Below are 144179 nucleotides of genomic sequence, written 5' to 3' on the forward strand. Positions count from 1 at the left end.
ACTTTTGGCGCCCAACGTGAGGCTAAAAAAAATATATATGTATAATTTTGGCAATGATTTACAATTTTGATTTTAATTTATTTTTTTATAGTTTAATCACCATTTAGTTTGATATTTGTTAGTCTAGAATTTTTGGCGCCCAACGTGGGGCCATATAACAACCAACATTGATGTGGTTAAAAAAAATACAAACCGATCTTGGTCGGCCTACATTTTTTATATTTTTTAAAAATATTTTATTGCATCCGATTTTTATCGACATGATTAATTTTTCGATTTTACTCCATATTGAAATATTTTTTCTTATGCAATTGTTTACATTTAGAAGCTCCCGGAAGAGTGAGTTCTTTTTTTTCAAAATGTAGAAATAATTCTATGAATTTCCTACGATCTGGCTCTATTCTAAATCATGACAATATCACTCCAATACTTTTTTTCATAAATACGTGGCTCGGATGTATTCAAAATTTCTTTTACAATTATTCTTATTTACAAAATTGGGATTTTCTTGGAAATTGGCACGCTTTAGGTATGTTTCGTAGAAATATATTATATTAAAATCCGCATTATTCAGAATTTTATTGTGTATAAATTTTGAATATATATTTACAGATCTGTTTTTAATACACAAAATCAAACGCAATCTCTATTTAAGACACATAAGAAACTGGAATGGAGGATTGCTGTAATGTCTTAAATTTATTGCAAAATCTTCCTCTGCTTATAGTCATAGACGAATATGACAAGAAGATTTTGAAAAATATATAAATATAATTGTGCAGTATCATATAGTTGTTAATATAATCCTGCTAATTTGTTCATTCGATATCATCTTGTATGTATTCCCAGTTAATTTTGTTTACTCTCTCTATTTTTCTCTCTCATTTGATCGATTGATTTTATTTGTCACCATATCATATGCAGCAGCCGACTCATGCCAAAGCACCACCACCAACACCTAATAATTTAGACCTATCTTTAATTAAGACAAAATCATTCACATAAAACAGTGGATGACATATTGGCGCCCAACGTGGGGCAACCATTTATTTTGTCCTTAGTCATTTGGTTAATGTAAATATTAATTACGATTTCAAATTTGAATTATTTTATATTTCAACAAATCATTTACACTTACTTTTTTTTGTTTGGCGCCCAACGTGGGGCCATATATTTTCTCTCTCCATTTTTTCTTCTATATTGGGGAAATGTGTACCGCAAAAACATAAAAAGCAACTGTAGATCTCTGACCTCTGTAACCCCCATACGTTTTTGTTTTAAATTAATTTAATTTTTTAATTTCCTTCTCAGTGATCCTTTTGGATTGTTGAATTTTTTAATTTCCTTTTTTGTTGTTTTTGTTTTTTTTTACTACCACTACTACCACTTTTTTAACGTTGTATAGTTAGATATTAGATTGTTTTTTTAATTCAAAACAAATTTGCAAAATTCAATTCAAATTTTCTTACAGTCTTCTCTTCTTCTTCTCCATTGCTTTATATTTACAATTCCAGAAACCACAAAAAAATTTCACATGACAGGCAAAACTTAAACAGGCTACTACTTCAACTACTTCCAAGTACAACAAGAACAACAAAGATTACAACAAACTTCTCTATACAGACAAAGACGCATCAGAGTCAGAATCGGTGTCATTCGATCATTCGGTTTGACACAGTTGTTCTCCGAACATGTTTTATGCACACATTATATTGGCCAAAAAAGGCCCTTTGGCAAGAGTATGGCTGGCGGCACATTGGGACAAAAAAATCACAAAGGCTCATGTCTTTGAGACGAACATTGAGAAATCCGTCGAGGGCATTATGCAGCCCAAGGTGAAATTGGCGTTGCGCACCTCCGGTCACCTGTTGTTGGGTGTGGTCCGCATCTATTCGCGCAAGGCCAAATATCTACTGGCCGATTGTAATGAGGCCTTTGTCAAAATCAAAATGGCCTTTCGTCCGGGCATGGTTGATCTGCCGGAGGGCCATCGCGAGGCGAATGTCAATGCCATTACATTGCCGGAGGTATTTCATGATTTCGATACGGCCTTGCCGGAACTCAACGATATCGATATTGAGGCACAATTTGCCATGAATCAATCGCGGGCCGATGAGATCACAATGCGTGAAGATTATGGCAGTATGTCGCATTCGTTGCACGATGATGGTTTCGGGGACATTGGATTTGGTAGTGACACGCCGGATATGGTGCGTGATCACTTGGATTCGCATATGAATGATCAGCTGTTCGAGGATGAAGTTATGCCGCACATGGGTAGGAGTAGCGCCGCTGGAGGAGGGGCTGAGGGTCATGAGGCCAGCATCAGTCTCAATGAGCCCAGTCATATGTCTCAGCCGCGTTTGGATGATATCGAGGAGGCCGATGGGTTTGGTGATGAATTTGGCCAACCGGAACTATTTGGTGATGAGCTATTTGGGGAACCGCCACGTTTAGATGCAGAGGTACAACAGCGCTTGGAAAATCTCCCAATAATTGAAGATTCTGATGATGATCATTTCGATGTCAGGGCTCCATCCCCGGCCTCCTCATGTCCCGGCTCCCCCTTGCCGGCCCATCAAAATGAAGATGACCATGCCCAAATGGAATCGCCCAACAAACAACCACCCCAAGAGCAGGTCGATGAGAATTTGGAACAATCCACCCTCTTGCAGAATGAAGAAGAAAGTTTCGCCCTGGCCCCCATAGAGGCCTCAGCCTATAAGGGCATCACGAAGAATGCCAAACGCAAGCGTAAACTTATTGTCGATGAGGTCAAAAATATTTCCGGTGAGGAGATGAAAGCCCAGCTGGCCAATACCTCGGATATTGTGACCATACTCGATCTGGCACCACCCACCAAACGTCTGATGTACTGGAAAGAAACGGGAGGAGTGGAAAAACTGTTCTCCCTACCCTCTCGCATGATACCGGCCCGTGTCCTAATGATAAACTATAATCGTCACTTGATTTCACGTTTCACCCCGCTGGAAGATTTCACCTGTTTGGGTCCGGCCGATATGTTGGCCCTCGATCACATCCAAAATGAAAATGACAATGATGCCAATGCGATTATTACCAAAAAGGGTGGTCGCAAACGTAAATTGGATGCCATCACAAATGAAACGGTGGTTGCAGCCGCCGCCGCAGACACAACCCTAACCCAACAGAATGTCTCCCTGCCCGAACAGGTGAGAGAACAGGAGAGTGGGATCAATGCCACCGCTGATTCTCTGCGTTTGGATGTGGCTGGAGGTGTTGGTCACAATGACTCTACCCTACCGCCCGCGGAGGTCACCATCTATGACAATTGTCAACGTAGCCCGAATCCCATGTTTGCCCTCAACGACATTCACAATTTGGATAATCTGAATAGTACCCTGCCCAGCGACTTGGGTAACTTACACCACGATCTGGACAATGATCACGACTTCGATCATGTCAATATGACACCGGGTAATTTACATCATGGACAAATGACACCCCACCATCCGGAAATTGAGGCCATTGAATCAATACCAAATCTCCCTGTCGATCAAATATCCTCGATACTAAAGGAGGCGGAAAATATGCCGCAACAGGACAACAACGCCGCGAACACCACCACAAATAATATTGCCACCAGTTTGGCTTCCGATTGGAATGATTGCCCACCACCACAGACACCTACTCCCGCCGCCGCTCCCTCCTTTGAAATACCCAATGCCCCACATGAGGAACAACAGGAAGATGAAACCAGTGAACAATTTGAAGAACGTGTCCTCAATAAGCGTGCCGCTCAAATGTTCTATGCCGTTAAAAATCGCATGGTTCAACAGGATTGCCTCGTCCTGTCGGAACTGACGGGCAACAACACCCGCAAACAGGCTGCCCAGAAATTCTATTCCCTGTTGGTGTTGAAAAAATTCCGTGCCCTAAATATTACCCAAGAAGGACCCTATGCGGATATTGTTATAACGCGGGGCAGCCTATTCGATAATCCTAAGCTATAAATTGATTTTAATTTTATTTCTATTTCTATTTTTTTATTATATTTGAATTACAATCACAAACATTTTTTTCCATTTCTTTGTAACCCTTTTATTTGATCATAATTATTTCTATATTATTTTCGACAAAAATGAGCATGTTTTTAATATTATTATAATAAGAAAAACAAATCGAAAAACAAAACCACAACAAACAAAACAAAAATAACAATTTTAATTATAGTAAAAATTTCCAACATGTTTTTAAAAATATAAAAAAAATGTTGTTTTATTTTTGGAAAAGAAGGGAATCAAGAAATGATTTATTTTTTAAGGGAGTATTGTTCGGAATTTGAAATCGAAATTTAATAGAAAAAAGTCGATTCAAAACACACCAAGTAAAGCCCTTTGGCAAGAGTATAGCTGGCATCACATTGAGAAAAAATTTCACAAAGGCTCATGTTTTTGAGACCAATTGTTACATTTGTGGCGCCCAAAATGGGGCCAACATACATTTTTATACAGGTTTTTGGGTCACGCCATTATGTAAAAAACATCCTGCTTTTTTACGAATAGTTGGCGCCCAACGTGGATTTCACATCATATATATTATATTTGGCTGAGGGTTTTTTAAGAAATTGAGGATTTCTTTTTTCCAATAGAAACAAATGGTCTCAGCCTTTGCTGATTTTTTCTATTATAACTGTTTGGAATAACTGCTATATATGATCAACCCTCACTATTTTCCTTCAGGGTATCAAGTAATAATTGAATTTATCGTCCATTACGATCACAGTCTGTCAAATATCTTCTAAATTCATTTTTTTTAATTTTTGGCGCCCAACGTGGGGTCCACATTTAAATGAAAATTGTCATGCTCCAATGGAGTCACCCAATAAACAGCCACCCTAAAAACAAGTCGAAGAGAATTTGGAACTATCCAACCTCTTCCAAATATCTTCTAAATTCATTTTTTTTAATTTTTGGCGCCCAACGTGGGGTCCACATTCAAATGAAAATTGTCATGCTCCAATGGAGTCACCCAATAAACAGCCACCCTAAAAACAAGTCGAAGAGAATTTGGAACTATCCAACCTCTTGGAGAATAAAAAAGAATGTTTCACCCTTGCCCCTATATAGAGGTCTCAGCTTATAAGAGAACGTAAAAAAATGCCAAACTCAAGCGCAAACTTATTGTCGATGAGGTCAAAAATATTTTCGGTGAGAAGATGAAAGCCTAGCTATTGGTTACACCGGCGATTTTAATGTTTTGGTTAAAAACAATCCGTAACTTCTTTATTTGCTAAAAGCGAATTGTTTTCGCCCAATGTGTGATCTTCAATATAATACTGCAATAACTAAGATTTTTTCTATAGAAACTGAGGTTTTTTTCTTATAAAAAAGAGGGCATCCTTAGTAACTGAGAAATTTTTCCTTCATAGAAAAAAATATTCTCAGTAGGTTTGTCCAATACTCGTATAGGGTTCTAAATATGATTATATGATAATTGCTGTTAATTGTTTACCTCCAGGTATCAGTGAATCACTTCATTAAGTGTCCATTACGTTCAGAGTCTGTTGCCATACTGCCTCGTCTCAAATATCTTAAACTAGTTCTTTTTTAAATTACCCACATTTTTGGCGCCCAACATGAGGCAGACATAAATTCTTATACTGGTTTATGGGTCACATAAGGTGATATTTGTAAAAATGATGGCGCAAACAACGTGGATCAATATGCATTATGGACCTTATTCAGATCTTATGCACTGAGAATTTTTTCTCTATCCTCCGTTACTGGCGCCCAACGTGATGTGAACATAAACTATTTAACATGGAACAGATTTATGATAATCGTTATTTAAATTATTTTGACCAGACCAAGACACCAGGACTAACATTTATGTTGACCCCACGTTGGGCGCCAATAATTTAACAACATAAAGAAGATTTTGATTTTGTTAAAAACCCCCTTTCAAATCTATAAAGAAATAAAAACTGTCTTCATTAACTATGAAGTGAAGAAGTGAGAATTTTTTTCTATATGGAATATAACTTGTGAATTCCAATATGGAATATAAGATTGAGTGATTGGCGCCCAACGTGGAGCCAACCAATCAATGTGAAGAATTGTTGTACAAACAAATTTATGATAATCTTTATTTAAATTCTTTTGACATGACCCAAACACCAGGGCAAAAATTTATGTTTATTTATGGCAAAAAATTTATGTTTATTTATGGCAAAAATTTATGTTGACGTTGGGCGCCAAAAATTCAACAACATAAAGAAGAGTTAAATTTTGAAGATTTTGAAACAAATAAAAGCTATCCTCATTAAATGTGACTTCTTATATAGAAGAAAGAACTGTACTTAGTAACTGAAAAAAATTTTCTGTATGAAATATAACTTGTGGTTTTCATGTTAAAGCCAACCATTCAATGTGACGGATTATTGAAAAAACAAATTTATGATAATCATTATTTAAATTCTTTTGACATGACAAAAACACCAGGACAATAATTTATGCTGACCCCGCCAACAATTTAACAACATAATAAAGAAGAGTTAAAATTTCATGATTTTGGTTTTGAAAAAAAGCCTAACAACTCTATAAAGGAAAAAAATATCCTCATTGACTGTGACTTCTAAAATGTGTCCTGAGAATTTTTTCTATATCCATTAACCTTAGATGCCATGACATGATATGACGCAAATAGCAGGACAAAAAATTATTTACTTTAAAATACAAGAAAATGCTACATAGAAATGTTTGATTATCTAACCATTTTTTTATTTTTATTATTGAAAAAAATTATCTACACCAATATCCAGCAATTAAAAATTTTATCAGTTAAAAATATAAAGTCAGAAACAATTATTATATAACAATACTAAAAAGTGGGTCAAGTATTGATATACAAAAGTTTTGTGTACCTAAGCTTATCAAAATACTGAAGTCATAAATAGCCAATAAAATAAAATTGTGCAATATATGACAGAAGAATAAAGAAAGAAAATGAAGGGAATTTAAAAAATTTTTAATGACTGTCTAGTTTTCTGAGAAAATACGAAATTGATAATAAAAACTCCAGTGACTTATTCTTGAGTCTGTATTTTGGAAATCGGATTATTATTGTGATACAAAGATTTCGATGATATATTATGGTCAGTATATATTCTAATAACAAATCAATTTGTTGCATGGGAAATCAAAAAGACCGAAGAAAATAATACATAGCTCCATGTCAAAATTCTATTACCGAAAACAAATTCCGTTACCCATGCTGTCAATTTTGTACCGCATTTATTTCACCGATACGAAATCAATTGTATTGTATGAGTGTGTGACAAACACAATTGTCACAAATTATTTTTTTATCTTTGCTTTTTTTCAATTTACTGGCATTTTTTTCGTTTCACTAAAGTTTTATAGTCTACTGACGTTGTTCTAAAAAAGCGCCACAAACAACAACGATGAAAACAATATTAATTTCAATTTTATCTTATCGGGAAGTACAATTATCGGGCCAAAACACCACGTATATAGGAAAAAATAAGGTAATAGCGATTTCATTGTGGTGTTGGTATTGTTTTTTTTTTTTTCTTTTTTTAAAGCTTTGGCGGTTAACATAGATTACGCCACAATTTGACGGTAAATATTTATGCGATAAACCAGGCAAGCCGTAACAATTGAGACACAGATAAAGTCACAAAAATATCTCTTCGAGTATAGGTGGACGACGACGAGTGGGTATTATTCTCCACACCAGATATCTTTTATATGTTCAAGGCTAAGTGATTTTAAAAAAGCTTTGAAAGAAATATAATTGAAAGAAATATAATTATTCCTTGCTGTGGACATTTTTCTAAAAAAAGTAAAAATAACGTGAAGTCCACGTTGGGCGCCAACCATTCAATATTAAAAAATACATAAATGAACGGATTTTTTATTAAAAAATTTACTAATCACAATTCATTTTTCATTTACTCGAAAAACCTGGACAATAATTCGTTGTTTTTTATATTTTAATTTCAACATCTGACCACATGTTGGGCGCCAGAAAATAAAAACATTAAAAACAATGACTAAAATTTAATATTTAAATTTTTACAAAGACATAACTTAAATATTTAAATGTTTTGTAAATGTAAATGTTTTTGGGTTATGGAAATAAATTTTAATTGCGATTATTTTATAATATTATATCTATTGGCGCCCAATGTGTGCTCCACATCTTATACTTTGATATATTAACCGAGGGGCTTTTTTTCTATGAAAAAAAATATATATATTCAGTAAAAGAGAATTTTTTCTATAAAAAGAGTTGCTCTTTTGACATGACCCAAACACCAGAAACAATAACTTATGCTGACCTCACGTTGGGCGCCAAAAATTTAAAAACACAAAGACTAGTTAAATTTTCAAGATTTTTGATTTTCAAAAATAACACTCAGAACTCTTTAAAGAAATAAAACTGCCTCATTAATTGTGACTTCTTATTCAGAAAAAAAGAAATGTCCTAGTAACTGAAGGGTTTTTTTCTATATGGTATATAACATATGGATTTCATGTTGGGCGCCAAACATTCAGTGTGACGAATTTTTGAACAAAGAAATTTATGAGCATCTTTATTTAAATTCTTTAACATGGACCAAACATCAGAAACAATAATTTATGCTGAACCCACGTTGGGCGCCAAAAATTTAACAACACAAAGACGGGCTAACTTTTCAAAAATTTTGATTTTGAAAAAAAACCTCAGAACTCTATAAAGAAATAAAACTGTCCTCATTAACTGCGACTTCTTATACAGAAAAAATAAGGATTTTTTCTATATGAATATAACATGTGGTTACTATGTTGGGCGCCAAACATTCAGTGTGTTAAATTTATGATAATCGTTATTTAAATTCTTTTGATATGACCCAAACACCAAAACAAAAATTTATTTTGACACAACGTTGGACGCCAAAAAAATTTAACAACATAAAAGGTTCTACATTTTCAAAATGTTGATTTTGAAAAAAGTCGCAGGCATCTCCAAAGAAACAAAACTATATCCATTAACAGCGATTTCTTATATAGAAAAAAGTTACAATTAGGGATGATGCTTAAATTGCGATTATCATATATTTTATATTTCGGTTTTTTTAATTATATTAAATAAAAATGAAGTCTTATTTTTTAATTGGTTTTTTGGGTCCATATAAATTATTGTTCTATTTTTTGGGTCAAATAAAATGAAAGGTCACACATTGTATTAAATGAGTAAAATTTTTTAAACAAAATCGAATATGATTATGCGTATTTATGAAATTTTTTGAATTTCTTCATTTGTTGGCGCCCAACGTGGGATCAGCATTAATTGTTATTGTCCTGGTGTTTTAATCATGTGAAATAATTTTAAATACGATTATGATATTCACAAAAAAACATAGTATTTTTTCCTTTTTAATTTTTGGCGCCCAACGTGGGTGGGGTCCGCATAAATTATTGTCCAAACGCGATAATCATATTTGTTTTTGTTCCAAGATCAGTTTTTCAGTTTTTGATTTTTTAACATTGAATTGCGATTATCATAAAATTTTATCTAATGTATCGATTTTTTTAATTAAATGGATGGCGCCCAACGTATCTTAAAATGAAGTCTTATTTTTTAATTGGTTACATTTGTGAGCCCCAGGTTGGGTCCATATAAATTATTGTTCTATTTTTTGGGTCATATAAAATGAATTTTTTTCATGATTGGTTGGCGCCCAACGCGGACAACACATATTATATTTCAATGTATTAAATGAGTATATTTTTTAACGAAATTGAAAGGTTACACAGTTCTTCGAATATGATTATGCGTATTTATGATTTTTTTTTGAGGTTCTTCAGTTGTTGGCGCCCAACTTGGGATAAGCATTAATTGTTATTGTCCTGGTGTTTTAATCATGTGAAATAAGTTTACGATTATCAAATTTACAAAAAATAAAAAAAAACTTAGTATTTTTTCCTTTTTAATTTTTGGCGCCCAACGTGGGTCCGCATAAGTTATTTTCCAAATGCGATAATCATATTTGTTTTTGTTCCAAGATCAGTCAGTTTTTGATTTTTTAACATTGAATGGTTGGCGCCCAACGTGAACTCTACGTATTGTATTATCTTAACCAAGAATTTTAAAATTTCTTTCTGAGTTAATCAGGATAATTTTTTTTCTATAAAAAAATCAGTTACTGAGAATAATTTTTTCTATATAGAAAAAATGTCCCCATTTATTTGGGATATTATTGGGGATAAAAAACATTTTCCCAGTTTTTGGGGATATTTCTTCTATGTAGAAACATTTTTCGCCAGTTATTATGAATACTTCTTCTATATAGAAAACATTGTCCCCAGTTTTTGGGTTAGATATTTTTTTCTATCCATTTATAGTTACTCATAAAACTAAATTATAAATCCCAAGCAATTATGACCACAGGGGTTTAATCTTTTATGACCATAAACGGTCATCTATGACCATCAATGATTTCAGAAAAACTAATCAATATTTGCCGCCAAATGGATTTTACAACAACAAGCTCACAATTTTTTCCACAATAATTGTTTTCCTTCCGCCATGCTCCCTCTTCCACATCACACAGCAACAATTGAAAACGAATCTATGAAAGGTGTAAATAGCTATGACAAATAAAAAATCCGTCTAGAAAATGATGTCATATTGATGTTCGAGAGCCGCCGAGCCAATAACCACAACAACAAACAATTTCTATTTTATTATCGCAATTTCATTAACTTGTTGTTTTACAAGTGGTGGAGGTCTTAAGGAATGAAACTAAAATGGCAAGAATGAATGTTTGAAAACTTTGCTACTAAATATGAAGTCATAAAGGTTCAAAAATAAAAGTAATAAATATTTTCTGTTTTGCCAAATAGTTCTTATTAAGATTTCCGACTCATAAATCCAAAATTTTCTGGTTCAAAGAAATAAAAAAAATATATTCGCATCTTTGCGTAAATGGCAAAGAGATAATACATTTATTTTGTATAACTGTTATATTGTCATAATTAATGACTGTTATACTCAGTCGAAAATAATTAAATCATAAGTTTGCGGTTCTGCCTTTTCCCTTGGGGCTTCTTCTGCCGATAATTTAAAAAAAAAAATTCTGAAAACAATCTGAATCATCTTTAACCCCCCTTGGCAAATTAAAATAATGTTTGATGGTGTAGTCACCACGTTTACGTTACGTCACGTAATGTTAATGTAATCATGAAATGGCTGAGTAATCCGCCACCAATGTAGGTGCGTGCCGAATAACTTTAGTGTTTAATTTGGTAGCCCAGTAACGCAACAGTGTTCCAGTGAATTATTCATAACTTGAAAATATTTTGCAAATATTTTTTTGTTTTTTTTTTTTTATTCAATACGCTTTCGATTTCAATTCTTCTTCTTTGGAATTTTGTTGTTGTTGTAGTTATTTTTGTCTGTTTTATTTTAGTTTTCGGTGTTTTTTTTTATTGCGTGTGCTGAACTTGACATATTTATGTACGTGTTTTGATTTAAATCAAATACATTTTGTTAATGACTTGAAAACGTTTTATCTTTTTTATTTTAAATTTGCGAATTTTTGTTTTTTCTTCAAAACAAAATTGCATATGTTTGACACACATGACGACTATATGTATGTCATTTTTGCAATATTTAAATATTAAATTTGGCAAAAAATTGCAAATGAATTTGAATAAAAGAGCCACCTCTATTACGTTACGAATGAGTGAGTGTGTTTGACCTACTTTCTACATAAAAAAAAATCCCCAAAAACTGGGGACAATATTTCCTATAATTTTTTTTTTCTATTTAAAAAATTAGCCCCAGCTTCCTGGGGAGTTTTTTCTATATAGAAAAAATTATCCTCAGCTTCTTGGGGATTTTTTTCTATATAGAAAAAAATATCCCCAGCAACTAAGGATTTTTTTCTCTATAGAAAAAATTATCCCCATATTCTGGGGATTTTTTTTTTCTATATAGAAAAAATTATCCCCAGCTTCATGGGAATTTTTTTCTATGTAGAAAAAATTATCCCCAGCTTCATGGGAATTTTTTTCTATATAGAAGAAATTATCACCAGCTTCTGGGGATTTTTTTCTATATAGAAAAAATTATCCCCAGCTTCTGGGGATTTTTTTCTATATAGAAAAAATTATCCCCAGCTTCCTGAGGATTTTTTCTATATAGAAAAAATTATCCCCATCATCTGAGGATTTTTTCTATATAGAAAAAATTATCCCCAGCTTCCTGGGGATTTTTTTTCTATATAGAAAAAATTATCCCCAGCTTCTTGGGGATTTTTTTCTATATAGAAAAAATTATCCCCAGCTTTCTAGAGATTTTTTTCTATATAGAAAAAGGTATCCACAGCTTACAAGGGATTTTTTTTTAAATAGAAAAAATTATCTCCAGCTTCCAGGGGATTTTTTTCTATATAGAAAAAATTATCCCCAGCTTCATGGGGATTTTTTCTATATAGAAAAATTATCCCTACATTTCTAAAGTTGATTTTTTCCATTAGAAAAAATTAACATGAGCTTTTAAAAAAATTTCCATTTAAGACTAAAAATTCCTAACTTTTTAGTCAACAATGGAAATTTACCACCTGTCGCACAGTGGGAAAAAATACCGATCTAGCGCGCAGAAAATCAAAAAATGAAGTTGAAGGAAACTTTATAACATTAATGCAGTTTTAAAGTAGAGTGTTGAGAGTACTTAAGTCCGTATAAAATAATCCGAATTAATAAGCTAGAACGGAATAACGGTACATTTAAAATAGAAAATTTTTCCAATGTTAAAAATGGCATTTTTTAGCTATAAAATTGCGATGGTCGTGTTCATTCTGTGAATATATTATTATAAAATTTTGTCCATTTTTGATATATAGTATTGGTATTTAATTAAATTGTATAGTTATATAACCCATAAGTTATTTTAATTTAGGTGTTCCGGGCTAAATATATGTAAGGTCCGTTTTTTTAAATTCCTTCAATTAAAATAGGGGTTTAGTATGGAGTGCAGTCGAGTTCAGCTTTGATTTTTGTTTTATTTTTCTTGTGTGTCTGTCTAGAACATCATACTAAATTTTTTCCTGCGACTTCCTGCGATTCTCGGATTTATGGCAATTTTTTTGAAAAAATGCCAATTTGGTGTAGGAAGCTTTTTTAAGGTTTCCTTTAAATAAAATTAAAAATTTGTGAATTTTTTTGATATAATTCATCAAATATGACTTGGAATAGATCACAGCATAGCAGATAAGAAAAAAACAAGTTCAAAATGTCCATCCTAAGGTTCCAGAGTACTGGGTGTGAGTAGGAAAATGAGGGTATTTAAGTAAGCTGCTCCAAACGTTGATTTTAAACTCATGCCCTGAATATACATTTATTCCAAATGTCTTTCTAAATAAAAATTGAAATTACAACGAAATCGGTTGTAAGAGTCTTCTAAAATACCGCAGGTAAAGGGTCCACTTTATGAACCCTGGAAAAATATCATTGGTGTAACATTCATATATACACTGTTTTACCTATATTTATGATTTTCGTGGAGGTGGAGTTTATGGACTTTTATTATACCTGTTATGGAGTTTCCAATGACTGACATGACTTCGGATGACTTTATTTCTTTGTCATACGAATTTCGTTAGGGTCGGATACAGGTATCAGTTAATTATGAATGCAAAAATACATATTATTTATAGACTTTTCTACCTATGAATGAAAAATCCGCATTTAACAAATGTTCATTCATAGATTTTTCTCATTCAATAAGTGTCAAAGAACGGGATTATACAAGTTATAAACAAGTGAATGGCGATTTATTTTAGTTCCTAAACAAGTGAAGTGGAAAATGTCAATTTTGTACAGAGAGCTCTTTGGCTAAAATCTAAAAATGGCTCTGATGTAAAGGAATATGCATTAAATAGACTTGGAGTTAATGCTACCGATTATGCAAACGCTAAAGGGATTTGTCGAACAGTTACCACGCTATGTACGCGATTTAAAACGAAATGTATGGCCGCCAGAAGGAACAAAAAACAAATGGAGCGTCAGCATGGAAATTGGCTGATATAATTAAATGTGCAGCTTTGCCCATAGGTATGTTGTCTGAAGAAGCCATGGAATCCAGAAATAAGGACTTTCGGAACCACAGGGAACTGTACACCAGACAAATTAGTCGTGAGGAAACAATGAGGGATCTTTTTAATAGGTTGCTATTTTCTTCTGATCCAAAAATATCAAGTTTGTCTCGTAGTACATCTCCTAACCATCGATATAGTAAGCCACTATCTTAAGAAGTCCTTAAACTACTGGAGGATACAATGCTACCAACTAATTCAGATCAAAACTCGGATTCTGAATGTGATTAGTATTTAATAAGTAACGCCTAAATTTTGTAAAATATATATAGTTTAATGTTTTAGATATGTAATATTAATAATAATAAAGATATATATAATAACAATAGTGTTTGCCCTTAACCCACTTTTTACCATCCAAATGTTTCGGAATTTTTAAAAGAAGCTCCCATTTTAAGAGTACTATTAGTTATAACGAAAAATGTTGCTTATTATAAAATGTTTCAAATGCTTCAAAATAGTAATTTTCACCTAAAAATTTAAGTTTTTCAAAAAAAAAATCGGCGCTTAATGGGTTAATAAAAAAAAATTGCCAAATTTTTTCATAAAATAATTAAAATTGTCCATCTAAATCTATTCTTATCCAAAATATCGATAAACATACAGTAAAACATCTACTTTGATTTTCTGCGCGCTAGATCTGCATTTTTTCCCACTGTGTGTCGTGGCCTCGTTCAAAATTTTTTCCATTGATATTTCCATAAATAAAAATATAGTTTTTTAATTTAATTTGCGCAAATTCAATGAAAGTCAACAGAGACGGAGAGACATCAGCATCATTGAAAATCATACTCAAACAGACAATCAGACACACACACACACATGACAATTATTTATTGTTTAATGTTTTATTTAGTAATAATTGCTATTTTAACCTTAATTTGAATTCTAATAAATCACCATCGGAGTATAGACAGATTTGTCGTCGCATGGTGGCCACAGGCGATCACTATCGTCTGGCCCTCCCGTACACCTCTCATCTGTAATTCGACATTTTTTATTTCTCAATAATTTCCAGTGTGACTGACTGACAGTCCGAGTGACAATGACAACATAGCAACACTTTGTTTGCCAGTTAGTTTGTTTTCTGTTCGATTTTGATTTTTCGGTTGACATGTATTTGACATTTGCCTGCTAATTGATTTAGTAAACCTTGATTTCACTTCAATCACCATCAGCCATAACACCACCACCAGCAACAATAAATGCCGGGTAATTTTATCAACGTCAAATTGATAAAGATCCACACAGGAGAATTTCAAAATCTAAACTCTATTGACCGACCAAATGATTTTTATTTATTTTTTTTTTCTAATCGTTTAGAAGTTTCGGTGATGTCATACCATTTAGCTTAATAGTGATAATAATAATAATGTGTGAGTGTTTTGTGTCGGATTGACAGGCAATTTCCGGAACACACTGTGAAATGAGCTTAAAAATCGTTAAAAAAAAACCGCCATACCCTTGAAAAGGATATTAAAAAAGAAACAAACACAAATTGCACACATGATGTCATTTCCGCGGAACATTATAGTTTTCATTCGATTTTGTTGCTAAGCTTTAGAAATAACCTTTTCGCTTTCATTGGAAATTTCAAATTTTTTATTACTAGCAATAAATCATATCACAAAATTGTATTTTGTTTTCTAATAAGTGTGTTTTTTTTCTTTCTTTTCTATTTTCAGAGGTAAGAATATGTTTGGAATTTGCTGTCTTCTTACGAGTTACCTATCATTTGCAAAATGATAATTTATGGAAATGTTGGTCCCATGTGATTTGAGGTTGTATAAAATGTAAATCCATCAAAAATCCTGAGGATTTTTTCTATATAGAAAAAATTATCCCCATCATCTGAGGATTTTTTCTATATAGAAAAAATTATCCCCAGCTTCCTGGGGATTTTTTTTCTATATAGAAAAAATTATCCCCAGCTTCTTGGGGATTTTTTTCTATATAGAAAAAATTATCCCCAGCTTCCTAGAGATTTTTTTCTATATAGAAAAAGGTATCCACAGCTTACAGGGGACTTTTTTTTAAATAGAAAAAATTATCTCCAGCTTCCTGGGTTTTTTTCTATATAGAAAAAATTATCTCCAGCTTCTGGGGATTTTTTTTCAATATAGAAAAAATTATCCCCAGCTTCATGGGGATTTTTTCTATATAGAAAAATTATCCCTACATTTCTAAAGTTGATTTTTTCCATTAGAAAAAATTAACATGAGCTTTTAAAAAAATTTCCATTTAAGACTAAAAATTCCTAACTTTTTAGTCAACAATGGAAATTTACCACCTGTCGCACAGTGGGAAAAAATACCGATCTAGCGCGCAGAAAATCAAAAAATGAAGTTGAAGGAAACTTTATAACATTAATGCAGTTTTAAAGTAGAGTGTTGAGAGTACTTAAGTCCGTATAAAATAATCCGAATTAATAAGCTAGAACGGAATAACGGTACATTTAAAATAGAAAATTTTTCCAATGTTAAAAATGGCATTTTTTAGCTATAAAATTGCGATGGTCGTGTTCATTCTGTGAATATATTATTATAAAATTTTGTCCATTTTTGATATATAGTATTGGTATTTAATTAAATTGTATAGTTATATAACCCATAAGTTATTTTAATTTAGGTGTTCCGGGCTAAATATATGTAAGGTCCGTTTTTTTAAATTCCTTCAATTAAAATAGGGGTTTAGTATGGAGTGCAGTCGAGTTCAGCTTTGATTTTTGTTTTATTTTTCTTGTGTGTCTGTCTAGAACATCATACTAAATTTTTTCCTGCGACTTCCTGCGATTCTCGGATTTATGGCAATTTTTTTGAAAAAATGCCAATTTGGTGTAGGAAGCTTTTTTAAGGTTTCCTTTAAATAAAATTAAAAATTTGTGAATTTTTTTGATATAATTCATCAAATATGACTTGGAATAGATCACAGCATAGCAGATAAGAAAAAAACAAGTTCAAAATGTCCATCCTAAGGTTCCAGAGTACTGGGTGTGAGTAGGAAAATGAGGGTATTTAAGTAAGCTGCTCCAAACGTTGATTTTAAACTCATGCCCTGAATATACATTTATTCCAAATGTCTTTCTAAATAAAAATTGAAATTACAACGAAATCGGTTGTAAGAGTCTTCTAAAATACCGCAGGTAAAGGGTCCACTTTATGAACCCTGGAAAAATATCATTGGTGTAACATTCATATATACACTGTTTTACCTATATTTATGATTTTCGTGGAGGTGGAGTTTATGGACTTTTATTATACCTGTTATGGAGTTTCCAATGACTGACATGACTTCGGATGACTTTATTTCTTTGTCATACGAATTTCGTTAGGGTCGGATACAGGTATCAGTTAATTATGAATGCAAAAATACATATTATTTATAGACTTTTCTACCTATGAATGAAAAATCCGCATTTAACAAATGTTCATTCATAGATTTTTCTCATTCAATAAGTGTCAAAGAACGGGATTATACAAGTTATAAACAAGTGAATGGCGATTTATTTTAGTTCCTAAACAAGTGAAGTGGAAAATGTCAATTTTGTACAGAGAGCTCTTTGGCTAAAATCTAAAAATGGCTCTGATGTAAAGGAATATGCATTAAATAGACTTGGAGTTAATGCTACCGATTATGCAAACGCTAAAGGGATTTGTCGAACAGTTACCACGCTATGTACGCGATTTAAAACGAAATGTATGGCCGCCAGAAGGAACAAAAAACAAATGGAGCGTCAGCATGGAAATTGGCTGATATAATTAAATGTGCAGCTTTGCCCATAGGTATGTTGTCTGAAGAAGCCATGGAATCCAGAAATAAGGACTTTCGGAACCACAGGGAACTGTACACCAGACAAATTAGTCGTGAGGAAACAATGAGGGATCTTTTTAATAGGTTGCTATTTTCTTCTGATCCAAAAATATCAAGTTTGTCTCGTAGTACATCTCCTAACCATCGATATAGTAAGCCACTATCTTAAGAAGTCCTTAAACTACTGGAGGATACAATGCTACCAACTAATTCAGATCAAAACTCGGATTCTGAATGTGATTAGTATTTAATAAGTAACGCCTAAATTTTGTAAAATATATATAGTTTAATGTTGTAGATATGTAATATTAATAATAATAAAGATATATATAATAACAATAGTGTTTGCCCTTAACCCACTTTTTACCATCCAAATGTTTCGGAATTTTTAAAAGAAGCTCCCATTTTAAGAGTACTATTAGTTATAACGAAAAATGTTGCTTATTATAAAATGTTTCAAATGCTTCAAAATAGTAATTTTCACCTAAAAATTTAAGTTTTTCAAAAAAAAAATCGGCGCTTAATGGGTTAATAAAAAAAAAATTGCCAAATTTTTTCATAAAATAATTAAAATTGTCCATCTAAATCTATTCTTATCCAAAATATCGATAAACATACAGTAAAACATCTACTTTGATTTTCTGCGCGCTAGATCTGCATTTTTTCCCACTGTGTGTCGTGGCCTCGTTCAAAATTTTTTCCATTGATATTTCCATAAATAAAAATATAGTTTTTTAATTTAATTTGCGCAAATTCAATGAAAGTCAACAGAGACGGAGAGACATCAGCATCATTGAAAATCATACTCAAACAGACAATCAGACACACACACACACATGACAATTATTTATTGTTTAATGTTTTATTTAGTAATAATTGCTATTTTAACCTTAATTTGAATTCTAATAAATCACCATCGGAGTATAGACAGATTTGTCGTCGCATGGTGGCCACAGGCGATCACTATCGTCTGGCCCTCCCGTACACCTCTCATCTGTAATTCGACATTTTTTATTTCTCAATAATTTCCAGTGTGACTGACTGACAGTCCGAGTGACAATGACAACATAGCAACACTTTGTTTGCCAGTTAGTTTTTGTTCGATTCTGATTTTTCGGTTGACATGTATTTGACATTTGCCTGCTAATTGATTTAGTAAACCTTGATTTCACTTCAATCACCATCAGCCATAACACCACCACCAGCAACAATAAATGCCGGGTAATTTTATCAACGTCAAATTGATAAAGATCCACACAGGAGAATTTCAAAATCTAAACTCTATTGACCGACCAAATGATTTTTATTTATTTTTTTTTTCTAATCGTTTAGAAGTTTCGGTGATGTCATACCATTTAGCTTAATAGTGATAATAATAATAATGTGTGAGTGTTTTGTGTCGGATTGACAGGCAATTTCCGGAACACACTGTGAAATGAGCTTAAAAATCGTTAAAAAAACCGCCATACCCTTGAAAAGGACATTAAAAGAGAAACAACAACATATTGCACACATGATGTCATTTCCGCGGAACATTATAGTTTTCATTCGATTTTGTTGCTAAGCTTTGAAAATAACATTTTCGTTTTCATTGGAAATTTCAAAATTTTTATTACTAGCAATAAATCATATCACAAAATTGTATTTTGTTTTCTAATAAGTGTGTTTTTTTTCTTTCTTTTCTATTTTCAGAGGTAAGAATATGTTTGGAATTTGCTGTCTTCTTACGAGTTACCTATCATTTGCAAAATGATAATTTATGGAAATGTTGGTCCCATGTGATTTGAGGTTGTATAAAATGTAAATCCATCAAAAATGTCGGATCGTTGTCATTTTTGACATGATTATTTATGGAATGTTGTGAAGGAGTTTAGTTCCATATGAGTTGAGGTTGTATAAAAAATTTGAATCCGCTAAGTATGATAGCAGGAATTATGTAAGTATTTTGTAATCCTTTGAAATAATTCCCAGATGCTCTATAGGATGATCACTATTACAGTGGTACTTCCATATAAGTTGATGTTGTATAAAACATATTGTCACCCTTCCAACGAGCATAAATCTGAATTTATTTGATCGAAACTTTATGAGAAAGCTACCAGTACAGCCATCTGTACTGATAGATTTCCCAAAACTAATATAAATCTGCTAAGTAAGATATTGAGATTTCATGCACGTTCAATGCTATGTCTCTAGAACTCTATCGATATAACATGATGAATTTACGCCTTCCGGCATATTTTTTTTTGTCATGCTCTGAAATATATATCGGAAACATCAGAGTATAGTTCAACGTTCGTTCTGTGAAAGATCTCTCAATAGAGTTCGACATTTTAGTCGTTATTGCCACAATTTAGGTATGTCGAAGCTCCCTAGGTGCATTTCCAACACAATTTCGAAGAGGGAAACCTCTCACAATTTGTATACACTATCCTATAAAATGGAATTTATATTTCATTCATCATTTCTCTTGCAACACTTCGGAATATTCACTGGATACCCTATTATATAGAGGTCGTAATATTGAAGACTTAACCGTCCATATTTCGGTACAATACTTTTGACTTGCCTGCACAAACAACACTGGCAATTATTTGTGTGTAGGAAAATCAAAAGTGCAGATATCTGAAATATCTTACCTGCCTCAACCTTCACGTAAGTGAAATCCCTTCATAAAAAGGAGACATTGTAAAATTTTCTGGAATACATGATTAACTAAGTATCTAAGAATGAAACAGAAGGAATATTTTTTATGCCCTACACAACTATATTGTCAGGGCATAACTATGTTTGGTACAGCCCAAAAGTTTTTAAGGCCGTGATATATTGGTCTTATACCCATCTTTCAGTATACCGATCGTCGTATCTTGAATAGCTGAATCGATCTAGTCAGGTGTGTCCGTCCGTTTATTATAATTTGTAAAGACGATACAGTCCACAGTTATGGACCAATCTTCGAAATATTGCATGTAGGATGAGTTCTGGCCAATGAAGACTCATATTTTACCAAAAGATTGGTTAATATTTGTATATAAAATGGATCAAATACTTAATTTTTGTCGGTTTATCTGGTCGCTCCATTTTTGTAAAACTATTTCGATATAGATCCTTGGTTTTGCATAGTCCCCATATGAATGTCTGCTTTATTTTCTTTATTTTAGAATGCTCAATTCTCGTAGAGTGAAAAAACATTGTGGACGATTTCCTGGCTTTAATGAAAATAGGACGTTTGTTCAGCCGGCAACCCTCTTATTTAAATCATAGCCGATTATGAAAACTACACATTGGGTTCTGAAATAAGGTTCTACCAAATTTTCATTAGGCTTTGTATCTACCAATTTCGTCGGTTTCAATGTCAGATAGAATTTCGACCAATTCCACAGATCCTTTGACTGTCGATTTGGTATTTCGCATTCCTAGAGGGTAAAATTATTCCTCATGGCCAAATCGAGGTCAATGTTTTGAGATTATACGTATCTTAAACGTTCTAGATACATTTTTCATTTTTTTTTTAATTTCGAGCTATCAGAGAGATTTCTTTCTGTATATTTTTGTCGAGATATATATTTGGAATAATTATCATAACACATTAGCGGATACCTCTGATATTTGATTCGCAGAAACTCCCTCTAAATTTTCTACATTAATATATCCCTATTGTCTGAAAAAAAAATAAATATTGGATCCCAAAAACAGCAATCAGTCCTAGGTATACGTTTTTCGAATATTCCATATAGCTTCCTGATCTCTCCTTGTATATGAGAGGCCAGTAATCTTTGATACCAATTTTCTGTCAGTTAAAAAGGACAGACTTTCTATAAAATTAGTGCTAATATTGTTCTAAAAAAAACCATAACTACTTGAGTAGTATCTTCTAGATAAAAATCCATTGATCTTTGCACTCCTTTATAAAAGCAACTCCTTATTGCATATGAAAAGTCCATCTGATTGTCGGCATCTCCATAAATTTCGAATATCTCCATCTGTTCTATTTTTAAAAAAACCGACTTCGTCTTCTTCTGCTCGTATTTCTGACTGATATGTTATTAAAATTCTCCATAGTAAACTTTTTTTATTCAATATAATTCCCAAATTCTCTACCTTTTTGATACCATTTTTGTAGTCTGTAGTCGAAATTCTCTACAAAACAGATCCTTGTTTTAGCTATCCTTATTCGGAGACTTCATCTTTTATACCGTAGATCACTTCGCAATCTTTCCATTTCGAAGGTGCGCATTCAATCTCGATTCTTAAATCTCCCTATATATCTGCCGAACCTTAATTGGTTTTAGCTTTACAGCCAACTATTCTTCACATATTTCGTATTTACGATGACATAGCCCCAATATAAAGTACCGAAAATTTCAGCTACTTTATATGTCGACCTCATGATGGAGGGTATAAAATGTTGGGTCAGGACGATTTTACTTGCCTATTCCATACTGTGTGGACCAAACATTACTGGGTTTTCTACTGAAAATCTGTAAAATTGTCGATATTTTACCCATTTTTAGGAGTCTATAAACATGAGGAATGAATGAGGAAACTCTCATCTTCTACTTAATATGATGCAAGATAATTGCTCTCCAAGTAGACAAAATCCATCATAAAAAAACGTTTTCCTCTCCATTCTTTTCAAGAATTTTTCCAAATAAAATTCAAATCATTTAACTAACCAGTAAGATAATATTGAAGTATGTCTTAAGCCTACTAACACCAGCTTGGTATTGTCTAGTAATCTCTTCAACAATCATTTGAAGAGATAACAGGCAAATAAAAAGCTCAATTCCGGTTAATGTTAGATCATTACACTTTTCTTTAATCGTTTCTCTTTTTATTATAATTTTCTTAAAAGTGGGAACACACAAAATACATTTGAAAACTTTCAAATAAAAAACAAAGTAATGGAAATTACTGGTCATTTCAGTAACGAATAACCTCAACATCGTCTCCTCCCCTTTCAACAAAATTGTTTGGAGTGGTGTTGGGTGGAGGTAGGAAAAAGCATAAAGTCGTAATTCCAGTTAATGGCTTTCAGTAAATTGCGTTAAGTATTCAACAAATATTTAAAGATTATTATTTTCCAGCTATAAAACTAAAAAAAAACTACAAAGACCAAAAGCCGAACTCTCGAACCCCACCTCCCTTCGATTTTTTTGATTGAAATACAATTTTGAAGTACTTAATTTATGTAGGATCGTAGAAAAATGGTAGACTAGACAGAGCAGACGGCACGTGTTTGAATAGGGTATTTTAGATGGTGTGTTAATTTAACTTAAAAACTTTTTCGATTACAAAGTTCAATAACGATTTGAAGTTCAAATTTTTTATTCAGAAGTTAAATTTTGAATAATTGAAAGAGTTTTGTTAAAGAGCTAGTAGCTGAAATATGAAATTATGTTCCAACAACATTCATTTCGAACAATACCCAACAATTTTGTTCTCTTAATATTTTCGTAATAATTTCAAATTCTCTTAACATTTGTACCAAATGTGCAATTCATATGTTGACGACCATGGTAGCCATTATTTATAAAAATCTGTTTGATATTTCAAGCACACCACCAGTTCATGGATGAATGGATTTTTCTCACCAAAATGTTTTGTTTTTTTTTTCTCATAAAAAAATAAAAATTTTGAAAACGAAAATGAACAAAATTATTAATGTACCCGACTGTTGTAATGAACCCAACAACCAAATTAAAATCTTCCCCAGCAATAAATTATGACAATGACCGACCGAACGACCACGGACCACCAACCAAACAAAGTAATTATTCGTTCACAAACAAAAAACAGCATCTGGCAAATCTAAAAATACGATTTAATTATAAATTTTCAATGTGAAAGCAGAAAAAACATTGAAAACAAAAAAGATTTTAACGAGGTCTGTAATGCCAAGCAATGGGGAGATCGGAAAATTTTTACCACCAGTCTTAAAGCTAATGAGAGTATGAACTCACTGATCTAATCAAAAAATGTGTTTTCAATCAAAATAAAAGTGGTGCACAAGTGTCTGGATCCTCTAATTCTCTACAAGAATATTTTCAATTAGATTAACTGATCGAAATATCGGTTTTATAACCCATACATCTAGATCCCCTACTCATTCTTGGGTTTTTATGTGTCTAATAGAAATATCGTTTTAAAGCCCTAAGTGTCTTGACCTTCCATTCTAGGAATGGAAAATTCAGTACAATGTCATTTTTTCATTAACTTGTAGATGTATCAGTCCACTGGGTTTCAAAGGGTAAAAATCTTCTGGAGATCCAATACCTTTTTAGTAAAATTATGTTGGGGAAAAAGAAATAAACTATTTTTATATGAACTATAGGCATTTATTTAACATGCTTCGGAATGCCCGTTTTGTTATATGATTTGTTGCAATTTTAAAGGTAACTTCATAATGTCTCTCTCATAGAAGTCCTCTCTATTTGAAAAAAAAACTCTAGTAGTCGATTTTCACAATCCTCCCTAGATACCAATTTTTTATCATTAAAAAAATTTTGCAATGCAACAAAAATATGATAATCGCTTGGTGCAAAGTTCGGACTGTATGGCGGATGCATTAAAACTTCCCAACCAAGCTCCCGAAGATTCTGGCGAGTCACTGTACATGTGTGTGGCCTAGCGTTGTTCTGCTGTAACACGACACCTCTCTTGTTGGCCAATTCTGGCCGTATCCGGTCAAGTGCTATCTTCAAAAGGTCCGAGTGTTGACCGTAGAGATCAGAATTTAGCGTTTGGCCATATAGAAGCAACTTATAATAAAAAATCCCCTTCCAATCCCACCAGAACCTTCCTGACCGTTAGTCCTGGTTTGGCCACCGTTTGAACTGCTTCACCTTTCTTTTACCACGATCGTTTTCGCACAGGGGGTTATCGTATGTGAGTCATTTTCTATCTCCAGCCACCATCCATTCAAGAAATGGGTCTATCTCATTCCGTTTGGCCAAGGCTTCGCAGATGGAAATTCGATCCATCCTATATTTTTTCTGTAAATTGGTGTGACACCTAAACATTGAGTTTAGTTTTGAATTCAGCTTTGTGTAAATGGGTTAAAACAGTTTTATGGCCGATTTTTAGCTCCTAGGCGTTGTTACGACTTTTTCTCAATTTAATATTTAGTATTTGGGTTCATAGAGCATAAAACCTAGGCTGACTTCCAAAATGTTAGTTGCTTTACATTCAAATTTGCAACGAAATTTGAAAGGAATTTATAATCGGTTTTATTTTTAACACACAATGATGTATTCTAAGTAAAAAAGATAGCAGATTAACACAATAACATATTAACCTATGAGACATATTAACCTATGAGAAATGGTCCATATTTCGAGCTATTTTCGGTTCTTTCGTTCAAATAGTTCCTCGTTCATTTTTCTCTCGTTCACCTAGTTCCTTTTGTTTCAAACGTACATCAAAATCTTCTCATTTATTGGCCGAATGAACTGGTGTGTACAAATGAACCAAAAGGAACTATGGAACTTAATAAATGACGCTGTTTATTTGACAGAACGATCCGAAAAAGATCGACAGCTGCTGTTGGGTGATTTCCCAATCCTGAATTCAATTAGCCACTAACCTATTGCATTCAGGATTTTATAATTCAGGAATATTGTTCGGTGTTAAAGGCCACAATTGTCTTTCTAATCCAAGTACATTGTTCGATCTCAAGTGAACTACGATTTTTCGTTACTATGTTTTTTAAATAAGTAATATAAGGTATATCAGCTACCAGGTTATAGAGATATTTGTTATATGCATAGTATATTGGATTATAAGAGTTAGGCCGTTCCGGAACCAACTAGTTCAAAAGAACTGTTCTGCAAAAGGAACGATCGGTGCTTGTTCCGGTTCTTTCGTTATCTAGTTCCTTGTTCTGAAAAAGGAACTATCGGGGCTAGTTCCGGTTCTTTCATTATCTAGTTCCTTTTGCTTTCGTCGTTTGTTTTTGCTCTCCTCTTTCTCTGACCGAATAAACTGATGTGTACCAATCAGGAATTACACTAATATAAACTATGCAACTAAATGAATAACCTAGTTCATTTTGCGGAACGAACAAAAATAATGATCGAAACGCTTCCGAAAGTTTTACCAACTCAGTTTATAATCTTTTTAGTCGAAATGGAAACATAGAGAACCCTAGAACTTACTACTTGGCCCGTATAAATTGCAACAAAAAATGTTAAAATAAGTTTTTTCTAATTTATTAGAAAATAATGAAAATGTTCAGTAAAAGTATTGAAAATTAATATTCATATTTCATGCCGGACTCCTTTGCTAATTTAATGACCTTCATAAAACTAAATGACATATTTACTTAAAAACCATATGTGCGTTTTTTTTTCAATTTTAAATTTAAATGTGACAAATGTTTTCAAAACAAATGTCAATTTAGAAAAAAATGCTAATGGTCTTTTAAGTAATACGTTTATTAGGATGTATCGATTTTAAGAATAAAATTATTTGAATCAAGAGAAAATAAAAACGTTGAAAAGGAAATTCAAACCCAAAATCTCTCTGTGCCGTACCCATGTTTGTTACACATTTCTCTCCTAAATTCTAATACCTTGGCATTTCCTTTTCATATCGAATATTGTCATACGATATCAATCTTCCCTTATTAATGTTCAATTAAAATATAGAAATAAATTTTAGTGAATAAGTAGATAATCAGGACCTTCGATTAAGGTCCTCATTATCTATTATGCAATCCATATTTGATCCAAAACTCTACAAAGTTTCCCTTCAAAATTAATTTTGAAAATTCTGCCAAGTTTTCTGCAAATTATTTATGATTTTTTTTTTGTACACTTGTTTGTGTGTGAATTTTTTTGTTTATTTAGTTCTACGTGAAAACTGGGGCATTTGTTCTTCGTCATTGGTTGTTAACATTATTGTTGTTGCCGCTAGCTGGCGGCTATTAAACACATGTTATGCAAAATATTCATAAAAATGTTTTATTTTTTCGTTTTGCTTATTAAATCAACAATTGGTTGTTGTTTAATTATATACACACGGTAATGGATATGCCACTTGGGCGAGGAACTAACCCACATGAAAGAGAAAACTAAATTTTTAGTTTACATGCACTTATCTAAGCGACTAGAAACGGAAGTAAGCGATTCAATAACAAGAGGCGAACATTTTATTAAAGCACTCGATAAGTTTCTTTTTTGCCATTGCCATTTTCAAGTTTAATCATTCTCATTACTAAGTTCCAATTATAAAATAAATATAGAATATTTATTTTGTGTTATTATTATTTTATCTATTAATGCTTAATTAAATTTTCCTTCTCAACACCCTCGTGCTCTAAAAATGACTCATCACGTGTTGGCTAACAGCTAAAAATAACTGTTTGCAAAATGGGAATTATTTTTTTTTTATTATTTTCTCTAAAATATTTTTTTATCGATCCTCTAAAAATTCCAAGAAAACTTGACAAATTTCACTCACTACTTTGATATGATAAATATTTATAAATAAATAGAAAATGAAATCATAACCGGTATTTTTTTACGGTGAAGATAACAATATGTCTTGAAAGTCTGCTTCTTTGAAACCTCCCATCACTGTCATTCATTCATTCGCATTCAAATTGTAACAGTTATAGATAAATAAAAAAATAGATAAAAAATAAATCATATATAGACAAAAGACAGGTGAGAAAAAAGTCTCATGACTTATAAGTGTTCATACATGAGAAAAGCTCATACTTGTATATAAGGATTTATATCGGCAAAAGGCACGTTTTTAAATTCCTAGAATTAGAAGAGTGGCATTTCTATTCTCAATTTATTCGTCATAATATTGTCTCACTGTATGTGGAATTTTATCTATTGTTTGCTAATGTAAATTTTTTTATTCCTAAAATGGGATATGAGCAATTTATTACGCACCGTTTTTTGTCTATTTTAGAAATGTTCTAATATGTAGCACACACACATTTTTTGTAGAGGTCATATTTGGGTTATCTGGAACTTATCTAAAAAATTGTTAGCTAATTTCTAAAAAAAATCCCATGTCCTATATTTATTATTTAAATTAACCGCTGAACCAAATAAATTAGATTTGGGTTGGGTTCCCAAACGAACTAGTTCAAATAAACTATTGACCAAAAGAAAGGATCGATACTAGGTGCGGTTCTTTTGTTCATATAGTTTCTGTTATTTATTTCACCTGATTCATCTGGATCTTCCCTTTCATAGACTGAATTAACTGAAGTGACCTAATGAACAATTAAACTAAAAGGAACTATGGAACTGAATGAGATCGAACAGCTTTAGGGACGGGTACGAATAACTACTATGAGTTATGGATTCCATTACCAATGAGTAATACGGCATTTACATTAGAACTTTTTATTCGGTTAACCTCATCTATGAGGAATTATTTGACATACAGAGTGAGATGAAAAAACTGGAACCAACTTCAGACGGCTGCCACTTCGAATCCACTGGTCCGACAGCTGTTAAAATGTTTTCCAGTGACAGCTCAATGTAATGTTTACAAGCTCAGGGTAAAGCAATTGAAATTCCAAAAAGTGCAAAAACTTTCAACGCAACAGAAAGAAAATAGACTCAAAAGAGCTAAAGAGTTGCTTCGCTTAGTCGAAAGTGTTGAACTGCCGAATTTGGCCATAATTCGTGCCAAAGCTGACAAATTCGAACAAATCTAAACTTATTCTAAAATGTGATTTGTTGCAGTTTTTAATCTCACCCAGTATGTCTTTGTAAATTAGTAGGTAGAGTTGGGTTGCTTCGATACGTACTAGTTCAAATAATCAATTCAGCTAAAGGAACGATCGATACTAGGTCCAATTATTAATTTAGTTCTGTGAAACACTGTTCTAAATTGATTTTTAGTAGGTAGAGTGGGGTTGTTTCGGAACCAACTAGTTCAATGGAACTATTCAGCAAAATGAACGATCGGTACTAGGTGCAGTTCTTACATGCATCTAGTTCCTATTGATCGCATCGTTCATCCAGATCGTTCCGTTCATTGACTGGCGTCTACCAATAAAGGATTGAATTTAAAGATACTATGGAACTAATGAATACATGACCTAGTTTCTTTTGCGAAGCGAACTAAAAATAGAGGTCATTTATTCTCCGATAAATTAAATAGAAATTATAGAAATTGAAACGAGACCATTGCATAGACCTATATTTAATGCCAAATTATAGCCATATATGATGGATCCCATATCAAAACATAATCTACATCGGAAATCTTCTGCAAAGATGTCAAATTGCAGTCAAAAGGCTCAAACTTTCAAAATACCGAAAATGTGTCGGGGACCTTTATATCGAAATAGGCTCCCAAAAAGGTTTCTTAATTACGAAGAACACGGAATCCTAAATACCATTACGTCAGTAGGAAAAATGGGGCTAAAATCTTCAAAATGTCAAAAATAGCGCGGTAACTTTAAATGTGAGTTCCGTTAAAGCTTGGAACTCAAAACTTTTCTGCAGAAATATATTGTTCGCCCTCCAAAAAAAAAAAATGTGACTAAAATGTTCAAATTACCGAAAATGGATAGGGAGCTCTTTATATGGAAACAATGTAAAAACGTGGTCCTATTTTGAAATAGGTTGGCAAAAATGTTTTTCATCCTCCAAGAACCCGAAATGTCATACTATAGTTACTTTGTGAGAGAACCTTCGAAATGTCGAAAATCGGACATTACGTTTATATTTGGGGCGTAGGTAAAAACAGTTACCTATATTGATAATTCTCACATTAGATTTATGTCAGCCCTCCAAAACCCGAGATGTCAAACTACAGCTACCTTAGTTGGAAAATTCAGCTTTATACATAAAAATACCGAACATCAGGCTGGGACCTTAAAATGGGGGTACATCTCAATACCTTCCTATAAGAACGTATCTGTATTGGTCCATGTTTCAGGGTAGTCCCCTATATAACGGTAACCCCAATATTTGGAATTTTAAGGTTTTGGGGCACGCTTTTTAACCAATCCGCTGAAATTTTGTATTTTGAATTCCCACTATGTGGAAAATCAATTTTGGATAAATATTGGACTATTTTTCTTTTTTTGGTAGCTCCCATATACCCCCAATATTCAGAATTTTGAGGGTTTTTTGGTACGCTTTTCAATCTAAGATTTGAATGTTTGAATGAAGGAATTCTTCTATAGTATTCTAAGCATTGAAGGCCCTCTCATCTCCTCCTTCCAAATATTTAATAAATTACCTATTAGGATTGTTTTACAGAGGTCAGCTGAAAATGTGCATCTTCGGTTGGCCACCACCAGAACTCAAACGTCGGCCATGGTGATGATGTGGGCCGCCATAACAGCCGATGGTCGCTCTCCGCTCGTTATAATCGAATCGATGTTTTGGATAAAATGATAAAATAGAATAAATAAAATACAAAAATTCACATCCTTCCTTCAAAAATTCAACCGTATACAAATTCTTTAAAAATTCACAATTTAAATGGTTCTTGAAAAAATATTCCTTAAAAAATCCACGCTTATAATAGTCCTTGACAAAAAAATCCAGGTATTTTCTGGACACCCGAAAATACATCCTTCGACAAATTCACACCAGAAGACAAGATTCGAAGTTCCTTAATAGAACCTGACCTGGAAAGGTCTTCTGTGTTCAAACAACGTTCTCAGCCAGAAGTCTTTATTTTTATTGACACTCATTGAAAGGTTTTACACCTATCGTTGGGCTTTTTCGAACTGAACTTTGTAATGAATGAAAAATTAGAAACAATTATATCATTAAGAACGACCTTTCATTGCTTTCCATTGTATTTTTAAATCACGTGTTTCAAATGATTCATTGAAATCGCAAATTAAGCTGAGCGATTTGAGGTTTAATACATATGCATTAATTATTAACCTGGTAAGGGCCGACAACAAAAAAATTTACGACAATTTGAATTGGAGCTAAACTACATGAATAAGACTCCCTCAAAGTGTTTTCAAAATCCATTGATTTTAATTCTTAGTGTTTAGAAGAGGGTTAAACGGAAATCCCGAATTTCTCACAGCCAATCACTATTCTACACTAGACAGTAGCATTTGATTAATTTGCCATTTTCGTAAAAATAATAAACAAACAAAAATAATATTGCACAAATCTTGAACCAAAGATGAAAAAATCATTTATTTTTGTGCCACACTAAAAACGGAAATGACGTCTTCCCACCAGACATTCATTCATCCAACCATCCATCCGTTCATTCATTCACTCACTCACAAAAAAAAAAAAAAATAATCGTGTTAGAGGGAGGGAAGAGCAGGGGATACAACATTTATAATAGTGCCTTTGGTCGCGTCTAGCTGTGTGACGTATGACTAAGACAACTGACAATTGTAGGAGAAATCCGCCGACGTTACAATTCAATTTAAAGAAAAAGCGAACATAGAAGGAAATAAATCTTACGCCCAAATGCCACCATCAGCAGGGACGAAAATTTCCTGATTTTTTATTTCTCTCAAATGTGATTGTGCTGTTTTTGTAATTTGTTTAATTGAATTGTGTCGTCAGTTATTGAGGAAGTTCGAAAAAAAGCTCAAGTGCATCCGACATGTTAAAGATTGTATGTAACTGGCTTTCAGACATCAAATAGACATATCTTTCAGTTTTTTTTTTATGTCACTTGCCTTTTTATAGCAATTAAATGAAGCATGACTCGGCGTGGAAGTCAAGTTCGTGTTTGTGTAAAATTGCGAAATTTTGTTCGGATAAGGTGGTGGCTTAATAGTTGTTGTTTAATAAAAATCGGAAAATTTTTTTGTGGTATTTGAGACATGCAAAGATTTCCTATAGAACTTCCAAGTAGGAAAGGCAGCCTAGGTATAGTAGAAGTTCGACAAGTAAACACGATCATTTTGCTTGTTTACAAACTGCTGGACAACAAATGTTTTCTCTCCGGAGAAAACCAAATTCGGCAGTTCACCACTTTCGGCCAAAGCATCACTTTAGCACTTTTTATTAGACTATTTTCTTTCTGTTACGGTGTAAGTTCTTGCACTTTTTGGAATTTCAATGGCTTTACCCGAGCTCATTTTTCAATATTTAGCGAATAGAATATTGCGATACGTTTAGCTCACGAGCCATTTTTCGGTCGCTGCAGTTCGATACGTCTGACAGTCGCTGCAGCTCAATATATGGCACAACTTATGGTTCATTCGATGGCGATATTCACTGTCTGTCAACGCAGATGGGACCATAGGTCTTTCGGAGAATTTTTCTCTCAAATGCTCCAAGAGCTGCCTCATCTGCTTGCACATGTACCCATACTTCTGATTCACACAACTGCACGGGTAGTAACAGCGTCTTGTGGAGTGTGAGTTTGGTCTGGCGAGAGCTGGCCTTGCTTTTGAATTGCTTACTCAGAACATAGTAGAATCTGTTGTCCAAAACCATTCTTTTTCGATATTCAAAACTGATGCCATCAGTTTTATTTATGACGGTACCTAGGTATATAAAATCTTTGACTACCTCGAAGCTGTAGTTTTCAAGTTCCACAGTTGATCCGAGTCTACTGGACGTCTTGCGAGTTGATACCATCAGCATGGTCTTCTCGGCATTTAATGCCAGACCCACTTTGGCAGACTCCTTCTCAGTTTGTTCAAAGGTGGTTGTTACCGCTCGCAATTTTCTACTCATTATGTCGGTATCATCGGCGTAGGCGAATAACATATGTTGTTTGGTGTACAGAGGACATAGAGGGTATATGCAGGTCCGTCTATCATCCATGTCGAGATTTTGATTATGATAAAATAACAGGTAATTTTCGAATCTCATATTCTTGAAGCGTTCAATATGTTTGAATATATCCTCAGGTTTTATCACAAGCAAATCTTTAGGTATCAATATGCAGCATAATATTTACATTCGACCCTTGTATTCACTAAGGAAAAAAGCTTCAGCAATCTCTTGATGTGTATGTATACTCATACACAATAAATATCCTTCGTTTATCCTGAAATCCTGTGGGGAAATTCATCTATAAAATAGAAATAAAAAACAATAATTTTTTATTAAAAACCAAAAACAACTAAAACCCACCTATTGTGGAAATTTTACCTTGTTTGAGATTTCATTCATTCCATGAAAAAGTGCAAAAAAAAGACGAAAAAGAAAACGCAGACACATTGAATTTTTCGATGGCAATGGCACCAACTCAAGCAACCAAGCAACAACAACAATAGGCAGCCACCAACAACTATCGACGACGACACCAAACACCATTGTTGTATACAATTAACCTCAAACTTTTGCTCATATATCGCCGGCGAATAACAACAGCAACAACGACGAGAATGTCCGCCGCTTGGGTTTTGTCTTCATATGTTTTCCTTCATTCTCCCTCTTTTCGTTTATTATGATAATAATCGTCATATGTTTTATCTTCGTCGTTTTTGGAGCTTCTTCATTTTCTCCTTTTATCCATAGCTTTTGCAAAAAACAAAAATCTTTTGAAATGCAATTTTTTGTGTTGCTGTTGATTTTGATGTATATACATGTGTGTGTGAGTGACTCACTCTTTGGCGAAGAGAGTGTTTTTTTGCACATTTCTCTCTCGATGATGATGATGATGGGGATCTTCATTATCTTCATGAAGATTATCAAGATCCGTGGTGGTGGTGGCTGTTGTGCTGCTTCTCAACTTTTATTTTCGTTATATTTTTTACGGAATGTTGTGGTTGTTTTTTCTCATTTTTTTATATTTTTAATAAACCAAATGTTATTTTCTTTACAAAATTTTTGCAATGTTGTTGTAATTGTTGTTTTTCATTTTTAATTTTAACAAAAACCGCATATTTTTTGGGTTAGTCACTCTACAAATCATACAAACCGTTTCTACTGTTCTTTTTATTTTCCTTTTATAGAGGAGATTTTATTAATTTGGCGTTTGTTTTTCTCACTCCTAATCTCTCCCTCTCATGACTTAAGCTTATTGTGGGGCATCTGTCTTGCATTAATTATTTAAAGTTGTGACATTGACTGTTGTGCTGCGGGTTTCTATTTTTATTTTTTTTTTTTGTTAATTTTTAGTTTTTGTTGTTAATTTTTATTTTACCAAAAAAAAATAGGTGCTTTTTGGAGCCAGTAACACCAAAACTAATCGTCGCTGTTGCATTCCTTTTATAGGAGAGAGATCTGTATTTCATTGATTTGGCGTTTGTCTCTGTCTCTCTCAATATCTTCGCTGTCAAGACGTTATCAATGGAGAATGCATGTGTTCACTTGTGTGTGCATCATTTGAGATTTTGTTTTTTGTTTGCAAAGTGCAAATCAAGTTCAAGGCAAATTACATTTCATTTGTATTATCAATAATAAATTCATTCCTTTAAACATATTTGTTGTTATTGTGTTGTGATGTTTTAGTTGTTATTGTTGTTTCTTTCTTTTAACTAAAACCCATATAAATTATTTACTTTTGGGGGAGCCAGTCATTTGACGTTTGTTTTTGTCTCCCAATCTCTCCCTCTCATGACTTTAGCCAATGTGCATGCATGCATGTGTTGCACTGTGTGTGTCCGCGCGCCTTTTCTTTCTTTCTTTTTTTTTTTTGTAAAGTTCAAGGAAAAAATTACATTTCATTCATAATTTATTATTAATAATATATAACTTTCTTTACAAATTGTTGTTTCGTTAAATTTTAACAAAATAAACAAGAAAATATTTGTTTTGGAAGCCAGTCAGTGTCTGTCTGTCAGACATTAATTTGGCGTTTGTTTCTTTTTCTCTTAATCTCTCCCTCTCAAAGCAATGTATGCATGTGTTGCACTGTGTGTGTGTGCACGCGCCTTTTGAGTTTTCGTTGCAAAGTAAAATCAAGTTCAAGGCAATTTACATATCATTCATAATTTATTATTAATAATATATAACTTCCTTTATAAATTGTTGTTGTTATTTTGCAATTTTTCGTTTAATTTTAACCAAATAAAAAATGTTTGTTTTGGGAGTCAGTCAGTATCCATTATTCATTTCCTTTTATGAAGGGGGAGATCTGTCATGGATTAATTTGGCGTTTGTTTCTCTTTCTTAATCAGGCAAGCTTGAATGTGTTGCACTGTATGTGTTGCCATCATGTGAGGTTTGTTTTGTTTTTTCTTTGCAAAGTAAAATCAAGTTCAAGGCAAAGTAAAATCAAGCTCATTCATAATTTATTATTAGTAATATATAACTTTATAAATTGTTGTTTTTAGATTATTACAAAGTTTTTGTTGCTTTCGTTTTATTTGAACAATAAACAAAAAATATTTGTTTTGGGAGACAGTCATGTGAGGTTTGTTTTGTTTTTTTCTTTGCAAAGTAAAATCAAGTTCAAGGCAAAGTAAAATCAAGCTCATTCATAATTTAATATTAGTAATATATAACTTTATAAATTGTTGTTGTTATATTGCAATGTTATTGTTGTTTTTCGTTTAAAAATATACAAAAAAATATTTGTTTTGGGTGACAGTCAATGTCCATTATTATTTTCCTTTCATGGATGGGGAGATCTGGCATGCATTAATTTGGCGTTTGTTTCTCTTTCTTAATCTCTCCCTCTCTGACCATGCATGCATGTGTTGCGCACACACACAGCGCATCACTTGAGCTTTGTTTTTTTTTTCTTTGCAAAGTAAAATCAAGTTCAAGGCAAATTACATTTTATTTTTGATTTATTATTAATACATTAATTCCTTTATAAAGTGTTGTTGTTGTGTTTTTTGATACTGTTGTTGTCATTATTGCTTTATTTTGTTATTTGTATACATTTGCATTTGCAGCAAATCTGGCAGTTTTGTGCGACTCTCCACTCCTCTTTCCTTTCTCTCTTTCACTCCCTTTGCTACACTGACTCTGTTGTTGTTTGTGTGTCTCTATTAAATTGAATACTTCATTGTTCATGGAAATGAACTTAAGCTGCATTTCCTTGACGGTTTGTTGAGTTCATTAATGAATAACAAAATTGATTAACTTGCTAATCATGTTTTTATTTTATTGTTGTTGTTGTTTTCTCTGCGCATTGTTTCTGTTTTCATTGTATAGATTTTAATCTTGCTCCAAATTCTTGACCGTTAAAAATTTAAATATCTGTTGCAGTTTTATTTATTTGTTTATTATTCTTTTTTTGTTTCTTATTTTAATTTGTGGTTTTTGGCATGAATGAATGAGGAGAACTCTGACGACCATGACAAATCAATTAATATTCTGTGAAACAACAAATTAAATAATACTTTAGCATTGATGATATGCAGTAGCTGGGGATTTTTGTTTATTAAAAAAAATACAGATGATATTTTCTTAGAAAATTTTTATGAAATATTTAAAATAATAAATAAAATTTAGAATGCTTTTTCAAGCGGTGTTTTTAAAACAATTTTTTCAAATACCATTTCAGGCTTGAGTATTTTAATGAGTAATTCTTTTAAAGGGCAATCAAGACGTGGATTTGTGTAAAGAATTAACTGAGGATCTTTTTTGTAAAAGATGTTCATAGTAAATGTGTTTTTTTCTTTTTTTCATTATAAAAATTGTTTCTAATAACTTGAGATTTTTTCTGCATCGAGAAGTTTTAATCTCAGCTCATATTCCAGATGAATCATCGAGGTTAATCACCTAATTCTTTATATTCTCTACAGCGTCAGTATTTTTTATATTCATATTACTTATCATCAGCATATTTGGTTATAAAAATAAAACAAAACATTTTTACAATTAATCAGTAACTGGCTTTTTCTATATTTGGTCATTAAAAAAATTAAAACAAATGTCAATAAAAATTGAAAAATAAATAAAAATATTAAACAGTATTTTAAAAAGGCATTAATAAATGAAAAAAAAAAATAATTTATATAAGGCAATAAAAAATAATAACCTCAAATTGGCAACCGTTGTAAAAAATTATGTATTTTTGTTAATGTTTTATTACAATAATAACAACTTTCTATAAATATATGAATCACAATTTCAAGGAGATAAATTTAATGATCTATTGTGGTTTTTTAAATAAATGTGAATACAACAATAATTCAATTTTTATTAGATATAATTAAATAATTATTTATATTAATTTTTAAATATTTTATTGAAATTTTGTTTAATAAAATTTATAAAAAATAATATTAATTGCTGTATTTTATTTCTTCCTCTCGTTTCAGATCCCATTTCGATTCCTTTACAACAATCAAAATTTAATACACAATCATCTATAGTCGTGTATATAATTTAAGTGAAAAAAAACTGCTAAAAAGTTCATTATTTTTTTTATAAATAATTGTTGTTTTTTAAATAGTAAAAGGAATATTTCAACGAAAACAAAATGTCACGCAAAGCGGTAAGTTTATTTTTTAAATATTTTTTACTATATAATATTAAGTGGACAGATATTGGAAATAAAATATATAAAAAGTGGGTTCTTTATTTCAATATAGAAAAAATTCCGAATTACTGGGGGGATTTTTTCTATATCGAAGAAAAATCCCCAATAGCTGGGGCCATTTTTTTCTATATAGAAAAAAATCTCCACTAGCTGGGGATAATTTTTTCTTCATACAAAAAAGTCCCCAATTATTGGGGAACATTTTTTCTATATAGATAAAATATTCTCAAAATTTGGGGACAGTTTTTTCTATATAGAAAAAAATCTCCAATTACTGGGGACAATATAAAAAAAAAAAATCCCCAATTACTGGGGACAATTTTTTCCATATAGGAAAAATAATCCCCAATAACTGGGGACAATTTTTTTTATATAGAAAAAATAATCCCCAATAACTGGGGACAATTTTTTTTTTATATAGAAAAAATAATCCCCAATAAGTGGGGAAAATTGTTCCCAATTACTGGGGACAATTTTTTCTATATAGAAAAAATAATCCCCAATAACTGGGGACAATTTTTTCTATATAGAAAAAATAATCCCCAATAACTGGGGACAATTTTTTCTATATAGAAAAAATAATCTCCAATAACTGGGGACAATTTTTTCTAAATAGAAAAAATAATCCCCAATAACTGGGGACAATTTTTTCTATATAGAAAAAATAATCCCCAATAACTGGGCACGAATTTTTCTATAGAAAATGTCATCATTTATAGGGAATTTTGTATATAAATTAATATTATGCAACATTCATTTAAACAGCAAAAAATTTAATCACAACTCTAAACCATTTAAACGAATGCTAAACAAAAAATTGGCGCGTGACTTTTTTCTGTTATAATTTGTTATTTTATTTTAAAAAGTATTTTGCACTCCTAATGATTATTGGCGTCATTACGTTGCCAACACAACTATTAGTTGACGAGGTTTTGGACTCAAATAAACCGAAAAGCAGCAGCAAAAACAAAAACTTAAATGTCACATTTGCCAAATGTGATATTGTCAGGCTGTAGATTGTCAGATTCAAATTTATGACTGAACACCCTTCACTTTGCACCAGACCTAACTCCATCCCTCCCTCCCCAACATTGATAAAATTTTAATTGGATGCGCATATTTTGCAACATGTCAGCGATCAGCGATGATGTTGATGATGACGACCATAGCCAGTCCATTCACGATGATAATAAATAAATTATTCGAACGTGTCATTGGTGATTTTGTGTCTCTCTGTCTGTCTCCTCCATCATTATGATAATACGTCAAGCGAAAAACTATCAGTTTAGTAGATAAAGTTATTTGGAACTACAAATGGGAAGTGTTTTGGCGTGCCAACAAAAAAAATGTAAATCCCCCTTTCTACCGAGAAATATTTATTAATCTAAAAAAACTTAAGGCGAATTTGTTGATCAATTTCATTTTGCATAGACAAAATTGTCTCCACTTACTGGGGATTTTTTTTGTGTATAGACTGAAATGTCCCCAGTTACTGGGGATTTTTTTATTCTAATTTTATTATTACATAATATTTAAAAAAATGATTAATTTTTATCACTGATGGCGATACGATTTCTTAAGAACTGGCTGGCCAGTGTGTCCTTATCAAAAACAATATCATAAAAAATAAATGCTTTAACTAATGACGGAACCAAATGATAATTTTTCGAATTCGCCTTCCCAAATTGCTGAGGAATGACGTCAATACCATCTGTGATTTAAATCTATAAAATGTGTCAGAATTTTTTCCAAGGGTAATAGATAAAATAATAATCTCTCAAGGTGGACATTTTTTCAGAAATCACTGATCAAGATTCCCTATCATGGCTAGCACGAGCCAGTTTAAAAATTTATGATTGCATTTTTTTTCTGAAACACTTTTCTTCAAGCACCTACCAAATGACAGATGTTATCATCATTAGAAGTACGTCAATAACATGGCTAATTTTTTCCGATGCCGCACACTATCTCTTTCAGGGTGTTTGATTGATTAATTAATAAATTTAAAAATTAATTTATATTGCATTGTAAAATTTAATTAAATACGTCATTGGTGGCGTCATTAGTTTTGGGATTTGTATTATATTGAATTTATTTACGCAAATAGAAAAAAATCCCCAACAACTGCAGATAATGGGTAAGATTTGTTCTATACAGAAAAAAATCCCCAGATACTGGGGAAGATTTTTTCTATACAAAAAATATTCCCCAGATATTGGGGAAGATTTTTTTCTATACAGAAAAAAAATCCCAGATATTGGGGAAGTTTTTTTTCTATACAGAAAAAAAATTCCCAGATACTGGAGAAGATTTTTTCTATATAGAAAAAAATCCCCGGTTACTGGCGAAGATACAGAAAAAACAAAAAAACCGATTCTGGGGAAGATTTTTTCTATATAGAAAAAATTCCCCAGAATATTTTTTCTATACTGAAAGATTTTTTCTATTCTGAAAAAATTCCCCAGATTGGGGTAAGATTTTTTCTATACAGAAAAAAATCCCCAGATACTGGGGAAGACTTTTTCTATGCAGAAAAAATTCCCCACATACTGGAGAAGATTTTTTCTATATAAAAAAAATTCCCCAGATACTGGGGACAATTTTTTCCGTATAGAAGAAATCTTCTCCAGTATGTGATGAATTTTTTCTGCATAGAAAAAGTCTTCCCCAGTGTCTGGGGAATTTTTTCTATATAGAAAAAATCTTCCCCACTTTCTGGGGAATTTTTTCTTTATTGAAAAAGTCTTCCCCACTTTCTGGGGAATTTTTTCTTTATTGAAAAAGTCTTCCCCACTATCTGAGAAATTTTTTTCTGTATAGAAAAAATCTTCCCCAGTATCTGGAGAATTTTTTTCTGTATAGAAAAAATCTTCCCCAGTATCTGGGGATTTTTTTTCTGTATAAAAAAATCTTCCCCAGTATCAGGGGAATTTTTTTCTATATAGAAAAAATCTTCCCCAGTATCTGGGGATTTTTTTTTCTGTATAGAAAAAATTGTCCTTAGTTACTGGGGATTTTTTCAGTTTAGAAAAAATTGTCTCCAGTTACTTGGGATTTTTTCTTTTTAGAAAAAATTTTCCCCAGATTTTTTCTATAAAGAAAAAAATCCTCAGTATCTATTTCTCCCGCTTTTGAAAATTATTTTACGGTTTTATTTAATATTGTTTTCCATATCTAAAAATAGTTTTGTACCTCAAAATTGAATCCTCCACATTCCCACAATAATAAAATTTAGAATTACCTTATTCTGTGATTCATAATTAAAGCCGCCCTCATTTGATTTATTTTTAGATTTTGGGGTTCTGTTTATTTTTTCGATAATTTGTTGTGTGGTGTATTTTTTTTTTTTTTTTTTTTTTTTTGAATACCGACGACAACAGCTTACCGCCTCACCCTCATTTGAAAATCATGACTAATTAAACAAGCAATTGTTTCGATGACGTTGTCCCTCTCCCCTTTCTTCTCCTTTGGGGTTCCTCCTCTACAAGACAATTTACGTTCAGGCTGTGTATCCACCACCACCCACTTGTATGGTTTGGCTGTGGCCACCCACACACACTGTATGACGGTGATAGGTTATACGGTTGCTGCAGTAGTGACAGCAACTGTCAAATGCACCATAAAATTGACTGACAAAGTGACTGACTCATCTATCCATCCATCATCATTTTCATCGCAGTCAAGAGTCAATATTTTACTTTTGCAGATTGTTTTTGATTTTTTGCGGGGTTGTCAGTTTAATTGTTGATTGTCGGTCTATTTGTAAAATACCTCCTGACTTACGGCCGTTAAAATAAAGGAGGATGAAGGAGGGGGGTTCTCTATATTGTAATGTAAACAAAACAAATCAAAAACACTTGTACTCTTCCTCCTCCTGCATGTTTGTGTCCCTCCCATTTCAATATGGTATTGACCCACAAAAATTTTATATATATAAAATGCGTATTTCGGAACATTTGTATATATTTATGTGTGTGTTTTCTATTCGGTGGAAGTTTTTTTGTAATTTTCTTTTTTGTCCTGAAATTTTTCTCTTCCTGACATGCTATCTTTTTTTTACTTTGTTTTTCCATATTCATATTTTTTGGGAACACAATCAGTCAAACATATGTGTATGGAAGGTAGGACTAATGACTAACTTTAGATTTGTTTCTGATTTCGTCCAGACGTCAATCATTTTTCCTCACAACATGAAATTGATTTGACACCCTATATTCAATAATTTTCCCACTTACAGAAGAAATTACAACCTCAACACATGAGGATAACATAAAATAGGAGAGGCGCCACTTAGAGGATAGTATTAACACTATGATAAGCAAGGACTACAACCACTGTACAAAATACAATGATGCGTTGTTTTAAGGCAACTATAGATGGCGGCTCCATCGCCTAGAGCAGGCTGCTGTAGGCAAATTATCTAATTAGCTGGAATAAAGACAATGAAAATGGAGTAATGGAAATTGGAGTAAGATGACCATATTTTGCGGAAGCCCTATGCTCTCAATAGGAGTTACAGGAGAAAAAAAGGGATCATGGGGTATATTGAATGGGGAATATCTTATGACAGAAAACCGAATAGTTCTAGCAAACTATTTGAATTTTGACTTGAAAATGTCTAAATATTATTAGTATCAGTTAAAACTATTTGAATTCCCTCAAAATATTATTGGCGCCTCAAACTGTGCTATTAAATGATTATATTGAAATTAAATATATATGGAGCGCATTTTAAAGATTTGGAAATTAAAATTAATTAAATATGTATTTGTATTTTTTTTTAAGTATTATGTATTTTTTCTATATTTAGTTTTTTAATAGTATACATTTTTGCCGTAAAATATTTATCCACCAAATTCTTTTCCGGTCTTGAAATTACGCCATTCAATAGTAATGTGGAAATGAAACATAGATGGCGCTGGTTGTGCAAATTGTTTGGCGTATGCCTCATATGGAACAAAAGTAGATATCCTTATACGATCTTGTAAAATAGTCCAACGAATTAGTTATAAAAATGATTGAGGATATCTTTCTTCTGTGACATTCTTTCTCTGATCAGAATTCCTCTGTAAAAACTTTCCTACAGAAAACAAAAATTTTATTTAAAACATTTTTATACCTTAGAAAGAAGTTATAAATTTCCTTTTCATTCTTCCATTCAATCAAAACGGTTCCAAGGATTTTTTAAATATGATTTGTCAGAGTTCTGAAGTTAATCTAGAGTATCAAAGACATTTTTAGTTTTCTACAACATATTTTCTGCCTTTTTACAAATTATTGGTCCTTCGACGAGGCTGAAAGTTGAATTTATGCCATTTATTCATTAGTAAATTGACCACAAGCCTCTGAGCCTTATTTGAAATCTTTGCCTAATATTTCGATATAAAATATTTTCTACCGTTTCGAAGTTCCTTAATGGTTTAGCAAAGGTTTATATGTAATTTTTGGTCCTTCGACGACAAACTAAAGATAATTTCCTACCCTAACACAGTCGAGAATATGTTCCCTTGTGGCGGAAAGGTTGAAGGTAATGGGATCGTTTGATCACACAACCTTAGGGCTTTATCTTTGCGGACCAAAACAGATCTGTCTTCAAGAATCACCAGAGAAGAAAAATGTAGCTTCAACATTCCGAGACAGTCGGACACTCAAACTCAAATTCTGAGTTGGAAAACGAATGTAAGAACGCCATAACATACATTGACTGCCGGAGGAGCGAAGAGGCTGATAAGGTGATGGAATAAGTGAATTGTCAAATCCTTGACAAAAAAAATGCAACTATTTGGGGCACAGAGGCGGAAGCTGGCCAGGATGAACCGAAGAAACAAGATTGAAAAGTAGATGGTTGCCCTAACCGTGTAGACTTTTTGAATAAATTTTTTTCATGGCCTATAAAAGGGGTAGAATTTTAAATATTTTTTTTCAAAGCCTATAAAAGGCGTAGATTTTTTAAATAAATTTCTTACAAGGTTATACAAGGCGTAGATTTTTTAAATAAATTTCTTTCAAGGTTATACAAGGCGTAGATTTTTTAAATAAATTTCTTTCTAGGTTATACAAGGCGTAGATTTTTTAAATAAATGTCTTTCTAGGTTATACAAGGCGTAGATTTTTTAAATAATTTTTTTTTTCAAGGCCTATAAAAGGCGTAGATTTTTTAAATAATTTTTTTCAAGGCCTATAAAAGGCGTAGATTTTTTAAATAATTTTTTTTTCAAGACCTATAAAAGGCGTAGATTTTTTAAATATTTTTTTTTTTCAAGGCCTATAAAAGGCGTAGATTTTTTAAATAATTTTTTTTTTCAATGCCTATAAAAGGCGTAGATTTTTTAATTTTTTTTTTCAAGGCCTATAAAAGGCGTAGATTTTTTAAATAATTTTTTTTCAAGGCCTATAAAAGGCGTAGATTTTTTAAATAATTTTTTAAGGCCTATAAAAGGCGTAGATTTTTTAAATAAATTATTTCAAGGCCTACAGAAAAGTCTTCTCCATTTAATAGGTTTTTTTTCTGTACAGAAAAAATCTTCTCCAGAAAATGGGGATTTTGTTTTCTGTACAGAAAAAATCTTCCCCAGTAAAGTGGGAATTTTTTCTGTACAGAAAAAATCTTTCCCGGTTTATGGGGATTATTTTTCTGTAAAGAAAAAAATCTTAAAATAATTTTTTAAATAATTTTTTTTTCAAGGCCTATAAAAGGCGTCGATTTTTTTAATATTTTTTTTTCAAGGCCTATAAAAGGCGTACACTTTTTAAATAATTTTTTTTTTTCAATGCCTATAAAAGGCGTAGATTTTTTAAATAATTTTTTTAAGGCCTATAAAAGACGTAGATTTTTTAAATAATTTTTTTTCAAGGCCTATAAAAGGCGTAGATTTTTTAAATAATTTTTTTAAGGCCTATAAAAGGCGTAGATTTTTTAAATACATTATTTCAAGGCCTACAGAAAAGTCTTCTCCATTTAATAGGTTTTTTTTCTGTACAGAAAAAATCTTCCCCAGTTTATGGGGATTTTTTTTTCTGTACAGAAAAAATCTTCCCCAGTTAATGGGGATTTTTTTCTGTACAGAAAAAATCTTCCCTTGTTAATGGGGATTTTTTCTGCACAGAAAAAATCTTTCCCGGTTTATGGGGATTATTTTTCTGTAAAGAAAAAAATCCCCATTACCTGGGATATTTTTTCTAAATAGAAAAAAATGTCCCCATTTATTTGGGAAAAAAAATCTCCTCTGGTGGTCCATTGTTTGTTTTTTTAGCTGCACCACCTGATCACCGCAGTCGCCTATGACCGTATTTTAATATCCCCTTTCTTTTAATGAGTTTATTTTATAGGCCGTCAACCACCATTCAACCTGTCAGTCATTCATTCAACATTTGCCACCAATAGGCCATTTTTTATTGTTTGTTTGCTACCAGTCTCTTGTTGTTGTTGTTTTTTATTATTTCCCCGGTAATAGAACAATAATTGTAGGTGTGGTGCCTTTTGTTGTTGTTTTTATTTGAGTGCTTTTCACTTTGTTTTTCCGTTTTGAACAACATTGTCAGTGGAAAATGGTAACAACAAATATCAAAAAAGGCAGACTGACTACTGAACTAAATGCAATAACAACAAAAACAACACCGATAATATTATGGAGGGAAAAACGAACAAACGCACAGGTTGTGTCCGTCCATCTGGTGGAAATTGTAATGGAAAATGGTGGAGAAAATTCTATTTCATTTTCAGCTTAGTTTACTTTTGTTTTTGTTGCTGGTTTTTCTCTTTGTTTTTTAGTTTTTCTTACTACGATTTTTCATATCCACCATTTCCAACAATCACTGTCTCCAGTCGCCGGTCGCTGACACGACTTTTTCAGTTACCTTCTAGTCCTCGTTTAACAATAAAGTCGGAATTTTTATAACCGGAACAAAAGGGAAAAATTTTGAAACTAATTTTGATTTTCGCTAAAACGCGCTTTGTGAAATAAAATTTAAAACCTTTGTAAAGAACTGCTGTTGTGAAATTAAAATTTGAAAAAAAATCAGAATTTTTTAAACGGAACAAAAGTGCGCTTGTGTTCAATATTAAAAAATATAAAAACACCCACACGGTGAAAATATTGTAACAATTTTGAATTTATTTAAAAATCATTTCGACCAAATGGTTGTCTCCGATAATCGTATACGCCTGCGGCGTTACAGTTCCAGTTTAAAAACTAAAACGGTTTGTGATTTATTTATTCTAGAATTTCGTTGAAATATTCTGTGAAATTAAAAAAAAAACTGGAAAAATATGGATTATTTATTTTAAAATGAGTTGATATTAATGTGATTTTGATATTAAAATGATTTTTGAAATATTCGTTACTATGATTTCTTTTAAATTTGGGCATGTTTGTCCATAATTAAAATTTGATTTCGATCGATTTGTTATTCCAAAAATGTTTTGAAAGGAAAATATTTTTCCCATATATTATTATTCCAATATTTTCATTAAAAACCCCTAGCCGTGAGAATTTTATTTGTGGTTGTGTGTGTGTATTGTTATTACCAGCAAACCCGCCCAAAAATTTAAATTATTGAAAACATCTGTTCCATGTTTCTCACTGGAAATCGACGAAATTCCCATTTCAAGGTGATAGAATGTAGAACAAGGTGGTTTGGAAATTTGTTATGCTCAGAAAAAAATATGTTCATGATTTTTTTTAGTAAAAAATGTCTCCAAATGTCTGAATTCCTCAGGCCTTGAACAAAAAATCTACCCCTTGTATAGGCCTTGAAAAAATATTTTAAAAATCATCGCCTTGCATACCTTGAACAAAATTATTTAAAAAAAATACGCCTTGTATAAGTCTTGAAAAAAATTAGTTAAAAAATCTACACCCTGTACAGGCTTTGAAAAAAATTATTTAAAAAAATTACGCCTTGTAAAGGTCATGAAAAAAAATTATTTAAAAAACCTACACCCTCTACAGGCTTTGAAAAAAAATATATTTATTATATAAAAAACTACGCCTTTGAAAATTGAGGAAATATCAGGCTTATTCTTTTGGGTAACCATCTATTTTTCACTCATGTTTCTTTGGTTCATCCTGGCCAGTTTTCGCCTTTGTATCCGGAATAGTTGCATTTTTCTTGTCATGAATTTGGCAATATTCCTGTTTCCATCTTCCACCGTCTTATCGCCCTCATTGCTCCTCCGGGAGTCAAAGTATATTATGGCGGTCTTGCATTCGTTTTCCGACTGGGAATTGGAGTTTGAGTGTCCGCCTGTCTCGGAATGTTGAAGTGACATTTCTCTTCTCTGACGTTTCTTGAAGTCAGATCTGTTTTGTTCCGCAGAGATAAAGTTCAAAGGGTGCGTGATCGAACTATGCTATTACCCTCCCCCTATCCACCGACTAGGGACAAATTTTCGACTGTGTTAGAGAAGGAAATTATCTTTACTATGTCGCCGAAGGACTAAAAATAAAATGTAAACTTTTGCTAAACCTTAAGGAACTTCGAAATGGTAAAAAATTATTTATATCGAAATTTCAGGCATAAATTATTTTATTAAAATTATCTAAGGACTAAAAATGTTTTACAATTAAATGCCCAGCAGTTAAGGAACTTCAAGTGCAAGTTGAGGAAGTTTTGAAGTTAATTCTTATCACAGAACGTTATTCAGAAGCTCTCAATCATTTTTACAATTAATTTGTATTATCATTCTGCAAGAGCTTAAGGATTACTACGAATGCTCACATAAGGATCACTACGTTAAACAATTTGCACAACCAGCGCCATCTATGTTTCATTTAACCATATTACTATTGAATATCATACTTTTAAGCATGGAAAGATATTTTGTGGACACATATTTTCCACCTAAATTTGTACTATTAAAAAATATAGGAAAAAATACAGATGTTATTAATTTAAAAATCCTTACAATGCGCTCCACCTATATGTCATACGTTGATGTTATTATTTAATAGCATATTTTGAGGCTCCAATAATATTTTGAGGAATGTCAAATATTTTTAACCGATACTAACATATTTAGACATTTTCATGACTAAACACAAATAGTTTGCTAGAACTATCCTGCTTTCTGTTGTAAGGGGCTCAATATTCCCCGTGATCCCTACTTTTGTTTATTTTCTACTATGAGCATTTTATAAAGAATTCGTAGGACTACTTTACAAGAGTAATGAAAATGTAATGATAGTATAAGGATAGCTAATTTTGTTCCATATGAGGAATACGCCAAACAATTTGTTCAACAGCGTTTCCATATTATTATTGAATAGCATACTTCAAGCGCGGAAGAAATTTGTTGTAGACAAATATTTTCCAGAAAAATGTTTACTATTAATGAACTAAATATAGAAAAAATACATCTGTTATGAATTTAAAAATCCGTACAGTGCGCTCCATCTATATTTCATTTTTCTATATTAATAATTTAATAGCATATTTTGAGGAAAGCAAAATATTTTTAACTGTTACTAATATATTTAAACATTTTCAAGTATAAATTCAAATAGTTTGTTTTCTGTTACAAGGGCCTCAATACTCCCATGATCCCTTTTTTTCTCTCCTGTAACTCCTATTGAGAGCATAGGGCTTCCGCAAAATATGGTAATTTTACTCGATTAGTTCTTGTGTTAGTTTCGTTAATCATTTTCATTGTTTTTATTTCATCTATGTAGTAATTTGCCAATTGCAGCCTGTCCTAGGTGATGGAGCCGCCATCTATAGTTGGCAAAAACAACACATCCTTGTTTTTTGTACAGAGGTTGGGGTCCTTGCTTATTATAGTGTTGACATTTTCCTCTACGTGGCGCCTTCCTAATGTTCGTTATCCACATGTGTTGACGTTGAATTTGTTTAGTAGACAGTGAAGGAACTTAGGATGCATTTGGTCTGAAGTTGGCTGTAAGCCTCTTCTTTTGCAAATAGTGGAAATATTATTTCGATCTGATCGAAATAATTGTTTTCTCCTATGCTGAGATTTGAATCCATGGTTTTTGTAGTGTAATACACTCTACCCGATCCCTATTTTAAAGCATTATAAATATTTGTGTAAAGATTCGAATTTCATCACTTATCTTCAGATTGACTAAACCTTTTTACATCTCAATTTACAACAATTGGAATGTGATGTTGTTGTTTGGAAGTCAAAAAAAACATCGAAACATGTGAAAACGCATTGACATTTAATACGCCAACCTACCTCTCAATCTACCAAAAAGCACCACCTCCTACCCACCTGCCTCACTCAGCTTCATGGAATCGATGAGTTTTGTGAAAAACAATAGCAGCAAAAAAATACAAATCCAATTAACAATTTTAGGTTAAATGCAGAATAAACAAAACAAAGAGACGAAGAGAAGAATATACAACTAAACAACAAAAAAGATAACATAGCATGCAAACCGAACGACAAAAAAGCAAAACATGATAGGAGGTGTACCCCTACTTTAATTCAAATAAATTACGAAATGAACATATCTCTCGCATGCGATAAAAAATCGAAATAAATTCTTAAAAATCACGCAGCAGGTAGATGGTGGAAACAAAAGAAAAAAAACTGATGATAAAAGCAAAAATAATATTGAATTGGAATGTAATATAAAAATAAAGAAAAGTAAAAGTGATGACGTCAATTAAATAGATTAAATAACCAATAAAATACCTAACCCCCTCCCCCAGCTAAGCTAACTGACGCATCATTTTATGTTTAATTGTTTGTTGTAAAATTAAAAATATCACACTCTGTCAATTGGCTTTTTTTACCAGAGATTAAAACAAGAACAAATCTAGGCGGAGGGGATTGCGTGGAATAAGGGAAACCTTTAAAGGTATTACATGTCTTACAACAACAACGAATGTGATTATTTTGCAAATTTCCAGGAATTTTGTAATCGTATCTAGTGGTAATATTGGATATTTTTAAATTTCTTAGTATTACAACATGTGTTTTACTGAAAAAATCCTAATCACTTAAAAAAACATTTTTAACATACAGAAAAAATTCTTCAGAATAATCCTTTCAATATTGAAAAAAATCTCAGCCTTTGGACAACAATTTTGAAATTTAGAAAATAAATTTTGAAATTTTTCTATATAGAAAATATATATCCTCAGTAAGCGGAGCTTTTATTCCTTTGTAGACAAAATTATTTTCCTTTTTTCCTGTATACAAAAAAAATACTCACCTCAAAAATACTTTCTCTAACGAAAATAAGGTGTACATTCCACTGTCTGTAGAGGTAGCGCCATCTATGCGCCATTTTTTATATTAAAATTTAATAGCATACTTTTAAGCGTGGAAAATATTTTGTAGCGGAAAAAAATATATAAGTCTTGAAAAAAATTTGAAATTGAAAAAAAATAAATTTGGAAATTTTCTATATAGGAAACATATTTTAGCTGAGCCTCCATTCCTTTATAGATAAAATTATTCTCTTTTTTTCGTATTAAAAAAAATACTCACCTCTTTTTCCCCTAACGAAAATAAGGTGTACATTCCACTGTCTGCAGAGTGAGCTCCATCTATGCGCCATTTTTTCATATTAATATTTAATAACATACTTTTAAGCGTAAAAAATATTTTGTAGCGGAAAAAAATTCTCATGATAATACGAGCCTTTGAAAACAAAATGTTGAAATTGAGGAAATAAATTTTGAAATCTTATTCATATAAATATTTTATAGCATACTTTTAATTTTGAGCAAATTTGACCATTAGAAACGAATCGTTGTACTCACTCTTTTAGTGATTATCCAACATTTTCATGAATAATTTCCATTACCTTGGTTAAATATGAATTGAGTTTTATTAAAGAAAAAGTTAGCTGAATCGATATTTTCTATAATATTAGCAGCTGATTTGCTGAATTTTAGGTAGAAAACAACTTGTGTTTTTATATATCAACAAATTGTTACATTATTTTTACATAATAAAAACATTTTCTCAACATAATCTGAAAAACAATTCGTTTCATGAATCTCGAATTTACGTATAAAAAAGCTGTCTAAATTTCATTTATCTACAGAAAATTTCTTGCTGAATTGCATTTTTCTATACAAACAAAATAGCAGAATTGTATATTTTGAAAGAAAAACTTTGCTGAATTGAGTTTTTTATTGAAACCCTTGGCTGAATTAAATTTTTTGAGAACAACATATCTGACTTATATTTTTCAAATATAATCTTTGCTGAATTGCATTTTTCCTACAGAAAATCTTGTCGAATTGCATTTTCTCTATAGATAAGCTTGCTTAATTGAGTTTTTCTATAGAAAACCCTTTGCTGTATTGCAAATTTATAACATTAAAACATGTCGGAATATCACTTTTCTGCAAACATAATCACGGAATCACACGTATTATATAGAAAAATGTTGCTGAATTGCATTTATTTGAAACTCCTTGTTGAATTGTAATTACCGGGTTCTGTATGACGCGTATATAAGGATACTCTCCGATTTTCGATATTTTGAAAGATTTACACACGATTTATAATCAAACAAGATTACATAAATGCATTGATTAGGTGGCAGATTTGGAGGTTGATATTTGCGGGATTTTGAGATCTGTTTAGTATTTTTATTCTCTGTTTAGTATTTATATTTATTTTTATCCACATATTAAAATTAATTCTCAGTACTTTATAGGATTATTTACTTTACGAAAAAAAATCAATCCTGCGTTATTAATTTTTTCCTAGAAATGAAATGACTCATATAAAAATATTAGACACAATAGTATTCTTAATAACCGGCATTCAATATGCAGCCATCCGCCCACCCAACATGTATTTCACACTATTTGTTGGGGGTGGTATAGGTGCTGTGAACCATCATCAGAGACAGTGAAATAAAAACTGGATCACATGCACTGTACCCAAGCACGAGTTTTATGTTTCTCCTCTACACTCATTTCCGTTTGATTGTCATGTGCATGTCTTTTTTAAATATTATTTTTGTTTTGTTATTTTGCAAAATAGCAAAACTTGCATAAGACGGCGGACGTTGTGGAGCTCACTCACTCGTAGTGTCTTTATGTGTTTGTCATTTTCTCCAAAAAGCAAGCAATATGCAAAAAAGAAAAAAAACGAAAATAAAAACAAAGAAGCAGTTCAAAATTTCAATAAAGATGAAGAAGAATCCCATAAAAAGTAGCGATGACCACCAAGTCTTCAAACATTGACACACAGTGTAAAGAAAATAAAATGTGCCTTTTTTCAATATTCAAAATAGATAAGCGAAATCATCCCCTTGGTTCTCCTCTCCCACTTAGCCGCCGCTAGTCATGGAAGTGATTAGACACTTTGAAAGACATGTGACTTTTGTTGTTGAATGATTGACAACAAATGTGTGGGACAATTTGTATTTTATTATGAAGGGGCATGAATAAGGGCCAAAAAATGTATTCAGTACCAGAGAAAGATTGAGATTTTTTTATGGAATTGGATTTTTTTCTATGAAAAAAAATTGTCACTTCTCCAGATAAATAATTTATAATCTCTTGGAAAAAAAATCTCTTTTATTTAGAATTAATTTTTTTGCTCTAAAAAATCCTCTGTTCCTGAGAATTAATTTTATTCTATAGAAAAAAATCCCCAGGGTCTGAAGATTATAGAAACAATTCCTCAGTCGCTTCTGATTGATTTTTTATTAGGAAAAAAGCTTACTTTTTAATAAAAAGAAAACAGTTCCCCACCTGCTGAGGATTGATTTTTTTCTATGGAAAAAAATCCTCAGTTCCCGAGGATAGATTTTTTTCTATGGAAAAAAGTTGTCAGTTTCCGAGAGTTGATTTTTTATAGAAAAAAATCTCAGTTTCCGCGGGTTGATTTTATTTTTCTATGGAAAAATTCCATAGTTATTGAGGATTAATTTTTGCTATAGAAAAAAATCCTCGGTTCCTTATGGTTGATTTTTTTTTTCTATAGAAAAAATCCTCAGTTCCTGAGGATTGATTTTATTTATATAAAAAATTACTTATTTCGTCAGATCCTTAGGATTGATTTTTTTCTATAGAAAAAAATCCTATAAAATTCTATAAAAAATGACTGATTTTTTTCTATGGAAAAAATTCCTCAGTTCCTGAGAATTTATTTTTCTATAGAAAAATCCTCAGTATCCGAGGATTGATTTTTTTCTATGGAAAGAATTCCTCAATTTCTGAGGATTACTCGAATTGATTTTTTATTAGAAAAAAACTTATAGATAAAATTTCCCCCTGATTTTTTGTATAGAAAAATCCTCAGGTCCCGAGGATAGATTTTTTTCTATAGAAAAAAATTCCTCAGTTGCCGAGTATTTATTTTTTTTCTATGGAAAAAATTCCTCAGTTCTTGAGGATTGATTTTTTATAGAAAAACTTCCTCAGTTTTTAATAGAAAAAAATTCCCCACAAAAAAAAAAAAACAGAAAAGAACAAAAATTCCTCAGTTCCTGAGAATTGAGAATTTGAGAAAAATGCATCAGTTCCTGAGTTTTTGTATGCGAAGTTTTGTTAATATCGGGTCAGATTTAGATATAGCTCTCATATATAGGTTCGTCCGATTTTATGTAAATGGAGCACCAAAGAGTCAAATTGAGACCGATTGGCACAAAATTTTGCACAGGAATTGCTTCAGATTTATAGTACGTTTACATTTAACCGGATTTCGTTATCCCAGTGGGTTTCAATTGTGAATTCCTTTGCATATATGTCAAATAAATCCTCAAGAAGTAGGTTAACCGGTAAAAAGTTCTAATATATATGCCGTTTTAGATTGTACAAAGATTTATTTCTTCTACAAAAGAATTCCTAATTTTCGTAGGTTTGGCTTTTTTAATATTCCCAAATTTTGTATTTTTTCCATTAGAAAAAATTCAATATTTAATTGTTAATGTCTTAATGATAAATATTTGTTGTTGTTGGCAACAATACAAACAAATTTTGAAACCTGTCCCGCACTAGCCAATTGACCAATGTTATTGTCGCACTGCTGCTGTTGCTGCTGGACACACACACACAGCGAGTCATTAACAACAGCCATGAAGCTCACTTGCACATAAGCGTGACAATTGTTAACTTTCTAATATTATTTGTTGTTTTTGTTTAGTTGTTGTTATTTTGACTGGCCATTTGGTGGCCAAGCATGCATGCAATCAATAATAAAGTCAAAACAAATGAAATGTTAACAAAACCAAATACCTTGCATTAGGGTGGAATGTAAAGACCAAAGACAAGTTACTGACATTTAAATTTCAATGCAATTAATTTGCATGTTATTTGCTGCTTCTTCTTATTATTATTTATGGATTATTAAAATGAGCAATTTTTATTTTATGCATTAAATCATTCAATTCATATTTACTTATGCGTTTTATTTCTCCTCTCTCATTATAGCTAAATGTCCGTGTTACCACTATGGATGCCGAGCTGGAATTTGCCATCCAGCAAACAACAACCGGCAAACAGCTATTCGATCAAGTTGTCAAAACAATCGGTCTACGTGAAGTTTGGTTCTTTGGTCTACAATATACCGATTCCAAGGGTGATTCAACATGGATTAAACTATACAAAAAGGTATGTATCATCATGTGTAATTTGGAATTCACAGATTATTCTTATAATAAAAATATTGTTTTTTATCTAATTTAAGTTTAGGTATAAGTTATGAAAGTTTTAGTCTGAAAAGAAATTGATTGAAAATAATTATTTGCAAAGGATTTGGAATATCTATGAATTTAAACAATACATTGAATGATATATGACTGAGTATATTCGATGGATAATCTTGAATCACAACTTCCCCAACTTTCGGTTGAGGATTGAATGATTAACACATGTTTTTTCAAAAAGTAAATGGATCTTCCACTAAATGGCACCTTCCAAAAAATACCCTTTGAACTTATTGTTCATAATCAGCGCCATCTATTGATTAGTTATATTGAGAACTATAAATTGATGAGCATACTTTTAGGGAGACTACTACTACTTGCCAAATTAGATATTTGGAAGGATGTTCTAAAAACTAAAGATACTTTCTTAAAATACCATTGGAAAATTTTCCCACTTATTGTTTATACCCTTCACCACACTGTAGTACAGGGTATTATGTCTTTGTGCATATGTTTGTAACAGGCAAAAGGAACGAGATAGACCCATGGTTCCTTTTGAGAAAATACATAGAATCACTTTCTGAGTCGATCCATGTATTTTTGTGAAAAAAGTACATGTCGCATTCATGATCCAATTTTGATGAAATTTGGCACATGCCACTTATTTGGCCCAAGGACGAACCCTATTGAAATTGGAGAAAATCGGTTCAGATTTAGATATAGCTCTCATATATAGTTTCGTCCGATGTTATGTAAATAGTGCACCAAACTCCCAATATTGGTCCGATTGAGACACAATTTTGCACAGGGTACTGAATTAAGTCCAAATTGATGTATGCGAAGTTTTGTTGGAATCAGTTGAATGAAGCACCAAACTCCCATCTCATATTCCAAAATTTCGATACTCTATTTGTATTTCATATTATATACATTATTTTTAATTTTTTATTAATTAATATATTATTAACACACACACAAATATTACTACAAAAAGCCCGAATCACCAGCCTTAAAAACAATCAAATATTTGAAAAAAGTTAAAAAATATGTGGACAAACGAACTGCAGATGGTCATCAGCATACCAATGAAGAAACTGATGATAGTGATGGTGAAGATATGGTGGGTGATAATTATCGATCTGAAAAAAATCCTCCCAAATAAAAGCAATAAAATCAAACCCATTTGTAAAGGCTAGAAAATCATGTAATTTTGTGGCCAGAAGAGCTTCTCCTTTACCATACCATGACATAATTATAAGCTTTTCCACAACTTATTGATAAATGTTTTCTCTTATATAAATTTCAATTTTTTATTAATCACCAAAAACAAATTCACAATTTATATTTTTTTATTATATAAATGCATACCACAAAAAAATCATATGCACCCAAAAATGCACACCACTCTCTACAACAAACAGACTGGATCAATGCCTTTTTCGACATGGGTAAAAAAACAAATATAAATTTTCATTCAAAAAACGTTTTATGTTTTGGTAGATTTTGGTATTTTATTTTGATATTTTAAATTTTAATTTTTTATTTACAAAATGTTCACCAAAACCTCAATTAATCGGTTTTACTTGAATTTTATTTAATTTTTAAGGATTTATTATTTAAGTACAACTTTGTTTTTATTGTAGTTATTATTTCATGTTATTATGATTAAATATTTTTATTAAATACCTTATTAAAAAAATTGGAACATAACCTCAAACGAAGTTTTCTTTATTTTATTTAATTTTTTAAGAATTTATTATTTAGGTACATTATTATTTTTATTGCAGTTATTATTTATATTTCTTATTATTAAATATTTTGATTAAATACATATTAAAAAAAAAATTGGAACATAACCTCAAAATAGTTACTATAGTAATATTTTTATTTTTAGCAATATTTTTTTTCAATTTATAACATAATATGAATTATTATATTTATTCACATTAATAATAATTGTTTCTCTCTATCTCCCTCTTCTCTTTTTGCCATCCGCCCCCTAATAGGTTATGAACCAAGACGTTAAAAAGGAAAATCCTCTACAATTCCGTTTCCGTGCTAAATTCTATCCCGAAGATGTTGCCGAAGAATTGATACAAGACATAACCCTACGTCTATTCTATTTACAAGTTAAGAATGCCATATTATCGGATGAAATCTATTGCCCACCCGAAACATCGGTCTTGTTGGCCTCGTACGCTGTCCAAGCGCGCCATGGCGATCACAATAAGAACATTCATGCGCCCGGCTTTTTGGCCAACGATCGTTTGTTGCCTCAGCGTGTCATTGATCAGCACAAAATGACCAAGGAGGAATGGGAACAATCCATTATGACCTGGTGGCAGGAACACCGTGGTATGTTGCGCGAAGATGCCATGATGGAATATTTGAAAATTGCTCAGGATTTGGAAATGTATGGTGTAAATTATTTCGAAATTAAAAATAAGAAGGGCACCGAATTGTGGTTGGGTGTCGATGCCTTGGGCTTGAACATTTACGAACAGGACGATAAGCTGACACCGAAGATCGGTTTCCCATGGTCGGAAATTCGTAACATTTCGTTTTCCGATAAGAAATTCATTATCAAGCCAATTGATAAGAAGGCACCCGACTTTGTATTCTTTGCACCACGCGTGAGGATCAACAAGCGTATATTGGCCCTCTGCATGGGTAATCATGAATTGTATATGCGCCGTCGCAAGCCCGATACCATTGATGTACAACAAATGAAGGCCCAGGCCAGAGAGGAGAAGAATGCCAAACAACAGGAGCGGTAAGTTGGCATACCATTTTAATTGGGGGTATCAAATAAATAAATCAATTTCCCTTTTCAGTGAAAAACTCCAATTGGCCTTGGCTGCCCGCGAACGTGCCGAAAAGAAACAACAAGAATACGAAGATCGTCTCAAGCAAATGCAAGAGGACATGGAACGTTCCCAAAAGGATCTGATGGAAGCCCAAGAAATGATCCGCCGCTTGGAAGAACAATTGAAACAATTGCAGGCATCCAAGGACGAACTGGAATTGCGCCAGAAGGAATTGCAAGCCATGTTGACCCGTTTGGAAGAGGCCAAACATATGGAAGCTGCCGAAAAGGCCAAATTGGAAGAAGAAATTATGGCTAAACAATTGGAAGTACAACGCATCCAAGAAGAGGTCAATCAAAAGGATGAAGAAACCAAACGTCTGCAAGACGAAGTTGAAGAGGCCAGACGTAAACAGGTGAGGCAAATAAAAAAAAAATAGCCAAAAAATATAGGATTTTTATAACCTACATCATCTTGTGGCACAGGGTATAAATGATTTATGCGCCTATATGTGGCATGTAGAAGAAAACAAGTACCCCAGGGAAAGTTTTTTTCTAAAGAACAAAAAATCATCAGTTATTTGATGAAGCGATTTTCTATAGAAAAAAATCCTTAGTCTTTAAAGAAGGTTTTTTCTACAGAAAAGTGAATATATTATCTGAGGAAGGTTTTTTTCTATATGGAAAAAATCCTCAGTTCTCTTTAGAAATTATTTTCTGTTGAAAAGTTGTGTTTCCTATAGAAAACTTGACCTAACTGTCCAGCTAAGTTTTTCTCCAAATTCTCTGTACACGTTGTCTATACAGTTTGTCACATTAGTTAATTGGGATGCATAGAAGCGAGAACCACACAATTTCCACTTTTTATACCCTCCACCATAGTAAGGAGGATATATTATGTTTGTTTTTCCCTTTGTAACTAATCATCGAAATAATCATTTTCGACCCTATAAAGTAAACATATTCTTGATCGGGGTAAAGTTCTATGAAGATTTAAAAAAATGTCCGTCTGCCTGTTGTAATAACTCTGGCCTCTAAACGAATTGAGATAGATCGCCAATGTTTTGCACAGAGTTGTATATTGTCTGCATACAGGTGAAGTTGAAAATGTACTACATCGGTCCACGTTTAGGCATAGCCCCTAATTTTCGACATTTTGGGGATCCTAAGCGCATTTATAAACCGAATTCGCTGTAATTTGGTACACTGAGTTCTTATTGGGTACCAAATCTCTCCACTAAAAATTATAAAGATAGGTCCACTTTTTCGAATAGGTCCCATATAAGGGTACTTCCAATTTTTAGTATTTTGGGATTCTTGAGCGTTTTTCAACCGAAATCGTAGTACATTGGGTTCCTTTTGGGTACCAAATCTCTCCACTAAAAATTATAAAGATAGGTCTACTTTTTCGGATAGGCCCCTATATAAAGGTTACCCAATTTTTTGGTATTTTGGGGTTCTTGAGTGAATTTTTCAGCAGAATTCGCCGTAATTTTTAAAATTCGGTAGGGATAGTCCCATATTATCCCCTTTTTTATATCAAAATAGTTATCATATTTGCTGCACGTTTTAGTTTTGTGCCCATAAACTTTATGGGTCTCTTACGAAGATGGAGGACATAAAAATAGAAAAACATAGAAATATCATTACTTAATGGGGTCTAAAAGGTTATACACTTGGCGATCAAAGCTCTTGACAATAATAAAGAGCGTTTAACTGGGTCACGACTCTCAGATGAGCCATACGTGACCGTGTAAGTCGAGTATTTTTGTCTCACATAAACTGTGGGTATTTTTGTACTACGAAATATTACTCATATCCTGATATTTTAGTAATGTATAAACCGCAAAACAAAGCTATTAGGCCATTGACAAACACTCAATAATAATTAACACACTTTCTTCATTGTGGTACAAATTTAGTTTAATTTTAATTCCCTATGTTTTCATTGAAAACAATAATCGCTGATAAATTGGTATAATTCATTGCACCCCACCCCCCTTAACAATATTAACCTATATTTTTTAATTTCCAGGCTGAAGCTGCTGCCGCTTTATTGGCTGCCTCAACCACTCCACAACATCATCATGTGGCCGAAGATGAAAACGAAAATGAAAATGAAGAAGAGCTCACCAATGGTGATGCTGGCGGTGATGTATCACGCGATTTAGATACCGATGAACATATCAAAGATCCCATTGAGGATAGACGTACATTGGCTGAACGTAATGAACGTTTACATGATCAATTGAAGGTAATTACGAATACGATTTGGAAGAATTTTTTTTAAATTGTTAACTAAATATTTTTTCTTTTTCTATTGTTTTTACCCTTAGGCCTTGAAACAAGATTTGGCCCAGTCACGCGACGATACAAAAGAAACCCCCAACGATAAGATCCATCGTGAAAATGTCCGCCAAGGTCGTGACAAATACAAGACATTACGTGAAATCCGTAAAGGCAATACAAAACGTCGCGTCGACCAATTTGAAAATATGTAAATTATATTTCCCACTTGTTTTTCGTTTTTTCTTTCTCTTAAAAGAAAATCTTTTATTTTTTTGTTAAATTACAAAAACAAATCGTAAAGAAGAGTCCCTAAAGCAAATATCAAACAGTAATCATTCAACATAAAAATAAACAAACAAACAAAACAAAAAATTCCACAAAGAAAGCTTGTTTTTCGGGTATTAGCATTATTTTCTATAACAGCAACTTAGAAAGAGCATTTTTTATTGAATAAATAGCAAGCCATTTATAATTATTTCTTTTTCCAAAAAAAACCTTTTATTATTTCCTTTCAATGTCGCCCCTTCCAAAAAATCCAACAAAACACTACCATGTTTACTTTACTACTATTATTATTATTTCGTTAGATAATAATTATAATTCCTTTTTATTATAAATAATAAATATATAATAATAATAAAACATTATTTTCTTTTGCGTTGATCCCCATGTATATGAATACAAAAATTCTATAAAATTTTTGCATAATTAATTATTCTCCAAACAAAAACAAACATGAATACTAAAAAAGAAAACAAATAATCATTCAAGACCATTCATTAATTTAAAAAAATAAATCTAAAAGAAACAAATAACTAACGTAACGAAATTCAGTACTTTAGCCAACACAATTTTTTTAGTAAAACAAAAGCTTATAAATTATATACAAGAAATATAAAAAAGAAAAGATAAACAAAACAAACATGTCTTCAAAAATGTCGCAAACAAAAACTAAACGCTTATAAGAGAAACAAAAGGAGAAAGAGAAATATATTGAACATATAATAATTATTATTTTATTTTTTTTTTTTTGTTTTTAAAAATAAATATTAAAATGAAACTTTGTTTTGCATTTCCATATTGATTTTGATTTTTGTTTTTTAAGTTTTTTTATATATATATACATATAGTATAAAAACCTAAAAAGCAAAGAATTAAATTAAACTTTATTATTATATATTAAAAGAAAAAAGAAACAACAAACATTTTTAATGAGTAAAAAATTAAAGTTTTTATTTAAAACAATAAAAAACAAACAAACAAAAAAACTTATTTTTGGTTTTATTTTTTCATTTATTTATTTTATTATATTTTGAACAATAACCAATAGAAAAGGGAAATAGTATCATAAAATATTTAATTCTTTTGGGAGAAATATGAATATTTTGGTTATAAATAAATCGTCAATTTCTGAAAAATACAGTTCTGAAATACTCTTCAATACCCAATGATCAATTCTCTGTTGTCTCGTTGATTTGAAGTCAAGATAGTATAAATGGTGTTGATCATTGATGAAATGCTCTTCTGTGTTTACTCAACTGAGAATAGTCATAGTGTGGGCAAGATAAGGCCGGTTTTTGGCCGGCAAGAATCCTAAATGGTCAGTCTCATTGTCAGTTCTTTTCATGAAACCGCAGGAATTTTGTATTATTGCAAGAGTCGTAGGCGTTAGGAACACTTTAATTTGTCCTTCTTTGTCGTTGAGGGATAGGCCCATTTACTATGGGCCTATCTATGAGGTTTCACATTACTAAAAATTATCCTAAAAAATAACAGGGAAAAATATTGGCCCATATGATGAAAAATTATATACATGATTTTTTATAGTAACAATTTATAAAGCATTTTCTTCATTAATCACATCTCCCAATACTAACTAATCTACTATAAAATATCTCAAATCCGTCTTCTAATTATCAGTTAATAAAATGCATAACTAACAACATTAAATAATAAACAAACAAATAGATAGAAACCAAACGAGCTAAACAAAATATTAATTTTTTTATTTTATTAATTTTAATTTGCTTAAAATTCATTCAATATTTTCTAATAATTTAATAAAAAAAACCCCATAGCAACGACATATGAATAAAGTTAGTCAATATATTAATATAAATATATATTTTATTATATACATATAAAATCAAATCGAATGAAAGTAAATAAAAATATATATTTTATAAATTTCAAAAAAAAGGAAAAAACAATAATTGTTTTAATAACGTTTTACATAAGGTAAGCTTTAATTTCTTAATTTTTAATAAAATTCGAATAAAAAATATTTAATTTGAGTATAATTATATAGTCGAGTACGCTAATAACGAACACTGAACACATTTTCAGGTCCCGAAACTTTACGCCATATCTGGCATACAAATATTTACACTGCAACGTGTGGTTCTTCTAGTGCACATGCTGGACATATGTAAGGTGATATTGTGGGCTATATGAATTGGAACGTTTGCACCATTCAAATTTTAATCTGGATGGGTGAAAATATGTAATCGGAATTATGTCAGGCTGGATGATTCTATGGACAATTCTAAGCCACTTTAGTAAAATAACCATAGGTCTATCTCGATTTTCGAGTCTCCCACTTTTCAAAAAATGATTTTTTTTCCCTATAACATCATTTTGATTGGGAGGTTTTTGGGGTCGAGAAATTCATTTTTTACCTATGACCACCGCCAGAGGGCGGTTCATACATACTTTAACTACACTGTGATACAAAACACGCATATTTCCTTTAGAGAATATGCATAGAATCAATACAAAAATGTGTTTTTTTTTATTTTTCTCATTTTCGAAAGCTTATTTAATTATCTTCCCCGTAATATAATAAAACTTATACGGCTTGATGTCATAATTTCTTCGTACAATCCGAAGAAAAATAAATTTTGTCATTTTATGCGTATTTTTTCACATTTCAACCACTGCTACTCAGCCAATCCTCAACCGATTTACCAAGTATATACCTTGTTTGAAAGAAAATATTATACTCTTCGAATGAAAAAAATAATAATATAAATCCGTTAGAAAGAAAAGAAGTTATACGTGTTTCAAAGTGAAAATCTATGAAACAACGTTTTTCTCTACATTTACCGTTATAAAACTAATTTTCGAAGTGACCCAGAAAAACCAAAGGTATATTCGTGGTCCAGGGACTCCAACTAAACAGAATTGGTACATTAGAACCCCTGAAAATTTTTCGTGTGGCACAGTGCTATTTTTCATCTTCATCGAAGAATGTGGTTCCGATAAATCGTACTATAAATATACGAAAAAGTACAAAAAAGTGTATGATTGAATCAATTAAAATTGGGTATAGGAACGCTGTTGAATTATCGGTTATGTTCTGGAACTCACGGTGTGTTCCTTTCACTTCACACATACACTTCACCTCAGAAGTTACCTCCTGTTCTGCATCTCACGTGAATTGAAATTTTCGAACTGCGACAAAAATAAACTCCGACATGGTACTTTGCAAAAACAGTGTTGCCATACAATATAAACTGTATTCGTTTTTAACTTTGTTTCTGTTATTTTTTAGTAATTTCGTAAAATCTAACAATAATTTTTTATTATGTTTTAATATTTTATTATTCGCAACATAAAATATATGTACGAAAGACTCTTTAATATCATTAATTTGTTGATTGATTTAAGGGGAACATTTGGTAACCCTATCTTGTACGATGGTATTGCAAATCAGCTGTTTGTGTCAAGCGAGAGATTCATTCGGAATAAATGCAACACAAACCTATGTATCTATTTAAAATTGGGTTTTAAAGGCGTTTTATCATAATTTTGTGATTTTAAACAAATTATACGCAATAATAAAATATTAATCAATCATCATGTGCCTTTTTTATTTCAAAAGAGATTTTCTTTTATAGTACGTTTACATTTAACCGGATTTCGTTAACCCAGCGGGTTACAATTGTCAATTCCTTTGCATATATGTCAAATAAATCCTCATAAAGTAGGTTAACCCGGTAAAAAGTTAAAATGTGTATGCCGTTTTATATGAAAATGTAAGTGTAAAGAATACACCTCAAATGCGTGTAATAGTACGTTTACATTTAACCGGATTTCGTTAACCCAGTGGGTTTCAATTGTCAATTCCTTTGCATATACGTCAAATAAATCCTCATAAAGTAGGTTAACCCGGTAAAATGTTCTAATGTACAAGGAGTTTAAAGTGTGTTGCAGAACACCTTGGCGTGTGTTCGATACACTTCAGCCGTTGAAGTGAATGCCAGAATATGCCGGTATATGATTCAATTAAACCGATATTTGGATAAGCTGAAAATTTAGCAGTTCAGTGAACTATCGATAAAGTGAACAAACTGACAATAAATTATTGAAAAAATCAATGAATTAGCTGTGATAAGTTGATCGTATCGAAAATATGAACTACCCCGACATTAATTAGGGTAACATTATCAAGAGTTCACTGTATTGGATTATCGAGAGTTCACTGTATTAACATAACAAGCTTCACAAATTTAATAACATCAAGTAAAGACGTCGTTAAGATTTTCCGGTTCGAACTTTTTATACCCTCCACCATTCCAAATTCAGTCGAGTACGCTTATAACGAACACCGATTATAACGAACTATCCCTAAAGACATTTTCTGGTCTCGAAGTTTTTTATCCTACGTTGTTCTTTACGAATGTCTATGTTTTTTTTTTTTGTAGGATGGTTTGACAACCACTTAGAACATTATATTTTAAGAAATAGGTAATCCCTAAATTATCGCATCTTTGTTGACTTGCCATTTGTTCCATAGTCGAACTTAAAAAAGATTTCCAGTTAATCTATTTTTTGAGCAGTTTTTACAATTTTAAAGATCGTGCTTCGTGATATTTTCCTCCACTTCTATCGAATTCGACTTCTGCGTGAACCATCGCTGCAACTCGTTACGTCTGATTATATGGATGTCTATGTACAGATAGTATAGATGATATATTCACCGTTGGCGCAGAACGTAGATCAAACACCCAAAGAGTTGCCTCAAATCAAGGTCAATACTGTTATTGGCCATTAAACTAAATCCTATATAACGTCTTATCTCCTTTTTTGTCTACGGGGCATTGGATGCTCCAATTTTATTGAAAAACGTGCCCGAACTTCTCAAAACACCGAAATTTGGGAGGTTCTCTAATATGGAGGCTACCCTAATATGTAGATCAATAACATCCTTAGGCTACGTTTAGATTACTAAATCCACTCGATCTCCAACGTCACACTATGGGTAAAAAGTATGATTTTTTGGCCTAAAGTCAATTTTTTGTTTTCATATTTTGAAATGTAACTGATTTCCTAAATGTAGACACTCATATTAGAAAAAAACATTTAATGTCAATGCGGGTGGCAACACTTTTTTTGCTGGCGAGCTTTAAAAGTCAGCAGTTTGAAAGTCACATTGTTTTGGTACAACTGGCGGTAAAAGTTAGATAAGTTCGAGTGCTTGTAATTTGACAAAATTGAAAAAAATAAAATGTGTAATTATGGAAAACGTTAGTGCAGGTATGTAAAATTAAGACGAGATGCCCTTTTTGTTATATTTGTCTGTTGTTGTAATACTGTGAAATGTTTTGTTTATGTATAACTTTATATAAAATCTATAAATTGTAGTTTTGTTCCGTGGAGTGTAACTTGTGAATGGCAAAGCATTGCAAAAAGGTGTAAATGCCAAGTTATTAACAAAAGTGTGTTAATTAATGAGTAACTAGCCTTTTTTGTCCTATTTTATGCCAACTCGTGTTTTTACTGATAAACATGTGTTTGCCCATGCAGCGCTTATTGAAATTTGGAGCAGCAAAAATCGCTCAGAAGATGCACTTGTGAAATATGTGTTACAGAATATCAATAATATCAGTTTAAATGAAGACCAAATGTGTGTGATATCGAAACAAGTTAAAGATTTTGTTAATTATATAAAAAAAGCATTTGCCAAAGTTCAACCGTAAATTAGAGCAATTTAAAACTAAACATTCAAAATGGCATAGCAAAAGTATAATTATAGTAATGGATGAGCAGTATGTTTCCCCAAACAAAATAGGTCGCCCAAAATTAAATTATGAACATGCTGGACCTAGGCTAAAAAGGAAATTAGCCTCCGAAGTTGCTTCACAAAATACGCTATATCATTGCTGCTACAGTTTCAGCCAAAATATTCAACGACAGAGACATGTCCTTTGTTTTGAATAAAGCAGTCAGAAATGGAAATATAGCCGAAGTAAGGAACAAACATTTTGTTATATGCAGTTATATGAAATAGTGCCCCAAATCATATGAAAATTGGTAGGTCATCTTGGAAGCATAAACAATGTATACAAACCAAATTTCACTTCAATAGCTTTACAAACAAAAAAATCGGGACAAATCGGCCAGATCGGCTATATGGCAGCTATATGAAATAGTGCCCCAAATCATATGAAAATTGGTAGGTCATCTTGGGAGCATAAAAAATGTATACAAACCAAATTTCAATTCAATTGCTTTAAAATTAGAGTTTATGCCAAAATAAACGTAAAAAAACAATAGTGCGTCAGTTCCATTGCGTATACGTCAAGTTAATCCTGTTCACAAATCCAGTGGATTATATTTGACGTATACGCTATGGATTTGGGATCGAGTGGATTTCGTAAATCTAAACCAGTGGTGGGCTTACAAAATTGAGAATATGTGTGGGTGACCTTAAATGAGAATTTACCATTAAAAACGACTGACCAAAAGAGAAAAATGAGAATGCGTGTTTAACCGTGGACGCTCGGTTGCGGTACCGTATATGGATAAGCATCCCTGATCTAAATGTACTATCTTTGGATTAATGCTCTAGTTAGTCAGCAGAAAGACCGGCATCAATGGTCCTTATCGACCAGCTATTATATCGCTCATTCACTGCAAGACCGGTATAAATCAAAAATAGTGATTTTTGAGTTAATGATGCAGACTTCATTTTGTGTAGAAACTTCACATAAATATCTCTTGCACACTCTGATTGAGATGTTGTAGGAGTTGCTCTGTTTCTTGTCGATTGAAAACTTAAAACCCATTTTCTGCAAAATCTATGTTTTTGATTTATGCCGGTCTTGCAGCAAGTGAGTTGTATGTGGTCTATCCCAATGCCTATATAAGGTCGGGCAGTAAGGCTACGTTTAGACTACTAAATCCACTCGATCTCAAACGTCAATTCCATTGCGTATACTTCACGTTAATCCACTTCACAAATCCAGTGGATTATATTTGACGTATACGCTATGGAATTGGCAAAGGAACGAGATCAGAAAAAGGAACTATATTAATTAAAGAGTTGGAACAAGTTCCGATCGTTCCTTTCTCGGAATAGTTCCAATGAACTAGTTCGTTCCGGAACTACCCAACTCTATAAATTATATATTTTTCTCAATGTACACAAAGTTTCCATCAGGGTGCGAAGAATGATTAAAATACACTCTTTCTCAGAATGCTCACCGGCGAGAATTCGAATGTTTTCAATTTATAGCGAATGATAAAGTTACAATGAATGCACAACCATTTGCATTCTCTCGAACGATAAAATTTCGCTGCAAGCATCGTCGATTCATTCTTTCGCGAGCATTTGTTGCTGAAGAATATTTTTTTGAAAAACTCAAAAAAACAAATGTTCGAGAATTCTCGCGAGCACGGTTAAAAACAACAACAAACTAAAATATCATAAAAACACACACCAACAACGAAAGAATGTGTGTGTAACAGAAAGTGTGTGGAATAACAAAACACATGTCCAACAACTTGTTGCCGTTTTGAGCATTCGCGAGAATGCTCAAATGTTTGTTTTCATTCGTGGGAGAATGTCAGAAAGAATTTCAATTTCACTCGTTTGTTAAGTGTGTGCGACCATTCCTTTGCGAATGTTCGTTTGGTAAAGTATTTATCGCCATAAATTCATTCTTAAATTGAGCACAAAACGAAAAGAATGTATTTTTAATCATTCGCGTGCGAATTTTTCGCACCTTGGTTTCCATTCAAATAACCATTGATTCCATATTCCTATGGAGTACTCCCTTTTCTCCATATGTTTGTTGATCAGCTGATTTGATCAAAACAAGGTGTGTCTGGTTACTTTTCCTGTAACATTTATTCAGTTAATTCTAGTTCAGAGAGTAAGCCTTTTTTACTCTCTTTTGCGATAATACTGAGAAAAGTAAACAGACAACATTTAGTAAGATTTAGCAAATAAACAGCTGATTCAAGAAAACCTTTGATTTGCGCCAAAATAAACAACAAACAAACGACGAACACAATTATTTGTATTGCATTGAATAATAAAAATAAAATGAATAATAAAAGAAAAATTGATTTGGTATGTTCCCCGGGAACATTTAAGTTTCCTGCATTAATACATTGCCCTGTCTCTGGAACTTGCCTAAAAATATATAAGGAATTAGTTTCTAATTTAATGAAACTTTGCATTACTTGCGAATTTTCTTCCATTTTCTCTAATTTTTATACAACATAACTTCAAATTGAACTTTGCAAATTAAAAAAATGTTTTGAAAAATGTTTGTGTTTGGTCATAAAATAGCTGATCCAAAAATGGCTGAGTTTGCAAAATCTTACTCCGTAAAATTCTTTCAGTAAACTCCAGTAAGTTTGTTGTTGTTGAACTGTCAAACTTGCTCTCTCACTTGACTCTCTTTTACTGGATTTTTGGGTAAACAGACAACATTTGGTAACAATTGTTAGCAAAAGAGCTGTCTCAAATGCTTGAGCAAGTATCCATGCCTCAATCCCTATACCGTCTTGTAGAGGGCGAGTTCGGTCCGGTGAAATTACTTAGACAGATCATAGTAGCATCTGTAATCCAATATTATCTTCTTCGAATATGAAAACTGATGGCATTTGATGTACTTATGGTGGTTCTGAGGCAGATAAAATCTGAAACCTAGTTCCTTCCGTCCATTTCCGACTTTAAATGTTATTCTTGTGCCAGTTAAAGTTATCCTGCATAGCCGTATCAGCTTTTCAAGAATGCTTTCGAATGTGGCTTTATAGTCGACGAATAGGTGCAGCAATGTGTCGTGGGTCTTTTTCCGTATTTGGCGCAGTGCAATATTTGGTCTATGGTGGATTTGCCAGGTCTGAAGCTGCATTAGTAAGGTCTAATAATGTCATTGGCTTCAGTCGTTCACACAACACTCTGGATTACACTTTATATTGAATCCTCTATATCGCCTTATTTCTTTTTTTGTCTACGAGACATTTGATGCAGAGGTTCAAAAAAAAAAATAAATAAATTACAGGCATTTTTTTTGAAAAACGTGTCCGAACTTCTCAAAACATCGAAATTTGGGAGGTATTGTAATGTGGAGGCTGACCTAATATGTATATCAATATTGACATTTTTGACATGTATATGTTGGAATTGGTCAAATAACATCTACCTTTAGATTACTAAATCCACTCGATCTCCAACGGTAATTCCGTTGCGTATACGTCACGTTAATCCTGTTCACAAATCCAGTGGATTATATTTGACGTATAAGCAATGGAATTGACATTTGAGATAGGGTGGATTTCGGAAATCTAAACGTACCTTTATATGACAAGTGTATTATCTTTGGATTAATGCTCCATTTAGTCAGCAGAAAGACCGGCATCAATGGTCCTTATCCACCAGCTATTATACCGCTCATTCGCTGCAAAATAAATCAAAAAATAGTGATTTTGGAGTTAATGATGCAGACTTCATTTTGTGTAGAAACTTCACATAAATATCTCTTGCACACTCTGATTGAGAAGTTATAAGGTGGGAGTCGATTGAAAACATAAAACGCATTTTCTGCAAAATCTATGTTTTTGATTTATGCCGGTCTTGCAGCAAATCTACATGATATATGTGGTCTATCCCTTTACGTTTCATAAAGTCTATAGACCCCATCAATTTAATACTAAAAACACGGTAGAATACAACCCTGTTACAGTAAATTGATTGATAGTAGTGGCAACTGTGACGGCTGGTGCTTTTAAAATAATTTGTAAATAAATAAAAATATATTTTTTTAATAAAAAATTGTGAAAATCGCAAACAAAATGTAAAATTCCTATATATTGATCTGTATTGGTAAGTTCGAAATCATTTTATTACTAAAACAACTTTAAAACTAGACAATGCACTCCCTCAGTTAGTTTTAAGCATGATTCGACAGGCTTTTTATGCTGACCAATACTGACATGTATGAATGTTTTTTTTTTATATTTTATTTCCCTATTTTATATATTTTTCTCAATGTACGCAAAGTTTCCATTCAAGTAACCATTGATTCCATATTCCTATGGAGTACTCACTTTTTCCATATGTTTGTTGGATCAGCTGATTAGACCAAAACAATTGGGGTTTCTTATTTGACATGTAATAACAACAGAAATAACAAGTGGATTTCTTTTGAGAAGGAGCCGGTTTTCATTAGGGGATATACTAACCGCCAAAAGCTTATTGCCCATTAGTTTCTTTGTTTGTGTATTGACAATTTACGTCGTTTTCCTCTGCCTCCACTTTCAATGAAAACAATCATTCACACTATCATCGTATAAATGTTCCAAAAATAAACATTGCCAACAAAACGAACGGTTCGACGGTGTTCAAAGGTAATAAAATAATAGACACGGTCAAAGGCACCAACGACATCATCCGAACAAAATAAATCGTGGGAAAACATCTGTTCGAATGTCTTGTATGTTTGCCCATTGATTGCAATTCGCTATAACCACCGCCACCACATCATCATCCACGCTAAACACTTGCCAAAAATAAAAAACCCCACATCATCTAGTGCTAATTTGAAATAAACTATTAATCAATTTTTGAGGGATTCTAACAAAAAAAAGAAAAGAGGAACGAAATAAGGAACGAACGAAAAGTAAGCAGCGGATAGGAAGCAGTTCCACTGTCAATCATCCCACACCAAACGAAACGAAAGAAAAACTGTAAGTAACGCTAACGTTACATTGCCCTGTCTTGTTAGTTCTTTCCGTCTCTTCTCTGTGTTGTGTTGTAGTGAGTGGTGGTGACTAGCAGTATTATAGAATGAGTCGTCAACGTACCGTGATTATATTCAAATCGGAATCGGAAAGCACCGAAGTATATGCTGCCGAACTGCAGCGACACTTTTTCCATCCCATTTTTGTGCCCACCTTGAGTTTTGGTTTTAAGAATCTTGAGAAGCTTCATGCCAAGCTACAGCATCCCGACGACTATGAGGGTATCATCTTTACTAGTCCACGTTGTGTGGAAGCCGTTATCAAGGCATTAGATAAACAGGAACTGCCAGGTGGTTGGAAAATGTTGCGTAATTTTGCCGTTGGTGAGGTGACACACAATATGGCCCACGATCATTTACATCAATTGTTTACGCACGGTAAACAAACCGGAAATGCTCGTGCCTTGGGACAATTCATAATCGAAACGTTTGATGGCGACAAAGAAGCTCCCTTCCTGTTGCCCTGCAGTAACTTGGCCCAGGACACATTGAGTGTTATGCTACGTGATGAAGGATTTCGCATTGATGCCTGTGAGGTGTACGAAACTAAATGTTGCCCCGATTTGGGTGAAAAAATGGAGACCGCTCTCAAAGCGGATAATATAGAATTTTTGGCATTCTTTTCACCGTCCGGTGTTAACTGTGCCTATGAATATTTCAAGGCCAAGGATATACCAATGGATAAATATCGTTTGGTTGCTATTGGTCCCAGCACACGACGTGCTCTGGAAAATAAAGGCCTGAAAGTATACTGTACTGCCGAACGGCCAACCGTTGAACATTTAATTAAGGTTCTAATTAATCCCCAAGAAAGTCGAGAGAATCTATTAAAGGAATCACAACATCAACTACTTGAGTAATTTGGCAATAAGTAATATTTATATTTAGATATTTTTTTATTTGTTTTTGTATAATTTGGTTACAAATGAAAGGTTATTGTTAAAGAAAGAAGGAAAAAAAGACAACGAAATTGTTTAGAATTAGAAAAAAAATTGTTTAAAATTTATAATTGTTATTAATTTTTTTTTTAATAAATGTATTTTTCCAAAAAAAGATTAGCCCTAACGAAACACAAATTCATTTATTTGGTTTTTAAAAAAGAAAAGGGCTTTGAAATGTTGCACATACATTGCTACTATTCCTATGATGCTTGGAATTGAAAATGTGAAAAACTTAACTTAATATTCGTTATTTCGGACACGTTTTTCATGTGAAAACCGTGTAATTTGCTTCCCTTTGGGTAGAAAATCATCCTAGGAAAAATTATCAATATTCGTCCACCACCTAAATTTCGATACCTTAGGTATTTAGTATTTTGGATCCTCATTGGATGAAGAATAGTAATGTAGATGGTTTGTTGTAGGAGTGTGGAACTATTCAATACCAATAGTAAACTGTTGATCAGGAATATGCAGCCGAATGATTATTACAATATGTCTACAAGAATGCATGTCCAATGATTGGAACCTCAGCATCCTATTTCCCTAAAAAAAAATGGGAGAGGACGATACACAGGAATTATTATTTTCCCCATAACATATAAATCCATATTGCTGTATGAACAACTGAACCCAATGGCCAATGACATTGTTGGACCTTACCAATGCAGGATCATTCCAACGGCCCAGAATACTAGGTGTCACCTTCGATAGCCTCCTGACATTCTTCAGGCACGCCGCAGCGCTGAAAACAAAATTTCAGAAGCGAAACAAGATGCTCAAAGCTATCTCGGGTACCACATGGGGTAAGGACAAGGAGGTGCTCCTAACCACTTACAAAGCTGTAAGTAGATCTGTCCTTAACTACGCTGCTCCAGTTTGGACATCGTTCATCAGCGATTCGCAATGAGAGAGAACTGTTCACACTCAGGCAGTCCAGCAAGCAGTCAATGAGCATGAATCAAATCGTGTCCTTAACTGTCAACTTCCAGCGGTAGCCGAAGCTGAGAAGACCCTGCCTAGAAGAACCATATTAGAGCAGCTTCGGTCAGGGTGGTCAGTCGTCCTGAATGTATATCAAGCGAGAGTCGCAGGGATCGAAGTCATTTATCCCACTTGCAGGCAGGGCCGCATTATACTGGTCACCGCATTATACTGGTCATTCGCCACTGATCTATGGCTGAGGCCAGTAGAAGTGGCGAATTGTTTGTAGCTCCAAACGTAGCATTTTATCACCCTTCCCATCAATCTCTGCAATCCACACATAATACAATAACCACCCTCAATTTGTCATGAGATTCGGAGAAGGATAACATTGGCCAACAGATGCTACTAAAACAGATCTAACTCACATTCTACAGGAGTGGTACTACCCATGTTGGTATATAGATCTGAAGCATGTGTACTTGTGCAAGCCGGTTAGACAACTCTTTCTTTTGAGGATTTAAGAGAAAAATTCTGCGAAAAATCTATAGGACGATCTGCGTCGACGGTGAATATCGGCGTCGAATGAACCGCAAGCTATCTTTACACGGACATCGACATAGTCGGGCGTGTTGAGCAGCAGCGACTGCGGTGGCTAGGTCATGTTGAATTGGCATATAAAAGTGACTCTACTTATGGTTTACGTCGAAGGGAAAGGACAAGATTTTGAAGGAAAAATTCAAGTGGAAAACAACATCGCGAAATATTATCTTTCAAGAATATATATTTGTTGAAATCAGAACGAATTAGGTTAAGTCAAATTTTAATGACACTTAACCGTTTGAGCCAATTTTTTTTCGGTAGCCATAGCCATAGCCACTATCGTAAATAGGATATGAACAAAATTTGACGTCGCTACAGTATAATGTATTGTACCATTATTTCTGAAAAATAAAAGTCAAGAAAACCAAATGCAATATGGACATGAAAATCATTTTTAAATTATTCTCTATTTTAATTTTTATAAGAATCATAAATAATTTTGAGGCAAAATTGTACACACAAATTGTACTGTATACAGTTTTGCTCTCTTCTCTCTCTATGAATAATTTTAATTTGTTGTAGAATTTTCTTTGTATATGTGTCCTTCATAAACAGGCCTTGACTTATGAAAAATCCGAAATCCATTTTGATGAGACACAAAAAATTAGATATTGAAAAGAAAAAAAGATGTGTTTTTTATAAAATTTCCAGTGGTTTTTTATTAATGCAAAAAATACAACTAATACTTAACGAATAGTTTTTAATTGTTCCTGTTTCTTTATGTTTTTTCTTTTTTTGTTTATATATAATAATCTGTTTTTGTTTTTCATAAAGTAATAATAATTAGTCTTTTGAACAACGGCAGTGAGTGTTATTTTAGTTTCATTATTATTATTACATAGTTTTATTGTATTATCTAATTTCCTAAGAAGTCCTATTTTAGTTTCATCAATAATAATATTAATAATAACATTAACAAATAAGTAAATAAAAAAATATTCAACTAAAGCAAAAAATAAAATAAAGTTCAGTTTCACTAAAATAAAAAGAAAATTTAAAAACAATAAGTTTGCGTGTGTGTGTGTTTGTTTGACTGACTAAAAGAGAATACAATTTTTCCTATAATTTCTTAGTCAAATAAAATTAAAATAATAATAAAAACTTTGCTGTACAAACCTTACAAACCAAGAAAAAAATATTAAAAATTTAAGCGCAGTGGTTTTGCGTTTTGTTTAGAACACTTTTGAGAGGGAGGTAGGTAGTTTGAGCCTTTTGAGTATTTTCAATTGTGTGGGTTTGTTGGTGTTATGATATTGTTTGACCCTCCTTCCATTGTTGGAATAATTCTCCTCTATTAATGGGCGGCAGTTCTTCGTTGATTTTACGCAGATTAAAAGAGTCTGTATTTGTGCGGGATGAAAACACCGAAGTGGCCGAGTTGATGGGCCTTCGGCTAAATGCAGATTGTCGCCAAATTTCACTGTTCATGTGTGAGGCGGCGTTGGTATTGTTGAGTGATGGATTTGATAGCACCGAGGGTCTTGGTGAGAACGCACCCAGACTAGGTGACTCTATGGGTTGGAAACCATTTAGGTTGTCCATTGTTAGTGTTCTCTGATGATAGTCATTCATATCTGGACATATAGAATTTTCTCTTGACATTGGATTTCCTGCACCACCATGTTGTGATTCAAATCCCGAAGAATGTGACGATGCTCGCGATAGACCTTCATCCATGGGTGTCAGGGGGCTGGCAACGGCTGTTTGTAGTAGTAAACCATTCCTTGGAATTTCCGACATTGATTGTCGTTGATTGAAATAACCACCCGCAAGCCATGAGGAAGTGGTTGAGTTGTTATGGGCTAAATTGGTGGTACTAAAACGGGTGGGGGAGAGCAGCCTGTTTGGTCTTGTAGTTGTATTTTGATTAGTTTGTTGATACACCGCACTGGTTGAGGCTGAAAATGGTGAAAAAATACCCGAGGTAATACGTTGTTGTTGTATAGGCTGCTGCTGCTGGGCAAAGGTATTGTCTCCATTAAACACTGTGGTCGTATTTCCAGCCGTAAAGAATGATGCATCGTTGTCCTGAGTTTGATTGATTAAACGGGAGTGTTGCTGTTCCCTGCCTTCCGCAAATGAATTATTAAATACATTAGCAGCTGTCATTGAAGTATTTAAACCAAATGTGGAACCATGATGTGTTGGTCTGTTATTCAATTGCAAATCTGAGGCAAATAGGCCTTGACGCGTTGGTGGCATTGGCATAGGTGTGGCAAACACCGGCCTCAACGTTTGATCTTCTCCAGCATAGCTTCTAAAACTGGAATTTGGTGAAATTTGTCTCCTTGGTAATTGATTTAGGGAAAATGCCGATGAGGTTAATGGCGATTTGGCCAAACGCGGTGAGGTGCTGGTATTTGGACGAATTGGTGATGATTTATTTGATTTTACACTGCGCATCGATACACAGCTACCATTTAATTGTTGGCTCAGCATGCTCATCGTTTCATCATCGCTTAAATAATCTTCAGAATAAATCTTATGGAAACTATTGGCCGTATTGTCGTGTAGCTTGGGTGAGGGTTCCGGTTTTGTGCTCAAAGCCATAATAAAGGTTATTGTAGATGCCAGAAACTAAAAGAGAAAAACAATTTAATTAAAATTTGTTGCTTTAATTTACTTCCCCAATTAACTTACCATTAAAAATTGTGGTGACAATGACAATCCCTGATCAACTAAGCCACCAGCAAAAATGCTCCATATAACCAGCAGCACAGTATATCTGGTCAAACGAAAACTATCTACAATATTATGCACAAAACAAAGAGCCAACAAAGCAAATGGATAAGCACCCACAAATAATGTTGAGAAATTTAAATTATTTACTTTCAGACCCATCGAATACATTAACATCATAAATATGGTTTTGGAAAATAATGAAATTTTAACAATAATATTGAATTGTTTTACAACATCCCAATATGAGGCCAAAACTTTTGTAAGGGCAATAATGTGAGAGGCCACTAAAAATATCGGTTTTCCCAATGATTCACCCAAAATATTTGTAACATGTTCTCTTTTCAATGTAGTGCTGCTGCCGCTACTGTGTAACGAACTAAAAAGACAACAAATATTCAAAAATGTCAATACAATAATACAGGTGCGTAATTTTTGCTTTCGTGTCTGTTGTATGGCATGTTCAATTTTGGTTAGATGTGGTTTCTTCATATTTTCGGCTCCTTTAATAATAAAATCCAAAAATTTCGAACCCAATACCATTTTTTTCTTTTCGCGTAAGACTTTATTCAAATGGCGGTCACAGGTCGAACATAGGCCATATTGTTTTTCCAATTCGGCTCTGCAATAACAAAAAAGAAAAGGAGAAAGAAAAATAAAATTTAGTATATTTTTTGTAATAGAAATTTTTGTAAATATTAGAATTTTTTGGGGCCAAAGAATTTTATTCGAGTAAAAAAGATTTCGTTACACCACACTGAAAGTCGATTGGATGCAACAATAACCTATTGTACTCAGAAAATTGTTCTAGTAGTACTATAACAACTCCCGTGCAATCTGCCAATTATAAAGAGTATCTTATCATTCTTTAATTAAAATTCTCGATTGATTTCTAAACAGGTTTATTGAATGGATATGTTTGATTATTTTTATTTATTTATTTTTAATTAGAATTGAATTTACACCTCCCTTATAGTGTGGAGAAGACAAATAAATAAGTGACGACTAAAAAGTCAGACTATATTTAGACCCATTTTAATTAGTTGTACCCTTCACCATGAAAATCGTTGGTAGAACACGTTCGTAGCTGTTCGTAGCTTGTCAGACATTCAAAATACTGGACCTGACTATATGATAATGACAATGATCACACATATGTGATGCCCAGAGAAATTGTCTACATTGTCATCTAGTAGCAGTCCTACTACTGTACTTACAAATTCGATGAGGTGACAATCGTTGACCAAAGAGACATTAAAGGTTTTGCATCGTAGATCCCCCTGCCATGAGAACAAAGAATATTTTGCTGGATGCTCAGAAACTTAATTGAAGAAAGGCTTTTTTGATGCTGAATACTTTAAAGAACTTTGTGATCCTATCTGAATACCTTGAAGAACTCTGTATTATATGAGGTTTCATTCAACCCCATTTAGCCTTTGGATATTTTATTTTGACCTTCCTTTTCAAATGTGATGAATAGAATAAATTCATTTTGGACATTGCTATGTATTTTTGCTAAAAATTTTAAAATATATTTTGAATGATATTTAAAAATTGAAAATATTATATGCATTACCCTTTCGAAACCAAGTTAATCAAAGGCATCATCAACTCAAAATATTATCAGACCAAAGCAATAGTTGATAGAAAATATTCAACCATCCATAACGCTTTCTTCATATCCCTTTTTTGCCCCTTTGACCTAATGATAATCTACTGATTGGAGTTCCGTTGGGTTTATATATCCTTTTGTAAATATATTAGCTCTCAACAATATTGTCCATATCTTATACATATTCGGTAAGACCATTTGTGGATTCCATAGGCCCTTTTTAGCTGCTATTCACTAGTTCAAAAATTTCCACTCTGAAATTTTGTCTTTTGAACATCTGTTTCTATTCACATTTATTCTTTTGTTTCTCTTCTGATCCTTTTGGGCATCTTTACAACACCTCTTTGTTTTCGTTACACTAATCCTTTTGTTGGCTTTTTAACACATCTTAGCCAATGGGAACAGCTGTACCATATCATGATATGACAACAGAAAACCTGCAGGTAACTGTAGTACACAGGTAGACACACACACATACGGAAGACATTACTTAAGTAAACAGATGTTTTTTTTTTTCAAAAATGTGATAATACAAAATTTAGGATACTTACTGATAAACTTTTAATTCCTCATCAAAGTGAGATTCATTCTTGGGTTCAAATTGTGCCAATTTTTCCACCTTCAAACGCTGGGCCTCATTGCAAATATCACAGAAACCATTTGTTGCCGGCTTTTGGGGAAACCCAGATGACCCCGATGATGATGGTTGGCTAACATTAAATCTCTTCTCTGAGATGCCACTGCAATCCAATTGTTCATAGATTTCACGATTATAGTCACCATCCTTGTCGAAGCCATTATATTGTTCACACGATGGACATACCCAGCTATTCGATTCCAAATAGGGTACTTTGGTATTTTGATTGCAGAACCAACAATTGACGGTGATACTGAAGCGTGAACTAAAAATAGAGAAACAACACACATAACAAACGATGATGAGCAAATGCTAACACACAAAAAATATCTATCAATGAAGAAGAAAGAGTAAAGTACAATGTGATTTCGAGACAAACAGACAAAAAAGGCGCGTTCTTTTGCAATGTCATTTGAAATACTTGTCTTTCTTCTTCTCGAGGTTTTTAAACCGCTCTACAACTTACCGTATTTTAATATAAATTTTATAAATTACTAAAATGGCCACAAAACCAATGGCCAGCACTGGTAATAAGCTCATGGCCAACGAAAGTATAACATTATTATACATTCTTCCCGAGTCTTTTGTCCGTTACACTCCAAAAGCAAGTATATATTTTAAAAATGTATTATTTCACCAATTCTTTAAATTTTTTTAACTAGTTTTGTAAACTTTATGAAGAAAAAATGATTAAATAAACTATACAAATGCCGCCTCAGCCGCTGTCAAACACAAGCACGCTGAATGACAATTAGTAAGCGAATGACATTTATCTCAACCGTTGACAGAGTTTATGTATTTCGTACTAGCCGGCAGCAGTGTTGCATAGTTGGGTAGTTGTCTCTGCGGTGAGGTAGTCAACACGTCAAAATTCAAAAATTCAGTCAAAATTACGAGGTCAGGTAAAAAAATTGCAAGCAAAAGGTGAAATTGGAAATAACATGTTGATTATTTTTTATTGGCTACACGCACACACATGGCACTAATCACATTTCGTTGAACAAGAAAGTAATAAAACGATAAATATTATTTCCAAAATTGACTAAACAGATGCTAAAAATAAACAAAACGTTTTGCTAAACAAATTAACGTGTGTGATCCAGGTATGATAGTCGCACTTAAAACAAACATGATTAATTTTCCATAGAATTTATTTCGACATGTCCTTATTGGAAATTAGAAATGAAGAACAAATATGTCTATTCCAGAACTGCAAGATGTAAACATTTTTATTATTTTTTCGATATTATAAAAATTATAATCGTAATTAAAATGTACATACTCTTGCAGTTTCTGGAACAACCTGTAATATAATAGCTCTATTCTAAAATTTAAAAATTCAATAGAACAGGGTGTCCCCATAAAAAGTGGTGAAATAAAACATTTTTATAGAACAAATAAAAACGAAGCTTTTTATTGATATTGTGGAAGTTTCTATACCCTCCATTTTAAATCGATCGGTATCCTTGTATGCGTGTTCCCATACTCAACAAGTCGTAGCAAAACTTTTCTAATTTATAAAGGGAAAATTGAAAACAATTTCTATTAATATAAACTTCTTGGAAATTCTTAAATCGAGCAAATTTCAAAACAAGGGTTTTCATCCTCTGGAAAACGAAACTTCAAATTGCACACACAACCGATAGGGTCTTAAACATGTTCGCTAATGCTAAATTAAAGCAGCATCGGTTAGAAAATCCGAATATCTAAATGGAATGGGATCCGTGGATTTAGTGTCCAGCAATGGTAATATGACGACAGTCAGGCTAGATAGGGGTAGCTCGAAACCCCTCGTAGTCTCTGCCGTATATCTCCCCTACGAGGCTTCTGACCCGACCGGTACGGAAGTACGCCGCTTAATGGAGGATATGAGCAGAAATGTTGATCTCATCATCGGGTGTGACGCCAATGCACATCACTTCCACTGGGGAGGCAGTAACACCAATGCGAGATGTGAGTCTATTTTTGAGTTTATACTTAGCTATAATCTTACAATTTGTAATAGGACCAATACACCTATACCACACTGGTATGGACGACTCTGGGGTTATGAACTGGAAAGTATCTGAGAAATACACCTTCTCGGATCATAGACTTATATTTTTTCAGATTCCTACCTCCAGAGGTAAACAGAAGCCTTATAGGAATCCTCGGAACACAAACTGGGACAAATTCAAAGCCAAAACATCATAAAGATCTTAAAACGGTTGAGGAAGTTGTGAACAATGTCACGGTCACTCTTCTGAAGAGCTATAAGGCTTCATATCCCCGAACATACCTTGGAAAAAATCTCTGTCACTCTGCACTCTTGAGAAAGGTTGTAAGGAAAGTATACAATAGAGCTAGTAATACATAACTCAGTACAGATTGGGATGTTTATAGAGAACAGTTCAATAGGTACAAGCCAGGAAAGGAATATCAGAGTCAATTTTGAACTTGGACGCCCCTTTCTTAACATACCACGCAAGATATCCTAGTGTGTGAACCAGACAACAAGTTTACGAACGGAGAATTGTTAATACTTGAGTGTCTCAACAACTTATTCAGGCTTAATTGCCAAGTCCCTTACATGGTCCTTACCTATGACCTACCATACCTCAAATCCGTTCGGCCCTAACTCCAATGTAAACATGTGATAAACCCTCTCTTCCCCTTCATAAAAAATTTATCACATATTTTTGGCTGACGTTTGTATGGCTATGGCCTTCTCAACCTCCACAAGCGCCTCTGCCCTCTCAACCTCTACAAGCGCACCTTCAGTAAGTAAGTAAGCAGTAAGTATCCGCCAAAATGATCAACCGGAGAGCAGTTGAGCAGCCTGGTGAGGTTCAGGCGGGACAGAAGTACGATTGCCAATGTTTGTTCGATTGTGACGAAGTTTTACAAATAAAGTCCACCAAAGTTCAACGTTTATCCGATCGTCTTTAATCATGTGTATTAAGGTTTATTGATATCGCTTCAGATTTAGATATAGCTCCAATTAATTCGTCGGATTTCATCTAAATGTGTACCAAATACCCGACGTTTGTTCAAACTTGGACGACATTTTGCACAGCCAACATACCAATAGCTCTCTGACTCTGCCCGATTGACATGAATTTTGCATAGATTGCCGAATTTGAGGTATTTAGGGTCATTGATATCGGTTCATATATATTACATTTCGTACGATTTCATATAGAGGGTCCATCAAATATGCTATTGGGCTGTTTCCGTACTGCAAGAATCTACTATATTTTACTATTTTCTTCGATAACATTAAGGAAAATTCAGGAACAGACAATATGTCTGTGAAAACTTTGGTTGTTTCCTTTATATATTAAAAAATACTACCACTTTGTGTGAATTATATAAATTTAATGTTTGTGTTGATATTTTTTTTAATTCATCCGTATTATGCTGTCTGAATAAATTGCTGAATATCTCGATAAATACAATATATTTGACATTGTTATCGTTATCGATATAAGAACACATTTAAACTACTACCAAATTTATACAACCCATCCATACTAAACGAACGTGCACTCTCTTTGAGTGAACTGTCAAATTCGGGCAGAGAAACAATACAACAATTCCAAATTGTTGAGAGTGCACGTGTTTTAAGTTTTTGCCGAATTAGTTTGTTTTCATTTTTCAGTTCCCACAAAATTATTCAATTAAAATAAATCAAAATGCAACACGATGATGTGAGTAATAAAACGACCCATCAATTAATTTTATTTAATTATAATTTTATTTTTACAGGTTGTTTGGAGCATCATCAACAAATCGTTCTGCTCACACAAAGTCAAGTAAGTGTTGTTGCTTTTGCAGTTGAATTGGATGGAATTCCAAAATAATAAAATTCTCGACATTTCTCTATTCCAGAACCGATACACGTACATTCTGTCGTCATGAATACAATTTAACAGGTCTGTGTACTCGTCGTACATGTCCCTTGGCCAATTCCCAATATGCCACAGTCCGCGAGGAGAAAGGTATCATATATTTGTATATGAAGACCGCCGAAAGAGCCCACATGCCCAACAAATTATGGGAACGTGTTAAGCTGTCACGAAACTTTGAAAAGGCCATTCAGCAAATCAATGAAAATCTAGTATTTTGGCCAAAATATATGATTGCGAAAAATAAGCAAAGATTTTTGAAAATCACACAATATCTAATACGTATGCGTAAATTGAAATTGAGACGACAGAAATTGATTGTGCCACTGTCACGTAAGATTGAACGTCGTGAATCACGACGCGAACAAAAGGCTTTGATAGCGGCCAAGATTGAAAATCACATTGAAAAGGAATTGATGGAACGTTTGAAACGTGGCACCTATAAGGATATTTATAATTTCTCACAGGCTGCATTCAATAAGGCATTGGCTGCGGAAGAAGTTGAAGATGACGAGGAGGAGGAGATGGATGAAGATCTTGAAGAGGAACAAGAATTGGAACATGAAATGGATGCTGAATCGAGAGAGTTGAGAAAAGATTTATTGGATGAAGAATTTGTTGAGGCTGATTCCGAGGAGGAGGTGGAAGATAGTGATGAAGAATACAGTGATGATGAAGATGCTCTTAGTGATTCGGGCGAAAAAGAAGAAGTTGAAGTTGATAGTGATTTTGAAGCTTCCGATGATGAAGATGGTTCAGATATTGAGGTAAGTTACTACATATCTGTGGAATTTAAAGTCTGTGTAATGGTTATTGAATTCAATGCAAAACAATTGATTGTTTGATTTAACAAAAACTGTGTGGTTTTAACAAATATTCTATTTGAATTATTTGTGCCCAAAAGAATCAATTTTAAACAGTAAAATTTGTACTTTTCCAATAATGTTATAAAAAACTATATTTCGAACATCCCCAAAGGGACAATGTGAAATTTTGTCATATCAAAGAGCTCTGGCTAAGCCAACTATCCCAATCGAAACCTACCGGTTATTATTAGGGGTTTTGGATTATCTGAAGTTTAAATAAATATTAATTTCCTCTGCAACCATAATTTGCATATACAGAAGTACAGGTAAGAAAATCAGTTCGGATAGGGGATTGCAAACTGAAAATTCGATTTTAATTTAATATCAAATAATCAAATAATTTTCACATAATTTCATATATTGCTTTCGTTTTTTGTACGCTTCAATAGAAGGTCTAATTGTAGCTTATATTCGAATACAGTTTTATTGACCTACATTATTGTTTTACGCTTTAGTCAAGCGTAATAATTATTTTGTTTGTCATAAATCCATAAACAAAAAAATTTTGCAATAGTTTTTAATTGGCCCTATTGGGCTTGCATGCTATCATGCAATGACATGGGAGAACATCAGAATGGTCAGAATTTTTAATTTTGCCACTCACAGGCTTTAGTGTATGTCCTTCTTTTGTACATGTAGTGGTGTAAACCAGCCTATTTCTCAATCTTTCCCAACATTACGATTATAAGGGAACTTGTTTGAAATATAACATTATAAATTTATATACACGTAGAAGGAGTAGGAAATATACTAGGACTGTCGGATTATAACTGAGGCTGTTTTGGAAACATTTTAGAATCGGGGCTCTGAGTTTGAATTGTTTAAAAAGTCCTCCTCCTTTTGTAGGTGTGCAACGTCCGATTTTTTTATTAAACTAAATAGAAGAGTTAATTCAGTTTTCTATATATAATCTTCTTTATATGCATGCAAGTCCTTAGGAAGCTCTTCTACAGAGAAAACTGCCTTGTCCAGTTCTTCAATATCTTCACCTGGAAATCTTCTGTAGGCATAGTATCAGGCAGCTATTAAAGATCTTCTATGGAAAGAAAAAAACACAGCAGATCTTCAGAAAGAAACCTTCTACGGATCTTCTATAGACAGAAGATATTCCTCACATCTTCTCCTATTAAAAGTAAAACTTATGTATGTTTTCTATAGACAGAAGTCTTAAAGCAAAACAAAAAATACCTCCTGCGTATCTTTTATAGACAGTGGAACTTACTATAGCTATATATATGGGAGCTATATTTAAATCTTAACCGATCGCCCGGTTTTAAATAAGTCAAGAATTATGTGTGTTAAGATTTGTTGAAATCGATTCATATTTAGATACAGGTCTTATATATTTTCGCCCGATTTTATGTAAATGGTGCACTGAAAAGCCTTCGTTTTTTCGATTAACACGAAATTTGGCAATGTGTATTAATGTTGCAAAAAAGTATGTAACGGTCTGTCCGAATGGTGTGTGTATGGGATTTTTTTTTATTGGTTCAAATATTTATGTAGATTACGAATTTAATTTCGCCCGATTCCATCTGTTCTATCTATAGGGTATTGTAAATAATTTCATCTCTTGTATGTACCCCAAGTGGTGAAGGGTATCATATAGTCGGCCCCGTCCGATTTTTGAACTTTCCTTACTGGGTTTTTGTTTTTTTACTCGACCAAATTGCTTGATTTTGTTTCTGAAGAAATTTTGTTTTCCGATACAACATAAAATTAGCGACAAATTATTTTCCCGAAGCAAAACTAAAGTGAACTAACAGTTTTTTAGTAGTGGACCGATGTTTTTTTTGTTGTTAGAAAAAAGTCAAGAGTAACAAATGTTTATCTTGCCATATCAGTTATCAGAATGTCGAATGCAAGTTACCGCCAGCAGTGCTCCTCTTTGTCGTCTACTGTTGTTGTTGCTACTTCTGCTGCTACAACTTGTCATGCTTGTTGTGGTGTCATAATGCTGGGCTGTGAGTGGTGCTACTACTTTTATCTTCTCGTCCGACAATAATAGCAATGCTATTTGTTCTTAACTGACGTCGCTGCAGCCGCTGCTGCTTCTATCCACGTTCGTTCCTTCGTTTGTTCCTCCCGTATTTTGTTAACAACAATTGTTGCTGTTGCTTTTTTGTTTTGGTTTTTCACATTTATTTATTTTGACTTTTTTGCTGCTGCTGCTTTTGTTGTTGTCGTCGTCATCGTGGTGTTCAGATGAGACCTGCAAAGAATTTCATTCAGCAGCACTTCAACAGTATGTCTGGGGCGTTTGATATGAATTGTGAAAAAAGCGAAAACAATCTATCTGTCTGTCGGATAAATAGAATTTTCCCCGCTACAAAAGTCCTAAGCGGAAAATAAAACGGCCGCGTAATTTTATACTAAATATGTTTCGCGGGTTCTAGGGGATCAAGTTTCGGAAAGCAATATAATTTGTATTTAAAAAGTTATTTTTGTATAACAAATACAAGGCGAACGAACATCCTTTTCGGCCCCAAATAAAATAAAAGATAAAATAATAACACAAATTCACAAAATGTTATTAATGAGATAATGAAAATCCGGTTCAATTAAAGATAAGAAGTACAAGAATATCCAGTGTTCGGTGTTACCCCAATGAATTGTGTTTTTGTTTTGTTTGCCTTTGAGAGTAAAAGTAAATTTTACCAAAATAAACCGTAGAAAAAACGTGTTCATGTTTTTTTCATTATCGTAAATGAATGTTATGGTTAATCAAGTTCGGGTTCCTTTGCAATAGCTTCAAGATCGCAGCGTGAATAAGCATAATTTAATTGTTTTGCATTGAGTGTATTTAATCCAAATACAAACATTAAAATTAAAAAAAAAAAACTAAAAACTCCCATAAACAATAAATTTCGAATTTATTTTATCATCAGGATACACCAGCCGGTGCCTTTGTACGTGCCCCAGCCAAATCTCCCACGAAAACGACCGCCAAGGCTAGCAAAACAAATGGTACAACTAAAGCTGCCGGCCCTGCGAAAAGACGTCTTAAAAAGCCTAAAGTCGAAATTGAATATGAAATGGAAACCGAAACAAACCGGCAAAGGATACATAACTGAGGTAGTACAATTGTTATTGATGCACACCTTAAGCGTGTGTGTGCAATGGCAATTTTTATTTTGTATTTAGTCTGCTATTAAATAATAATAATGATAAATTTTATTTTTAATAAGAATAAAAGAAGTAAATAAATAAAACACAAAAAAAGTTGTCAGTTGTAGAAAAAATTTTACAACCTAAATAAAAATACAAAAACACAAATTAAAAAAATTACAATGTAATTTATTCATTTATCTGTTTTATACTACATTTATCCGTTTACCATGATGATTCAGTTAAGTATATCAAACTTTGTTGTTGTTGCTGCAACAACGAAAACCTGCTTTATTAATAATTAATTTTATTGGCATTACTTGAGTTTAGGGAAATAATTAAGGTTATGGATTTTTTAATTTTTTTATATTACAATTTTATGTGGATAATAACCTCTCTAATTGGTATTGGTTATTATTACAATATTAACTATCACATCGTTCGAATTACTAAAACGGTATGCCCAGAACCTTGAAATATCGCTGGCTTACCTTGTAAAGGCATCAAGTCCATATTTCACAATTTTCCCGCATAGACAAAAGACAATAAAACTTTTTATTTTTTGAATAAAGATTTTGAAATTGTATTGTATGTGTATTTTATTTGCTTAAAGCCAAAATTAACAAGTGAAAAAAGCGTTAAGTTCGGCCGGGCCGAACTTTGAATACCCTCCACCATAGTTATTCTGACAGATACATGAAATAAAAATATAGGGAACATACTAAAAAGTGGACCTATACCGATAATTCTACAAACCTATTTATGTAAACCATTATGTACGCCAAATACAAGTTTCAATTTTTTTAATTTTCAATGGGGATATACGTCAATTTCGAACCCAATATTTTAGTTTTGTACCTCAATTCTTTCCTTCAGGAGATGTTATTATATGGAGGAGTTGGCTAAATACCTGCCGATATATTTCATTATTGTCAGGATCAAGTTTTTTAGGCGGAATTATTATAACATATCGTCTTCGAATTCCACAATTTGTAGAGTAAAAACTGGATATTCCAAGTAACGACTACCCCCCATACTATGGCAGAATACGCCTATATGGGGACAACCCCAAAACACTGAATAAATCAGCTAACTATTTCAATATAAACAAGTAAAGAAGTGTCCGTCGGTGTTGCCGACAAATATATACAATTACCCTATAGTTAGTGGAGAATGTTGACCATTTATGTGGGAGATACCAGAAGGAGCAGATCAATGGGTCCCTTCTTCGGATTTGATCTAGATTTGGTAACGATAATATGTTGGGCTATCCAAAAAATTAGAACTCAAAGTACAAAATTACAACCATTTCGGTCGAAAAATGCGATAAAACCCCCAAAATACTGAAAATTTGGGGGTACCGTTGTATGGGGGTTACCAGAAAAATTCGACCGATATTTATAATTTTTAGTGGGGAGATTTGCTACCCAATAAGAATCCAATGTACCAAATTTCAGCGAATGCGGTTGAAAACCCCCTCAAGAACCCCAAAATACTGAAAACGGGGGGATTTTTTTGAAATTTCCAAAATTTTTTTCCAGATGTAGGTATTTTTACCCTTATTATGGGGATATATTTTTTCTTCGGTTACGTACCCGGTTATTTGACCCGGAAGATCGGGTCAAATATAACCGGCTACCCGTACCCGAACTTCTGGGTCAAATAACTGTGTACGTCCCCCAAGAAGAGAATACATCCCAGTAATTAGGGTAAAAATACCTACCTCTGAAAAAAATTTCAGAAAAATCTGATCGTTTTTACTAAACTAGAGTTATTCCGATTTTTTCAACCGATGCGAGTATTCGTAGGTTTTTTGGTCTTTTTTAGAGAATACAGGACATTGTCCCCATATACGAGTTCCGTCTGATTTTTGATTATTTCACTATTTAACCACTTTTTCTTATCAATGTAGATATAATTTGGAATTTCTATTTATCAGAGAGAAACAGATACCTCCTTTCAGACAATTATCGACCAGAGGCTGCCACTTCCACAAGTACGTGGAAGTTATTTGTAACCTAAGCGCGGTATTTTATCTCTGAAAGACTACTTGGCTGGGATAGAAGTGAAGTGGTTGTCAGATTGTGTACAAATCTATCTCGTTCATATGCTCGATTCCAATTCTCGATTCCAAATTTCTAACAGAGCATGCTTGAAAATACTTGTAATTTTGCACGCATGTATTTGAAGACTTAAAGAAGAAGAAAATAAATTGGCAAAATGTTGTTGTCCTGTTGTTTTTTGCAATTAAAGAAAAGTTCTTTTTCCACTGCGGGCATGATTGCCGATCAGAATCTCTAAATTTCAATGCAATTAGAAAGAGTACATATCAGGCTTTGTTATGAACTTGGATTATTGCCTTCGTTATCTAAACGAATTTAGGTAGAGTGCCCTCATATAACATACCTCAAATTTTGGATTCTCATAGGGAACGAAATCGCAATAAAAAATGTCCCCGATACACCCAAATATCCATATTTTGGGGAGTTTGGACACGATTTTCATTGGGTATTTTGGATTATCATAGGGTACGAAATCTGTCTATCAAAAAATGATCAATATTCGTCCACTTTTTCAGTGGACCCCCAAAATGTCCTTATTATGGAGTGTTGGACAACCGATGTGGTTATAATTTGATATTTTTTTATTCTCTTTAAGTAACAAAAACTATAAATATTGGTTCACTTCTTGGGATAATTCCCATATAAAAAGGGGAAAACTGGAAAACTACACAGTTAGTCCAAGTATTGCGCTTGATACATCAGCTTGGCCTTCCCGTCCATTACTGCCAGAACCATTTTGTGGCAGACTGCTTTTTCGGCCCATTGTGGCCATGCTATCTGCTGCTTAACTTTTTATCTCGTATATCCCATTTTCAGCTGGATATTAAATAGATCATCACACAATGGACTGGCACCCTGGTCCGAACCCTCGCATGAACCTCGTTCAGTATGAAAGGACTTTGAAAGGTGCTTTATGACTTCAGCAACTGATTTTGAGTCAGTTAAATATATTTTGCGTGGACGTATTAATTTTGCTCGGAATATCGAACTCCTTTGAGCGAATATGGCTATCGTAAGCCCGACTATTAATAAAATATCAAACCTTTAGTAACTGCTTAGTACATTCAAGATTCGTTGTTAACGAGACTCGAAAAATATTCCGCCAGTTCGAGATAATTTTCATTCTTAACAATTTTATATGCCATAAATTAAATGTTTCACGTCATACAGGTGCATGAAAACCTGTTTCGTACACAAAACTGTTTAGGAAATATTTCACATTTTATTTAGGTTTTAATTGAATGCACTTAAATTCTAGAAAATTAATAGAAATCCCAATTAATCCCTAATTTTCAATTACGAAATCTAGAAAGACATTTAATAATGGATCGTACGTTTTTAGGTCAAAAGTAAACAGGAATTATATTCTAAACTTTTACTCAAATAAAATATATATCATTTGATTTATTATAAGGGAGGTCAACCTCACCTTTCCGTACTGCAATAAGGTATAGGAGGGTATATTAATTTTGTCATTCCATCTTTAACTTATCGAAATATTCATTTCCGACCCTATAAAGTATATATATATATATATAATTCTAAGACGATCTAGCCATATACTCCCATGTATGGGTACTCCTCAATTTTCGGTATTTTTGGGGTTCTTGAGCGCGTTTTCAGCCGAATTCGCTGAAATTTGGTACATTGGGTTCTTATTGGCAACTAAATTTCTCAAAAAAAAAAAACTATATATATATAAATATAGGTCCACATTTTCTCCTGGTCCCCATATAACGGTACCTCCCAATTTTCAGTATATTGTGGGTTTTAATCGCATTTTTCGACCGAAGTGGTTGTAATTTAGTACCTTGAGTTCTTATTGCGTACCAAATCTCTCCACAAAAAAATAATCAATATAGGTCTATTTTTCGGATAGCCCCCATATAAGGGTACCCACAATTTGGTTTGGTTCTAAGACTCTGTTGTAATCATTTTCCCTGCGGAGGATATCGAGATCAAAAACTAGACCGTAAGGTTCGATTATCGAACTTCGATAATGAACTATAGTTCGCATTTAGGCTTAGCCCCTGTGTGGGAGGAACCAGAAAGAATGGACCGATGAACTAAGTTTGGAAGAAATAATCAGATGGGCAAAGTTTGGATGAAAACTAAATTTTCTGAAACGAATTTGGTCCAAAGAAACATGGGGTCTAGAACCAATATTTCGATGAGGCACATTTTCACCATGTCAAAGTATATATATTTATATATATATATTTATTTCAAGTACCTGTCAGTATATCTATGGTAGAGGGTATCCAAAGTTCTGCCCGAACTTACGCTTTTTCACTTGTTAATTCATGGTTTTTATTAAAAATTCTGAGGTAGAATTTAAGTGAACACCACTTTGGGAACCAGAGTTATTGGATTGCAATTTCATACTTTATTATCTGTTTCTGTAAAAAATTCCTGGTAACTATGCTAAAAGTTATTGAAGCAACTGGATTGCCAATATATATTTTGAATTTGCATTTTATATATTGTTGAGCACCCAATGTTTACATAGGTATCTAATTATAATTTCTATATTTTATATTTTTTAATTTATTTTGAAAACAAATCGCCCTTTCCATACAACAAACTAAACAAAAACACCAACAACAAATAATTATTTTACATTGCAATTAAGCTTAACTTTATTGTATTTTTACTGCCAATCTGTGTGTTTTTTTTCTAACGCCGAAACAATAACATCAAAAACGAACGATACATTTTTTGAATGACATTGACCACATCAACGCCGTCACATACAAGGAGATTGTTTTAAGTAGAACTACATTTAATTTGTGGTGTCTTAGATAGCTTCATTTTATAAACGAGAAATTGCCAATTATGGGTACATGATTTAGAAATAGCTTTTACACTGAGAAAAAATGTGTTTTATCTTGGATTAATAACAATGCTGCTTCAAAAACAAAAAAAAAAAAATCTTGAACAAGGGATGATTTTTATTGTCTTTAAAACAAAAACGAAACACTTTAAATAATCGATGCATTTAAGGATCCGTAGTTCCAATTGTTCAAATGAAAGGGATTATTAAAAAAATTGGGACTAAGGTAAAGAACCGCGAAAAATTATTCTATAAAAAGTCGCGTTTTAAATGACCATCGAATATATTTGTTCTTAAATAATCCACGCACATAATGGTCCCCCGTGAATAATTGTACAACATGTTATTTACCAGTTATTAGACCTCCTCCACGTAATGCCTATCATCCTAGCTAATGACCAGAGGGATACGACGCTGACCGATCAAATTGATAGCTCAAGATGTTGCACGGCGAATGGGGAATGTCACTCACCAAGGATTAGGCGAGATTATCACAGCTCGCTAGGCATCACCACCAAGTCTTTTAAATGACGTAACCTAAAAACCTGTCATTCCTCTTGATTAAGGCCACACACATATAATCGCACTCGTCAAAAGGCAGCTCCTCAGTAATTAATCGGACCTACAAATTGCCTACTACTAATAATTAGGAACTTTGAAGTCATCCTCACTAATAATACGGACCACCGAAGTGTTCAATACTAATAATTCGAAACTTTGAAGACCTCTTCAATAATGATTGGGTTCTCAAAAGACGTTCTAGCTAATGAGTCTGACATTTAAGCCTCTAATCGACCAATTTTTACACATTTTTACTGATAAATTATTCTGGGGCTCAATAAATTCTCTCTCACTCTCTCTCTATTTATATTTACCGTTAGAACCGGGCATTTAATAAATAGAACTGCATCGCAGCACAATATACTGCACACACCTAAATGATTTGAATGTCCGAATACCTTCTAACTAACAATTCGGAACTCTGAAGGCTTCCTCACTAACAATTCCGACCTATGCAGTCTTTCACACTAATGCTTTGGATCACTAAATAACTTCTTGTGAATAATTTAGATCTGCTCACTATTATTCGGACCTCCTAGGTACTTAATACTAATAATTTGGACCTCTGAATACCTCCACATTTATGATTCGGATCCCTGATCGTGGACCAATAGGGACGATTTTTGATAGGAAGTTTTGCATGCCAATAAGTACAAAAATGAAGACCTTCCAACTAATAATTCGGAACTCCTAATTAATAATTCGGACCTCTGAAAACTTTCTAACTAATAAATCGGAACTTTGAAGACCTTCTGAGTAATAATTCGGACCTCTTAAGATCTTCTAACTAATAATTTGGAACTCTGAAGACCTTCTAACAAATAATTTTGTTCTCTGTAGACCTTCTAACTAATAATTTGGAACTCTAGAGACCTTCCAAATAGCAATACGGACCTCTAAAAATGTTCTAATAGTTTGGACCTCTGAAAATTTTCTAACTAATAATTCGGACCTCTGAAGACCTTCTAATCAACAATTCGGACCTCTGAAGACCATCTAACTAATAATTTGGAACTCTGAAGAACTTCCAACTAATAATTCCGACCTCCTAACTAATAATTCAGCCAATAAGAACAAAAAAAAAAAAAATAGTAATTCGTTTAAAAACAAAATTGACATGTTTTTTTTTTGTATGACGATTTTTTATCCATTAGGAATCGAATTAGCAAATTCGGGTGAAGTCATTCCGAAAACATGTCTGAAATCCTCAAAATATATAAAATGAAGGGTTTATGGGGACCATACCTGGTCGTAGGAAGATTTACCTTCAATGGGCAGCCAAAAAATCAAATTATAGCCAAAAACACAAATCCTCAAAATACCGAAAATTGGTTGTTAATGTTATACGGGTTCTATCCCGAAACATGGGCCAATATTTATATTTTTTGTTAGAGAGACTTGATTTTGGAAGTTTTGCTATTCAATGAGAAACCAAAACAACAAACTACAGCCAATTCGGTTGGAAAACATGGCCCAAATATATTGATTGGTTCCGTTTAGGGGGGACTACACCAAAACGTGCACCTATCCCATTTTCAATACCAACCGTCCTAGACAAATATATGCAATATTTCATAGCTCTAATTGTAAATATTTTAAGCCCTATTGTGATTTCTACAGACAAACGGACATGCTACGTTGGCGTAGAATTTTGAGAATATCCGTTGTTCTGAGGTATCTGACAAATATTTCGAGGCATTGCAAACGGAATAATACATTGAATATACACTCTAGACCTACATACAACCCTTTATGCTTTAACTAATCCACGCTAATAATGAACTTTTGAAATAAAATTAAAAAAATATCAACACTTATAATGGAATTTGAAAAATATTCTTTAAGAAATCTACGCTTATTGTAGACCTTTTGAAAATATGCTATAAAAGTCCATACCCTTAACTAAATTTAGATGGAAAATTTATTTTTAAAGATATTAAACATTTTCTGGGACCATCGAAATATAGGCTTTAAAAAATCCATACACTTAACTCCCTCCACATAGTGAAATTATAAACATCACAGTTTATTCACTTCACCCTCATTATTTCGGGGTCATGTTGCGTTATTAAGTTTCACAAAACAAAACTTATAAAAAAGAAAAGGCAAAAAAATTAAAATAGTGATGATTTTTTTATTTAGTTTCCCCACACAGATGCTGTGTAAGTGGACAAACAAAAACAATTGCTATAATAAATATTAACATACTCAAAACTGGTTGCAAAGTAAATACAAGCAATATTTTTTTGTTTTTGCTTTTCATTTTATTGATATTAAATAATAGGATAGAATATTTCGTTGGACGTAAAAAGAAATTATATGTAATTAGTAGCTTGCTCATCAGAATGATTATGGTAGTTGGTTTTGTGTAGTATCCGCCCTTCCCTCAATTGAATTTTTTATTTTCATACAAAACTTATTTAAATTATATAGGGGAAAAATCTATTGCGTGATTAGTTGTATAGGACTGATTTTAATAATATCTTGAATATTGATGATTTTTCTCGGTTTAGAACGAATTTTTTTTTAAAATTAGCATCGTAGATATCTTAACAATTTTAGTGCTTAGTACTAATAATCTCTGAAGACCTAACTAATAATTCGGAACTCTGTAGACCTTCTAACGAATAATTCGGAACTCTAAAGACCTCCCAAATAGGAATACGGACCTCTGAAGACCTTCTAACTAATAATATAGAACTCTGAAGACCTTCCAACAAATAATTCGGATCTGTTGAACTTCTAACTAATAATTTGGAATTCTGGAGACCTTCCAAATAATAATACGGACCTCTGAAAACATTCTAACTAATAATTCGGACCTCTGAAGACATTCTAACTAATAATTCGGACCCATGAAGACTTTCTAATTAATAATTCGGACCTTCGAAGACTTTCTAACAAATAATTCGGACCTCGGAAGACCTTCCAACTAATAATTCGGACTGCTGAAGACATTCTAACAAATAATTCAGACCTCGAAACACTTTCCAACTAAATATTCGGACCTCTGAAAACCTTCAAACTAATAATTCGGACCTCTGAAGACCTTCAAACTAATAATTAGGACCTCTGAAAAACTTCTAACTAATAATTCGGACCTCCGAAAACCTTCTAACTAACAATTCGGACCTCTGAATACATTCACATATACGATTCGGATTAGATATCCGACTTTCTAGCTAAAGATTCAGATCTCTGAACATCTTCTTACTAATTATTTGGACATCCTCACGATTTTTTTTTTAGTTCTGAATTCTTCAACGCTAATGATTTAGATCTCTAAAGACTTTCGCACCAATGATTTGGTCCTCTTATAACCACGGAATGCTTAAGATGCCATCCACACTTCCTCCTAACTAATGATTCGGATCTCGGAAGATCATCATACTAATTATTTGGACCTCCACACTAATGATTGAAGTCTTCCATAATAATTATTCCGACCTCTAAAGACCTTTACACTAATAATTTGGACATCTAAAATTCACCTCACTAACAATTTGGACCTTTAAAGATCTTATCGCTCATTCGGATCATTGAAGATCTTTTCATCAATGATACGTACCGATAGTGACCTCTTTACTAATGATGCCATCAAATGATTTGGACCTTTCCTTCATAGCATTACCTCTGGAAATCTCCTCAAATATTTTCACAGATCTGAAGACCTACTTTCTAATGAAAAAATTTTCAGTATTTATTTGAAACTCTGAAGACCTCCTCGCAAACGAATCGGGCCTCTAAAGGTATCGTCACTAATTATTCAGATCTCAAGAGAATGACTCACTAAAATTTCGGATCTCCGAAAGTCTCCTGACTAATTCGAACCTCTAATAATTATTGGAATAATTAGGACCTCCGCGGATACTCCGAACTCTGAAAACATTCTCAGTAGTGGGTCGGACCTCTAAATGACACCTGAAGTGAGAACTACTAGGTTCGAATAGGTTATGAGAAGTCTGAACAGGTCTGAAGAGTTCCGCATAGGATATGAAGAGCTCCGCAGATGCCCGAATGAGGAACTTCATAAGGAACTGTAAATTTGGGGCAAAGGCAATAAAGAGTTCCAAACAAAATTATTTTATGAAAAGATCTAAAACTCTAAAATAGGCTGATATATGCTCGAGGTTGTGATGAACTTATTCGACTGAATAATAACAATATACAGATGGGGGATATCAAAAGTTGTATAGAGGGGCGCTACAAAGGTCGATGAAGGTAATGAGCTCATAGGATAGAACTCCTATGAGCTTCTCATTACCTACTATTAGGTCATTAGAATGTTTTTGGAGGTCCATATATGTTATGAGAAGCTCTTTAGAGATCCATATAGTTTATATGAAGATATATGGTCTATATAGGTTATGGGAAGCTCTTTAGAGGTCCATATAGGTGTAGAGAAACTCATCGGAAGTCCATACACGTTATGAGAAGATCTTGATAGGTTATAAGAAGCTCGATTGAAATCTCGTTGGAGATCCATACAGGTTATGAGAAACTTCAGTAGTGTTGGCGGGTTATTTGGGATATGAGAAACTCTATAAATGTACATGTAGGTTAAGACAAGCTCTGCGAAGGTCCATATAGGTTATGAGAAGTCCTTCGGAGGTCTATTAGGTTGTAATAAGCTTTGTTGAAGTTTATATAGATTATATAAAGATGGACTTTCCAGATTAGGTTATGAGAGAATGTTTAAATATGCTATGAGATGTTCTCTGGAGGTCTATATAGGTTAGAACAAGCTCCATGGAAGTCCATATAGGTCATGAGAAATCCTTCGGAGGTCCATTTAGGTTATGATAAGATCAATGAAGGGTTTATATAGGTTATGAGAAACTCTTCGAAGATACATATAGGTTATGAGAAACACTATGGGGGTTTCTATAGTATAGAACAAGCTCTATGGAAGTCCATATAGGTTATATGAAGTCCTTCAGAGGACCATATAGCTTATGAGAAGTTCTTTAAATGTGTATATGGTTATGCGAAGCTTAATTTTTTTTTTAATTTTTCAAGAAGATTTTAATTTATGTTTCATTCCAAATAGCCTCCAAATCATTTTCAAAATCATAAACTAAAAATGTCTTTGTTATTAGTTTAATTTATTTTGTTGGTTTTTTATGATTTAATACACTTACAAAATTATCGAATGTCTTAAAACTAATGATTTTAGTTTTGTTTTCTTTTTATTATTATTATATTATTAATATATATATTCTTTGTGATCAGGAACAAACTAAAAAGGATTGACTGAAATGTTGAGAATATAATTTGAAATTAAAAATCAATACATTTGGAAACGAAATGATTAACTGTTGTTGTAATACATGTGTTTGGGGCGGGGCAGTCATTGGCTTTCTGTTAATAATTACTTTAATATATATATTTTTTAGTCATTTTTTACAGTATCGCACTATATGGGTTAATTCATTGTAGTTGATAATAGATCAACTTTTTATACAAAATAGTGGCTTGTATGGTTTATTATGAAAATAGACAGTATTTTTGTTAAAGAAAAAAATCATGGTCGTTCTCATTTACAAAACAAACAAAAAAGTAGAAGTTATGTGTTGACTTTGTTTAATGAAGAAATTCAAATATAAATACATGTTTAGAAATAATACAAAAAAAGAAGGCAAAAAAGAAAAAAATTAAAAATACAAAATTAAATATTCCTAATGCGTTATATATTCAGTTTAAACAAAAAATAAACTGTATATAATTTCATTGACGATTCAATGGTTGTTCGATCTACCAATCAAAAAAAAGGACTTGCAGCTGGCTAGCCCAAATTCACCGAGAGACAGACTACGACTACTACTCGTACAGATGATGTTTGTGAGTGAGTTGGTTTCCCATGTGTTATATTAATTATTTGAAATTCTCCTATCAGTTTGTACTGCCGGCAGCCTGTCTCAGCAGCACATATATTTTCTCCTTGATCCATTCCTTATTGTAGGGTGCATATGTGTTGGTCGATTTCTGATACACGAGGCAACTGATGTCAGCCAATTGATCTAAGAAATCGAACAGTTGACTGATGTCGTATGTGATCGTGGGTGTATTGGGATTGATGCGTTTCAGGTGCTCTTCGTAGATGCGGCAAACACCCTCCATGCAATCGTTGACACTGTCATAGTCACTGTATGTACGGGTTTCGGGCCGTGAACCGGGTTGTACCAACAGAATGGTATGTGACATTTTTGCCGGAACTTTTGTTTAGTGCTACTGTGTGTGTTGGTTAAATAAAAACGCTGCTGGTTCGCTCGCTTGCTTAGCTCACCCCTTCTTCTTCGCACACAGAATACTTTTCTAGTATTTTCTTCTTCTGTTGCCTTTTTGTTGCCAAATGAATTACAGCAATTTCACAATTGTTTTGTTGTTTTTCTTATCTGTAAAACACACACAAAGTAATTAAATTAATTTATCTTTTCGATTTATTTAGGGTTTTCACACAATTTCAATTACATTTCTTATTAAATTAGCCCACAATCAATCTAGCTTGTTGTCAATAAAAAAATATACGGCATTTTTTGTTTACAGCATTGCCAGCTTGAAATGGCTGTCACATACACAGAGTTGTACATGTGTGGTACTCGGTGAACTCTGTGAGAGCGTAAAGAGTTGCCATAACGCATTTATTTCTAATTAGGTGTGCTTTAAACTAAATGACATCACTTGATGGATATAAAAAAATATTTGAAGCATCGTTTTAAAATACATATTTAAAATAAATATTTGAAGCAAATGATAACTGGGCCTCTCTGCATTACCGATAGAAATAAAATAAAGGTGTAATCTTCTCTTTTGGTGGTTATAATATCAAAAAGAAAAAGGCGCATGTGTTGGGCTCAAATATAGAATATGTAGAGTTGATACAATAGGGAAGTGTTGCCATATAAAAATGACTGCTTAAATAGATAAGGTTTTAGTTTAGATCAGGCGTGTTTTATGACAAATCATAATTTATTTAAATAGTATAATTAATTAAGTACAATAAATTAAATATTGAAAAACATAATGAACTGTAGTTTAAAAAGTCTTTATTATTACTATTACTATTATTATTATTTTTTTTTTTTTTTTGAAAAAAATATGAAAATGCAGTTCCCAAAGGCCTTAAATATCAATCCGAAATATTTTGAGAAATTTTCATAAACTTCAAGGTGAAAGGTCACGACAAAGTTTCGTAAATAAAAAAATAAAAATAAAAAAAATAATTTTTTAAAACAAAAAAATGTACGTAAAAATTCCTTAAAAAATTCAAACTATTTGAAAAAATATTTTTAAAAAATTTTTTTTGAACTACATTTAACAAATAAATATATAAATATATTTTTTTTTTTGAAATATTCTCTTGCAAAAAAATATTTGTTTTCTTAACAAAAATATTTTTAAAAAAAATTACGCTAGGTATTTGAAAAAAAAATAGTACTAAAAACCCCTCGCCGTGGTCTTTGAAAATATATTCTTTAACAAATGCAAGCCTTGATATTTGAAAAATATATTTTTTAAAAAATACTCGCCGTAGTCTTTGAAAAAAATATTCTTTAAAAGCCCAAGCGTTGATCTTCGCAAATATTCTTTTAATAATCCTTGCTTATAATTATAAAAAAATATTCTTTAAAAATATCCATGCATGTGTAATTATAAAAAATATATATTCTTTATTTTAATTACTCTTTTTATTACGACATTTTTTTAAATCCTCGCTTATAATTTCGATGAAAATACATTCTTTAAACCCCCTTGCCCTTACAATACAAACAAAATATTCTTTAACAGCCTGTTTTTGTAAAATTCTACAATTCTTTAAAAACTCCTTGGTTTTGAAAAATATGTCATTTATTTTTGTTTTGAATCAAGAAACATTTTTTTACATTTTACAATTTTACAAAACAGTCTGTAAGAATAAAATATGTTTATATTTTCCCTAACTACAGTAGCTCTAATTTTTTTAATTAAAATCACACAATTATATTTCTAAACATTCTTTAAAAAAAAATTGCATTTAAAACTCAGTTTTTTTTTCTTAAAAAAAAAAACATCCACTCTTCCTTTATTATGATTTTTTTATACATATGTTTGCTTGCAAATATTGTGTAGCATTTATGATCATGCATGCATAATGTGTCTGAGTGTGTGTGGTGGATAAGCATTGCAAAACACGTTTGTTATTATTATTGTTTGGTTGGTATATCTCCCCATGTGGCGCTCTTGCTCTCCCATAAACAGCTGAACATATTGGCTCTCTCTCTCCTCATCAAAAGAAATCAAACACAAATGGAGCCAGGTGAGTTGTGGTGGTGAGACTCAAACGAATGAAAACAAAACAGATGTCAGTAGTTTTCAAGCCGCAACTCTAACAACATTGACCATACACCACACAAAGAAGATAAAAGAAGTTCAAATTAATGTTTTGCAAAACTAAAAATATCAAGTGAAGAAGTGAAAATCTAAAGAAATAAATATAAAAATTAAGAAATATACCAAATTGTGATGAGAAAAAGTGTAAAAGAATAAATAATACTAATAAAAATAAGAAGTTTGTAAAGAAGAAAAAGAAGTGGCTGCCAAAGTTTTTATTTATTTTCTGCTATCTTCCATTCACATCGTCATTCTTATCGTTGACTCAAGTGCTGGCGGCTACACTGTGTGAGCAAGCAGTGTGTGTGCTTGTCTGCCTGGAAGACAGTAAATTTTGTGAGATCACTTTAAAGAATTTCCCCCCTTGCCTGCTCTCCGCATAGTGTGTCAAGTAACCGTGAAGAAAAAAAGTAGTTTCATGCCAATAAAGTCAAAATATTGGGCAATAAAAAATAAATAATAATCATAGAAAAGTGTTGATGATAACAGTTAACCGTAAGGGGGCAAATGTGTGTTCTATGATTAGAAACCAACCGTTTTGGAAGTTTATGGCAAAATTTTAAAGAAAGAAGAAGAAGAAAATTCATGTTTTTATATGATCGCCAATTCACAATTGGTCTTGAAATTTATTGATCTCAATAGCAGCAACAACAACGATAAAAAAAGAAAAGCAAAAGCTGTTTACCTCGTTGTTTGTCGTCAGTCAGGGGTGTCGTGCCGGTATTATTCGCGAACGTGTGTGATACAGCAGCAAGTTGTTATTGCAACAGGTGGTGGTCGGCGGTGATTGTGTTGTTGTGTTTTTGGTGCACGGTACGTACGGTCGGTCAGTTACGGTTCGTTTAGTTCGGTTGTCGGCCCAGCATATTGGATATTGCCCTCGTCCGTGGGTTGCATCCCCGGTTTGTTTTTGCTTTTAATTTTCGGCAAAAGTTCATTATTCTTTTTCGCGAGTGCTTAAATTTTTATTTGGCTCACAGAGTGAAAAAGGAGAGAGAGAGTGGGTGTATAAAAGAGAGCGCCCATTGTGTTATTGCAAGAAGTGTTTTGTGTGATAGGTTTGTTTACATTTCTCGCGCCAATTAACAAACAAAACAAAAAGTGCAAGTGAATTTTGGTGGCCCCAAAGGAGAATAAGAAAAAGAAAGAGGGAGAGAGAGTGAAGAGTGTAACGAGGCAGATAATGTTTGTAATTGATATTCAATTGAATAAAATCAAGTGTTTTGGTGAATGAAAGCAAAGTAAAAATAAATAAAATAAAAATTAGTGTTAAACCCTTTGGAAATTTCCCGCCAATTTTAAGTTTTTGCTATTTTTGTTTTTTTTTTTATAACTACTTAATAAAAATTGTTTGCAATCAATGAAATTTCCAATGTTTTCTTCATCATCGTCTGCATTGCATAAGCATAAAGTTAAGACCAAGGTGAGAATTAATAACACATTCATACATATAAAGGGAAATAAACCCTATTTGTTAAATAAATTAGGGAAATGAAATAAATTATTTAAACTAGATATTAGAGAGTGTTACATAAGACACTCATATGGTTACCCGAACTTTGAAAATTATTCACAAAGTGTTTCCATATATTATTTCTATACAAAAAAAATAACAAACCTTCAGATCGATATTTTTTGTTTAAGTCTAGTTTATGGCCAAAGCGGGGATCGTTTTGAAATAACGCTTTAGATTGCCTTAGTAAATTTTACAAAAAATCATGAGAAGATGCATGGGTCCCAACGGAACATGACATTCATATCTCCGGAAATACCGATTTCCGCAAGAAAAAAAGTATACAATTGTAATCAGGGCCCAAGGACTACATTTCATAAACTAGACTTGTACTAAAACTTCACAGATCTATACGTCGGAGACCCTTAGGTCGGGTTTTTTATAGAAAAGAATTCACAGACTTGTTCTAAAACTTCACAGATCTATACGTCGGAGACCCTTAGGTCGTTTTTTTATATTGAAAAGAATTCACAGATCCGTAGGTCGTGTTTTTTTCTGGATAAAAATTCACAGATCATTGGGTCGGTATTATTTTTATAGAAACAAAATTCATAGATTCTCTAGTCGATATTTTTATATGGAAAAAATTCACAATCCCTTAGGTCGGCACTTTTTTCTATTGGACAAAAGCCACTGACCCTCAGGTAAATATTTTTTCTACAGACAAAAATTCAAATATCTTCTGGCGTTACTATTTATAGAACATGTATGCTATCCTCAGATTGCTTTATTATTTTACCTTATAATCAAAATAAAAATTAAATATTTAATTTTATTTTTGTTTTCTCTTTTTTCAGATACCTTCGGATAGCTCAACACCCACATTACGTTGTATATTAAATGGACCATTTCGCGATTTACATTTTACCGCCACCGATCATCGTATAACACCGGTCCATGATGTGGTTTTCTTGGATGAAGTGGATAATCCAAGTGTAAAACCATTAATCTATAGACCGAAATTTCCGGAAGCAGAAAAAACAAATGGACACAGTAATGGATTTACACATGAAAGGTAAGGAAATCATTTTTTTTCAGAGAGAACCCTGTTATAACTTCTATTGAGGTTAGATAACGAAAATTTGGTGCCGTTTTTTGCATCCTACATAAAAAGTCAAGAAACTTATGTGACAAAATTTTAATGAAAGAAAAAAAAAATTTAAATGAAGTTTGTGGATATTTTTTTTTGTAAAAAACAATAAAAAACAATAAAAAAAATGTAGGTCTTGTAGGTCTCAGGAAATTTTTTTTTATAAAATCTATCCCTTGTCAGATGTATTTTAGATCTGTCCAATCGTAGAAAAATATTCTTAAAAGTGTACGATATGTCAAATCGTAGAAAAATATTCTTTAAAAATTCACGTCCTGTCAAATCGTAGAAAAATATTATTTAAGGCCTTCAAAGGTTCCTTGAAAAACAAAATATTTTTTAAGAAATCCACGCCCTCGAAGGATCCTTGAAAAAAACATTTTTTTAAGAAATTCAGGCCTTCTAAGGCACCTTGAAAAAAAAAAATAAGGAATCCACGTATTCGAATGTTCTTTGAAAAAAAAAATTAAGAAATCCACGCCTTCGAAGCATCCTTGAAAAAATATATTTTTCTAAGAAATCCAGGCCTTCTAAGGCTGCTTAAAAAATTCAAGGAATCCACGTATTCGAATGGTCTTTGAAAAAAATATTTTTTAAGAAATCCACGCCTTCGAAGTATCTTTGAAAAAATATTTTTAAAGAAATCCACACCTTCGAAGGTTCCTTAAAAAAAATATTTTTTAAAAAATCCACGCCTTCGAAGTATCTTTGAAAAACATATTTTTTAAAAAATCCACGCCTTCGAAGTATCTTTGAAAAACATATTTTTTAAGAAATCCACGCCTTCGAAGATTTCTTGAAAAAATATTTTTTTTAAGAAATCCACGCCTTCGAAGGTTTATTGAAAAAAATAGGTTTTAAGAAATCCACGCCTTCCAAGGTTCATTGAACAACATTTTTAAGTAATCCACGCCTTCCAAGGTTCCTTGACAAAAATATGTTAAAACCAGTAAGGAAAGTAGTAAAGTCGGACTGGGCCGACTATATGATACCCTTCACCACTTTGGGTATATTCTACATATGTTTCCTAACAGACGTCGCGTTTTTTGTTATATATCTATATCTGAACCGACTGCAGGGAGGGAAACTTGCCAGATATTAATTTTTATTTTTTCAGTACGTTGTGTCAATCGGCCTAGCTGTGGATCTCTTCACGAAGCTTAGCAACATCATTATAGGCATGATATAAAGGGACTTTGGTGCACCAATTACCTAAAATCGGATGAAAATATATATGGGAGCTATATCTAAAACTGAACCGATTTTTACGAAACTTAGCACACATCATTCTAGACTTAATTCAGTGAGCTATGACAAATTTCGTGCAAATCGAATGATTTTCAGAGACTTCGGTGCACCAATTACCTAAAATCGGATGAAAATATATATGGGAGCTATATCTAAATCTGAACCGATTTCCACGAAACTTTGCACACGTCATTATAGACTTGATTCAGTATGCTATGACAAATTTCGTGCAAATCGAAAGATATATAGGGACTTTGGTGCACCAATTACACATAATCGGACGAAAATATATATGGGAGCTATATCTAAAACTGAACCGATTTTCACGAAACTTTGCACACATCATTATAAACTTGATTCCGTATGCTATGCCAAAATTCGTGCAAATCAAAATATTTCCAGGCACTTTAGTGAATTACTTACATAAAATCGGGCGAAACTATATAAGGGAGCTATATCTAAATCTGAACCGATTTTCACGAAACTTTGCACATATCATTCTAGACTTAATTCAGTACTCTGTGCCACATTTCGTGCAAATCGAAAGATATATAGGGACTTTGGTATACCATTTACTCAAAATCGGGCGAAACTATATATGGGAGCTATATCTAAATCTGAACCGATTTTCACGAAACATCAGTCTAGACTTAATTCAATACGCTATTTTAAATTTCGTGCAAATCGAAAGATATATAGGGACTTTGGTACACCATTTACCTTAAATCGGACGAAAATATATATGGGAGCTATATTTAAATCTGAACCGATTTTCACGAAATTTAACACACATCGCTCTAGTCTTAATTCAGCACCCTGTGCCAAATTTCGATTTTACCGAATTTCAATGGGGTTCGTCCTTGGGCCAAACAAATGAGCTGTACCAAATTTCATCCAATTCGGATCATCAATGCGACCTGCACTTTGTTTACAATTTAACATGGACAGATGGACGGACGGACATGCATAAATCGACTTAGAAAGTGAGTCTATGCCTCGATTATTTTTGCCTGTTACAAACATATGCACAAAGACATAATACCCTGTAACACAGTGTGGTGAGGGGTATAAAAAGAATCGGCGGGTTTCAAGGTTTCTTGAAAATATATTTTAGAAAATCCAAGACTTGTATGACCGACAAACTCTTCTTTAAAAAAATCGTGTACAAAATATTTTATAAAAAATCCACGACTTGTAGAGTCTTCTAAAAATATCTTATAAAAAATCCACGGCCAATCTAAAAAAAAACATTTTATAAAACACCACGCCTTTTAGGGTCTTCTAAAAATCCACGTCTTGTTTTAGTCCTTAAAACATATTTTTGAAAAATCCACGCCTTGTCCTTAGTCCACGTCTTCTTTTAGTTCTTAAAAAATATTTTTTTTTTAAATCTACGCCTTATTGTAGTCCTTAAAATATATATAAGCTTTGTGGACGTTAAAAGAATTCTTTAAAAAATCCAAGTTTAAAAAAAAATTTTTTTTTTCTAAATCCACGCCTTGGTATGTCTCTCAATTTTCATTATCTTTGTTTTTGGGGGAATACCTTTTATTATTTTTGTTAATTCATAGCAATCCACTTAATTTTATTATGACGTTTAATTGTCATTTCTCTATAATCATCTCACTTGACTCGAATGATTGATGGCACTTTAAGCCACAACAAATGCTACCAAAAACGAAATACAACAAATAAAAAATTATATTCAACTATACAGAGAAGTGTCACACACACATTTCATTGACACTGATAAATTTTCGTAATAAATTATCTCTCGAATGGCAGATACAGACAAAAGTGGACTCTTCCAAAATCAACTGACCACCAACAATTCAACGACACCAGCAATTCATTCCTTTACATTTTGCGATAAGCAAACATAAAATACAACTAAAATAAAAAACCAATCAAACACACACACACTTACAACTAAAAATAGGGGGCGTGAGAATTAACATCAATTCGAGAATCGACTGAATAAAAAATATCTAAATAGTAAATATTGGCACAATTTCAAAATAAATACAAAAAACATCCACAATCAATTCAAATAAAATTAAAATAAATAACAACAATTTTTATGGTTGTTGTCATTGTTGTTTTCGGTTTCCTTGTTTCGGCCACTGTGATAAGAGGGTACAGCAGCAGCGCCACTTTTTTTGTTTGTTTTTTACACACACAATTATTTTTTTTGTTTATTTTGATTTGCATATAAACAATGAACAATGCATCGTAAAAATAGAAAAAAAAACGAGAAACGTGAATGAATCAACATTTAATGACATTTTTATCTTTATCTACTCATCCACAAATTTCGATGACATTTTGCGGATCCAATTAATCTTCCGAGCACGTTTTTTTCCATGTAGGCTTGTTGAGTTCAACAAGTGGTTTCAGTTTTTTTTTGAAATGCACATTGAAATAAGGAAAGAAATTAGGCAGATAATATTCTTTAAAAAATCCACGCCTTGATGGGTCCTCTAAAAACTAATCTTTAAAAAATCCACGCCTTGATGGGTCCTCTAAAAACTAATCTTTAAAAAATCCACGCCTTGATGGGTCCTCTAAAAACTAATCTTTAAAAAATCCACGCCTTGATGGGTCCTCTAAAAACTAATCTTTAAAAAATCCACGCCTTGTTTGGTCCTCTAAAAAATATTCTTTAAAAAATCCACGCCTTGATGGGTCCTCTAAAAACTAATCTTTAAAAAATCCACGCCTTGTTTGATCCTCTAAAAAATATTCTTTAAAAAATCCACACCTTGTTTGATCCTCTAAAAAATATTCTTTAAAAAATCCACACCTTGTTTGATCCTCTAAAAAATATTCTTTAAAAAATCCACGCCTTGTTTGATCCTCTAAAAAATATTCTTTAAAAAATCCACGCCTTGTTTGATCCTCTAAAAAATATTCTTTAAAAAATCCACGCCTTGTTTGATCCTCTAAAAAATATTCTTTAAAAAATCCACGCCTTGTTTGGTCCTCTAAAAAATATTCTTTAAAAAATCCACGCCTTGTTTGGTCCTCTAAAAAATATTCTTTAAAAAATCCACGCCTTGTTTGGTCCTCTAAAGAATATTCTTTAAAAAATCCACGCCTTGTTTGGTCCTCTAAAGAATATTCTTTAAAAAATCCACGCCTTGTTTGGTCCTCTAAAGAATATTCTTTAAAAAATCCACGCCTTGTTTGATCCTCTAAAAAATATTCTTTAAAAAATCCACGCCTTGTTTGATCCTCTAAAAAATATTCTTTAAAAAATCCACGCCTTGTTTGGTCCTCTAAAAAATATTCTTTAAAAAATCCACGCCTTGTTTGGTCCTCTAAAAAATATTCTTTAAAAAATCCACGCCTTGTTTGATCCTCTAAAAAATATTCTTTAAAAAATCCACGCCTTGTTTGATCCTCTAAAAAATATTCTTTAAAAAATCCACGCCTTGTTTGATCCTCTAAAAAATATTCTTTAAAAAATCCACGCCTTGTTTGATCCTCTAAAAAATATTCTTTAAAAAATCCACGCCTTCTTTGATCCTCTAAAAAATATTCTTTAAAAAATCCACGCCTTGTTTGATCCTCAAAAAAATATTCTTTAAAAAATCCACGCCTTGATGGGTCCTCTAAAAACTAATCTTTAAAAAATCCACGCCTTGATGGGTCCTCTAAAAACTAATCTTTAAAAAATCCACGCCTTGATGGGTCCTCTAAAAACTAATCTTTAAAAAATCCACGCCTTGATGGGTCCTCTAAAAACTAATCTTTAAAAAATCCACGCCTTGATGGGTCCTCTAAAAACTAATCTTTAAAAAATCCACGCCTTGATGGGTCCTCTAAAAACTAATCTTTAAAAAATCCACGCCTTGATGGGTCCTCTAAAAAATATTCTTTAAAAAATCCACGCCTTGTTTGGTCCTCTAAAAAATATTCTTTAAAAAATCCACGCCTTGTTTGGTCCTCTAAAAAATATTCTTTAAAAAATCCGCGCCTTGTTTGATCCTCTAAAAATATTCTTTAAGAAATCCACGCCTTGATGGGTCCTCTAAAAACTAACCTTTAAAAAATCCACGCCTTGATGGGTCCTCTAAAAACTAACCTTTAAAAAATCCACGCCTTGATGGGTCCTCTAAAAATTAATCTTTAAAAAATCCACGCCTTGTTTGATCCTCTAAAAATATTCTTTAAAAAATCCACGCCTTGAAGAGTCCTTTGAAAAAATATTCTTTAAAAAATCCACGCCTTGAAGAGTCCTTTGAAAAAATATTCTTTAAAAAATCCACGCCTTGAAGAGTCCTTTGAAAAAATATTCTTTAAAAAATCCACGCCTTGAAGAGTCCTTTGAAAAAATATTCTTTAAAAAATCCACGCCTTGTGGAATCCTTGGAAAAATATTCTTTAAAAAATCCACGCCTTGTGGAATCCTTGGAAAAATATTCTTTAAAAAATCCATGCCTTGTAGAGTCCTTTGAAAAAAATATTCTTTAAAAAATCCATGCCTTGTAGAGTCCTTTGAAAAAAATATTCTTTAAAAAATCCACGCCTTGTAGAGTCCTTTGAAAAAAATATTGTTTAAAAAATCCACGCCTTGTAGAGTCCTTTGAAAAAAATATTCTTTAAAAAATCCACGCCTTGTAGAGTCCTTTGAAAAAAATATTCTTTAAAAAATCCACGCCTTGTAGAATCCTTTGAAAAAAATATTCTTTAAAAAATCCACGCCTTGTAGAGTCCTTTGAAAAAATATTCTTTAAAAAATCCACGCCTTGTAGAGTCCTTTGAAAAATATTCTCTTTTTTATTTTTCCCCGGATCAAAATAATGCCGGTAAAATAGTATCTCTAACGAATTATTCACTTCATTTGTACCCAGACAGACAGCAAATGCAATTGCCTGTGCTTATAAATAATCTCAAATTGTATTTAAGAAAAAAAAAACAAAACAATAGTCGAGTAAACAATTGTTGAACATTTTATTTTTATTGGCAGAGACAAGTATTTGATGGATATTTGCCACCATTGGCTTGGCTTCCTATGTGCGCTAGGCACATATCGTCATCAGTACGTACGTTCGGCAACCAACTGCCTACCTTTTTCTGTTTTCTATTGATTTAGCTTTGTTTCGCATTTAATTTAATTTCAATTGAAATCAACAAATAAAAAATGAATTGCATTTCATTTTAAATTGTTTGAAAAAAAAAACAACAGCGAAACAAGGTCATTTCGATCAATTGTTTAAGAGATGTGTGTGAAATGGTCTCATCAGCAACAAATAGGGGAATTTTCGGTGTGGATGGGTATGCCTGTTGGGATATTGGGGTTTGCTAGGAATTTAGATTTTGAAAAATGAAATGAAGAAATAATGATTTTGGATTTTTTCCGCAGATTAGTCATTCAAAAATGTATTTTTCTGACATTGTACCAATAGGTCGTATAATTAATAATAATTCGGAGTATAACATGGTGTATGAGTATTTTGTAATACATAAATAAATATAACGTATACGCAAAAATATTTTCTTAAGGAGAGTAAGATTTGAATTTTTGAATAGATATTTCTAAAGGTCCACACTTTCGTAGGGTTTTCCGAAAATATTTGTGAAAAATCTTCGCCTTCTATGCTGTTTGAAAAAAATATGCCCTTATAGGGTCTTAAGAAGCTATTCTTTAACGTCCATATCATTCATTTTAAATCCACGCCTAATTCATATTTAGTTGGGTCCTACGAATTGGTTTGAAAGAGCAATGCAAATTCAGATTCTAAAAAAATAGAATAAAACCAGTGAGCGGAGCAGTATAATCGGGCGAGGCCGACCATATGATACCCTACACAACTTGCACGAAAATCTTACTTTCTGTGGTTATATATTCTGAGCATGGAAAATATTTCGCTATATTTGCACCCTCTTGACCGAATAGAGGTCAAAAAATATTACTAATATTCAGTACAGCCCTTCTAATTAGTTGTCCAGATTCCCTTCACCGTGGGTTGTGTTAGGATGTTCGGCTATCTTCTCGAAAAAACACAAAAAACAGTGAGCGGAGCAGTATAGTCGGACGGGGCCGACCATATGATACCCTACACAACTTCAACGAAAGTCTAACTTTGTGGGGTCTTGGGCAATATTTGCACTCTCTTGACCTTCACTGTGGGCTGTGTTGTTATGTTCGGATTTCAATTGTGGCCTGTAGATCGACTCGAAAAAACCCAAAAAATTAAGTTTTTGGTCCACTTTATCCCAATATTATTATCTGATCACCACCGAAAATTACAGGCGTTGTCCTTGACCATACCTGGATCTTCATGACCACACCTGGATCTTCATGGAAAATTTCAAAGCGATCAGCGCTATATTTTCGCTTTCTAGGGAGGCAATGGGTTACTAAATAATATTTGAATACGTAAGCACCTGTGAATATTTAAGTGTAACTCCCACATCCGAGTACATACGACAACGTAATTGGTATCAATTTGAAGGCCAACCACTCCTCTTGGATATATTTTCAACTTCTATGTCATTCAGGGGTAAATATATACGCTATAGAATGCAAATTTTGTAATCTTTCACACAAAAGTCAGGGTCCATTTGACCCGCTAAATATCAAACCGATCTTTATCAAAAGAGGCATGTTTATTGTTTGGCCCGATCCCCATCTCCATGTAAAAATTCACGATGTTTGGGCCATAATTGCGGCCTCTGGAAAATCAGACAAAAATTCAGTTTTTGGTCCATTTCATCCCCTAAATATTAAACGATCTTTACCAAAAACAATAGGGGTCTTCATTGGCCAGAACCCATCCTACATGCAAAATTTCGTGAAGATTGGTCCATAACTGTGGCCTGTGCTAGTCGAGATATGACGATCGGTATACTTAATGGTGGGTCTAGGACCAATATTTCGCGGCGGTACAAACTCTTGGGGCTGCACAAAGCTATAATACCCTGACAACATAGTTGTGTAGGGTATAAAAACAATAATTTAGGGATTAAAAAAGAGTTTCAAACAATGTACCTTGAGGTCGTATAATTAATAATAATTTTCTGACCATTATGGCGTATGAGTATTCTTAATAAATAATACAACTATTATCAATACGCAAAAAAAAATCTTAGAGAAAGAAATTAGGTGGAATGACAATAATGTCGTCATTAACAATGCTAGCTAACTTTTTAGAACCCTTGATGTCCTATAATGAACAATTTAAAAAAATCATCTGACAAAGCTGAGGAAGTAGTAAGTAATTATGTGCCTAGTAAAAAAACTAAGTTAACTGCTGACCTACACAACATGTACTTACGAAGGTTAAAAATAAATCTCCGTAAAAAATACAAGGTTTTGTATTTTTTGTGTATAATAATTATCGCATTATTTAATCAACCTCTATCTCTCTCTGCCCCTTTCTGCTTGGAAACAAGTTCAATGCAATATTACCTCAAAATCTCATACAATTGTTGTAGACCAAACAATTAACCGAATCATGCTAATGGACTCTGAGGTACCAAAATCAAAACGAACGAATGAAAAGGGAATGTAAGAAACCGCTAAATCATGGCGGAAAATAAAAAAAATTAACTTTTTTACTCTTGATGATTTAAAATTAAGGTTAGGAATTTACGAAGTTTGTGAAAAAATGCTAGCATTTTGCAGTGTTGATTTTGGATATGTACATTTTCAAATAATATATTTTTCAAAGAGGCTCCCAAACGTGGATTTTTAATCAATATTTTTTCAAAGAATATTTATTAAAGAATATTTTTAAAAGACCCCATAGGGTATGGATTTTTTAAAGAATATTTTTTCAAGGGTCCATCCATACAAGGCGTGGATTTTTTAAAGAATATTTTTTCAAGGGTCCATCCATACAAGGCGTGGATTTTTTAAAGAATATTTTTTCAAGGGTCCATCCATACAAGGCGTGGATTTTTTAAAGAATATTTTTTCAAGGGTCCATCCATACAAGGCGTGGATTTTTTAAAGAATATTTTTTCAAGGGTCCATCCATACAAGGCGTGGATTTTTTAAAGAATATTTTTTCAAGGGTCCATCCATACAAGGCGTGGATTTTTTAAAGAATATTTTTTCAAGGGTCCATCCATACAAGGCGTGGATTTTTTAAAGAATATTTTTTCAAGGGTCCATCCATACAAGGCGTGGATTTTTTAAAGAATATTTTTTCAAGGGTCCATCCATACAAGGCGTGGATTTTTTAAAGAATATTTTTTCAAGGGTCCATCCATACAAGGCGTGGATTTTTTAAAGAATATTTTTTCAAGGGTCCATCCATACAAGGCGTGGATTTTTTAAAGAATATTTTTTCAAGGGTCCATCCATACAAGGCGTGGATTTTTTAAAGAATATTTTTTCAAGGGTCCATCCATACAAGGCGTGGATTTTTTAAAGAATATTTTTTCAAGGGTCCATCCATACAAGGCGTGGATTTTTTAAAGAATATTTTTTCAAGGGTCCATCCATACAAGGCGTGGATTTTTTAAAGAATATTTTTTCAAGGGTCCATCCATACAAGGCGTGGATTTTTTAAAGAATATTTTTTCAAGGGTCCATCCATACAAGGCGTGGATTTTTTAAAGAATATTTTTTCAAGGGTCCATCCATACAAGGCGTGGATTTTTTAAAGAATATTTTTTCAAGGGTCCATCCATACAAGGCGTGGATTTTTTAAAGAATATTTTTTCAAGGGTCCATCCATACAAGGCGTGGATTTTTTAAAGAATATTTTTTCAAGGGTCCATCCATACAAGACGTGGATTTTTTAAAGAATATTTTTTCAAGGGTCCACCTAAGGCGTAGATTTTTTAAAGAATATTTTTTCAAGGGTCCATCCATACAAGGCGTGGATTTTTTAAAGAATATTTTTTCAAGGGTCCATCCATACAAGGCGTGGATTTTTTAAAGAATATTTTTTCAAGGGTCCATCCATACAAGGCGTGGATTTTTTAAAGAATATTTTTTCAAGGGTCCATCCATACAAGGCGTGGATTTTTTAAAGAATATTTTTTCAAGGGTCCATCCATACAAGGCGTTGATTTTTTAAAGAATATTTTTTCAAGGGTCCATCCATATAAGGCGTGGATTTTTTAAAAAAGATATTTTCAAGGGTCCATCCATATAAGGCGTGGATTTTTTAAAAAAAAAATTTTTTCAAGGCACCCTTCAAGGCGTGGAGTTTTTTTAAAAACATTTTTTTTCAAGGCACCCTTCAAGGCGTGGAGTTTTTAAAGACAATTTTTTCAAGGGACCCTACATGGCGTGGATTTTTTAAAGAATATTTGTTTCTAGGGGCCCTACAATTCGTGGATTTTTTTAAAGAATATTTTTTCAAGGCACCCTTCAAGGCGTGGATTTTTTTAAAGAATATTTTTTAAGGGACTCTACATGGCGTGGATTTTTTAAAGAATATTTTTTCAAGAGACCGTACATGGCGTGGATTTTTTAAAGAATATTTTTTTCAAGGCGTGGATTTTTTAAAGAATATTTTTTTCAAGGCGTGGATTTTTCACAGAATATTTTGTCAAGGCCTGGATTTTTCAAAGAATATTTTTTCAAGGCACCCTTCAAGTCGTGGATTTTTTAAAAAAATATTTTTTTACAATTTTTTTAACAAAGAAAATTGTAAATATCCATGTGTATGTTATTTATGTATTTGTCTTCCCCATTCCCCCGAAAAATCAAACACATGAAATGACCTTGCGCAACATTTTAGCTACGGTCTCGTCGTTACGCATTTAATGGCTATGCGAACGAAGCGAGCAATATGAAGTCAAATTTAAATTCAATGTCAAGTTTACGAACATGTTCGCTGTGAGTGGGGTTGCCGGTAGTCTTGTTTTGATTTTTTTTGCCATTACGACAACGCAAAAGTTTTACTCTTCATTAGTTTGCCAGCCTATCGGATTGTCCGCATCGTTGCCGTATTCCCCCATATGTTTCTCAATTCATTCATTACTCATTTCAGTTGTTGGTATTAACGTCCATGGCAGCTGCGTCTGGTGGTGGTATGTGGTCACCATGACGCTTTCATGCCAACCATATCAACTTCTACAACAACAACACCAACTAATTGTCATTAATTCGATTGAGACACAAACAAGTTCTCCATCATCTTAACTGGAATGATTGCTGGAATACGAAACATTTGTTCGGATTGGGGTTTGTGGTTGTTTTCTTGTTGTTGTTGTTGTTTTTGAGAAATAAAGAAATAGTTTTGCATTTTTTTGATATTTATTTTAGCTTTTCAATTTATGTGTGTCAAAACATGTGTATACCCTACACGATTATGTTGTTAGGGTGTTATAGCTTTGTGCAGCCCCAAGAGTTTGTAACGCCGCGAAATATTGGTCCTAGACCCACCTTTAAGTATACCGATTGTCATATCTCGACTAGCTGAGTCGATCTAGACATGTGTGTTTAGGTGTGTGTAATTTGTAAACACGATACAGGCCACAGTTATGGACCAATCTTCACGCAATTTTGCATGTAGGATGGGTTCTGCCCAATCAAGACCCCTATTGTCTCTAGTAAAGATCGGTTAATATTTAGGGGATGAAATGGACTAAATACTTAATTTTTTTCTGGTCGCTCCAGAGGCCGCAATTGTGGCCCGAACGTTGCGAAATTTTACATGGAGGACGGGATCGGGCTAAAGAATAAGCATGTCTGTTTTAATACAGATTGGCCAATATTTAGCGGGTCAAATGGACCCAGACTTTTGTGAGAAAAATTACAAAATTTGTATTCTGTGGCGTATATTTTTTCCCCCTGAATGACATAGACCCGAGAAGTTCATAGCATACTCAGGAGGAGTGGTTGACCTTTAAATTGATGCCAATTATATGGTCGTTACACTTAAATATTTGCAGGTGCTTACGTACCGAGGTATTATTTAGTAACCCATTACCACACTAGAGGGCGGTAATATAGCGCTGATCGCTTTAAAATGTTCCAGTTTTGATCAAGGACAATGCCAATAAATTTCGGTGATGGTCAGATAATAATTTTGGGATAAAGTGGACCGAAAACTTAATTTTTTTTTGTTTTTGTGACTCGATTTGTAGGCCACAATAGAATGTGGAACAACACAACACAAACCACTGTGAAGGAATCTGTACAAGTAATTAGAAGGGCTGTTCGGAATATTTGTTGACCTCTAGTCGGTGAAGAGGGTGCAAACTCAGAATCTAGAACCAGAGAAAGCTAATTTTCGTGGAAGTTGTTTAGGGTATCATATGGTCGACTATACTGCTCAGCTCACTGGTTTTTGTTTTTCATTGAGTAAGAGTTGTGCCATTTAAACCTATCGCAGAGGCCTATTTTCTGATTTCTATAGAAAAAAAATCTCTGAAATTAATCTTCAGTAGCTGAAAATTCAACTCGTCCCGAAAGATCCGTCCTTTGGGTGGTCTAGTTTAAGTCCCTAAAAATGTTCTTTAAAAAATCCAGGCCTTTTTTTAGTCCCAAAAAAATAATTTTTAAAAAATCCAGGCCTAGTTTTAGTCCCTAAAAATATTCTTTAAAAATCCACGCCTTGTATGGATCCTTAAAAAAATATATTTTAAAAAATCCACGGCTTGTGGGGATCCCTTAAAAAAATATTTAAATTAAAAAAAAAATTCAAGCCATTCTTGTGGTTCTTAAAAATATTCTTTTAAAAATCATCGCCTTAAAAATATTTCTTATTTTTTCTATGGCTTTCTTAGATTTATTTTTTTGTGTTTTTACCCTGATCTGGGTCATATTTTTTTTTTTGATTTCTTTCCACCTTGTGCAAAAAATGAAAACAAAACAACAACACTTTTATTGATTCCATCATTCTTTCATTGAGCAATGACAATTTCCATGTCATTTTCCTCCACGACATTTGTGTTTCCCCATTGTTACTGACTTAGTTTTTCCCCATTATTTGTAATGGTTCTGGTTGTTCTGGTTGTTTTTGTTGTTGTTCCTATGGAACACAACAGAACTATTGACACACATAATAGGATTACGATGACTACTGATGGTGGGCAATAGAAATAGAATTGCCCTCCATAAGAATGATTTTAAAGAAGGTAACCAACAACAAAAACAAATTTGTTATTTAATTTCCTTCACGTGTTATTGAGAATAAATTATATATTGACATACTTATATGTTCATATACAAAAAAAAAAAAAAAAATCTCCTGAAATTTTGAGAAACCAAAATTAATATTTTTTTCTTAAATTTCAAAAAATTTCCCTCTCAATTCACCCATTCAATAACGATATATACGTGATGTCCATTTCCCCCCTTTGTCACTTTTCTTCGTGTTGATAAATAAAATTGAGGTTATGTCTCTCACATTAGGTGTCTTGATTAACTTTAATGACTCAAACATTTCCCCGATGTTTCTAATGAAAAATCTACGCTTTAGTACCGTAATAAAATCACAATTAAATATTCTCTCTACTTTTCCCCGTTTCCTCCATTTTTCTTCTCTATATCTCTCCACCCATTTGTTGTCCATTAAAGTGCCCCATTGCATAGCTATGCGGGTAATTAAAATTTAATAGCATTTCAATAAATTCGTATGGCAATAAATATTTAAGGAGTTTGTGTTGTTGGCAGTCAAGTGGCGCCCGAAGGTGATGTGAAAACCCTTGTATGGATGGACCCTTGAAAAAATATTCTTTAAAAACTCCACGCCTTGTATGGATGGACCCTTGAAAAAATATTCTTTAAAAAATCCACGCCTTGTATGGATGGACCCTTGAAAAAATATTCTTTAAAAAATCCACGCCTTGTATGGATGGACCCTTGAAAAAATATTCTTTAAAAAATCCACGCCTTGTATGGATGGACCCTTGAAAAAATATTCTTTAAAAAATCCACGCCTTGTATGGATGGACCCTTGAAAAAATATTCTTTAAAAAATCCACGCCTTGTATGGATGGACCCTTGAAAAAATATTCTTTAAAAAATCCACGCCTTGTATGGATGGACCCTTGAAAAAATATTCTTTAAAAAATCCACGCCTTGTATGGATGGACCCTTGAAAAAATATTCTTTAAAAACTCCACGCCTTGTATGGATGGACCCTTGAAAAAATATTCTTTAAAAACTCCACGCCTTGTATGGATGGACCCTTGAAAAAATATTCTTTAAAAACTCCACGCCTTTGGTGGACCCTTGAAAAAATATTCTTTAAAAAATCCACGCCTCTGGTGGACCCTTGAAAAAATATTCTTTAAAAAATCCACGCCTCTGGTGGACCCTTGAAAAAATATTCTTTAAAAAATCCACGCCTCTGGTGGACCCTTGAAAAAATATTCTTTAAAAAATCCACGCCTCTGGTGGACCCTTGAAAAAATATTCTTTAAAAACTCCACGCCTTTTATGGATGGACCATTGAAAAAATATTCTTTAAAAACTCCACGCCTTGTATGGATGGACCCTTGAAAAAATATTCTTTAAAAACTCCACGCCTTTTATGGATGGACCATTGAAAAAATATTCTTTAAAAACTCCACGCCTTGTATGGATGGACCCTTGAAAAAATATTCTTTAAAAACTCCACGCCTTGTATGGATGGACCCTTGAAAAATATTCTTTAAAAACTCCACGCCTTGTATGGATGGACCCTTGAAAAATATTCTTTAAAAAATCCACGCCTTGTATGGATGGACCCTTGAAAAAATATTCTTTAAAAAATCCACGCCTTGTATGGATGGACCCTTGAAAAAATATTCTTTAAAAAATCCACGCCTTGTATGGATGGACCCTTGAAAAAATATTCTTTAAAAAATCCACGCCTTGTATGGATGGACCCTTGAAAAAATATTCTTTAAAAAATCCACGCCTTGTAGGGACCCTTGAAAAAATATTCTTTAAAAAATCCACGCCTTGTAGGGACCCTTGAAAAAATATTCTTTAAAAAATCCACGCCTTGTAGGGACCCTTGAAAAAATATTCTTTAAAAAATCCGCGCCTTGTAGGGACCCTTGAAAAAATAATCTTTAAAAAATCCACGCCTTGTAGGGACCCTTGAAAAAATATTCTTTAAAAAATCCACGCCTTGTAGGGACCCTTGAAAAAATATTCTTTAAAAAATCCACGCCTTGTAGGGACCCTTGAAAAAATATTCTTTAAAAAATCCACGCCTTGTAGGGACCCTTGAAAAAATATTCTTTAAAAAATCCACGCCTTGTAGGGACCCTTGAAAAAATATTCTTTAAAAAATCCACGCCTTGATTGGTCCTCTAAAAAATATTCTTTAAAAAATCCACGCCTTGATTGGTCCTCTAAAAAATATTCTTTAAAAAATTCATTGGTCCTCTAAAAAATTTTCTTTAAAAAATCGACGCCTTGATTGGTCTTTTTAAGGGCCAATCAATATTTAAAAAAATATTCTTTGAAAAATCGACGCCTTGATTGGTCCTAAAAAATATTCTTTAAAAAAATCCCCGCCATGATTGGTCCTTAAAAAATATTCTTTAAAATAACCACGCCTTTGTTCGAACCTTGAAAAAATTTTCTTTAAAAAATCCACGCATTCGATCCTTTAAAAAATATTCTTAAAAAAACACGCCTTTTTTCGATCCTTGAAAAAATATTCTTTAAAAAATCCACGCCTTGTATGGATGGACCCTTGAAAAAATATTCTTTAAAAAATCCACGCCTTGTAGGGACCCTTGAAAAAATATTCTTTAAAAAATCCACGCCTTGTAGGGACCCTTGAAAAAATATTCTTTAAAAAATCCACGCCTTGTAGGGACCCTTGAAAAAATATTCTTTAAAAAATCCACGCCTTGTAGGGACCCTTGAAAAAATATTCTTTAAAAAATCCGCGCCTTGTAGGGACCCTTGAAAAAATATTCTTTAAAAAATCCGCGCTTTGTAGGGACCCTTGAAAAAATATTCTTTAAAAAATCCACGCCTTGTAGGGACCCTTGAAAAAATATTCTTTAAAAAATCCACGCCTTGTAGGGACCCTTGAAAAAATATTCTTTAAAAAATCCACGCCTTGTAGGGACCCTTGAAAAAATATTCTTTAAAAAATCCACGCCTTGATTGGTCCTCTAAAAAATATTCTTTAAAAAATCCACGCCTTGATTGGTCCTCTAAAAAATATTCTTTAAAAAATTCACGCCTTGATTGGTCCTCTAAAAAATATTCTTTAAAAAATCGACGCCTTGATCGGTCCTCTAAAAAATATTCTTTAAAAAATCGACGCCTTGATTGGTCCTCTAAAAAAGATTCTTTAAAAAATCCACGCCTTGATTGGTCCTCTAAAAAATATTCTTTAAAATAACCACGCCTTTGTTCGAACCTTGAAAAAATTTTCTTTAAAAAATCCACGCATTTGTTCGATCCTTTAAAAAATATTCTTAAAAAAACACGCCTTTTTTCGATCCTTGAAAAAATATTCTTTAAAAAATCCACGCCTTTTTTCGACCCTTGAAAAAATATCCTTTGTTCGACCCCTGAAAAAATATTCTTTAAAAAAATCCACGCCTTATAGGGACCTCTGAAAAATATTCTTTAAAAAAATCCACGCCTTATAGGGACCCTTGACAAATATTCTTTAAAAAATCTTCGCCTTTGTTCGACCCCTAAAAAAATTCTTTAACAAATCTTCGCCTTTGTTCGACCCCTGAAAAAATATTCTTTAAAAAATCCATGCCTTGTAGGGACCCTTGAAAAAATATTCTTTAAAAAATCCACGCCTTGTAGGGACCCTTGAAAAAATATTCTTTAAAAAATCCACGCCTTGTATGGATGGACCCTTGAAAAAATATTCTTTAAAAAATCCACGCCTTGTATGGATGGACCCTTGAAAAAATATTCTTTAAAAAAGACTTCTTTAATAAATCCACGCCTTGTATGGATGGACCCTTGAAAAAATATTCTTTAAAAAATCCACGCCTTGTATGGATGGACCCTTGAAAAAATATTCTTTAAAAAATCCACGCCTTGTATGGATGGACCCTTGAAAAAATATTCTTTAAATCCACGCCTTGTATGGATGGACCCTTGAAAAAATATCTTTAAAAAATCCACGCCTTGTATGGATGGACCCTTGAAAAAATATTCTTTAAAAAATCCACGCCTTGTATGGATGGACCCTTGAAAAAATATTCTTTAAAAAATCCACGCCTTGTAGGGACCCTTGAGAAATATTCTTTAAAAAATCCACGCCTTATAGGGACCCTTAAAAATATTATTTAAAAAAATGCACGCCTCAGGTGGGCCCTTAAAATAATTCCTACAAAATTCTTCTTATAACCAATGTGAACATGTCCCTGTTTTGGGTTTAATTTTCCAAAAACCATTCCACAATTTGACCCACTTCGAAGGTATTTCATTTTTCCGACAACCTCAGCATTTTTGATTCTTCTTTAAAATACCGGAAACTGAATGTTAGCACCTTGGCTCCAATGACTTTTGTCAAGCACGCTTCGAACATTTCTTTGTTTATTTTTTCTAATTTCTATTATTTTTTTCTTCTCACCTTCCGACGACATTTATTTGCTTTGACATTTATCACGCCGTGTGTGTTGGTTCAGTCAGTATTGTGACATTTTTGCCTTTAATTGGATTACCACGAAATTCACCTCATTTTGAAGCCATAAAAGCGTTTTTTCCAAGTGGTTTGCGTCCCGACTAACCGAGGCATAATGGAAGCATTTTACAAATTCGAAATAACAGTTTGCGTTTTTACGTGGTCTTTATCGTGTTTCTGGTTCTCTTCAAGTCGTTGCGGCGTTACGAAATTGAGTGCCTTAGTAGCTTTTAAAGAAGCCCAAGAATACAAATTGAAAAAAGTGTCAAGAAAATATTTTCAAAATATCTAAAAAGTGAAGTTTTGTGAGAGAGATTTTGCGAAGAAATTCGAAAGATATTGGTAATTTTCTGAAGCGGATTCTTCTAGAAGTTCGTTATATGCGGAATATAAGTTACGTCATATTGTGTAAAAATTATATTTCAAAAATCTGAAGTGAAAATAAATCAGTAAAAAAACCCCTAATAAAAGCAAAGAGAGAAAATTGAAATTCTAAAAAGTGAAGTTTTGTGAGAGAGAGAGTTTGAGGGGATATTTTGCTAAGAATTTCGAAAGATATTGGAATTTTTTTGAAGCGGATTCTTCTACGTTACGTCATATTGTGTAAAAATTATTTGAAATAGATCAATTGAAAATAAATCTATAAAAAACCCTAATAAAAGCAAAGTTTAAAATTTGAAACGGATAATTCGAAAATCAAAAGTGGAACACAATTGAAATTCAAAGTAAAAAAATGAAAAATCATTGAAATTCCAAGGTGTGAAAGTCAAAATTCGAAGTGAAAGTCAAAATTCGAAGGGAAAGACAAAATTCAAAGTGAAAGACAAAATTCAAAGTGAAAACAACAAAAAATCCTTGAGATTGAAACTCCGCAAATTAATTCCGTCCTTCAAAATACCTTGAGTTTCTAAGACCACGCCAAGGCAGAATTTTTGTGTGCTGAAAAAAAGTACACCCCGATCAATTTGTGATTACCGATTTGCCCAAATCGAAAAATAAACTAATCCACAATGCCAGCCGGTAGGCGTTACGACGATGAAGAATTCGAGCTCGAATTCGACGATGACGAGGACGACGAATTGCAGCAAGGTGTTGGTGTACGCGTACCACCAACACCCGACAATCGTCGACCCAGTACCGCAAGGGACTATCGTGCCGAAAATCGTCGTCTACCCGACGATGATGATGAGGATTACGACCTTGAGGATGATGACGATGAATTGGAAATGGTTGATTTGTAAGTCCAAATGAAATCGCAGTTTATTTGTTACTGTTGTGAACATGCGCAAACTATATTCACCATGTGGTGAATTATTTGCCAAGTCTTTGTTTTGTTTCGAAAATTTATTAGGTCATGATTTGGAAATGTAGCTGAGTCATGTTTATTTTTTTATAGGAATGAAGAACCCCGATTCTTTGGCAGATTAGTGGTAATAATCTTAGTTGAGGAAGCTCCAAGTATTGCAGACGGTTTTAGCTTAATCCAATTAGTGAATCATGTGATTCAACTACTTAATGTGTGGTGCATACTTTTAGGGGCATAATTCAAATTTATTTAATAACGGCGATTTTTTCAAGGAATATCGGTATTATTTAATAATGGATTTATTAAAGAATATTTTTGAGGACCCATACAAGGCGTGGATTTTTTAAAGAATATTTTTTGAGGACCCATACAAGGCGTGGATTTTTTAAAGAATATTTTTTGAGGACCCTTACAAGGCGTGGATTTTTTAAAGAATATTTTTTGAGGACCCATACAAGGCGTGGATTTTTTAAAGAATATTTTTGAGGACCCATACAAGGCGTGGATTTTTTAAAGAATATTTTTTGAGGACCCATACAAGGCGTGGATTTTTTAAAGAATATTTTTTGAGGACCCATACAAGGCGTGGATTTTTTAAAGAATATTTTTTGAGGACCCATACAAGGCGTGGATTTTTTAAAGAATATTTTTTGAGGACCCATACAAGGCGTGGATTTTTTAAAGAATATTTTTTGAGGACCCATACAAGGCGTGGATTTTTTAAAGAATATTTTTTGAGGACCCATACAAGGCGTGGATTTTTTAAAGAATATTTTTTGAGGACCCATACAAGGCGTGGATTTTTTAAAGAATATTTTTTGAGGACCCATACAAGGCGTGGATTTTTTAAAGAATATTTTTTGAGGACCCATACAAGGCGTGGATTTTTTAAAGAATATTTTTTGAGGACCCATACAAGGCGTGGATTTTTTAAAGAATATTTTTTGAGGACCCATACAAGGCGTGGATTTTTTAAAGAATATTTTTTGAGGACCCATACAAGGCGTGGATTTTTTAAAGAATATTTTTTGAGGACCCATACAAGGCGTGGATTTTTTAAAGAATATTTTTTGAGGACCCATACAAGGCGTGGATTTTTTAAAGAATATTTTTTGAGGACCCATACAAGGCGTGGATTTTTTAAAGAATATTTTTTGAGGACCCATACAAGGCGTGGATTTTTTAAAGAATATTTTTTGAGGACCCATACAAGGCGTGGATTTTTTAAAGAATATTTTTTGAGGACCCATACAAGGCGTGGATTTTTTAAAGAATATTTTTTGAGGACCCATACAAGGCGTGGATTTTTTAAAGAATATTCTTTTTAAATTGTCCTTGAGTTTTATTTATACTACGAATGAACAAAACAAATTCTCCGCATGCCTCTAATTGTTGACAACAGAAATGGAGGAACGAACAAAAAAACATAACATCCAACTGGATAATTGTTGTCCTAGAAAAGGAACTACAAAAAATAATGTCGGTAACCAGTTGATGGCTGAGTGTGTGTGCGGCACAACAATTTTGGTGTCTAATTAATTGTTGTTGTCACCTCTACGAAGAAAAAATATACCCTGGAATTGAATGAGAAACAAAAAAGTGAGCAAAACTCCACAAAACAACAAATCATGACTAGCAGAGTTCATTAATTCTAATTAAAAAAATACACACCATCCAACCATCCATCCATTCATTCTCTTCTTCGTTTATTTAGGCAGGGACATTTTGTGCTGGGCTCCACAATATTCAGTGGAGACTTGAAAAGCAGTATTCCCAAAATAGAAAACATTTTTTCTGGACAAAGAAGTTGTTTACCCAGTTTTTTTTTGTCCGCAATTCCTTTAAGTCTTTTTTCTAGTTTTTTTTTTTTAGAAAAAATGAAAATGAGGAACATTGCCAAAAAAGGGATACATTTTAATACCTTTACACGTGTCAACCAACCACTACTAGCCATCCTATTCAGAGTTAATTAGCATTTGTGTTTTCTTTGGTAAAGCGTTTTAATATGGCCTTGAGGAAAAAAACAGAAGCTTTCCAAAATAAGAAGAAGGACATCTGTTTGTGTGGTCTAATTGTAAGCAGATTTCGTAGACACCTCATTGGGACGACCATATTTAGTGTTTTCCAATGTAATTGCGTTTAATTAATTGTTATGAATATGGCTAGACAGACACCACGAATATAAACCATTTGTCACACAAAATCATTTGTTTAAAAGGCCACGATGCAAAAAATATATAACAAATAATAAAATAACAAATATTTTTTAAAAATCCACGTCTTCTATGGTCCAGGAAAAATTTCATTTTTTTAAATCCTTAAAAAAACACGGCTTCGATGGGCATCAAAAAAATATTGGGTGTGGATTAAGCAGGCCCCACGTTGGGCGCCAGTGAAGAAACTCGAAACAACAAGATTTACAATAATGTTGGCTACTCCTTGTTTAGGAACTACTTCCAGCTTATGATCTAGTCCATCAACTTGGGCAAGCGTGGGTAATGACCTTAAGCCTTCAGTGTTCGCTAAACGAATTAGAGCCGAGTGGTCCAGGACTCGAAGTGTAGCTGATTTTATTGAAATTTGATTGAACTTAGGTACTACTTATAAAAAATCCACGGCAGGAACGTCAACAAATTAACGGAAGTAATTGTAAAGTCTTTCGAAGAAAGTTGTCCTCTTCGATCTGCCTTTGAAAACTCCTGGATGACAGAGGAGATTCGGAACAAAGGAAAATAAGTCCGAAAGCTTTACAACAGAGCAGGCGGGAAAAAAATCTACAGTATTTTGAGACAACTACGATAACGATAAACGGAAAGAATACAATAAATTGACATGAACCGACAAACGCAACTCCTGGAGGCTGTTCTACGAACAGTTAGACAGCGTCAACGACGTTTCAAAAATTAAAAAAAATTAACCACACACCCAACCCGAAACTATGGAAGACGGCGAGAGTAATAGGATAGAAACAATCCAGGAAACACTAAGGTTCCTAATGCTTCCTAATGCTCACTTCTCATCGACAATGGACGATGTCATTACAGATAGGGAAGCGATATCAGAGGAACCTATTATTGACAAGTAAATGGTGTTAGCCGGCCTAAAAACCTTCTCACCATTGAAAGCGGTAGAACTGGATAACGTCTTCCCCGCGTTATTACAAGAGGCGGTATTTTTATCACCACATTCAAAATCAAGAAATTTCTAACCAAGACCCACACCCAATCCGTAACTATGGTGTACGGCGAGGGTAATAGGATAGAAACAATCGAGGAAACACAAAGGTTCCTAATAAATGCTCACTTCCCGTCGAACACATCGACAATGGACGATGTCATTACAAATAGGGAAGAGAGATCAGAGGAACCTATTATTGACAAGTCAATGGTGTTAGCCGCCCTAAAAACCTTCTCACCACTGAAAGCGGTAGAACTGGATAGCGTCTTTCCCGCGTTATTACAAGAAGCGGTATTTTTATCATCACATCTAGTCGCAATCTTTAATGCATGCCTAAGGCTGACGTACACACCGAAAGCCTGGCAGGAAGCCATGTGTGGTCTTCATATCCAAGCCCGGCAAGGCAAACTACGCCACACCAAAATCATATCGGCCAATAAGACTAACTTCTTGAACGTGCAATCGACACATAAAGAGCAGTATGTAAAGGCGTGCGTAAAGGGGAGATCAGTGGAAACCGCTTTACATGAGGTAGTACACTATATTGAGGGCACCTTTGCTGCGAAGATGTTCACCTTAGCGATATGCATTGCCATTGAAACTAGAGATTATATTTATTCTGTAAATACGAACGCACACACAGCTATTCTCCCAAGTTGTAGAGACATTGCAAAGCTAACATGAAAAGGATAATCGTATCCTTTGATTGCAAAAGCTAATGAAAAAGGCGGTGAAAAATCAATGTTTGCTTTCTTAGAAGTTCGAAAAGATTTAAGCAAGGATTCCTTATAGAAATGCCAGGGTAGTCTTTATACCCAAGCCTGGCATGGCAAACTATGCCACACCAAAATCATATCGGCCCATAAGCCTAACTTCTTGAACGTGCAATCGACACCATGATAAAGAGCAGTATACCCAATAATACGCTGAAATACAAACCATGCGTATGTAGAAGAGAGAAGCCGCTTTACATGAGGTAGTACACTATATTGAGGTCATCTTCGCTGAGAAGATGTATACCTTAGCGATATGCATTGATAATGTCAGCACTAATACACTTATCCAATCCTTAGATACCTTCCAAGTTGGCCGGGCAATCATAGACTGGGTTAAAACAATCAGAAACAATGTAGGTCAGGGACCACCACAGGGAGGGATTTTGTCGCCGCTTCTGTGGGTAACCACCATAAACCGATTCTTAAGGAACTTAACCGATGAAGGATTTGCACCAGTCTGTTATGTAGATGACGTTATAATATTTCTTAGGGGAAATAATCCAAACTTACTATGCAGGAAAGCTGAAACGATGCTAAAAATCGCATACGATTAAGCAAAACCGAAGGGCTTAAACGTAAATCCGGACAAAACGGAGAAAGACAAAAATATGTCAGTATGAAGAGCCCATCTTCCAAAAAAAACGATAGCCATATCAAACAAAGTTAAGTATCTGGGAGTAATTCTAGACAAGAGACTTAAATGGAAAGACCACATACAGCAAAGGGCTGACAAGGCCCAAAGATGCTGGTGTTTCTGCAGAAGAGCCGTATGATCTAAATAGGGTTTCAATCCAAAGATGATAACAGGTGGACAGCAATGGATAAAAAATGTAACGTAAAAACGTTGCAGAAAGTTCAAAGAACGTGTTGCCTAGGAATATGTGGAGCAATGCGTACAACTCCAACTAGGGCCTTGGAGACAATATTATATATACATCTAATAGACATCCAAATAAAATATGAAGCGGTGGTTGAAGCTTTAAGACTTAAAGCAATGGACGAGTGGATAGACACCGGACGCAACACACCGGACAAAAACATTTTAAAGGCAACTACTGAGTCAACATTCAATACCTTTGCTTCAGACCGCATACCTGAAACGAGAGTAGTGACCAGATATACCAGATAGAGAACAATGGAATAGCGATGATGCCGCCTGGTAACTGTAGCTACACAGATGGCTCTCGATTAGGAGGAAAACTGGGACGTTTTATAGAAGAACCGGGTACCGAAATTTCTCTTCGTCTTACAGATCACAGCACGATCTTACAGGCGGAGGTTCAAGCTATAACAGAGTATCTTAACTGGTTAATTTCAAACCAAGGACAAAATACAATAAATATTATTAAGGACAGCAAGCAAGCTATAAAGACAATATCTTCCAAAACAGTTAAATCCGAAACTGTACTGGAATGTATAAATACCATTAATGATTTCTCACAACAAAGACCTGTACGAATTATATGGGTACCGGGTCACCAAGGAATCATAGGCAGCGAGATAGCAAATCAACTAGCCAGGAGTGCTACTGCACTACCCACAATAGATGTGAATACCACCAAATCCTTTAGCGAAACACGTCAAGAAATGCGAGAATGGGCGAATAGATCCACAAAACCCTTAGCCTGAAGCCACATCTACTCAAGATTGGATGCGAAGGTAGTAGCATGTACAGAGCGTGTGGGGAAGACAGTGAAACGCTGGAACATTTCCTCTGCCATTGCCCAGCATTTACATGCCTTCGGAGAAAATTCTTGGGAAATGACACTCTTCACGGACTAACCGATCAGATGGCGTGAGAATAGAGCATATGGAAGGAGTTCGTGAAAAAAACGGAATTTCCTAGATTCATAGGGGAATCATACCCAAATGTTTTTTGTATACCCTTCACCACACTGTGGTACAGGGTATTATGTCTTTGTGCATATGTTTGTAACAGGCAAAAGGAAACGAGATAGACCCATTGTTCCTTTTGAGAATATGCGTAGAATCATTTTCTGAGTCGATTTATGCATGTCCGTCCGTCCATCCGTCCGTCCATCCGTCTGTCCGCCTGTTGGTGTTAAATTGTAAACAAAGTACAGGTCGCATTTATAATACGAATTGAATGAAATTTGATACAGCTCATTTATTTGGACCAAGGACGAACCCTATTGAAACTGGGAAAAATCGGTTCAGATTTAGATATTTTCGTCCGAATGGTGCACCAAAGTCCCTACATATATTTCGATTTGCACGAAATTTGGCATAACGTACTGAATTGAGCCTAGAATGATGTCTTGCAAGTTTCGTGAAAATCGGTTCAGATTTGGATATAGCTCCCATATATATTTTCGCCCCATTTAAGGTAAATAGTGCACCAAAGTCCCTATATATCTTTCGATTTTCACAAAATTTGCTATAGCGTACTGAATGATATGTGCAGATTTTCGATTCAGATCTAGATATATATATATATATATATATTTATACCCTACACAACTATGTTGTCAGGGTATTATAGCTTTGTGCAGCTCCAAAAGTTTGTAACGCCGCGAAATATTGGTCCTAGACCCACCTTTAAGTATACTTTAAGTCATATCTCGACTAGCTGAGTCGACCTAGACATTTGTGCCCGTCCGTCCGTCTGTCCATTATAATTTGTAAACACGATACAGGCCACAGTTATGGACCAATCTTCACGAAATTTTGCATGTAGAATGGGTTCTGGCCAATGAAACCCCATATTGTTTTTGGAAAAGATCTGTTAATATTTAGGGGATGAAATGGACCAAATTTTTGCATAGAGAAGGGGATTGGGCCAAGGAGTTTATAGTGTGTTCAAGAGGAGTAGTTGACCTTTAAATTGATACCAATTATATGGTCGTATGTACTCAGATGTGGGAGTTACACTTAAATATTTACAGGAGTTTACGTATTCAGACATTATTTAGTAACCCAATACCACACTAGAGGGCGGAAATATAGCGCTGATCGCTTTGAAATGTTCAATGAGGATCCAGGTATGGTCAGGGATATCGGGTATTATTTTTGGTGATGATCAGATCAAAAATTTGGGATGAAGTGGACCAAAAACTTAATTTTTTTTATATTTTTTTTCGAGACGATCCATAGGCCACAATTATAATCCGAACATCACAACACAAGGGAATCTGAACAAGTAATTGAAGAGTTGTACTCAATATTGGGAATATTCGGTAAATATGTCAGTGTAAGGAAGAGGTGCTGTCGATCTTTAATCGGGCAAGAGGGTGCAATTATCACGAAATATTGCCCACGCTCAGAACAAACGTCGGCAGAAAGTTAGAGTTCCGTGGTAGTTGTGTAGGTTATCGTATGGTCGGCCCCGTCCGACTATACTGCTTCGCTCACTGGTTTTTTTCTTCCGATGTATCAAAGTTCTTATATTCCATAGCATACGGAATTTAGTCCAGAATGATGTGTGCCAAGCTTCATGAAAATCGGTTGAGATTTAGATATAGCTCCTTTATATATTATCGATTGATTTTAAATAACGGACGCATCAATGAACCAATATATGGCTGATAGGAACAAAACGTACTGGTTAGTATAAGCTAACCTGTGATAAGTTTCGTTGAAATCGGTTCAAAATTTGAATATAGCTTCCATATATATTTTCGTCCGATTTAAAGTAAATGGTGCATCAAACTCCTCATGTTGGACAGATTGACATGAAATTTTGCACAACGTACAAAATTTAGCATAGAATAACGTAGTTGGGTTTTCTAGAAGTACAGACGTAGTTGCGTTTTCTAGAAGTACAGGCATAGCCCCACGGATTTTCTACTGATATTTGTTTGAAGTCGATTTACATACTTTTGTCCCATTGTAACAAACGAATGACATGTTTATGGATTGATCTAAGTCGATTCACATAAAGGTCACATATTTTAGTTCATCCAATTTCATGTTAATAGTACTGTTTAATATACCCATAGTGGTGAAGGGTATCATATGGTCGGCCCCGTCCGACTTTACTACTTTCCGTACTGGTTTTAATATAAACATTCACTAACTGTCTCCGTCTTTCTAGAGCGCACAACAGGCCTCAAATGGCTTATATGTATGACCTTCTCATGTTGGACATGTGGTGGTATCATCCACCCCTCTTTTCAAGCTAACCTAAACATGGTACTCGAAAAAATACTTTTAAAAAATTAACGGCTCCTATTTTTGAAAAAATTCACTCCCTCGATGGACCTCAAAAAACATATTCTATGGTCCTTGAAAAATTCCACGTCTTCGATAGTAATATTTTCGATGGTTCTCAAAAAATATATATTTTTTTAAATCTACGACTTCGATGGTTCTCAAGAAAATACTTTTTAAAAAAATCCACACCTTTTTTAAAAAATCCATGGCTTCTATGGTCTTCGAATTAAATTCTTTCCTCCTTGAAATGCTTTCTATATTTCTCTACTCTCAATTCAATCAATTATTGCCTTCATGGACGAGGAGGTTTTTGGAGAAATGTTATTTAAGGCCAACCTTGACATTGCATTACTTTTGTCATAGTCGACAGGATGCCAACAAATGTTGTAGTTGTTGTTGTTGCTGTTATTTTTTTTTTGTTGTGTCATTCGCCGATGTCAAAACATTGTCAAGTTTAATAAAAATGATGGTTGTTGTTGTAGTTGCAGGCATTAGTCCTGGTTTTTGGGAAACAGCACAAGCAGAGATAGAGAACGAACGATTCATGGCCAAGGGAAAATTGAATTGTTCCACAAAAAAAAGTCCATTACAATGTGCGTGTGTCTGTCTGTCTGTCTGTATGTGCCATTCGAAAATGTCAAAGGATGTGATTCTTTATTTACAGAGGAAATGGAAAAGGAGTTCGGAAGGGCTTTTTTTATTTACTTTATTGGATGTAAAAAATTTGTAAAATTTAATTTCACTCCTGCCAGCACATCGAATTCCGCATTTAAGATTATCCTATTCATTCATTCCCCTTGGAAACCACATGTTATTTGTCTTTGTTCAAGGAAATCACAATTAGCAACTAAAGTGACTTGTGACTGTGTAAGTCACGACGAGGAGTAATCGAGTCACAAGTCACGGTTTTTCATTCTCAGCATAGCATCAACATATCGCGAATGAATCAGCCACACCACAAACATTTTGTGGACCCTCGCAGTTGCAGCATCTCAATTAACAGTTAGTTACCGAGGAAAACAAATAAGCGGTTGGAGAGGGTGGGGGTTACAACCCCTCATCTCTTTGTCTTGGGCATAACAGTTAAGTAATCGGTAAAGGGGGAAAACTAGAGATTATATTTATCCTGTAAATAGGAACGCACACACACACGTCTGCTCTGACAAGTTGTAGAGACATTGCAAAGCTAACATGAAAAGCATAATCGTATCCTTTGATTGCAAACGCTAATGAAGAAGACGGTGAAAAGTCAATGTTTGTTTTCATAGAAGTTCGAAAAGATAGGGATATCAATTTAAGCAAGGGTTCCTTAATTAAAAGAAATTAAATAGGACGGGAAGTAATTTAGTACACCACAGACAAATATTTTTTTAATCCATTATGGTAATTAAAAAATATTCTTTAAAAAATACACAGCTTGTTTGGACTTTAAAACATATTCTTAAAAAAACACGCCTTGCTTGGTTCTTAAAATTTTTTTTCTTAAAAATTCCATGTCTCTGAATACATGAAAAATATTTTTTAACAAATCCAAGCCTGGTGGAATCCTTAAAAAATTATTTAAAAAAACACGCCTCTGCTGAGTCTTTAATTTTTTTTTAAATTCGAACTATAACTATCCGAAAAGTACGTAAATGTACTAAATTTGGTACAATTCTGTAGCATGTGAACGGATAGAGCTAAAAACTTGGAATTTGAAATCCGAATTAGGGTTGGGAAGTAGGGTCGATATAAGGAGATGGTTTTGAATCCGTGTACTCATGTGTACGAAAAGTACTATATGGCACTATATTTGGTACAAATTTAATTTGGAGATACAAATCGAGTTGGAATCCTGGAATTTGAAATTAAAATTACCGTCGGAGTGTAGGATTGTGATATGAACGTAGTTTAGGAAATTTGTTACTTATGTGTACGAAAAGTACTAAATCGTACTATAATCGGTATCGTTTGGATTTTGGTTGATCCTATAGAGCGGGAACAATGAAATTTGGAGTCAGGATCGCTGTAGGGGTATAGGGGTCAGGATTCAGTTTAAGAAAATAATACTTATGCGTACTAAATGGTAATAAATTTTGTGCAATTTGAATTTTAGGTGAACCAATAGAGCTAGAATCATGAAATTTGGAGTCAGGATCACTGTTAAGGTGTAAAATTGAGATATGTAGGAAGTTTTAGAAATTTGTACTAATATGTACTAAATTTGGTACAATTTGAATTGTGAGTGAACCGATCGAGTTTGAATCCTGAAACTTAGATTTGGAATCACTGTGGGGGTGTAGGGTTGGGGTATGTGGGAAGTTTTAGAAAATTGTACTAAGTGTACTAAATTTGGTACAATTTAAATTGTGAGTGAACCGATAGAGGTGGAATCCTGAAATTTTGATTTAGGATCCCCGTGGAGGTGTAGGATTGGGGTATGTAATAGAGTTGGAATCCTGAAACTTAGATTTGGGATCAGTGTGGGGGGTAGGATTGGGAAATTGGTAATACGGTGTACTAAATTTGGTACAATTTGTATTGTGAGTGAACCGATAGAGTTTGAATTTTGAAACATGGATTTAGGATCACTGTGGGGGTATATGATTGGGGTATGTAGGAAGTATTGGAAATTTGTACCAATGTGTACCAAATTTGGTACAATTTGAATTGTTGGTGAACCGGTAGAGTTTGAATCCTGACACTTAGATTTAGGATCACTGTAGGGGTGTTGGTTTGGGTTAAGTAGGAAATTTTGGAAATTCGTACTACTGTGTACTAAATTTGGTACAATTTGGATTGTGGGTCAACCTATAAAATTGGAATCCTGAAACTTCGATTTGGGATCGCTGTGTGGGTCTAGAATTGTGGTATGTAGGAAGTTTTGTAAATTGGTACAACTATGTACTAAATTTGTTACAATTTGAATTGTGGGTGAAGTAAGAGGTTTTGGAAATTTAATATATGGTCGATATTAATGCGTGGATGGTTTTTTTTCTGACATATGCAGTTTTCTCTGAAAACAACATAATATGTTAATACATTTTTAAATAGTTCCTACATCCGCTAACAAAGTTGCGGGCATATGCTAGTATATATATACATATATATTTATTTATACCCTATACAACTATGTTGTCAGGGTATTATAGCTTTGTGCAGCCTCAAGAGTTTTAACGCCGCGAAATATTGGTCCTAGACCCACCTTTAAGTATACCGATTGTCATATCTCGACTAGCTGAGTCGATATAGACATGTGCGACCGTCCTTCCGTCTGTCCATTATAATTTGTAAACACCATACAAGCCACAGTTATGGACCAATTTTCACGAAATTTTGCATGAAGGATGGGTTCTGCCCAATTTTTGGTAAAGATCGGTTAATATTTAGGGGATGAAATGGACCAAAAACTTAATTTTTGTCTGATTTTCTAGTCGCTCCAGAGGCCGCAATTATGGCGCAAACGTCGCGAATTTTTACATGAATAATGCGATTGGGCCAAAGAATAAGCATGCCTGATTTCATTAAGATCTGTCATTATTTAGCGGGTCAAATCGACCCTGACTTTTGTGTGAAAAATTAAAAAAAACGTGTATTCTATGGCGTATATATTTAATCCTGAAGGACATAGACCCGAGAAGTTGGCCTCTAAATTGATACCAATTATCTTGTCGTATATACTCGGATGTGGGAGTTACATTTAATTATTTACAGTTCATATATTAATTAGTAACCCATTACCACACTGGAGGGCGGAATTAAAGCTGAGGTTCCAGTTATGGTCAAGGACAACGACTATAATTTTCGATGATGACCAGATAGTAATTTTGGGATGAAGTGGACCGAAATCTTATTTTTTGTGTTTTTTTTTTTTTTTTTTGAGTCGATCTATAGGCCGTAATTATAAACAGAACATCACAACACAATCCACGGTGAAAGGAATATGGACAAGTATTTAGGAGGACTGTACTGAATATTAGTAATATTCGGAAAATATGTCAGTGTAATCGGGCAAGAGGGTGCGATTATCACGAAATATTGCCAGGCTCGGAATAAAAATCGGCAGAAAGTTAGATTTTCGTGATAGTTGTGTAGGGCATCGTATGGTCGGCCCCGAGGTCCGACTATACTGCTGCGTTCACTGGTTTATAAATGCAGGTCTCTTTAAGAAGAAAATATATTTTACATTGTCTTTACATAGTTTAATTAATTTTTTTCTTCTTTTTATTATTCTTGTCTCGTTTCAGTGATAAGTAAGTATATTACTGGAGTCCTTGAAAAAATATTATTTTAAAAATGCACCCCTTGTTCAGCCTTGAAAAAATATTATTTTAAAAATGCACCCCTCGTTAAGTCCTTGAAAAAATATTATTTCAAAAATGCACCCCTCGTTAAGTCCTTGAAAAAATATTATTTTAAAAATGCACCCCTTGTTCAGCCTTGAAAAAATATTATTTTAAAAATGCACCCCTCGTTAAGTCCTTGAAAATTTATTATTTTTAAAATGCACCCCTTGAAAAAATATTGTAAAAATGCACGGCTTGTTTAGTACTTAAAAAAATATTCTTTAAAAAATCCACGCCTTCTGTTGATCCTTTAAAAAAGTATTTATAAAAAAATCCACGCCTTTTGTGGATACTTGAAAAATTATTCTTTAGAAAAACCACGCCTTGTGGAGTCCTTGAAAAAATATTCTGTACAAAACCACGCCCTGTGGATTCCTTGAAAAAATATTCTTTAAAAAGTCCACGCCTTGTGGAGTCCTTGAAAAAATATTCTGTACAAAACCACGCCCTGTGGATTCCTTGAAAAAATATTCTTTAAAAAGTCCTCTAAAAATAATCTTTAAAAAGTCCACGCCTTGTGGAGTCCTTGAAAAAATATTCTTTAAAAAGTCCACGCCTTGTGGAGTCCTTGAAAAAATATTCTTTAAAAAGTCCACGCCTTGTGGAGTCCTTGAAAAAATATTCTTTAAAAAGTCCACGCCTTGTGGAGTCCTTGAAAAAATATTCTTTAAAAAGTCCACGCCTTGTGGAGTCCTTGAAGAAATATTCTTTAAAAAGTCCACGCCTTGTGGAGTCCTTGAAAAAATATTCTTTAAAAAGTCCACGCCTTGTGGAGTCCTTGAAAAAATATTCTTTAAAAAGTCCACACCTTGTGGAGTCCCTGAAAAAAATATTCTTAAAAAAGTCCACGCCTTGTGGAGTCCTTGAAAAAATATTCTCTAAAAAATTCACGCCTTGTGGAGTCCTTGAAAAAATATTCTTTAAAAAGTCCACGCCTTGTGGAGTCCTTGAAAAAATATTTTTTAAAAAGTCCACGCCTTGTGGAGTCCTTGAAAAAATATTCTTTAAAAAGTCCACGCCTTGTGGAGTCCTTGAAAAAATATTCTTTAAGAAATCCACGCCTTGTGAAGTCCTTGAAAAAATATTCTTTAAGAAATCCACGCCTTGTGGAGTCCTTGAAAAATTATTCTTTACTTTTTATTCTTTAAAAACTCCACGCCTTGTGAGTCCTTGAAAAATTGTGAAGTCCTTCTTTAAAAACTCCACGCCTTGTGAAGTCCTTCTTTAAAACCTCCACGCCTTGTGAGTCCTTGAAAAATTGTGAAGTCCTTCGTTAAAAACTCCACGCCTTGTGAAGTCCTTCTTTAAAACCTCCACGCCTTGTGAGTCCTTGAAAAATTGTGAAGTCCTTCTTTAAAAACTCCACGCCTTGTGAAGTCCTTCTTTAAAACCTCCACGCCTTGTGAAGCCTTGAAACATTGTGAAGTCCTTCTTTAAAACCTCCACGCCTTGTGAAGCCTTGAAACATTGTGAAGTCCTTCTTTAAAACCTCCACGCGTTGTGAAGTCCTTGAAAATTTGTTCTTTAATAAATCCACGCCTTGTAGAGTCCTTGAAAATTTGTTCTTTAGGAAATCCACGCCTTGTGGAGTCCTTGAAAAAATATTCCTTAAAAAATCCACGTCTTGTGGAGTTCTTGAAAAAATATGCTTTAAAAAATCCAAGCCTTATGGAATCCTTGTAAATATATTCCTTAAAAAAATATTTTTTTATCTTGTCTTTTAAATTTGTTTAAATTAATTTTTTCTTCTTCTTCTTGTCTTCTTTCAGTGATGAGTAAGTATATTTGTTTCACAGGAAAAACATGGAGAAGAAATCACACAAAATATGGATCAGCAACAAAAATATCTGCAACGTCAGCGGCATCAACATCATCTTCGTCAAGGCGGAGCATAGCGGTGTGGCAGAACATTCAACATCAGGGGATAACATAACCACCAGCATCAGGACAGCTGAAAAAAATCTGGGTAAGTTGATTTGAAGCTCTTTAGTACTTTTTTTGTAATATTTTCAATTTTATTTGGGGTTTTATTTTATTTGACTCAAAAAAATGCTAATGGAATTTTTCAACTGCCAAATAAATGCATGTCAGAGAAATTATATTTTTTCCTTTGAAAAAAATTAATTTTTTAACGGTAATAAAAAACCCTCCATTCGCATTACATTTCAGGGATTTCATTATGCCGTTTTGGTCAAGGTCAAACAAATGTATGAAAATCGAAGGTATGTAGGTAGGTATACATATGTGTGTATCTGTGTCTGTAAGTCTATCGGTTTTAAAGTAGTTATTGAGAATTGAAATTAAATGATATTTAATTACCAATGCCATGAAAATTATATCAAGCTGATATATATTTTTTTAAATATCTGAAAAAAATATTCGAATATTTAAATGCATTAAAATTTATATACATACATACGTGTGTATGTACATATGTGTATTAATTTCCCACACCTTTTCCTGTTAGCAGTATCCTGATATCTTTTCTCGTTCAATATTATTTATAATTAAATTGAAATTCCTGTGGATTTACAACGAGAATATTTCATTACACGTTTCATTTTCCAAGAGGGCTCTCCACGCTACCTCCTCGAAGGTCTACTATTCGGCTTTAGAACATGCTCGTTATTTCATTTTTTTTTGCATTTTTCTATTTAATTAAATAAAAATATTTTCGAATCATGCTAAATGATAATCTTTATAGGCTTTGATCCTTGTCATGTGCTTCAACAAGTCCCCATCCTTCTTCTCCTACTTCGTTGTCTTTAATTGCATAGCAGAATTTATAATTGTTGGATTTGTTGTAATCATATTGAAGAATATTTTTTCTGCTTCTGTCTTTCATACAATCATGGTTTACACACAAACATGCACACATGAGACACATACATACACCCAAACACACATTGCTGAGGTTCTGAATACTGGCGGCGTAATATCTATGCCTTTGTGTCTCTGGGTCGTTTTCCAATCCACATACTTACACACACACATATGTGTGTGTGTGTATGTAAAGCACATAATAATTCTCAAGATTATGATGAGGATAACGATGATATTTACCATCAGGATGTCGATGTTTAAGTGCGGTTAGAAATATTGCAAATTGGTTGGTTTGTGGGTTAGGAGGCATAGCTTTCCCTTTGAGTCGGAAAGTGATTCTCTTGCCATGATTTATTTTTTAATCAGGATCTACTCTATTTACGGAACAATTGCTTTGAAATTTATCGCGGAAAAATCAAAGCAAAATTGAAATTTTTGTTAAAGAATATTTTTTCAAGGCTCCAAATGAGGCGTGGATTTATTAAAGAATATTTTTTCAAGGGTCCACACAAGGCGTGGATTTTTTAAAGAATATTTTTTCAAGGGTCCACACAAGGCGTGGATTTTTTAAAGAATATTTTTTCAAGGGTCCACACAAGGCGTGGATTTTTTAAAGAATATTTTTTCAAGGGTCCACACAAGGCGTGGATTTTTTAAAGAATATTTTTTCAAGGGTCCACACAAGGCGTGGATTTATTAAAGAATATTTTTTCAAGGGTCCAAATGAGGCGTGGATTTATTAAAGAATATTTTTTCAAGGGTCCAAATGAGGCGTGGATTTATTAAAGAATATTTTTTCAAGGGTCCAAATGAGGCGTGGATTTATTAAAGAATATTTTTTCAAGGGTCCAAATGAGGCGTGGATTTATTAAAGAATATTTTTTCAAGGGTCCAAATGAGGCGTGGATTTATTAAAGAATATTTTTTCAAGGGTCCAAATGAGGCGTGGATTTATTAAAGAATATTTTTTCAAGGGTCCAAATGAGGCGTGGATTTATTAAAGAATATTTTTTCAAGGGTCCAAATGAGGCGTGGATTTATTAATCCCTTATTTATCCCTTGTGTCTGCACAACAACAGCATCAATACACACCCAGGTTAATTATACAACAACAATAATATAATTAAATCAAAATAATAATAACAAAAATAAACTCGAGATCCGAACTCTAACCAAAAAACAATTCTGAACCCAAACATTTTTGCCTTATGGCGCATAGCCGAAAGGAGGCCGCGTAAAAAAGAGAATGACAATAAAGCAAAGTCGATGATGAAACAATCACAAATTTAATCACTGAAAAATGCCGCCAAAAGGCAATCAGGGTGGAGCGAGGGGATGCCAGGGTGGTTGGCAGTTCAGCAGCATTTCAATGTCAATTGCTCACAATGTCGAGAGTGCAAATGAATCTCATCGCTATTCAATTGTTATGGTTGGTTGCAATGACAACAAAAACAACTGCGAAAAAAAAACAAACAACAATCATAACCTCTAAGGCTGGTCGGCAGGCAGTCAGCGAATGACAATAGGCAGAAAAACAGACAGGCAACTAACGATTCATCTGGCGATGAAGAGGAATGTCAGTAAGAAAAAACATTGCAGGATAACAACAATGGAGCAGTCTTCAATTTTATGAAGTTTCAGTTCGTGTTGTTGTTGTTTCTTAGCTATGCTTGGCCTGTTCTGCTAACAATGTTTGTGTGTGGGTCTTGTATCTCCGACCCCCACCCCATCATCTAACCACCAGCGAAATGTTTCATTTTTGTATTGTTTTCCAAACCATGTTCCGGTGATTATTGTTTATTCTGCGTCGTTGTCCATATGCCCGGAAAGGTTGAAGAACAACATTTCGAACAGCCACGGGGACATTGGAAAAAACGAGAACTGCAGAATTGTGGAAAACAATGGCCATTTGAAATGAACATTTTTGGCGGTTATGATAATAGCCACAATGAATGTTCACAAATTGGTTTGTCAGGATAATGACATTTCCATTTTTTTGGTTGGTCATCTGGACAAATATTTTTCTTTTGGGTTGAAGCAGAAGAAGTGTGGATTTTTTTATTTTTAAAGTCTGTATTTGGGACAAACCTGTGCATGGATTTATTGACGTAATATTTCAAGGCCATACAGAAGCGTCGCTTTTGAGAGAATATTTTCAAGAAGAATATTTTTTCAACGATAGTTATTATTGTCAACGATATGTCCTAAATTGTAGGGCCTCGCAGGATCTCAAGGACTCAACAGAAGATTGGATTTATTAGAGAATATTTTTTCAAGGATCTCCCAAGACTTCAAGGACTCAACCGAAAATGGACTTATTAGAGAATATCCATCAAGGACATACCCTAACTTCATAATAATGGACCTCAGGGGGTCAATAGATTTGGATTTATTAAAGAATAATTTTTTCAAACCTTCCAGGACCTCAAAAGCGTGGATTTATTAAAGAAATTTTTTTCAAACCTTCCAGGACCTCCAGGACCTCAAAGGCGTGGATTTATTAAAGAATAATGTTTTCAAACCTTCCAGGACCTCAAAAGCGTGGATTTATTAAAGAATAATTTTTTCAAACCTTCCAGGACCTCCAGGACCTCAAAGGCGTGGATTTATTAAAGAATAATTTTTCCAGGACCTCAGAAGCGTGGATTTATTGAAGAATAATTTTTCCACCACCTCAGAAGCGTGGACATCCGAATCTTTTATTTATTAAAGAATACTTTTCCATGACCTCCAGGACCTCAAAGGCGTGGATTTATTAAAGAATAATTTTTTCAAACCTTCCAGGACCTCAAAGGCGTGGATTTATTAAAGAATAATTTTTCCAGGACCTCAGAAGCGTGGATTTATTGAAGAATAAGTTTTCCACCAACTCAGAAGCGTGGACATCAGAATCTTTTATTTATTGAAGAATACTTTTCAAGGACCCTTAATGACATCAGAATCTTTTATTTATTAAAGAATACTTTTCGAGGACCCTTCTGGACCTCAGAAGCTTGGAGTTATTAAAGAATATTTTTCAATGACCTTCCAGGACATCTCAAATACTCGACAGAAGCGTGGATTTATGAAAGCATATTTTTTTCAAGGACCTCCCAGATCCTCCAGCATTCAACAGAAGCGTCAATTGATTAAGAAAATGTTTTCCAATACCTCAAAGGACATGAAGGTCTCAACAGAAGCATGGATTTTTTGACGAAATCGGGAACTCAACGGCTCAACAGAAGCATCAATTTATTATAGAATATTTTGTCAATGACCCTTCAGTACCCAAACAGAAGCATGGATTTATTAAAAAATAAATTTAAATCAAGGACCTACTAGACCTCAAAGAAAGACTATTTGTTGCAGAGCCTTCCATGAGCTCAAGGACTCTACATAATCGTGGATTTATTAAAAAGTAATTTTTTTCAGGACTTCAAGGACCTCACAGAAGTGTAGTTTTAATTAAATACTAATTTTCCGGGTCCTCAAGAAATAAACAGAAGACTGTGTATTTATTAAAGAATAATTTTCAAAGGCCCAACCAAGGCGTCGATTAATTAGAGATTTTTTTCGAGGGTACAACCGAGGCAGGGATTTCTGCCTGCTCTTCTACTTCCCGTCCTTGCCTCTTGAATTTGTGATTGTTATTCGTTATTTGTAATTTGGTATTATTATGGGATCTAGGAAAATCTAATTTACAAACAATTGTTGATAAAGGACCACGTTTTGACAAAGCCTCCATACAGAGATTCGGTATTATGAGGATGGGCTTACTCGCTCGTTCTCACTCAAGGCCCCGAAATTTGGCTTTCCGGGTTCAGAGAGACAATTTTCTGCATTTTTAAGGATTTAGACCAAGGTTCCCACCGGATTGGCTGCTTAAAGTTGTTTTTTTTTTAATTTTTACGAGAACTATCTATAGGCTGATTAAAACAAAAAATTGCAAGGCCTATCTTGCACATATTTTTCAAAAGATCCACGTCTTGAAAGGTGTTGGAAATCTATTCTTTAAAAGGTCTTGGAATTTATTCTTTATTCTAAATCCACACCTCGGATGGACTCTTGAAAATGTATTCTTTAATAAGTCCATGCTTCTGTGTAGTCCTTGAAGTCCTGGGAGGTCCTTACAAAATTTCCCTCTTTTTTTATTCATGCCTCAGTTGATCTTTAAAATGAGGAGGGGCTTTATACGCTCGTTCTCACTCAAGGGCCCGAAATTTGGCTTTCCGGGTTCAGAGAGACAATTTTCTGCATTTTTAAGGATTTAGACCAAGGTTCCCACCGAATTGGCTGCTGTCTGGCGACTATAACTAAACTTCCGCCCTTTTTCAAGATTGCGATTAACTTATGATGTGTTCAAGTACCTAGATTGTGGTTCCAGCCTGCGTGGGTGTAATTTATTATTTACTTTTTTCTTAGGTCTTCTTAAAGTTTTTTTTTTTTAATTTTTACGAGAACTATCTATAGGCTGATTAAAACAAAAAATTGCAAGGCCTATCTTGCACATATTTTTTAAAAGATCCACGCCTTGAAAGGTGTTTGGAAATCTATTTTTTAAAAGGTCTTGAAATTTATTCTTTATTCTAAATCCATACCTCGGATGGACTCTTGAAAATGTAGTCTTTAATAAGTCCATGCTTCTGTGTAGTCCTTTAAGTCCTGGGATGTCCTTGAAAAATTATCCTCTAAAAAATGCATGCTTCAGTTGACACTTTAAGGTCCTAGAAATTCTCATGCTGATTAAAACAAAAAATTTGCGAGACCTATCTGGCACCGGTATTTTATTTTTATTAATTTTCTCCCAGTTTATTTATAGTCTGTTTTTTTTCTAATTATATCCCATTGTCTATTTATACCTTGTATTTGAAAAATATACATATAAAATATGATCTAGATATGACGTGGATTTTTTAGAATATTTTTCGAGTTCCGAAACAGGACGTTTTGTAAGGAAATATTTTTCCAATACAAGGATACTATTTTTTGCTCGGCCATTTAAAGCATGATTTTTTGTATTTTTTTATTCTCATGCAATACAATATGTTTTCATAAAAAAAAATATTTTCCTTTCCATGTTAGCTTTGGAGCGGATACTTAAAGCTATGTATCATACGCCCTATATTCCGCCAATTAATATTAATCATACGTCACTTGTTCTACAAATTAATTATTACCATTTCTTAAACTGAATTCGAAATGTTGATTAAACAGTCAAAACATTTTTTATTTTATATATGTGATCTAAAAACAAATTCCTAACAAAAATATTTACAAAAAAAATACTTCTTCTTTTATAACTTTCTAACAACATAAATTCCATGAAATGTGGGTGTGTATTCCTTCCATCTATGAATTTAAAAATTTTATATGACCTGCATATGTAAGTAACTATACTTCCTACTTCTGTAACACTTCATGTACATGTGTATGTATGTCAAGAAATGAATTATGAACCGATGTGAGGGCGTTAAGAAACCAATGAATGTTGTTAAAGTCATGTCGCCCTACACCAAAGCGGCGCAGTGAGTTTGGTTCACTACATTTTAAATATATCGGGGTAATATGGGAAAATATTAATCTTCATCGTCATATATTTATCTATAAATCCGCTATAGTTTTTTTTTCAATTTTTCTCTTTAAGGTTTCAAGCCGAACTAACCTCCCTACATTTGTAGGGTCCCATTTGTTCGACCCTACCACCTATAGTCCTTTTTATATGTGAATTTTTCCCTCTTTTCTTGTCGTTCCCTAAGTTCTCCCTTGCCAAGAAACCAACCACAACGCCAGCATAAAGAAATTCCTGTTCACATGTTTACACTAGAATTTTAATGGTAAATCCAATAAACAGCAGTAAAGAAAAGCAAAACTCACAAAGACAAACAAAAGAGTCGCCGGTATAAACATATCGGCATCGACACCCACCCATCAACCCACAACAAGTATTCATTTCTACTTAGACATTAAAAATTCTCAGATAATGTGAGCAGCTACTGCGGCGGAGAAAACAAGAAGAAGAAAGTCAACATGGTGAATGGTATATTCCATAACCAGCATGTAAACACATGAGCCTGGGTAAATAACACACAAAAACTCCTCATGCCGGAATTATGCCATAAAACATGTGGGTCTCTTACATAGGGAATACGCTCGAGGAAAAATAAAAATTTTGTTGAGTCTTTGATGTCCTGGGAGGTTCCTGAGCAATAATTCTTTAATAAAACCCCGTTTCTTTGAAGGCCTAGAGGTCCTGGAAAAATTATTCTTTAATAGTCATTAAGAAATAGACGGTTTTGTTGTGTCATTGAGGTCCTAGATAATGTATTCTTAACTACATCCACGCCATTGTTGAGGGAGGTTTAGAGGCGCCTTATTTAATAAATACACGCTTCTGTTAAGTCTTTGAAGTCCTGGTAGGTCCTTGAATAATAATTCTTTAATAAATCCACGTTTCTGTCGGGTCTACTTGCCCTTGGAGGTCTCTGAAAAATTATTCTTTTTATAAATCCACGCTTCTGTTTAGTCCTTGAAGTCCTGGGATTATCCTCTAAAAAATTCAAGTTTCTGTTGAGTCCTTGGGGTTTTAAAAGGTAAAAAAATAGTCTTCAACAAATCCACGCTTCTGTTGTGTCTTTCAAGTCCGGAGAGTCCTTGAAAAATTATTCTTTAATTAATTCATGCCTCTGTTGAGTCTTTCAGGTCTTGGGAGGTCCTGGAACCATTATTCTTAATTAAACCCAAGCTTCTTTTGAGTCCTTGAGGTCCTGGGAGGTCCTTGAAAAAAAAATCACACACTAAGAGGTGTGTGAAAAATAATTCGTTACTATATCCACACTTCTTTTAACTCCTTGAGATCCTGGGTGGTCTTTGGATAATAATTGTTTAATAAATCTACGCTTGTATTAAATACTTCAGGTCCTTGGAGGTCCTTCGAAAATAATTAATTAATAAATCCACGCTTCTGTTGAGTCCTTGAAGCCCAGAGAGGTCCTGGAAAAACTATTTTTTAATAATTTCATTATTATGTTAAATCCGTAAAGTCCTGAAATGTCCTTGAAAGCTTATTCTTAAATAAATTAACGCTTCTATTGGGCTCTTGTGGTCCTGGGATGTCCTTGGAAAAATATTCTTTAATAATTCCACGCTTCTGTTTAGTCCTTGTAGTCCTGGGAGATCCTTAAAAAATGTTCCTTTATAAATCCACGCTTCTGTTGAGTCCTTGAAGTCCTGGAAGGTCCATAAAAATAATTCTTTAATAAATCCACGCTTCTGTTGAGTTCTTAAGGTCCTGGGAGGTTCTAGAACAAATTTTCTATAATTAATCCAAGCTTCTCTTGAGTCCTTGAAGTCCTGGATGGTCCTTAAAAGCTAATTAATAAGTTAACCCTTCTATTGGTCTCTTGTGGTCCTGGGATGTCCTTGAAAAAATATTCTTTAATAAATAAACGCTGCTGTTTAGTCCTTGAAGTCCTGGGAGATCCTTAAAAAATGTTCCTTTATAATATCACGCTTCTGTCCTTGAGGCCCTGGGAGGTCCATGAAAAATAATTCTTTAATAAGTCCACGCTTCTGTTGAGTCCTTGAGGTCCTGGGAGGTCCTCGAAAAATATTTAATAAATCTACGTTTCTGTCGAGTCCTTGGGGTCTTGGGAGGTCCTTGAAAAATATTTATTTAATAAATCCACGTTTCTGTCGAGTCCTTGAGGTCTTGGGAGGTCCATTAAAACGAATTCTTTGGTAAATCTACGCTTCTGTTGAGTCCTTGAAGTCCTGGAAAGTTATTGAAAAGTAATGCTTTAAAAAATCTACGCTTCTGTTGAGTCCTTGAAGTAATGCAAAGTTCTTGAAAAATAATGCTTTAATACATCATCGCTTTTGTTGAGTCCTTGAGGCCCTGAGAAGTCTGTGAAAAATATCCAGTAATAAATCCACGAAAGGAAGGTCCTGGAAAACTTATTCTTTAATATATTCACGCTTCAGTTGGATTTTTGTGGTTCTGGGAGGTCCTTCAAAAAGTATTCTTTAATAAATCCAAGCTTCTGTTTAGTCCTTGAAGTCCTGGGAGATTCTTAAAAAATATGCGGAAGCGTGTTCCGACGTGTCCTTGAGGTTCTTTGAGGTCTTTGA

General features: G+C 33.3%; 6 protein-coding genes across 7 annotated transcripts; 4 read left to right on the plus strand and 2 right to left on the minus strand.

Annotated features, from left to right (window-relative positions):
* The first annotated feature begins 1691 nt into the window (after positions 1-1691).
* Positions 1692-4005, plus strand: LOC133329322 (double-strand-break repair protein rad21 homolog). The gene has a single exon (XM_061537810.1). It carries the CDS (start codon positions 1692-1694, stop codon positions 3990-3992), a length of 2301 nt encoding a protein of 766 aa, XP_061393794.1. The 3' UTR covers positions 3993-4005.
* Positions 4006-37192: 33187 nt separating this feature from the next.
* LOC133329326 (moesin/ezrin/radixin homolog 1) lies at positions 37193-59283 on the plus strand. 2 transcript variants are annotated; one of them, XM_061537816.1, is made up of 6 exons: positions 37193-37279; positions 53693-53872; positions 55914-56680; positions 56742-57129; positions 58749-58967; positions 59050-59283. In XM_061537816.1, the coding sequence occupies exons 1-6, from the start codon at positions 37265-37267 to the stop codon at positions 59212-59214; spliced, it is 1734 nt and encodes a 577-aa protein (XP_061393800.1). In that variant the 5' UTR covers positions 37193-37264; the 3' UTR covers positions 59215-59283. The 2 variants fall into 2 exon arrangements, with proteins under 2 accessions (XP_061393800.1, XP_061393799.1); XM_061537815.1 differs by lacking the exon at positions 37193-37279 and adding an exon at positions 45502-45524.
* A 10782-nt stretch (positions 59284-70065) lies between these two features.
* LOC133329323 (uroporphyrinogen-III synthase) lies at positions 70066-70919 on the plus strand. Its single transcript, XM_061537811.1, has one exon. It carries the CDS (start codon positions 70086-70088, stop codon positions 70896-70898), a length of 813 nt encoding a protein of 270 aa, XP_061393795.1. The 5' UTR covers positions 70066-70085; the 3' UTR covers positions 70899-70919.
* Positions 70920-73748: 2829 nt separating this feature from the next.
* LOC133329321 (uncharacterized) lies at positions 73749-78013 on the minus strand. Its single transcript, XM_061537809.1, has 4 exons — positions 77898-78013; positions 77346-77696; positions 75144-75804; positions 73749-75080 (listed from the first exon to the last, which is right to left on the minus strand). The coding sequence occupies exons 1-4, from the start codon at positions 77999-78001 to the stop codon at positions 73749-73751; spliced, it is 2448 nt and encodes an 815-aa protein (XP_061393793.1). The 5' UTR covers positions 78002-78013.
* A 3088-nt stretch (positions 78014-81101) lies between these two features.
* On the plus strand, positions 81102-101647 carry LOC133329325 (protein MAK16 homolog). The gene is made up of 5 exons (XM_061537814.1): positions 81102-81120; positions 81179-81225; positions 81302-82085; positions 85073-85259; positions 101430-101647. Exons 1-4 carry the CDS (start codon positions 81106-81108, stop codon positions 85256-85258), a joined length of 1032 nt encoding a protein of 343 aa, XP_061393798.1. The 5' UTR covers positions 81102-81105; the 3' UTR covers position 85259; positions 101430-101647.
* LOC133329324 (enhancer of rudimentary homolog) lies at positions 96632-96971 on the minus strand. The gene has a single exon (XM_061537813.1). It carries the CDS (start codon positions 96951-96953, stop codon positions 96642-96644), a length of 312 nt encoding a protein of 103 aa, XP_061393797.1. The 5' UTR covers positions 96954-96971; the 3' UTR covers positions 96632-96641.
* Positions 101648-144179: the final 42532 nt, after the last annotated feature.

Source organism: Musca vetustissima, unplaced genomic scaffold (genome assembly GCF_032173495.1).
Source record: "Musca vetustissima isolate MV318-11 ecotype Yass unplaced genomic scaffold, APGP_CSIRO_Mvet_v1 utg12127, whole genome shotgun sequence".
NCBI lineage: Eukaryota > Metazoa > Arthropoda > Insecta > Diptera > Muscidae > Musca > Musca vetustissima.

What these genes read in the sequence shown, in the direction of transcription:
- LOC133329321 (XM_061537809.1), bottom strand. Translation starts at nt 78,001, where the DNA reads ATGTATAATAATGTTATACTTTCGTTGGCCATGAGCTTATTACCAGTG. An exon ending in AAAATTTATATTAAAATACG is followed by an intron (nt 77,697 to 77,897) that starts GTAAGTTGTAGA and finishes CTCTATTTTTAG; the next exon opens with TTCACGCTTCAGTATCACCG. An exon ending in GAGGAATTAAAAGTTTATCA is followed by an intron (nt 75,805 to 77,345) that starts GTAAGTATCCTA and finishes TTGTTATTGCAG; the next exon opens with AGCCGAATTGGAAAAACAAT.
- LOC133329326 (XM_061537816.1), top strand. An exon ending in AATGCCAAACAACAGGAGCG is followed by an intron (nt 56,681 to 56,741) that starts GTAAGTTGGCAT and finishes TTCCCTTTTCAG; the next exon opens with TGAAAAACTCCAATTGGCCT. An exon ending in GTTTACATGATCAATTGAAG is followed by an intron (nt 58,968 to 59,049) that starts GTAATTACGAAT and finishes TTTTACCCTTAG; the next exon opens with GCCTTGAAACAAGATTTGGC.
- LOC133329325 (XM_061537814.1), top strand. An exon ending in TTCTGCTCACACAAAGTCAA is followed by an intron (nt 81,226 to 81,301) that starts GTAAGTGTTGTT and finishes TCTCTATTCCAG; the next exon opens with AACCGATACACGTACATTCT. An exon ending in AAGATGGTTCAGATATTGAG is followed by an intron (nt 82,086 to 85,072) that starts GTAAGTTACTAC and finishes TTTTATCATCAG; the next exon opens with GATACACCAGCCGGTGCCTT.
- LOC133329322 (XM_061537810.1), top strand. Translation starts at nt 1,692, where the DNA reads ATGTTTTATGCACACATTATATTGGCCAAAAAAGGCCCTTTGGCAAGA.
- LOC133329324 (XM_061537813.1), bottom strand. Translation starts at nt 96,953, where the DNA reads ATGTCACATACCATTCTGTTGGTACAACCCGGTTCACGGCCCGAAACC.
- LOC133329323 (XM_061537811.1), top strand. Translation starts at nt 70,086, where the DNA reads ATGAGTCGTCAACGTACCGTGATTATATTCAAATCGGAATCGGAAAGC.